At 50.2% G+C, this 124575-nt stretch overlaps 4 protein-coding genes, 1 long non-coding RNA gene, 1 other non-coding gene and 1 pseudogene across 15 annotated transcripts; 6 read left to right on the top strand and 1 right to left on the bottom strand.

The window, feature by feature from the left end:
* Positions 1 to 16505: 16505 nt before the first annotated feature.
* AKT2 (AKT serine/threonine kinase 2) lies at positions 16506 to 66398 on the top strand. 4 transcript variants are annotated; one of them, XM_053914480.1, is made up of 15 exons: positions 16506 to 16673; positions 35437 to 35566; positions 40192 to 40257; positions 43687 to 43815; positions 45419 to 45530; positions 56268 to 56421; positions 56843 to 56974; positions 58349 to 58414; positions 59458 to 59526; positions 60257 to 60379; positions 61502 to 61630; positions 61831 to 62045; positions 62565 to 62652; positions 62762 to 62864; positions 63704 to 66398. In XM_053914480.1, the coding sequence occupies exons 2-15, from the start codon at positions 35521 to 35523 to the stop codon at positions 63781 to 63783; spliced, it is 1512 nt and encodes a 503-aa protein (XP_053770455.1). In that variant the 5' UTR covers positions 16506 to 16673; positions 35437 to 35520; the 3' UTR covers positions 63784 to 66398. The 4 variants fall into 4 exon arrangements, with proteins under 4 accessions (XP_053770455.1, XP_053770458.1, XP_053770456.1 ...); XM_053914481.2 differs by lacking the exon at positions 16506 to 16673 and adding an exon at positions 32139 to 32261; XM_053914482.2 differs by lacking the exon at positions 16506 to 16673 and adding an exon at positions 32545 to 32567.
* Positions 66399 to 69271: 2873 nt separating this feature from the next.
* CCNP (cyclin P) lies at positions 69272 to 74205 on the top strand. The gene is made up of 7 exons (XM_053915844.1): positions 69272 to 69308; positions 70284 to 70540; positions 71891 to 71980; positions 72054 to 72209; positions 72837 to 72995; positions 73088 to 73239; positions 73979 to 74205. Exons 1-7 carry the CDS (start codon positions 69272 to 69274, stop codon positions 74142 to 74144), a joined length of 1017 nt encoding a protein of 338 aa, XP_053771819.1. The 3' UTR covers positions 74145 to 74205.
* A 2863-nt stretch (positions 74206 to 77068) lies between these two features.
* TTC9B (tetratricopeptide repeat domain 9B) lies at positions 77069 to 79278 on the top strand. The gene is made up of 3 exons (XM_024577411.3): positions 77069 to 77487; positions 78061 to 78243; positions 79069 to 79278. Exons 1-3 carry the CDS (start codon positions 77073 to 77075, stop codon positions 79170 to 79172), a joined length of 702 nt encoding a protein of 233 aa, XP_024433179.2. The 5' UTR covers positions 77069 to 77072; the 3' UTR covers positions 79173 to 79278.
* Positions 79279 to 79452: 174 nt separating this feature from the next.
* MAP3K10 (mitogen-activated protein kinase kinase kinase 10) lies at positions 79453 to 95422 on the bottom strand. Of its 3 annotated transcripts, none has more exons than XM_024577660.4 (10): positions 94136 to 95422; positions 90070 to 90250; positions 87038 to 87186; positions 86408 to 86583; positions 85605 to 85851; positions 83855 to 83971; positions 81823 to 81997; positions 81616 to 81728; positions 80642 to 81301; positions 79453 to 80042 (listed from the first exon to the last, which is right to left on the bottom strand). In XM_024577660.4, the coding sequence occupies exons 1-10, from the start codon at positions 94821 to 94823 to the stop codon at positions 79720 to 79722; spliced, it is 2829 nt and encodes a 942-aa protein (XP_024433428.2). In that variant the 5' UTR covers positions 94824 to 95422; the 3' UTR covers positions 79453 to 79719. The 3 variants fall into 3 exon arrangements, 2 of the variants coding, with proteins under 2 accessions (XP_024433428.2, XP_053770454.1); XM_053914479.2 differs by having other exon boundaries at positions 79466 to 80042; positions 80642 to 81379; positions 94136 to 95380; XR_006653611.3 differs by having other exon boundaries at positions 79904 to 80042; positions 80642 to 81249; positions 94136 to 95379.
* A 40-nt stretch (positions 95423 to 95462) lies between these two features.
* On the top strand, positions 95463 to 121107 carry LOC139440398 (uncharacterized). 5 transcript variants are annotated; one of them, XR_011650625.1, is made up of 6 exons: positions 95463 to 95616; positions 115872 to 116001; positions 116337 to 116484; positions 117172 to 117385; positions 119735 to 119833; positions 120086 to 121107. It is a non-coding gene; the product is annotated as an uncharacterized lncRNA (long non-coding RNA). The 5 variants fall into 5 exon arrangements; XR_011650624.1 differs by lacking the exon at positions 119735 to 119833 and having other exon boundaries at positions 95464 to 95616; positions 120086 to 121106; XR_011650627.1 differs by lacking the exon at positions 119735 to 119833 and having other exon boundaries at positions 95465 to 95616; positions 117172 to 117265; positions 120086 to 121104.
* LOC112320018 (mitochondrial import inner membrane translocase subunit TIM14 pseudogene) lies at positions 96920 to 110423 on the top strand (annotated as a pseudogene).
* Positions 106224 to 106329, top strand: LOC112320273 (U6 spliceosomal RNA). The gene has a single exon (XR_002976406.2). It is a non-coding gene; the product is annotated as a U6 spliceosomal RNA (small nuclear RNA).
* Positions 121108 to 124575: the final 3468 nt, after the last annotated feature.

The following is a 124575-nucleotide window of genomic DNA, read 5'->3' as shown; positions in this document are numbered from 1 at the left end:
AACCTTGACCACCTGGCATGGTGACCTATGATCTGTCAGGTTTCTCCACGTAAAGTTGTACTTTCTTTCCGTATTGGACTCTTTGGAAGGAAGTCACTCCACATAGCCCACAGGTAAGGAGTTGGGGAGCTCATGCTCCACCTTCTTGAGGGAAGAGTACCGACATGAATTATTTGGAATTCTTATGCAAGGAAGACTTATTTCTTCTTCTCATTTATTAACTTAGTCATTTTTAAAATCAGTATGCACTCATGGATATTTATTTTAGACTTTGGATTATAATCCAGTGCTATGGTATTTATTTTATTGTTTACATAATCCCAGCTTTGGCCATTGGGGGCTCTTTCAGTTGGCTCCTGCGTCCCCTTACATACTTCTATCATTGTGTGTGGGGGGGGATTTGGGGTGGAAAGAGTTTGTTTGTTTGTTGTCACTTCCTTACTTTCCAGTAACACAGATAGATACTCCAGGCCCATCTTGTATATTTTTCCTGGCATGGTCCTAGAGTCAGGCATTTCTCCAAGGAGCCTTAGTGCCTTATATTGGAGAATGGTATTAGAAACCAAGATCTAAGCATGAGATGTGTTCATTGCTACTGGGGCAACATCTCCTTTAAAGGAAAATGCAGACTTCCGGTCAAGATGGTGGCATAGTCAGGCATGGTTCACCTCTTTGCACAACCAATCAAAATTACAACTAAAATATGGAACAACTGTCACTTAGAACCATCAGAACTCAAGTTGAATGGAAGTCTGACAACTACGGAATTGAAGAAACCACATCCACCCAGACTGGTAGGAGGGGCTCAGACGTGGAACGGGTTGGTCCCACATCCACATGTGCTGGATAAAAATTCAGGAGGGCTATCTCAAGAGGAAGGAGTCCCAGTCCCACACCAGGGCCCCCAGCCCAGGTTTCCAGTGCCAGGAAGATAAGTCACCATAACTTCTGGCTGCAAAAACAAGTAGAGTTTGAGTCAGCAGAAGAAACTTCTGGATCCCCAAATATTTCCTTTTAAAGAATTCACACACAGCCCTGGCTGGTATAGCTCAGTGGATTGAGCAAGGGCCTGCAAACCAAAGAGTTGTTGGTTCAATTCCAGTCAGGGCACATACCTGGGTTGTGGGCCAGGTCCTCTGTAGGCAGTACGTGAGAGGCAACCACACATCAATGTTTCTCCCCCTCTCCCTGATGTTTCTCCCCCTCTCCCTCTCTTTCCTTTCCCCTCCCTTCCCATCTCTCTAAAAATAAATAAATCTTAAAAAAAAAAAAAAAAAAGAACCCACACGCAGACTCACCTACTCAGATTCACGCCCTCTGAGCTCCAGCACTTGGGTAGCAGCTTGAAAGGCATCAGTGGCATACAGGGAGAAACTGAAGTGTCTGGCATCAAGGACAGCAGAGGCCATTGTCCCTTTTCTAAACGCCCCCCCCCCACAGAGCCACAGAACTGGTAGGCTGGTACCATATCTGAGACTCCATCAACCTGGCTAACACTGTTTGACCTGTCTTGGAGATCCCCAGAGACTCTGCCCCACCGAAGCTGCTTTTCCATATGAATGGCTGGTCAAGATTCATGCTTCACAACTTCCTAAATTCTCTCAAATGAGCAACAGCTGACCTCAGTGTGCCACAGGCCTGGCACTAGCAGCAGCCAGCCTAGATTCACAGCTTGGCTTCACCTGGGAATCTCCAAGCTCAGCACAAGTAGAAGTCATCTCAGATTGCTTTATAACTCATAGTGGCCCCAGACAAAACACAGGAAACCCCAGGGCCAGTGCACCCATTGGACAACTACAGAGCATATCAGAGAACCTTAACCCTGCCCTCACATAGCTGATCCTCCACAGAGGGTGGAGGTTGGAGGTCAGTGGTCACAGCCAATCCTTGCAGCTGAATGACCTGGGTAAATCCCTCCCATTGACCTGCCAACAGCAACCAAGTCTCAACTACAAGAGGAGGATGTACTCAGCCCACACAAAGGGAGCACCTCAAGTACCCAGTATGAGTGATAGGGGAGGCTGTGCCACTTGACCCTACTGGACCCTATTACAATTGGCCACACTACCAAGACATGGAGTCTACTTAATACATAGAAACAAACACAGGGAGGCTGCCAAATGAGGAGACAAAGAAACACGGCCCAAGTGCAAGAACAGATCAAAACTCCAGAGAAATAGCTAAATGAAATGGAGATAAGCAATCTATCAGATACAGAGTTCAAAACACTGGTTATAAGGATGCTCAAGGAACTTAGTGAGGACCTCAGCAGCATAAAAAAGATACAGTCAGAAATGAGGGATACACTAATTGTAACAAAGAATAATTTACAAGGGAACAACAGTAGAGTGGATGAAGCCGAGAATCAAATCAATGATTTGGAACATAAGGAAGCAAAAAACAACCAATCAGAACAAGAAGAAAAAAGAATAAAAAGAAAAATGAGGGTAGTATAAGCAGCCTCTGGGACAACTTCAAGAACTCCAACATCCAGAATATAACCAGACATTGAAATAAAGAACTGACAGTAACCAGAGGGAGGGAGGGGGTTAACAGGGAAAAGAAGGGGAATGGTCATCAAGAAACATGTATAAAGGATCCATGGACCAAGCCAAAGGGAGGTAGGATTGAGGGTGGGAGGTGGGGGTGGGAGGGGCAGGGGAGAGTGGTGGTGGGGAAAAAGGAGACAACTGTACTTGAACAACAATGGGGAGAAAAACCCCATCAATTAAAAAACCCTGGCTGGTGTGGCTCAGTGGATTGAGTGCCAGCCTTTGAACCAAAGGGTCACCATTTTGATTCCCAATCAGGATACATGCCTGGGTTGCAGGCCAGATCCCCAGTAGGGGGTGCATGAGAGGCAACCATGCATTGCTGTTTCTCTCCCTCTCTTTCTCCTTCCTTTCCCCTCTCTCTAAAAACAAATAAATAAAATCTTAAAAAAAAAGAAGTCCAACATTCACATCATAGGGGTGCCAGAAGGAGAAGAGAAAGAGCAAGAAACTGGAAATCCATATGAAAAAATAATGAAAGGAAACTTCCCTAATTTGGTGAAGGAAATAGACATGGAAGTCCAGGAAGCCCAGAGAGTCCCAAACAAGGCAGACACAAAGAAGCCCACTCCAAGACACATCATAATTAAAATGCCAAAGTTAAAAGATAAAGAGAAAATCTTAAAAGCAGCAAGAGAAAAGAAGTTAGTTGCCTACAGGGGAGTTCCCATAAGACTGTCAGCTGATTTCTCAAAAGAGACCTTGCAGGCTAGAAGGGGCTGGCAAGAAATATTCAAAGTCATGAAAAGCAGGGACCTACAGCCAAGATTGCTGTACCCAGCAAAGATATCATTTAGACTCGAAGGGCAGATAGAGAACTTCCCAGACTAAAGGAGTTCATCATCACCAAGTCATTATTATATGAAATGTTAAAGGGACTTATTTAAGAAAAAGAAGATCAAAAGTATGAACAATAAAATGGCAAAAATACGTATCTATCAACAGTTGAATCTGAAAAACAAACTAAGCAAACAAGAAGGACAAAGGCAGAATCATGGCTACAGAGAGCATTCTGATGGTTGCCAGATGGGAGGGGTGAAGAGGTGAGGGGATTAGAAACTACAAATAGGTAGTGACAGAATAGCCATGGGGATGTAAAGTACAGTATAGGAAATGGAGCAGCCAAAGACATTCTATCCATGACTCATGGACATGAACAATGGTGGGAGGGATGCCTGAGGGAGTGGGGGGTGCTAGATGGAGGAAGGCAAAGGGGTAAAAATCAGGACAACTGCAATAGCATAATCAATAAAATATAATTAAAAATACAATGTTACTAGAAACCCCAATATATTGTAGAAAGCGTGTTTAAAACAGAAAAGCAATAATTTATTAGCCTACACTTAAATGTTTGTTTTTATTAATTCATGCAAACGGTACAAAACTCAAAGGTACAAAAGGATACATACAATAAGGCTGTTTTGTGCCTGGTAGACTGGCAAGAAATTTCAAGTCTCAACGTTGGGGAAGATCTGGAGTAACGGGAGTATGTATGTACACTGCTATAGGAATGTCAGTTGGTATCAACCACATAAAGGGCTTAAAAAAACCCCCCACTTTATGGAGATATAATTCACATACCAGACAATTCACCCACTTCTCACTTACAGTGCACAATTCATAGAGTTGTGCATCCATCACTACATTTTAGAACATTTTCATTACCCTGAACATAAATCCCTCACGCTTTAACCATCATTCCCCGAAGTCTTCCCATACTCTGCCTCCCACAGCAAGCTCTTTGCAACAACGAATCTGCTGTCTGTATAGCGTTGCCTCTTCTGGGCCTTTCATATAAGTGAAATTATACAGTATGTGGCCTTTTGTGTCTGGCTTCTCTCGTTTATCATGTTTTCAAGGTTCGTGTCGTAGCGTGTGTCCGTACTTCATTTACTTTTCTTGATGAATAATGTTGCCTTGTATGGATAGATAACACTTTGTTTATTGATGGACATTTGGGTTGGTTCCACTTTTAGGCTATTATGAATAATTATTTGGGGAAAGGAGGGAGAAAGGGAAAGAAACATCAGTGTGTGGTTGCCTCTCATGCACCCCCTACTGGGGCCCTGGCCCACAACCCAGGAATGTGCCCTGACTGGGAATTGAACTGGTGATCCTTAAGGTTTGCAGGCCAGCGCTCAGTCCACTGAGCTGCACCAACTAGGGCTCATGTACAAATTTTTGTGTGGAAATATGTTTTCAAGTCTCTTGGGCACATGCCTGGAAGTCCAATTGTTGGGTTGATGTTAATTCTATTTTTAACTATTTGAAGAACTGCTGGACTGTTGTCCAAAGTGGCTGCATCATTTTACATTCCCACCAGCAGTGTATAAGGGTTCCAATACCCCGCATCTTCGCCACAGTATTACCTGTCTTTTCTTTTAGTTTTTCTTTTCTTTTATTTTTAAGTATATTTTATTGATTATGCTATTATAGTTGTCTCACTTCTTTCTCCCCTTCATCCCCCTCTGCCCTGCATCGCCCTTCCCACCAGCACTCCTCTCCCCCCCACCACCTTAGTTCATGTCCATGGGTCGTACATATAAGTTCTTTGGCTTCTCCATTTCCCATACTATTCTTAACCTCCCCCTGCCTATTTCCTACCTACCATTTATGCTTCCTATTCCCTGTACCTTTTCCCCATTCCTCTCCCTCTCCCACCCCACTGATAACCTTCCATGTGATCTGCATTTCTGTGATTCTGTTCCTGTTCTGGTTGTTCGCTTAGTTTGTTTTTGTTTTTATCTTTTAGGTTCAGTTGTTGATAGTTTTGAGTTTGTTGTCATTTTACTGTTCATAGTTTTGATCTTTTTCTTGGATAAGTCCGTTTAACATTTCATATAATAAGGGCTTGGTGATGATGAACTCCTTTAACTTGACCTTATCTGGGAAGCACTATATCTGCCCTTCTATTTTGAACGATAGCTTTGCTGGATAGAGTAATCTTGGATGTAGGTCCTTGCCTTTCATGACTTGGAATACTTCTCTCCAGCCTCTTCTTGCCTGTAAAGTTTCTTTTGAGAAATCAGCTGATAGTCTAATGGGAACTCCTTTGTAGTTAACTGTCTCCTTTTCTCTTGCTGCTTTTAAGATTCTCTCCTTATCTTTAATCTTGGGTAATTTAATTACAATATGTCTTGGTGTGTGCTTCCTTGGGTCCAATTTCTTTGGGACTCTCTGAGCTTCCTGGACTTCCTGGAAGTCTATTTCCTTGGCCAGATTGGGGAAGTTCTCCTTCATTATTTTTTCAAATAAGTTTTCAATTTCTTGCTCTTCTTCTTCTCCTTCTGGCACCCATATAATTCAGATGTTGGAACATTTAAAGTTGTCCCAGAGGTTCCTAAGCCTCTCCTCATTCTTTTTGAGTTCTTGTTTCTTCATTTTGTTCTGGTTGAATGTTTATTTCTTCCTTGTGTTCCAAATTGTTGATCTGAGTTCTGGTTTCCTTCCCTTCACTGTTGGTTCCCTGTCTATTTTTCTTTATATCACTTTTCATAGCCTTCACTTCTTCCTCTATTTTGCAACCACGCTCAATGATTTCTGTGAGCATCCTGATTACCAGTGTTTTGAACTCTGCGTCTGATAGGTTGGCTATCTCCTCGTCCAGTTCTTCCTCTGGAGTTTTGATCTGTTCTTTCATTTGGGCCAGATTTGTTTGTCCGGGCCCTCCCGTTACGTTTTAAGGGGCAGAGCCTTAGGTGTTCGCTAGGGTGGGGCAACCCACAACGTTTTGTTGTGGCACTGTGTGTGGGGGAGGAGTCAGAGAGGAAACAATGACACTTGCTCACCTCTCAGCCGGCTTTCAGTCACTTCCCCCACTACCCACACGCAAATCAGGTCCTTCTGGTGCTGATTCCCAGGTGAGTGGGTTTGTGTACATTCTAGGACCCCCTGGTCTCTCCAATGAATTCTCCTGGGAGCCTGGGAGCTTCTCCTACTGCCGAAACCCCCACAGTTTTTTACAGCCAGAGGTTTTGAGGCTTTAGTTTCCTGTTCTGGAACCCTGGGTTGTGTTGTCTGTCTCGCTCCCCCGTTGTCCTCCCGGCTTATCCACACACAAATGTGGTACGGCCTGGTCCACCAGCTGCCACCTTGCCCAGCCCCGCCTGTCACCTTGCTGCACACCCTCTCTGCCCTGGCTGCCCGTCTCCGCCCCTTGCACCAGTCTGGACGTTTCTTGTTTAACTCCTTGGTTGTCATACTTCCATACAGTTTGATTTTCTGTCAGTTCTGGTTGTTTCAGTTTTCAATTTGTTGTCCTTCTTTTAGTTGTGTGAGGAAGCAAAGCGTATCTACCTATGCCTCGATCTTGGCTGGAAGTCGCATAGTTTTTCTACGTGTCTTTTTTTAATTGTATGTTTCCATTACCATTTATCCCCCCCTACATCGTCTCCCATCTCCACCCACCCCCGGGCCCCTCCCCACAATCACTACACTGCTGTCCAGGTCCATGGGTTCTTTCACCTGCCTTTTTGATTATTGCCGCCCTTTTGGGTGTGAAATATCTTATCATTATGCTTTTGATTTGCATTTCCCTGATGGCTAATGATGTTAAACATCTTTGAATGTGCTTGTTGGAAAAAGCTTCCTTTCAGTAAAAGTCTGGTGTGGCTCAGTGGATTGAGCACTGGCCTGGGAACCAAAGGGTTGCTGGTTTGATTCCCAGTCAGGGCACATGCCTGGGTTGCTGGCCAGGTCCCCGTGGGGTGCGAGAGGCAAATGATTGATGTATCTCTTGCACACTGCTTTTTTCTCTCCTTCTCTTTCTCCCCCCTCTCCCCTCTCTCTAAAAGTAAATATTTAAATCTTAAAAAAAAAAGAATTAAATAAAATAGCCCTGGCTGGTGTGGCTCAGTGGATTTAGCGCTGGCCTGCAAATCGAGGGGTCACCAGTTTGGTTCCTGGTCCGAGAGCGCATGCCTGGGTGGGGGCCAGGCCCCCAGTGTGGGGCATGTGAGGGGCGACCACACATTGATGTTTCTGTTCCTCTCTTTCTCCTTCCCTTCCCCTCAGTCTAAAAATAAATAAATAAAATCTTAAAAAATATAAAGTAACTGCAGCCCTTGGGCTTTAGCGCAATATTTTCCAGGTCAACTCATCTTGTTGCAAACGGCAGTGTTTCATCTTCTCTCATGGCTGAGCAGTGTCCCATCGTATCGAAGAACCCTCGGGTCATGTCCATGTCCTGGCACTGTAAATAATGCTGCGATGAACCTAGGGGTGCATAGACCTTTGCAAATGGGCATTTTCAAAATTTTCAGGTAGGTACCCAGAAGAGGGATTGCTAGGTCATATAGTAGCTATTCTTAATTTTGAGGAACCTCCATACTGTTTTCCATAGTGGCTGTACAGGTTTACATTCCCAGCAGCCATGAATGAGGGTTCCTATTTCTCCACAACCTCTCCAGCACTTGTTATTGCTAGTCTTGTTAATAACAGCCATCTAACAGGTGTGAGGTGGTACCGCACTGTGGATTATTTATTTATTTATTGAGAGAGAGACACACACACACATGACAACTTGTTGTTCTACTTATTTATGCTTTCGTTGGTTGGTTCTTGTATGTGCCCTGACTGGGGATCAAACCTGCAAGCGTGGCTTATTGGGTCGGCATTCTAACAAACTGAGCTACCAGGCTCATTGTGATTTTGATGTGAATTTCCCTAATAGTTAGTGAAGCTGAGCATCATTTCATATACCTGTTGGCCATTTTGTATGTCTTCTTGGGAGACGTTCAGGTCCTCTGCTCATTTTTAATTAGATTGTTTGTTTGGTGTTGAGTTGTATGAGTTCTTTGTATATTTTGAGTATTAACCCCTTATTGGAGCTGTTGTCTTCAAATACCTTCTCCCATTTGGTTGGTTGCCTTTTTGTTTCTGTGTTCATGGTTAAAATGTCTATTTACCCAAGGCAATATAAATTCAATCCCATCAAAATCCCAATTTTTATTTTATTTTTGATTTTAGAGAGAGGGGAAGGGAGGGGGAAAGAGAGAGAGAGAGCAACATTAATGTGAGAAACGTCGATGGGTTGCCTTCTGTACGTGCCCCCACTGGGGACTTAACCTGAAACCCAGGCTTGTGCCCTGACTGGGAATTGAACTAGTGACGTTAAGGTTTGCAGGATGACACCCAACCAACTGAGCCACACTAACCGGGCCCCAGTGACATTTTTAAAAGAAATAGAACAAAAAATCATCAGATTTGTATGGAACCACAAATGATCCCGAATAGCCAAAGCAATGCTGAGAATTTTAAGAATGAAGCTGAAGATATCACAATACCCAACTTTAAGTTATACTACAGAGCAACAATAAAAAAAAAACCCAACAAAAACATGGTATTAGCAGAAAATAGACACACGGACCGACAGAACAGAATTGAGAGCCCAGAAGTAAAACTACATATATATGAGCAAGTAATTTTTGACAAGGGAGCCAAAAACACACAGTGGAGAAAAAAATGCCTCTTTGATAAATGGTGCTGGGAAAACTGGAAAGCCCCATGCAAAAGAATGAAAGTAGATTACAGTGTGTCCCCATGTGCAAAAATCAATTCAAAATGGATTAAAGACCTAAATATAAGATCTGAAACAGTAAATTACATAGAATAAAATATTAAGTACTAACCTATGCACCTTGCTCTTAGAGATTTTATGAATTTGATTCCAAAGACAAGGGAAGTAAAGGCAAGAATAAATGAATGGGACTGTAACAAAGTAAAAAGCTTCTGCACAGTCAAAGAAACCGCCAATAAAACATGTTGCTTTTAAGAGCGGTGTCAGTTTACTTTTAAAGAGTGAGTGTTTAAGTAACAGCACAAAGGCCCCAGCCAGCTGGCCGGAATCCTGGTGCCCACGCTCAACGGGGTTCCAGCCAGGATGGCTAGTGCCTGTGGCGCCATCTTATGGTAACAGCTTGAATAGAGCTTATAAATCACCTCCTTGGACGGTTAAGAAAATGATGCCCTTATTTTTAAAAAGCATTTATTTATTGATTTTAGACAGGGAGAAAGGAAGGAGGGGAGGGAAGAGGGAGAGAGAGAGAGAGACACCAATTTTTTGTTGCATATATTTATGCATTCATTGGTTGTTTCTTATATGTGCCCTGACAGGATCAAACCAGCAACTTTGGCATATCAGGCCAAGGGACTGAGGTCCTTCTTTTTTAATTTTTAAAAAAGATTTTATTTATTTATTTTTAGACAGAGGGGAAGAGAAGGAGAAAGAGAGGGAGACCAACATCAACGTGTGGTTGCCTCTCATGTGCCCCCCACTGGGGACCTGGCCTGCAACCCAGGCATGTGCCCTGACTGGGAATCGAACTGGCGACCCTTTGGTTCACAGGCCCACGCTCAATCCACTGAACCACACCAGCCAGGCTTGAGGTCCTTCTTGATGACCTAAAAAAGAGATGATATTCATATCAATTTTTCTTAATAATGTGGGAAACTCCGTTTCAAGTATTTTGCTGTTTCAAATCCACAAACTTCAACTTAGTGTAAAATGAGACTTTGCTGTATCTCGAATCTGGATCCACACAGATTAAGTCCAGTGCTGTGGGTCAGTGTGGATTGGCCTGAGACATCTTTGGGAATGGATCCAGGTGGCACAATGTTCTGGCTGTGTGGCATTTGGCCTCTCTGGGCCTGTTTATTTCTGCACAATAGACTTCACAGAGACTTCCACCTTTAGGAACGTTTAACAAGGTCAGGCACAGCTCCTAGCACTGTGCCTGATACGTGGGAGTTCTTCAATAAAGGTTAGGAGATTATTATTAGTTGTTCAACTTTTTGTAAATAGACAAGTTCAGACCTGAAGTAAAAATCACCCCAGTACAGAACTTTAACCTTCCTAACCAGAACCACAGTCGACAAATATATATATATTTTAAGATTTTTATTTATCTATTTTTAGATAGAGTGGACGGGAGGGAGAAAGAGAGGGAGAGAAACATCAATGTGTGGTTGCCTCTTGTGCGCCCCCCCACTAGGGACCTGGTCCTCAACCCAGGCATGTGCCCTGACTGGAAATGGAACCAGTGACCCTTTGGTTCACAGGCTGGCACTCAATCCACTCAGTCACACCAGCCAGGGCTCACCAAATATTTCTTGATCCCCAAGTCCCAACTATGTGCTGGGCATTGTTCTAGGAGCTGGGAAGACAGTGGTGCCCAAGACAAGGTTTTTGCCCTCATGGGCAAATTTATATTCTGGTTTGGGGGAAGACAATTGCAAAATAAATTTAAAAATTCTTTAGTGTTAAGTGCTAGGTAGGGAATTCAAAAAGTCTAAAGAGAGAGTGACAGCCTGCTGTTTTGGATTTGGGGTGGCCGCGGAAAGTCCCTCCAAAGAGTTGAGATTTGAACTGAGTTCTGAAAGACAAGAAGGAGCCAGTCATGCAAAAATCAGAATCAGGGGTGAGCAGTCCTGGCAAAAGGAACGGCAAATGCAAAAGCCCTAATGTAAGAATAAGCTTGTCTTTGGGGGGGGGGGCATTTAGAAGAGAGGTTAGTGTGCTAGAACCCAGTGGTGCAGGGGCAGCTCACACAGGGCCCTGAACGCCATGGTGAGGCCTTTAGCTTTTATTCCACATGGGATGGGAAGCCATCTATGTGTCTGAGCAGATCAATAAGGTGTTCAATTGTTTCTTTAAAAATGATATTTTATTGATTATACTATTACAGTTGTCCTAATTTTCCCCCTTTGCCCCCCTCCACCCAGCACCCCCACTCCCTCAGGCAGTCCCCACACGATTGTTCATGTCCATTGGTCATGCATAGGTTCTCTGGCTACTCCATTTCCCATCTGTACTTTATATCCCCATGGCTACTCTGTAACTTCCTATTTGTACTTCTTAATCCCCTCGACTCTTCACCTCTTCCCCTCTTCCCCCACTCCCCCGCATCTGGCAGCCATCAGGTGTTCCATCTTAACGAGCGTGGAAAAAGTTTCATTCTAAGGTCTGCCCCAAAGTGCATTAGCTTAGCACAACCACTGACACGTTTCCAGAATCTCCTATGTGTTGAAAAATTGAATGTGCATGGTGTCTTCTACTACAATTTTTGAAAGAGAAACATAGTTCATAAAAAGAAAATTGGAACCAACATTTACAGTATCCCTGAGGCTTAACTGTACTTTTGCCAAACACTTAAAATGCCTCTAAACGGATCTTCCTAACACAGTAGCCTCTAGGGTGGGGCTTTGTAACTTCTGGCTGGGGAGTCAAAGACATTTCAACATTTCTGTATGACGTGGGAAATGCTTTTAAATAAAAACTCTTTCTTAACGATGCCAGACTTCTGTGTGAATTTGATCAATGCGATGGACCTTCTCCCCTGAAACAGCTCTGTGTAGGATGAAGAAAGGGGGAATTCCCATTCCTGCTGCTTTCATCTCCTGATCACCCCGTGGGAGAGAGGATCCCCCCTCATGGCCACCTCCACCACTGCCAGGGATAGACCCCCGGACCTCCTGGAGATGAGCAGAAGCCTCTCCACTTGGGGATCTTAAGAGCTGGTCCATGCAGCTTGTCCAATCACCACCGGGAGTCCGATCTCCATGAGAAGGGTTGAAATGGACTCCATAGGCTGATGTCCGCTCCCTGGGGACATGAAGGGGCTTTGAGGAGATGTCCTCTCCACCCCTCAGGGCAGGATCCTTAAATCATTTTTTTTCTGAATCAAGAGACCTTTGAGCAGACTTCAGATGAGAAGTTACCAGCCCTCCTCCCCAGAAAAACTCATGGACAGCCCATATTTATAGTTATGGGAGGGGAGTTCACAGAATAGATTAGAGGGTAGAGAACAATTTGGTGTTTTAGGGAGTTTTCTCCTCAATCACCCTTGATTGGAAATTGGGAGACTGAGGCCTAGAATGATAGTTAAGTGTTTTACCAAAGCAACACAGGGGACAAAGGTAGGGCCAGTATTTCCCATTGTTCTACATAATATTGATCTAGGTGCAAAGCACAGGTTCTTGTATCAGAGTGCTAGGGTTCAAATCCCACCTCCACTCTTAACTTGCCCTGGGACCGGTGCTGCTGCACTAACCTCCAAGATTATGTTGACAGCTACAGGACGGCACTGACAGGACTGTGTGAAGAGCAGAACCTGCCCCATAACAATTGCTGAATAAATTTTATTGGTATTTTGCAATGAGGAAAGGTAGGCACAGAGAAGTAAAGTTATTTTGACAAGAACATAGGAAAGGGGAACAAAGATGGAGGCGTAGGTAAACACACTGCACCTCCTCGCACAACCAGAACTGACAGAAAATCGAAGGGCAGGGAAGTCCGACACCAAGTAGATAAAAAAGAAACATACATCCAGACCGGTAGGAGGGGTGGAGACGGGCACAGGGGTGGAGAGGACTCGCGTGGCCGTGGTGGGACCGAGATTGGCGGAGTGTGGGACCAACAGGGCAGGCATTCTGACCACTAGCAAACCCTGCGGCCCCACATTCGCGCACAGATAAACCCAGAGGGCCGGACTCAGAGTGGCGGAGAGCAGGGCAGGAAGAGCGGTGGGTAGCACCCTGCGACCCCACATTCGCGCACAGATAAACCGGGATGAATGGCAGGGAGCGAAGCAGACCGCGTAACCCAGGGCTCCAGCTCGGGGAAATAAAGCCTCAAACCTCTGATTGAAAACGCCCGTGGGGGTTGGGGCGGCAGCAGGAGAGACTCCCAGCCTCACAGGAGAGGTCGTTGGAGAGACCCACAGGGGCCTAGAGTGTGCACAGGCCCACCCACTCGGGAACCAGCACCAGAGGGGCCCAATTTGACTGTGGGTAGCAGAGGCAGTGACTGAAATCCAGTGGAGAATGGAGCGGGCGCCATTGCTCCCTCTTTGCACCTCCCCCACGTACAGCATCACAGCGCAGCCACCAGCGTTACCCCGCCCAGGAGAACACCTAAGGCTCTGCCCCTTTAAGTAACAGACGCACCAAGACAAAAAAAAAAAAAAAAAAAAAGGACCCAAATGACAGAACACTTCAAAGCTCTGGAAAAAATACAACTAAGCGAGGAAGAGATAGCCAACCTATCGGATGCACAGTTCAAAACACTGTTTATCAAGACGCTCACAGAATTGGTTGAAATTGGTCGAAAACCAGATGAAAAAATGAAGCCTATGCTAAGAGAAACAAAGGAAAATGTACAGGGAACCAATAGTGATGCGAAGGAAACTGGGACTCAAATCAACGGTGTGGACCAGAAGGAAGAAAGAAACATCCAACCAGAAAAGAATGAAAAAACAAGAATTCGGAAAAATGAGGAGAGGCTTAGGAACCTCTAGGACATCTTGAAACGTTCCACCATCCGAATTATAGGGGTGCCAGAAGGAGAAGAGGAGGAACAAAAAGTTGAAAACTTATTTGAACAAATAATGAAGGAGAACTTCCCCAGTCTGGCAAAGGAAATAGACTTCCAGGAAGTCCAGGAAGCTCAGAGAGTCCCAAAGAAGCTGGACCCAAGGAGGAACACACCAAGGCACATCATAATTACATTACCCAAGATTACACAGAAGGAGAGAAACTTAGAAGCAGCAAGAGAAAAGGACACAGTTACCTACAAAGGGGTTCCCATAAGACTGTCAGCTGATTTCTCCAAAGAGACCTTGCAGGCAAGAAGGGGCTGGAAAGAAGTATTCCAAGTCATGAAAGGCAAGGGCCTACATCCAAGATTACTTTATCCAGCAAAGCTATCATTTAGAATGAAAGGGAAGATAAAGTGCTTCTCAGATAAGGTCAAGTTAAAGGAGTTCATCATCACCAAGCCCTTATTATATGAAATGTTAAAGGGACTTAACTAAGAAAAAGAAGATCAAAACTAGGAACAGTAAAAATGACAGCAAACTCACAGTTATTAACAAACACACCTAAAACCAAAACAAAAGCAAACTAAGCAAACAACTAGAACAGAAACAGAACCACAGAAATGGAGATCACATGGAGGGTTATCAATAGGGGATTGGGAGGGGGAGAGAGGGGGGAAAGGTACAGAGAATAAATAGCATAAATGATAGGTGGAAAATAGGGGGAGGGTAAGAATAGTGTAGGAAATGTAGAAGCCAAAGAACTTATAAGTATGACCCATGGACACGAACTATAGGGGGGGAATGTGGGAGGGAGGAGGTGGGCAGGATGGAGTTGAGTGAAGGGGTGGAAATGGGACAACTGTAATAGCATAATCAATAAATATATCAAAAAAAAAGAACATAGGAAAGGCATGATTAGAACTAGGGCCTGTCCATCTCCAAAGTCAATGAACGCTGTTCATCCCCACACGAGTGTTGTTCAAACTGCAAGGCATGACCCATTTGTGGGTTAGAAAATCAGTTCCACAGGGTCTCATACAGCACCGAAAAAAAATTACATATCAGAGTGCATCACCCATAAAGGTAAGCAGTATTTGGTGATTTTTGTTTTATTTTACTATAAATATACATATATGTGTACTAGGCCTTCAAATAGTTTGGAAGCAATTACCTTGGATTACTAGGACCCCAAGGAGTTTATACACAAGCACACTGGAGGTTTCAGTGAGATAAACCACCTGCGGTCTAGGAGGGGTAGGGATGTGAGTTGTCCAGGGAGACTTAGAGGTAGGGGAATGGGCTGTGAGCTGCTCAGCATGCAGAGGAAGAAGAGGGTAGGCCCCAGAGTCTAGATTGGAGCAGAAAGGCTAATTCTTGAAACAAAAATTCCCCACGAGCCCACTCAGTGCCAGGCCCTTTGCTAAGGACACAGCGACTGCTGTGGTCTTTTCCGTCTTGGGGCTCTCTGTGCAGTGGAGGGGGACCTGTCAAAGACTCTCAAGGGGTCAGGGTTGTGGTGATGGAGTTATTGCTCAGAGTTATCAACACTGTGAAGGGGTAAGACCGTGAATTAGGAGTATAGAGCAATGAGTTCCAAGCTGGAAACCCATAGCTAAGTGATGGTTCCATCATTAAGTTTACCGAAGGCCCATCCCTGAGCAGGACTTGCCGGAAACACTCTCAGAGACTTAGGTGAACTCAGGATTCTTCAACTCCCAGCCAGGCCTTCTAGAAGTATGCACTAACCAATGCATACTCGCCAAGCTGTGTGGCATACTGAAACCCAAATTCATAAGCTAACATGCTCCACCCAACCTCTGCGAGAGAAGGGACTGGGGGCCAGATGTCTCACAACTGTCTAGTATACTAGCTAATAAATGGGCCAGAATGTGTGCAAAACTCTTTTCTTGAACGGTGATTTTAAGGCCTTTGTCGGCCCAAGTTAGCCCATAAAAAAATTATATCCCATATTTAATTCCACATATGATGAGCAGATAACAATATTTTTGAGTCATAGAATGTCTAATTGATATAAATTGCTCTGTTTACATAAAACAGTCTAATAGCCCAGTTACGCAGGTATGACTGTTTCCATTTGGCAGATGTGGATACTGAAGCACACACACAAAAATAGTGGAGCCATCTGCCCATCACTAGCAGGAAAATGCAAAGCTGGGTTTCGGAGCCTGAGCTCAACCGTAAGGGACAAACTGAAAAGGAAACCCTCCAAACGCCAGGTCCAGGGCCCTTTAAGAGCCTCGGAACGGGGAGGAAAGCGAGAGCCCTGTAAAACAAGATCAAAGCGTATGCAAATAAGGAACAGGGGCTGTCGGGAAACATCGCCGAGGCTGGCCTCTAGGGAAAGCGGGCATCGGTCAGAGTTCTACTGCGCCTGCTCGCTCCTCTCTGTTCCTCTCTTTCGGCGCCTGCGCGAGGCCCATCACTAACCCAAGCCGGCCCAAACTTGCCTATTGTACGGAGGCGTTCTGCTTTAAGTCCACCGCCTCCTTTTGTTGCGCTTGCGCTCTATCGCCCTCCGAGTCTAGGTCCCGCTTTTACGTCAGTTCCTGTTGTTGCGGGAGAAGGCGGTATTTCCGTCCAGTGGGTGGGACGGGGCGGTAAGCGGGGGCTGGGGGAGGGGGCGGGGGGGCCGCGCCGTGCAAGCCGTTGGGCCTGGCTCGGAGAAGGCGTTGCCGCTGCCGCCGCCGCCACTGCCGCCTGGAAACTCAAGAGCAGGAGCTAGCGCAGCGTGGTGATGGGCGGGAGTAGAGCCCCGCCGGAGAGGCTGGGCGGCTGCCGGTGACAGGTGAGCGCACCAGTGCGTGTCCCCGAACGCCCTCCCGCCCCCGCGGTGGTCGCGTCGGGACCCCCCGCGGTGCCGCGCTGGGCCGTACCACCAGTGCCTGCCGGGCGGGGACCGCGGCCCTCGGGCCCCCCCTTTCGGGAATGAGTGGGGGTGACTGCGCGGGGGCGGGGGTTCTAGCCCTGAGGGGCCGGGGGCGGGGGCGGCGGGTTGCACCATTGAAGCAGTCGGGGGGGTCGCCTACCAAAGTGCGAGGACCGAACCACTGAAGAGCTGGGGCACGAACCCTAACATGTGCGGGCCTGGGGCTGAACTCGTGGGCTGTGAAGTGAACATGCTTGGTGGGCGAGCGCTAAGTCACTGAGGGGGCGCGCCTTACCAAATGGAGGCTGTACCTATTCGGGGCTGTGGGAGCAGTTCCTGTAACGCGTGGAGAGAGGTGGAGGTTTTGGGGGAGGGAGCTGTACACCAAGTGTGGTCCGGGCAGCGCCGTCTGGGTTATACCACTGAGGCGCTGGGGGGAGCCATCCCAGAACGTAGAGAGTGCTACATCAAAGTAGTAGGGCTGTGGTGTTTGTAATCTTTGAGGGACAGGCAGGCCGAAGACGATGTTCACGGGAGGGCTTCGGGAGGGCTCTAATGCTAGTGATCAGGAGGGGTTTCTGTCTCCTGTGTTTGGTGGGTGGAGCTTGGAGTTTACACTGAGTTGGAGGGAGGATCGTCCTTTATTGAACTTCATAACTTTGGGGGAGGGGACTCTGTGGACCCTGGACTGTCTACCCCACACTTTCCTATTATTACACTCTGTTTTAAGGTGTGTGGGACAAACACCTCTGTGACAAGTTCTTTTCATAGGGTGTGGGGAAATGTCTTAAAAGCCGCTGTTTGAAGTTTTCTGAGCTTTTGACTCTTTAGGGAGCAGAGGAGGTAGCGAGCTTGGATTTCGGGAGCTGTGCTCACGGACCTGCTTAAGACTTTGGAGGAAGGAGTGTTTGGTGGGACACCTCTCCCAGGGCAAAGTGGCTGGGGACATCTTGATCCTTAGGATTCGGAGGTCCCCCTTCCTCTGATTTGGAGGCAGATTGGACCCAGCAAGAGGACTGTACTGGAGTAATTAGGTCCTCCATGGACTGCCATTCAACCTTGTCCCTTATTCTCGTCTCAGACAAGCATGGGGAGTCCAGTCAGGGCCTGACCTTGGTTGAGGGTGGTAGGTGTGAAGGAGCCAGGCGCCACGCACTGCAGGCCCCTCTGTCCTTCATGAGGCTGGCTGTATCTCCCTGGTTAGCAGTCCAGGTGCCCATGGTGTTTGCACTCCCCACCAGGGAATAACAGTTGGCCTCACCATTAGGTGGCAGTGGGTGGCAATGAGGCTAAGCACTGTTTTCCCAGCTGTTCCACCTTGCATAGGCCAAGGGGACCCGGGCGGGAGGTGGCCCTAGCCCAGCCCGATCCAGGGATGGAGACTGCTCTTCTGAGAGATCTGGGACAGCCAGATTCCTCATGGATTTGTTTCTCACTTTGCCTGCTGGGTAGGTTCTTGCAGCAGCCCGCCCCAGATGGGAGGCCACTGCCCCTGCTCTCTAGGCCAGCTTGTGACCTTGGCTTGCCTGGTAACCTTTGCCCCCGGGTCTGGAGTTCCCGAAGGGCAGGGCGCAGTCTAACATGGGCTGGTGATGTGGTCAAAAGGGGAGGGTGGTCACGTCTGGCCCTTAGCATCAGCCTCCAAGCTGACTGGCTTCCCTGGGTAGTGGTGCCTAGAGAGAATGGTCCCTGAGTCTCTTCAAGGCCATGGTGGCTCTGTAGAACTTTTCTCTGCTAGGGGTTTGTTCCTCTGGTTTCCTCCTGCTAGTTTTAGAGGGTTTGCTGGATGGGGTTGAGAGCAGCAATAAAAACAATGACCACGAGGTTGAGGGCTGACATTTATTGAATGCATTCTGTGTGCCTCACCCTGTTCGGAATGCCTGACATGGATCAGCTTGCTGAATACACACATCTTAGAGCTGTAGGTACTATTGCTGTGCTCCGTTTCAGAAGGGGAAACTGAGGCACAAAGAGGCAAATCATTCCAGAGCTAGTGAATAGCCAGTGTTCTTAAACATTCACCATATGTCAGGAATGTGACAAGCCTTTTACATACATGATCTCATTTAAATCTCAAAATACCCCTATGGAGTGGGTATTGGTTGTGCCCATTTTATAGACCCCTAGGAGGTAAGGAGAAGTGTGATACCGGTTCTACAGATGAGGAAACTGGGAAACTGAGACACTTGATGTGAAGTGAAGGGATTTGCCCCAGGTCTCACAGCCAGCAGTGGTAGAGCTGGGGTGTGAACCCCTGGCCCCATTTGGCTTCAGAGTGAACCTCTTGTCAACGAGTAACTGGAGCAGTGGTTTATTTGCACCCAGAGGTGGATACGGTATTTCTGTCATTTTGCAGAGTCAGAAATTGAGGCTTAGAGGCGGCATTGCCCTGCCTAGGTCTGTCAGACCTAGGGGGCCAAGCTGGGGTTTGAAGGTCTATCTGCTTATCCCTGGTGTCATGTACTCCAAGCTCACTGGGTCCCAAGCTGGACTGGATCTCTGTCACCTCAAAGCCCCTGCCTTGGACCCTGCCAGCTGCACCCACTGTCATTTCTTTCCCCTTGTCCACAGAGCCTAGGGCTGCTGTGAGCACCTCTGGCAGCAGCCGGTCCAGCAGTCCTGGCTCGCTGGTGGAACTGGGTCTGTCCTCGGAGTTGAGCCAGAGCATCTTTTAACCCAGGGCACAGTGTGTGCGGGGGGCTGGGAGAAGACTAAAAGCAGTATGCAGGGGTAACATAGCTACTGGGGCGCCCGTGTTAGAGGTCTGTACCCAAGGATGGTGTAGTGGGCAGGCGCGCACGCTCTGGCGCTTTCACATTCTGGCTGTGTGACCGTGGGCCACAGTGTCCATTTCTGTGCGGTGGGCTCGGAATGGCACCCATCTCAGGCTGTTGTGAGGGTTAAATGAGTTAATTCACGAGAAGCTCCTCAGAGAGCACCTGGCACTGTGTAGATGCTTAGTCAGCAGTCCTGAGGGCATCAGCACCCCACCCTCAGTCCTCTCCGGCATCCTGCTATCCAGCCTCCCAGCTCCACCCCACCAGGATTCAGGAATCTGGTGTCCTGGTCTCTGACCTCTGTAAAGAGCTTCACTGAGTGAGTGAGAGCACTGGGTTCAAATCCAGCCCTTTCACTCGCTGGTCTGTGTGACCTTCAGCAGGTTTTTCAACCCTTCTGAGCCCTTCTCATCATCTGTGTTATGGGCTGCTGCTGATTCTCCTGATAGGTCATGAAGGTTAAACGGGTTAGTTCGTGGAAAGCATTTATAACTGGGAAGCTCTAACGGTGAGCCTGCAGTAAACATCCTGCTCTCACTGTATTCTGCAAGAGTGCCTGACACATGGTGAGCCTTAGGATTGCTTAGAAATTGTAATTCTTATTTCTGCTAGGAGTTTGAAGGTTCTTTTCAAATTACAGAGCCTTGTCAGATACCACCAGGAGGAGGACATGGCCAAAATTAGCATCTCTGGTTTCCAGATGAGGGTTGGGAGTGGGAAGGATATACAATCAAATAAAAACTGGAAAATGCAGTGCCCAGGGCCCATCTTTCTTCCACACAGTTGCTGCCTAGAGCCCTTTTGAGGTTTGAATTGCAGCGCCTTTGTAGATGTCAGTCTCTGCTAAACTCTCTTCTTCCCTGTACGTGTTTTTATTGAATCTCCTCCACAGCCCCCAGCAGTGATGGGAATGGCCCTTTTGAAGGCTGCTAGGCAGAGAGAGTTGGAGAAGTGTGTGTAGATTTGGGCCAGGCTTCGTAGAGCCTGGTGGGCCTGGTGGAGAAGGGTGGATTTGATCCGGAAGGCGTTGCGGAGCTGAGGGAAAGTTTTCATTCATCCACCATTTACTGAGCACCTGCTGCATGGTTGGCATTGCTCCAGCTCTTTGGGATACAGGGGCATACCTGACAGAGGCCCTACCCCTATGGAGCCAAGGGAGACAAACCGGAAACCTGGTGAATAAATAAGGGGCAGGTTAAAGGGAGGGGCTAGGCAGTGAATTAAAATCAGATGTGACTGGTGCTTCTTTAGGTGAGCTGTCAGGAAAGCCTCTGAGATGGATAAGAAGACATGAGAGGCAATAGCCTTGGGGTGTGGGGGAGAACCACAGTGCAAAAGTCCCAGCGAGGCCGAGTTTGGTGAGGTGTAGGGGCAGGGTGAGTGAAGGACATAGGAGGGGCTGGGTCACTCAGAGCCTTGCAGCTCCCTCTGAGGAGCAACTTGGTCAGATTTAGGCTTTTAGCAGGTGCCTTTTGCCATAAGAGAGGTTCTCAGGCTTCTGCTTGGGGCGGGGGTAGGTTTAGAGCCAGTCAGGGAGTTTCACATGCCTCCCACTTCCCCCTTGAGTAGAATCACTGCCTTAGAAATGCTGCAGGCCTGATGGTTGCCTCCCTTGTCTGTGGTTTTCACACCGTGTTCCCCAGGGCCCATGGCTGTTCCCCTTAGGGACAGATGGGGGGGGAGGCTCAATGGGCTGCTTTGCTGCCCACCCCTCCTCAACCCAAATAGTTGGGCTAATATCAAGTGACAGTGCAGAACAATAGTAACACCTGATAAAAGCCATACTTGCTGATTCTGCCTTCCCTTCCACTTGTGCCCGAGGGCTGGCAGCGTTCCTGACACTGCTCTAGAACTTGGAAGACCAGGCCTTGTGGGCCTACCTTCTACTGGAGAGAGGAGCGCAGCAAACACATCTGTGATAGGACATCAAGTCACTGTCAGTGTTATGAAAGCAAAGAGAATGGGGGTCAGGGGAAAGAGAGTGTGAGGGATTAGTATGTTTTATTTATTTTTTCATTTTTACTATTTTTCTTTGGTATTAGTGTGTTTTAGCTGGGCTCATTGGGGGGCTTCCTGGAGGAGGTGGCACATAGGTTGGGACTGGTGTGTGGTGAAGCAGCCATGGGAGAACTTGAATGAAGACCCCTCAGACTGAAGTGGAATCAGCTATGAGTCTTTCCTCACAGAGGTGAGAACAGGCCTAGACAGTCTCAGTAACCTGTGCTGTGTCTGCCAGCCTGGCAGTGCTGGGGCCAAGCTCTCAATTTGGGCAGCATGGCTCCAGAGTCCCTTAGCTCAGGAAGGCACTCAGTAACCGTGGGCTTCTAATTCCGCAACTGAGCCTCAAACTTAAGCTTTAGAACGGTGAGCGGGAACCTGGCTGTTGATTTTCCCAGCCTGATTCTGGAATGTCTTCCTGGAAGGAGTGGAGCCCCTCAGACCACAATCTTGAGGTATTCAGAATTCCCTTGGATTAGGAGGATGGAAAAGAGTGTCCTTTGCACTTGGTCTCTGAGCCTCTGTGGGACCCAGGGACACCCCTCCCTGGGCCTCTCTTTGACTTCCCAAGTGGAAGGCTCTCAACCACCAGGCCTTGAGGCTGCACGGTGGGGTGGTTCCGTGGCAGGCTCTTCTGGACAACCAGCCAAGCAGTGAGAGGCCCAGCTTGGGGAGACAGCCCTGGGAGCAGGACCAGAAGGGAGGGAGTGAGGGAGTAGGCGTGGGAGGGGCGGCAGGGTGGGATCTTGGCCTGGCCCCCTTGGGGGCAGGGCCCACTGCCGACTCGGCACCCACAGCAAGACCCGCTGTGCTGGGTTCGTGGAGCAGGGGACAGCAAGCAGGGTCTGGCTGAGGGGAGACTCCATGTCAGAGGTCTCTACAGGGATTTCCTTGAGCCCAGCTATCCTGCCTAGGAAGCCTGTCCACAGATGTTTCTAAGGGTGAGGCCAGAAATCCAAGCCTGTCTTGGTTCGTCACCTTCTGGGCCCTTCCCCATGGACTGGGGTAGCTGCTAATCCCTTGCCCCCCTCCTCAACCCCTGCCAGCCTGGTGTCAGGTCGTCTTCATCTGGTGGGTTATTTCAAAGTGGCCTGAGCTGGGGGCAGCCCGCCTGGTTGTAAACCCTGTTCCTGGCTCCCCCCTTGGTTGCTGGGGAACCCTGGGGACCTTATTTCATCTCTCTGAGGTGTATTTTTGCTCAACTGAAATGGGACCATCCCTGCCAGGGCTGTAGGGAGGAATCAGGGAGCTAATGTGTTAAAAGTGCTTGTCCCTGGCTGCCTGGGAAGGTGCTTGATGGATCCGGGCTGCCACTTCTGCTGTTGGAGATTGTCAGGCTGGGCACCTGAGAGCAGGGAAGGGGCTCTGGATGCAGCCAGCCTGGGCTTGCTTGCTGGCTGGCAGAGTAGGTTTGTGTTTAAAGCCTTGGGAGGGGATGGCAGGCCAGTTAGCTGAGGTTCCCTGCTGGGGAGGGCTCTGGACAGAAATATTAATCACACTCATCGCTAAGTTCCTGCTCAGTCGGACGTGGCTCCGAGCACTCGGTGCATGCTAGCTCACTGCGCAGTAGCCTGGTAGGCGTGTAGTAGTCACCTCCATTTTGTAGATGGGAACCCAGGCACAGAAAGCTAGATAAGATACCTGTGTTGTTACAGAGAGCCGGCAGAGTGGCCCCTCTGGGGTTTTATCTGGTGCTCTCTCAGGTCCTCACCGCAGCCAGCGAGCTTGGCACAGCTGTTCCCATTTCACTGGTGAGGACACAAAGGCCCGGGGAGGTGATTGGATTTGCCAAAAGTGTTAATAGGAGAAGGGCATGAAATTTGAACCCAGCTCTATCTGCCATCAAGTTTGCCTTTCTAAGACTGGCTCTTCGGCCTCTGACCGATGTCATGGCTGCTGTTTCTGAGGTCATTGCTGGTATTTTACTGATGTTTTTGCTTTCTCTTCTCTTAGAGGTGGCACCAAAGAGGCCTCAGTTGTCCTAGAAATGACTGAATCAGCTCCATTTGATGCTTGCTTAGGAGATGAGATGTGGCTGCCTCTCTCCAGCCCGTGATGTCCATGGAGCCCTGGCCTTGGCCCCTTCCTTTCTCAGAGCCGGGGTGGAGGGGGAGTGGGAGGCACTCCCCACCCACTGCCTTGGGGTCTGGTTCCTGAGTGGCCTCTGCTGTCAGCCCTCGGCTGTCTTTGGTCATTTGTATATTCCATTCTCTCACCAAGTAATTTATTGATACCTGTTACTTGTCATGTATAGTTTTGGACGCCAGGGAGCAGCACACAGTCCCTGGAGGAGGCAGAGAAGTGACATTTGCCCTGTGAGGGCTCCATGTGGCCAAGGAAAGAAACAGAGAGGCCTTGGCTGGAGCGGGGCTCGGAGGAAGCCCCAAGGTGAGGCGTCAGGGCTTGAAGGTGAAAGCCTAGAGGAATGAGTGGCTCAGGCAGGCGGGCAGCACGGGAGAGGCCCTGCGGCACCTTCATACTGTGGTAGCACTGAGAGCCAGCCGCCACGGCTGGAGCAGGGCGGAGAGGAGGGTGGCAGGGTGCGGGTCCAGCAGGCAGGTCTGGGGTCCCTTAGGGCCGTGTTTCTCAACATAGTGTCCAAAGACCTGGGGGGTGGCAGTGGCAGGTGCTGAGCATGTGATTTGGGGTAGTGTCTGCAAGTTGTCTGCTTTATTTAGCTGTGTTTTCATTTAGATGATATTTTCCAAAAGTTAATACAGACACGTCATGAATCATCTGGACGATTTCTTTTAGCCAGCTAATGACAGTATTCACACAGCTGCCACTTCCACAGCCCTGACTAACTGAAGCTCCAGCAGGCCCTTGCCTTTGGAGTTCACCTTTGTGTAATTGCTGCTTATCTCCCAAAATGCTGGCCTTGTCCCCGGCTGCCTGTGGAGCACGTCTCGTTGGGTCCCCATGACTACTCTAGGTGGTTGAGAAATAACAGAAGCATACGCTCAGTTAAGTCGCTGTTAAGGTCCCGTTTCATAGACCAGGATGCTAAGGTTCAGAGAAGAGACTCCTGCAGCCTAGAAGTGGCAGTTAGGGTGTGAATCAGCCAGGACTCCAGGTGTAGGTTTGGGCGTCCAAGCCCTATGCCAGCTCTCTGGGCTGAGTGGGTCAGGACTCCAGGGCGATGCATTGTGTGGGGGCTTCTCCTTGGCCCCTCGGGCCCATGAGCGTCACCGTCCTAGCCTGGTCACCCACCCTCCTGCCTTCAGGCTCCTGCTGCTTCATTAGCAGAGGTTCTGTAGAGCTGCCCCTCCAATCAGCTAGCCCCTAGCCATGTGTGTCATGTAAATTTTAAATAATTAAAATTAAATGAAAGTAAAAATTCAGTTCTTTAGCTGCACTAGCCATAGTACCCTCATTTTCAGCATTATAGAAAGTTCTGTCGACTAAGAAAGCCATCTCTTGCGCTCTCCCGTGATCTTGGGCATGTGTTTTGTTCTCTCTGGGTCTCAGGTTTTGCTTCTGAAGAGTGGGGATGGTAGCAGCCCCTACCTCTCAGGATTGCTGTGAAGGTTGGTATTAATCTAGGCCAGGCATGTTGTGAGCACTCAGGAAATGCTGGCCGTGGGCACGACCCTGCCTGTTTGCTCCCAGGTGTCTTAGCGATGAAGTGGGACTTGGGCCACCAGACCCTGCCTCAGTTCTCCTGGCTGGGGACCAGCAAGTGATGATGTGGAACAACATGTTTGAGGGAGGAACCCCTCAGGCAGGCTGGGTGGGCTCTGTGTGTGTGTGTGTGTATATGTCTGAACGTTAGTTTGTTGGGGACAGCCTAGGTCTGTGGGGTGTCGGGCGCTGTAAGGGCGGGCTGAGTGGGGGGTGGGAGGGCTCGGCCTCTTGGGAGCAAGGACAGAGGGAGGTAGAAGAGTCTCATCTAGGACAGCGTGATCTAGTCTTCTTGGCTGTGCTCTAGCTGTCTGGCCTTGGGTACTCACTGAATCCTTCCAGGCCTCAGTTTCCCCTCCCCTAGAATGTGGGTTCTTATGATCCCCAAGTGAGCCAGGTGTTAGGTGTGTCAGGCCGGTGCACAGGGCTGCTTCTGGGGACAACTCCTGAGAAGAAGGATGTGACACAGCCCCTTCCTCACTGGGGCCGGGGGATTCCATGTGCTGCTCCTCCTCAAGCCAGCAGTTCCCCATCTCTCTACGGGAAACAGCCACAGCCCTTACAGTGGCTGGAAGTCCCTGCCCAGGCCAGGGCCCCAGCTTCCTCTGCAGCCCCAGGTGCCTCGCTCTCCTCCACCACCTCCTGACAAGTGTCTCACGCAGGCCCCACCTTGGTGCTGCTCTCCCTGGGCCTGGTGCACCCATCGCCTGGTTTCCATGTGGCCGCCTAGTCTCATTCAGGTTTCTGCTTAGATTTTGCCATTCTCACTAACCTTTCCCCGATAACCCTATACGACAACGTCAGAAACCCTCACCCCCTCCCCAGCACCTAGTCCTCCATATGCTTCTGTCCACAACATTTACCAGCTTCCGATAGTCCATATAACTTGCCTGTTTATTTAACTGACTTATTTTCTACCCTCCATCCCCTTACCCCACCCCCAGCCCTGTAAGCTCCCCGGGACTGAGAGCTCTCTTTTGGGCGCTGCTGCCTCCCTGGTGACCAGAGCAGTGTGGACACAGTGTGGGTGCCTTTTTTGTGGAATGGATGAATGAACGCAGGATTTTTGTTTCACCTTCACTTGGCAGAACTCTGAGCTCAAAGCTGTGATCCTGTCTGCCACCCCCACCTTGCATTAATGAACACTCTGGCCTGGCCTGTGCTGGGTGGGGCCGGGGACATGGGGGGACCGGGACAGACCCCATCCCTGCTTTGTGGAGCTCTTGGTCCACTGAGGGGGGCATCCTTACCCAGATAATTGTACATGTGACTGAGCACAGTAGAGGTAAGTACTGTGAGGGGACAGGAAGCCTGGGCTCTGAGTGTCTGTGAATCGTAGGACGGGTTGTTGGGATGCTTCCCTGAGGAAACGGGGATTTAGAAGGTAAGGGTGTGGGAGCAGTGTGCCAGGCGGGGGGACTAGCATATGCAAAGGCCCTGGGGTGAGGGAGTGAGAGCAAGAAATGTCCACGGGACTGAGAAGGGGAAAGTTGTGTGTGGGGCAGCGTACTGACCCGTGAGACTGGAGAACAGGCAGGGGCCACCTCAGGTGGGTCTTGGTAGCCTCCATACGGGCCTCAGATGTGACCCCTGAGCAGGGGAGGGACAGGGTCAGAGCTGTCTTTGGAGGGTTCCTCTGGCCACGTCGTGGTGCTCTCGGCATGTTTGGAGCCGCGGCCCGGCAGACTCAAATATTTGACATGATTTCTGTGGGTGCTGTAAGGCACTGGGTGGCAGGGAGGAGAACAAATCTGCTCTGGTGCTTATTCTTGTCCCAGTATCTTTTGCAGCTCACCCACGTCTTGAGCCTGCCTCCAGTCCTACCTGCTCCAAGTAGACAGATGGGGCAGCTGGAGGGAGTGTGTGGTGTTTAAGAGGAAAAAAATATCTTTAATACCTTTTCTTACCAAGGAACTGGGTTAGGTAAAAAAAAATTCACACATTACAGAAGTGTGTATGTGGGAAGTGAGGGTCCCATGTCTCCACCAACCAGAGGAAATAGTGATTCCTGACAGGTGTTTACCAGTTGCTGTATCAGGCTCTGTTTGAAGGACTCAATGTGGATTAACTCATTCAACCCTCACAACAGCCTTGGTGGTATGTACTATTATTATTTCTAACATACGGATGAGGAAACTGAGGCGAAGAAATGGGAAGCGATTTGCCCAAAGTCACACAGCCCGACCTCACAACTGAGGTTGGAACGTATCTGGTTCCTGCGGCCACCTCGACTCTAGCACCCTTACTCTGCCTGTGTTGGCTCTTTGACACAATTCCTTCTCTGTCTGCGACGGCTGAACACAGACCTCTTCTTGCAGCCCCAGTCTGTGATGCTATTCCCCGCAAGGTCCACTGTTGATTGTAAACTGCTTTTCTGAAAAGGATGCTTTAGATGAAAGCATCCTTTACGCATGGGTGCTGAGATGTCTGTCAATCTCAGTAATGTCAACGTGTGAAAAAATAAGCACATGAGAGTTGAGGCGACACGGTGTGTCTGTGCTTGTTCTGAAAGGGGATCGGGTTGGACGTCCCGTTGTTCATGAGCACATGCACGCCGACGGTCAGCGTTGACCCATCAGGTCCTGCTCATGCACAGTACAGCTGTGTTGGGTTCTGGCAGCCAGAGGGTCCTCATCGATGGCTGGGTGCTGTGCTGAGCCCTTTCCACGGATGAGCCTTCAGTAGAGGCGCTGCTCTCAGCCCCATTGTGCAGAGGAGGAAACTGAGGCTTGGGGAGGCTATCAAGTTGGGGAGCAGGTACTTGAATCTGAGTCTGCCTAAGGCTGTGTGGTGCATTGTGGTGGGGAGGCCAGGCTGCCTGCGGTCCCCTCTCGGCTCTGTGCTTTCTGATTTGGTGATGGGGGCAAGTCATTTCACATCTGTGACTCAATGTCTTTATTAAAATAGAGCCAGTAGTGTAACTGCCTGCTGCAGAGTGTTCCTGTGAGGGTTGAATTTGCATGTACAAGGCACTTAGGTGTGCTGGGCGTGTGGTAAGTGGTACATAGACATTCTCTCTTTCTAGCATTGACATCATATTAACCGTTACTATAATACCAGAAGCTGTGGTGGACGTGAGGTTGCTTCCTGTGTCTCATGAGTCCAGCAAGAACACTCTCAGAACGTCAGTTCTCACAGGGGGCAGCTTGCTCCCAGGGAACATTAGGTAATGACTGAAGACACTTTTGATGGTTCCAACTTGGGGGAGGATGTGCTTTAGCACTTGGAGACTAGGGGTTCCGCTGAGTGTCCTGCCGGCACAGAACAGGCCCCACAGCCGGAATGGCCCAGCCCCAAACAGCGCTGGTGCTGAGGCCGAGAAACCCTCTATGTGCTGTTGTAAACATTTTCTGCAGAAGTTCCTCCAAGGGGGTGAGTGTTTTCCACATTATCCGTTTTGCTAACATGCTCTCACGAAGCATGGGAGCAGTTCACAGAGCTGCGGATGGTGAGTGAGGGACCCGTTCTCCGCGCCCACCGTGTGCCTTTCCTCCCAAATTCCCACAAGCAGATGCTGATCATTGAACTTGTTTCCTGAGCAAGTCCTTCTCTGGGAGCTGGGGGTGAGGCACGTGACAGAGGGCAGGTGACAGAGGCCCCTGGAGCGGGTCTCAGTACCAGGAAGGAGCCCTCCCCTACTCAAGTGCCTGGAGATGCAGAGCCTCAGCCTCCGCTCCTGCCTCCCTCAATCCCATCTGTCCTGTCTGGCAAAGAAACCAGGTCAGGGAGAGGGGGCGAGAGAAAAAGGACCTGACAAATGGCAAGGAAAGGAATTTCACTTATTTGGAGCTTGTTCTGGTACACGTTCATTCCACAAATATTTATGAAGTGGCCACTGTGTACCCAGCACCATGCACCAGGCCAGGCCAGAGCCCCTGACGTACAGTGAGGAGAGGTTGACGGTGAACTGATGAACAGGTAAATACGTACAATCATATGAGTGACAGGTGCTTATGGAGAAAAAGTGTAAGGGGAGGAAGGATGGGTGCACTTCTGTCTAGGGAGTTGAGGAAGGCTTCTCAAAGAAAGTACCGTATTTTACAGACTATAAGATGCACCAGACTATAAGACATACCTAGGTTTTAGAGGAGGAAAATAGGAAAAAAAAAAACCCCACTCCACCGCCACCACCCCCAGGGAGCCAGGTAAGCTACATTTGGACTATAAGACGCACCCCCATTTTCCTCCCGAATTTGGTGGGGGGAGTGCGTCTTACAGTCCAAAAAATACTGTAACATGAGCAGAGACTGAAGATAGTGGGTGAGGCCCTGTGGGTAACTGGTGAAGAGCCTCCTGTCAGAGCAGCAGCAGCAGCAGCAGCAGCAGCAGCAGCAGCAGCGTGTGCAAGGGCCCTGAGGTAGAGGTATGCTGGCACGTCGTAGGAGCCGCAGGAGCAGGCACCACTGAAATGGAATGTGTTTGGAGAAGTAAAAGGACATCAACGCAGACCACATAGGGTTCTGGGGCTCCTTTTAAGGACTTTGGCTTTTACTCTGGTTTAGATGGGACTCCACAGGGTTTGAACAGAGGGAGGGGTCTGACTCAGGTAGTCACAGGGTCCCACATTGTAGAGGGGCGAGGACAGAAGCACTAGAGCTCACAACCACCCTCAGTGGCAGGAACCACCCAGCTAATTTTGCAGATGAGGAAACAGATTTGGAAGGACCCTTCCCAAGACCACCAGCTAGGATGAGGCCCTCATCCAGGCCCTCTGTCTGCTTGGCCCTGTGTTGTCTTGTAAATTGCCTCTTGTGGATCTGACTCCCAGCTCTGAGATGTAGCTTCTGAAGGAGCTACAGTTTGAAAACCACTGAGAAATAAGATAGATGGAAATAAAATGTCTTTAAAAACTTTTATAGTAATTTGTTATAGAGTGTGTAGAACATAACAATAAAGCCAGTGATACCCACGTATGCAGTGACTATTTTAAAAAATAAAGCCTTGCCCTGGCCGGTGTGGCTCGGTTGGAGTGTCATCTGGGAACCAAAGGGTTGTGGGTTCGGTTCTCATTCAGAGGACATACATAGGCTGAAGGTTTAACCCTGGTCTTGGTGCATATGGGAGGCAACTATTTGATGTTTCTCACATTTATGTTTCTCTTTCTCCCTGTCTCTCTAAAAGCAATGAAAAAAAAAAAGTCCTCATGTGAGGATAAAAAAAAATAAAACCCACCCTGGCTGGTGTGGCCCAGTGGACTAACTGCCAGCCTGTGAAGCAAAGGGTTGCTGGTTCCATTCCCAGTCAAGGTACATGCCTGGGTTTGTGGCCAGGTCTCCAGTAGGGGGCACTGGAGAGGCAACCACACATTGATGTTTCTTTTCTCTCCCTCTCTCCCTCCCTTCCACTCTCTCTAAAAATAGATAAATAAAATCTTTAAAAAACATAAAACCTTGCCAGTGTGGTTGGAGCCCCCTTAAAGACCCCTGTCCAGTCACTGCCACCTCCCTGCCCAGAGCTGATTGTTGAGTGTGGTGAATTGCATTCCCATTCAGCTTGCTTCTGTGCAGAGTTAAATGTATCCCCTAAAACTCCAGCCTCCCCCTTTCCGGTCTGCCCTGCTCCTGGAGTGCGTGTCCCTCCTCCAGTGGGACCCTTGTGCAGATGGGACCACTGTGCTGCATAGAGGATGTCACACGGCCACATAGCAGCAGAGCCTGGGGTTGAAATTTGTACCCTCTGGACCCCGGATCCTTCCCCTTACTCGTTGGTGGTCCAGCCCTTCTGAGGGGGAAATCCAGGCAGGCCAGCCTTGAGGTCAGGGGAGCCCTGGAGACCAGGAGGCCCAGTTTGAGCTCTCCTTGGACCTCCAAACTGGTTCTTTTTCGTAGTTACTTCTTTTGTCGTAAAATACAGAAAAATATATTAAATTTATGTTATAACAAGTAACTATAAAGAAAGCAAAGCCTGGTGTAACCACCACAAAACATCGTCAGCTCCCATTCCCTCCCACCCCCCACAGTTATTCCCAAATCTAACCACTCTTCTGACTTTGGGATACTTGTTGCCTTGATTTCTGCCCAGTTTACAAGTGAGAAAGGCATCCTCATACAAGTGGTGTCACGTGGCCTGCTCTGAACTTGCTGTGAATGGGCTCTTGGTGTGTGGTTTTGTGTCTGGCTTCCGGCTTTTGTGTCACAGTCTTACGCTTCATCCCTGTTGCATGTGTCAGTAGTTCTGTCCTTTTATTGCGTAGAGTGTTGTGCCGTCTGAATTTACTTCAGGTAATTTGTCCATTCTTCTGTGGGCGGACACATGGTCTGTCTCCAGTTTGAGGAATACTGTACGCCGCTGTGAACATTGTAGCACATGCATGTCCTTCGGTGAACACACACACACATTTCTCTCGGGGTGGCGGAACTGCTGGGTCATGGCATAGGTACGTAGTGAGCTTTAATTCCTCCCGCCACGGGGTTTTCTGTAGCGGTTGAGTGTGTGGTACTCTGACTAGCAGTGATTCCTTTACATCCTTGTCGATACTTGTCAGTTTAAAGAATTTTAGCCATCCTGGTAAGTGGCTTTAATTTACATTTCCCTCTAACTAAGGAGATTGTGTGTGGTCCTTGGTTGTCCTCTCCTGTGAGGTGCCCTTGTTCTTTTCACCTTTCTTCCCATGTGACTCACCTCCAGCTGCCAGCTGCAGCGCCAGCCTAGGCCCTCAGCAGACTCAGGTCGGGACACCCCAGGGAGCAGCAGAGTGGGGCGGTGGAGGTGGGGCCATGCTGTGCTCCCCGCTGTGGGGTACGCTTCCTCAGGCATCTGCCAGGGCAGGCCCCTGTGCACGGACACCTGACCTCCAGAGGCTGCGTCTCCGTCCTCTCGCCTAGGCGTCCTCCATCGGCAGCTCCCCAGGGAACAGGCCATCCTCTTGGCTGAGGTGCCTGGTATTTCATCACCACAGGACTGCGTCACAAACACCTCAGCTGAGGCGCCACCCTCAGTGGGAGGACAGGGCAGGATCCAGCCAGGACACAGGGGATCTTCCATTTCCTCCCCCTGCCCTTGCCCAAGCTGCTGTTGGCTTCTTAGATGCTGAAATAAGAATATAAAAAGTGACTCTGGTGTGCAGAGCAGCGGCCAGCGCCTCCACCACTGCTTAGCTGGGGGACCCAAGGTAACCGTCTTTCCCTCTCTGTGCCTCTGCCCTACCCTGGGTGTGGTCACCGCCCCTCTGGTGGGGCGGTGTAGAGCATGTAAGAGAGACTCCGTGGGGATGCCAGCACCCTGCACAAGGCCACCCGACTGGCAGAGACCCCTGGACTCTGCGACCCTGGCCACTCTCAGTCACACCTGCCTGCCTTCACTTCTCCCTTTCAGATCACGGCAGCCATGTGTTTGTATTTCAGGGGGCCAGGCTGCAGGCTGAACCTCTGCACACAGTGGGTGCTTTAGTGCCTTTGAATCCTGGAGACTCCCCAAGGTGAAGTCACTGGGCTGGGAGGGGAGGGAGAGGAGAGCTGAGATTGGGTATCAGACCCCATCCTTTCCTTTCACATCCACCCTTCCTTTGGACTCCGGGTCCATCCTGGCCCTTCGGGAACTATTCCAAACTGAGCTCCCACCTGGGGAAGTGCAGTGTCTGCCCTGTGTTGGGGAGGAATTCCCTAAGTCCTCACCACAGCTCTCAGGCCCTAAATGTTCTGCCACCCACCTCTCCTGGCTCCAGACTCTGTAGCCATGTGGGCCACTCGGTAGTTTCCCATGCTTACCAAGCTCCTTCCTGCATCAGGGGTTTTGCACTTGCTGTTCCCCTACCTGAAATTCTTTTCCCTGCATGTCGGGACTCATGCCCTGCTGACAGTGCCGCACAGCATGTGGCCAACAGCTCCATTCTCTGCCGTCCTTTTCCCCGGCTTTATTTTTCTCAGTGCCTCTTCACCATGTGACATTGCTGTGTGTGTATTGGTACCTTGTCTGCCTCTCCCACTGGAATGTGAGTTTCGTGAAGGCAGGGGCTGTGTCTTAGTGATGCTGTGTCTCTGGCACCCAGGATAGTGTCTGGAGCTTAAGACACTAAAAAAAAAACCCCAAAACTTGGGGCATGATTAGACTTTGGGAGTGTTTCTGTGGCTGTGTCTGGTCCTGGCCTGGGGCTCTGCTGGGGAGACTTGGGTACATTCATTGTGTACTCAGCAGATGCCCAGGTGCGCTGGTCCCTGTGTTAGCATTTGTGGGTGTGGGGAGAATTGTTTGAGGAAATGCACCGAGAGCACCCAGTGAAGCCTCAGGTCAGGAGAGCTCTCTGGAGGAGAAATAGGTTCAGCTGAGACCTCAAGGAGAGAGAACTCAGAAAAGTAAGGGCCTAAGTGACACGTGGGCAGAGTGAGGGCCGGGGGGGGGGGGCGGGGAGAGACTGAGGGGAGTAGCACCAGGTGTGATCATTGTCATGGTTGTTAGCCTTCACTGAGGGTGTTGCAGGTGCTCCTTTGGCTCACAGGGAGGGACAGGGCTAGATGTAGATGGAGTGTAGGGATTGAGTGCAGAGGCTGGGAGCCCAGGGAGAAGGCTGTCTGTGGTGGTAGGGGAGTGGAGGGGAGGGGAGGAGTGGGGCTAGGTGGGAGAGGTATCAAGAAGCTGGGTGGCTGGTCAGTGGGAACCACCCTGGTCAGCAGGGGTGGGAGGCAGTGGAGTACAGGCCAGCAGAGGCCAAGTCCTAAGAGGCCATGAATCCCAAGCCTTGGAGCTTGCTTCTTTTCCGAGGCCGGTGGAAAGCCGTGGAAGGGTTTTGAGTAGGAAAAGGACAGGGTTAGGTTTGAGGGTCCCCATAGCTGCCCAATGGGGACAGATTGGAGGGGAGGAGTCCAGGAAGGAGGTGGGGCAGGACTCTCCCTGGAGAAGCCAGCCCTGGACCTGAGCCAGGCTTAGGGAGGGCTGGATCTCCGGAGAGACTGGTCACATTAGCAGTTGCAGCACAGCCTGGTGGGATATTTAGGATTGAGTGTCTGGCAGTCCTGGCTGTTGGGTTCATGGCGTGTGAGTCCTTTGGGGTGCCTATCATGCCTGCTGGGGAGGGGAGCCCTATTGCTGCTTCTGGCCCTGCCTTCACAGCTTGGAGTTCAGAATGTGATTTCTCATCCTGCTGTTTACTTCTCCGTCACTGTTCATCTTGTCGTTCCCCCGCTGCCTCCCACTTACCTCTTTCCCTGTGCCTGGCCGGCAGCCTGCCACAGTCACATGCCAGGCAGTAGTGTGTCCAGCCCACCAGCTCCCCTGGGGCACGAGAGAAAGCTGATGCCCAGGGTGTCCCTACAGCCAGCTGCCACTTCTCTGGGAGCCACAGTAGCTCCTGACCTGCTGTCCGCAAATAACCCCAGGCCAGGAAAGGCAAAGGGCGCCTTGGGCTCTGTGGCTCCTGTCCAGGCTCCAGGTAGGGGCCCAGCTGGTGGCTGCCTCCTGCCCTTCTCCCCTCCACCCGCCTGCCCGGGAACCTGAGACAGGAGCAGCAGCCTCGGCGTCTGTCAGTCTATCAGCTGCTGGTCCCTGAGGACAGAAGCAGAGGTCTCAGGGAAGGGACCAGGGCCTTGATCGAGACCCCAGGATTGGCTCCTGGGCCCTAGACAAGTGTGTGTCTCCACCGTAGGTTGCTTTCCTGTTCAAGATCTGGAGTGCCTGAGACATGTCTTTTCTTGGTCATTTGGTGGGGGCAAGGAGGCATCTGAAGCTGAGGGAGTGACATGGGGTGGCCTGTTGCAGGGGAATGGTTTGCTAAAGGTGGAAGGTTGTTGGCTTCCTGATGTGGAAAGGAGAAAGTGAGTGAGTGAGAGAGAGAGAGAGAGAGAGTGTGTGTGTGTGTGTGTGTGTGTGTGTTGGGGGGTGGCAGGCAGATGCTGGTGGCTTTGAGAACTCCCTCAGGTGCCCAGGGCTATCTGATTCATCCCAGGTTACCTCAGTGTTGGGGCATGGGAGTGACGCTGGAGGTGGGGCCATGGCTCCCTTGCCACCTTCCCAGCCTGGAGTGAGGGTGGGTGTGTGGGCTGCTTCTGTTTAGCATGGGTGTCGAGCACAGGGTCTGGCCTGCACATAGGCCTGGGAGCTTTGCTCCCTGTAGAGTAGGGCTCTGAGGGCAGAGTTGTGTTCTTCCCCCAACCCCACATTGGGGTCCCTGGGGATGTAGCTGCATTTTCCCCCAACACTGGGCTCTGGGAGCAGGGCTCTTCCACTCTTCCCTGGCGCCACTGTGCACAGAGCAAACCAAGCAGCCGCAGGAGCCTCAGAGCATGGCTGTCCTGAGGGAAGGGGCTGGGGCCAAATCCCTTCCAACTCTGATGAGCTCCCCTCTTGTCTTGCAGATTGTGCTCTGTTCACGGTGCCTCCTGCATGTCCTGCTGCCCTGAGCTGTCCCGAGCTAGGTGACAGCGTGTCACGCTGCCACCATGAACGAGGTCTCTGTCATCAAAGAAGGCTGGCTTCACAAGCGTGGTAAGGGGCTACTTGTGTGGCTTAGGCCTGTGGGATTGTACCCCACCCCCCCATCACACCCTTCCTCCTGGCAGCTGATGTTGTGAGAAGCAGAGATATAGGGTCTTCACAGTCTCCCAGGGCCAGGATCCCAGCCCTGCCTGCCTGCCCCAGGCCAGTAGCTCCTTAGGATCACATTTCTTGGACCCCTTCAGCAGTAGTATATGCAGGGGAGCTGGGGCTCCACCTGGGGCCGAGTCTCCAGGCCTCTTGACACCCTGCATGAACCCACAGACCAGGCCTCAAGTTCTGCTTCTGCAGTAGTGATTTCATTCATAGCCCCATTTCATAGGTAAAGAAACTAAGGCGCAGAGAAAGGGAAGTCATTTAATTGAAGTAACATGCTGAGGTGATATTCACATTCATTCAGCAAATACTTGTTGGGTGTGTGCAGTATGCCAGGGTGTCCCAGGCTCTGGGGACAGTGATACCCTCAGGAAATGTATGTTCCATTCAGAAGTGGGGACAAACAATAAACAGATAAGCAGACGTGATGGTGGTGGTGATAAGTCTGTTGTGAAGAATAGGAACTTTGAGGGTGAAGGAGCTGAGGAGAGAAGGGGTGGTCGGGGAAGTGGCTTTAAGGAGGCCCCAAGCAGGTAAGGGAGTGAGCCATACACAGAGCTGGTTAAGGGTGACAGCAAGGACAAACGTGGGAGAGTGGCTGGAGCCGAGAGTGAGTGAGGGCGAGCGGGAGGAGGTAACACGATGGAGCAGTGATGGAGAGGGCCCGAGCTGGAGCTCCCCAGGTGGTTGGAAGCTGGGGAGGTTGTGGGCCATGGTGCGACCTGATCTGGATGTGCTGGTGGGCAGCCACGCCAGAGAAGTGAAGTAAGTCATTTATAGGGAAGAGACTTAAGAGAAAGGACCCCTAGACCCCTGCCACCTGTCCCCAGGACCTTCACCAGCTGTGCTGCTAGGTGCTGCCGGGAAGAAGCACATGCTGTGGGTCAGCTTGGTCAGGCCGAGGAGGTAGGAAGCAGGCTCTCCCAGCTTCTGTGGACCTTCTTCAGGGAGGGAGGTGTCAGGCCTGCGGATAGCTGCTCTCTGTGTACTTTCATTCATTCCGCAAACATTTATTTTAGAGTGGATTCTTTTTTTTTTTTAATTGATTTTTAGAGAGAGGAAGGGGAAGAGAGAGAGAGAAACATCGATTTGTTGTTCCACCCATTTGTGCATTCATTGGCTGACTCTCGTATGTGCCCTGACTGCGGATCAAACCCATAACCTTGGCATAATAAGACAATGCTCTAACCAACTGAGCTACCTGGCCGGGGCTCAGCCAACATTTAGTGAGCATCCATTGTATTCCAGGCACTGACCTAGGTAGGCACTGGGGACGTAGCAGTGAACCAAACGCGCAAAGCCCCGTCTTCATGTTGATGTTTACTTTCAATGGGGAGGGCGGGTGGCACCGGAATAAGCATGTGTGTCCAGTGGCAGTAGGTGCTGTGGAGAAAAACCAAGCAATGTGAGAAGGAAGGGCCGGGAGGTTGGCAGGAGAGCTGTCATAAACACGGTGGTTGGGGATGGGGGGGCTTGCCAAGAGGGGCCATAAGAATAAAGATCTAAAGGAGGCAAGGGAGTGAGCCCCATGGCTACCTGGGGCAAGAGTATGAGGGCGAAGGGGGCAGCCAGCCTGTGAGTCTGCAGAGGGAGTGGATGGGCATGTTTGAAGAGAGCAGGGATGCCAATGGTCCTATGGTAACAAGAAGAGCCCATCCACCCTGTCCTTTCCCAGCCCACAGGCGCAGAGCAGTGATGAGGGACAGAGGCAGTTCCCCGGGGCCAGGCTTCCCCTATCAGACTGAGCAGTGAGACCTGTCCCTGTTGCCCTTAAAGAAAGGGGTGTCATTCAAGACACATCAGTCTACCCCTCTAGATTGGGCCCTGTGTTGGGGCTGTTGACGGAGCATTCTGAACCTTGGCAGATATCAAGGTTCTAATCCTGGCTCTGCCACTTTCTCTTGGTGTGATTGTGAGCACGCCGTCACCTCTGTGAGCCTTGGTTTCTCATTTGTAGAATGGGTTAGCAAGCCAGGCCTCTATTGTCAGCTCCTTGAGGGCAGGGATTTGACCTGGTTTGTTTGCTGCAGTAGCCCCAGAGCCTAGGAAAGTGCTTTGGCATGCAGTAGGCGCTTAGTAGCTGATTGTTGAACGAATGGTTGGGATTGTGTGTGGTGGTGGTGTGAGTGTGGTTGGTAGACCATGGTCTCGGGCTCTTGAGTTGCCCAAGGCCCATGGCTCTTTGGGCTGGGGTGTGGGAGTCCTGGAGGTGGCTGGAGAACTGGCGGGTGTTGGGGTTTGTCTCTGGTCCTGGGCTGCTGATAGCAGTACCTGGGTCTCGGCCCCTCTCAGGCCTTCAGTTGTCTTCATTTGTGCTGCAGGGGGGGCTGGGTGAGCTGTTGAGGTGGCACCTGCCTGGGTTTGCACCAAACACACACGTATTCTGTCACTCCTGGTCCTCCCAGTGCCTGTTACTCTGAGCAGCAGCTGGCAGAGGTGGGCCAGGCAAGGTGGCCCCTGCTGACTGAAGTTGTTTTGGCACCTGCACCATCCCACCCCACTCACTCCTGGTGGCTACAATAATAGCAGTCCCAGTTTCTTTGTGCCTGCTCTGTGCCAGGCATGGGCCATGCTGTAGGCAAGCCCGATTTTGATGCATTTTCTTCTTTTCTTGAAAAATTGTCACCCAAGGGTATGTTTATTGATTTTAGAGAGAGAGGAAGGGAGGGAGGGGGAGAGAGAAACAAAGAAAACATCGATGTGAGAGAGAAACATTGAGCAATTGTCTCCTGTATGCTCCCCAACAAGGGATCGAACCTGTAACCTAGGCATGTGCCCTGACTGAGGGTCGAACCTACAACCTTTTGGTGTATGAGATGGTGCTCCAACCAACCGAGCTACCTGACCAGGGCTTTTGTTGCATTTGCATAGCTGCCCTATGAGGCAGGCATCTTACAGACCAGGACACTGAGGCGCAGCAGGAAGACTGACTTGCTGGATGTTCCAGCAGAGAGGAAGCAGTGCTGCGTCCTCTGACCTCAGAACCAGTGCTTCCAAGGCCTGGCCCACATGCTGCCTCTCACCGGCAAGGTCTATTCAAGGAACGGGCAGAGTGAGAGCACCACTGTTGGAGTGGCTCATGCGATGTGCTGATCCCCTTTCTGGCCCAGCCCCTGCCAGACCTCGCCAGGCCTGGTCCCAGCTGCCAGTTTAGAGGCAGAGAGCGCGGTGGTCAAGAGTGTGGACAGAGCAAACCCAGGTTCCCTCTTAGCTCTCCCGGTCAACAACTGTGAGTCTTGGACAAGTAATGGAACCTTTCTGTGCCTCAGTTTCCTCATCTGTAAAATGAGGTCGTTGTGAGGAAGTTTTTCCTTTCCTCCCAGGTTTCTTTTGTTTTCTTAGCTTGTTACTAATGCATAAAACACGACAGGTGTAAGTGCTTGGATACATGCTCACCCCAAAACTAGTGTGCAGATCAAGAAGTAGAACAAGATAGCCCCCAGAAGCCCCCCATTCCTCCCAAGCAGTAACTCTCCTAACTTCTAGTAGCATAGCTGAGTTTTTCTAGTTTTGTTTTGCTTCTTGAAAGTGAGGTGAAGTTTATATAACACAAAATTAACCACTTTAAAGTGAACAATTCAGTGGCCTTTAGTACATTCACAGTGTTGTGTAACCACTACCTCTGTCTAGTTCCAAAGCATTGTCCTCACCCTAGAAGAAAACCCTGTACTCATTGAGCAGTCAGTCCCCGTTCCCCACTCCTTTTACCCCAGGCAGCCCCCAGTTTGTTTTCTGTCTTTGTGGGTTTCCTTATTCTGGACAGGTGCAATGAATGGATCATACGGTGTGTGCCTTTTGTGTCTGGCTTCTTTCACTCAGCATAACGTTTTTGAGGTTCATCCACGTTACAGCGTGGATCAGTGCTTCGTTCCTTTTTATGACCGAATAATATTCCATTGTATGAATATACCACATTTAGTTTATCCTTATGTCTGTTGATGAGCATTTGGGTTATTTCTGCCTTTTGCCTATCGTGAGTAGTGCTGCAGGGCACATTTATGTACAAGTATTTGGTACTTGTTTTCAATTCTTTTGGGTACTTTCCTAGGAGTGGAATTGCTGGGTCATATATTCTGTATTTATAATCTTACTTTATGTAGATTATATAAATTGGGTCATGTTAGATATGTTGTTTTTATTAAAGATTTTTTTCATTTATTTAGAGAGAGCAGAGAAGATAGGGAGAAAGAGAGGAGAGAAACGTTGATTTGGTCACCCCTCGCAGGTGCCCAACCAGGGACCAGGCCCACAACCCAGGCCTGTGCCCTGAGTGGGAATCAAACCAGCAACCTTTTGCTTTGTGGGACGATGCTCAACCCACTGAGCCATGCTGGCCAGGGCTGGGTCATATATTCTATATTTATAATCTATAGTGTGTTCTATATTTGACTTTTAGAGGAAGTGCCAAACTTTTCTATAGGGCTGCACCATTTTACATTTCCACCAGTAATACACAAATGTTTCAATTTCTCCACATCCTCACCAACAATGTTCTTTTTCTTTTCTTTTTTAAATTGCAGCCATCCTAGTGGGTGTGAAGTGGTATCTCATGATTTCGATTTGCATTTCCCTAATGACTAATGACGGTGAGCATCTTTTCATGTGCTTGTTGCCCCTTTGTGAGATACATCAATGGGCTGCCTCTCACACGCCCCCAAACTGGGGACCTGGCCTGCACGCCAGGCATGTGCCCTGACTGGGAATTGAATCTGTGACCTTTCAGTTTGCAGGCTGGTGCTCAATCAATCTCCTTAGCCACGCCAGTCATGGCTTTTATTTTATTTTGATACTTTTATTTGCACAAAAGTTATTTATTTATTATCCTCACTCAAGGACAATTTTTCATTTCTTTTAGAGAGAGAAAGGGGGAGAGAGACAGAGAAACATTGATCAGTTGCCTCCTGTACAACCCCCACCTGGGGATCAAACCTTCAACCTAGTCAGGTGTGTGCCCTGACTAGGGATTGAACCAACAACCTTCTGGTTTGTGGGACAATGAGCCAACCACCTGAGCCACACTGGCCAGGGCTAAAAGTTTTTAATTTAAATGAGTCTACTTCATTTTGTTGCTTATATTTTTTGTGTCATATCTAAGAATCCATTGACAAATCCAAGAAGATTTACTTCTGTGTATTCTCTAAGAGTTTTATAGTTTTAGCTCTTTCGTGTAAGTAGATCCTTTTGAGTTAATTTTTGTATGCGGTATATGGTATGAGGTGGGGTCCAACTCTGTTTTTCTTTTTTTGCATGTGGATATCCAGTTGTCCCAGCACCATTGTTGAAGAGACCAGTCTCTTCCTGTTTGATGGTCTTGGCACTCCTGTTGAAAATCGGTTGATCATGGTTGGTTTGTTTCGACAATTCTATTCCCTTGCTCCATATGTCAGTCCTTACACCACGCTGATTCAGTTACTGTAGCTTTGTAGTGAAATCAGGAAGTGTGAGGCCTTTTCCTCTGTTCTTCCTTTTCAGTGTTGTTTTGGCTGTTTGGGACCCCTTGCTGTGTAAATTTGAATTCCACGTATATTTGAGGATTGGTTTTTCCATTTCTGGGGGGAAAAAAAAAAGCAGTTGGAATTTTGGTAGGGGATGTGTTGAATCTGTAGTTCACTTTGGGTAGTATTGTCATCTTAAATATATCCAGTCCTCCAGTCTGTGAACACAGGATGTCTTTGCATTATTTAGGTCTTTAATTTGTTTCAGCAATGTTTTGTAGTTTTTATTGTATAAATCTTTCACCTCCATATGCTATTGTAAGCAGAATTGTTTTCTTAATTTCTTTTTTGGATTGTTCACTGCTGGTATAAAGAAACACAACTGGTTAGCCTGTTCTTTTGCTGAATTCATTCTATTAACTCTAGTAATTATTTTGTGGATTCTTTGTGATTTTCTATAAATAGAATCATGTTATCTGCAAATAAAGGTAGCTATACTTATTCTTTCACATTGGATGCCTTTATCTTTTTCTCTGACTAAAATGTCCACTTTCACCACTGCTCTTAAACACAGTACTGGGCGTCTTTGTCTTGTTCCTGATCTTAAGGGAAACTTTTAGTCCTTCATTGATAATAATGTTAGGTTTTCATAGATATTTATTATAATGTGGAAGAAATTCCCTTCTATTCCTAGTTTGCTGAGTATTTTTATCTTGAAAGGATGTTGGATTTTGTTGCGTGCTATTTCTGCTCCAGTCAAAATGATTTTGTGTCTTTTCTCCTTCGTTCTAGTGACGTGTATTATGTTGAGTGATTTTCACACACTGAACCACCCTTGCATTCTTGGGATAAAACCCACTTGGTCATGGTGTATAATCCTTTCAATCTGTTATTGAATTTGGGGTTTTGGTAGTTGTTGAACTTAATATACATGGAATCATTTAGTACCTACATTTGACAGAATTTGGTAAATTAAAATCTACAAAACAGTTAGGACCGTATATGGCCCAAAGTACCACTATAGTGCTGTCTAGTCGTCATCAGTGTCAATAAACGGATAGCCCCATGAGAGGAAACAGAGACTCGGAGGAGCGAGGGGACTTGACTAGTGTGCACACAGCAAATACAGCTCAGAGCCCACATGCTGTCCTGTCTCATGTGTGCTGGTGAGCGAGGCTTTGGCCCACTCTGTGCACAGTGAGCTGATGGTGGAGGGCATCTGGGAGTGCCTGTAGTGTGCTGGCTGTAACCTGGGTGCTTTGTGGTTGTGATCTTACATTTTTTTAACAGTTTGAGATAGAATTTTCATACAATAGAATTCTGCCATTTAAAGTGTACAGTTCAGTGGGTTTTAGTGTTGAGTTTTGCATCATCAGCCCAATCAATTTTAACCCATTTCACTACCGTTCTCCTGCCTGCTCTCTTGGCCACCCTCCTCCTACCCAGGTGCCCCTTGTGAGGCAGCGTCACACCCGCTGTTCATGTCTACAGATTTGTTCAGTCTGGACATTTCGTATGAATGGGATCCTCTGATCTGGTTCTTCTTCTTGCTGTAAATGATGGTTCATTCATGGTGTAGCCTGTGTCCATACCTTTCTTTCCATCATCGAATAGCATTGCATTATGTGGGTGGCCGTGTTTTGTTTATCCGTCCATTGCTGATGGACTTTGGGTTTTTACTTTTTACTATTATGAATAATGTTGCTAGGGACATTTATGTATAAGTTTTTGTTTTATCATCTCTATTTTATTTTGGGGGAACTTAAATAGCATTTTATTTATTTAAAATTTTTTATTTTGTTGATATATAATTGACATACAATATCCTGTTAGTTTCAGGTATACATCAGTGATTTGATATTTATATGTGTTATGGGATAATCCCCATGATAAGTCTAGTCAACCATCTGTCGCCTCACAGAGTTTCTGCAGTGTTACCGACCGTGTTTCCTGTGCTGTACTGCACATCCTCACGACTTCCTCATTTTGGACCTGGAAGTTTGTACCTCTTAATTTCCTTCACCTATTTTGTAGCCCATCTCATTCTCTTCAGCAGCCCTGTGAGGAGTGGGTCCTTGTAAGTGTGTGCGTGTGTGTGTGCGTGCATGTACAGGGTGCTTGGATATTCACGGCTAGAACAAATAGAAGGGGTCAAGGGACACTTGGAGGGCGCAGCAACATTTATGCCCGGCTGGCACAGTGTTGTGACACTTGATCCACCTGTATGGCTGTACTGGTGCATACCAGCCCACGGGGATTTGGCCTTACAGGGCCACAGGGCATGTGTGTTTGGAAGCCTGGGCCTCTCTCTTGGGACTGGCCCACGTGCTGGCAAGGATGGCTTGCTGCTGGCCACACACTGAGGCAGCTGGTGCCCTGGGATACTGCAGCAGGCGCCTTCCTGCCAGGCACGACCTCTGAATCACTGGGCCCAGCCTGGCGCCAGCCTTCATCAACAGGGGCTGCCTCAAAGGTTTCTCTCAGAGAGGCACTCTCCCGCCCACCCAGGTGCCCCTTGTGAGGCGGAGTTACACTGGGATGTCTGCCCTGACCTCTCTCCCTCCCCCTGCCTTGGTTCAGGTGAATACATCAAGACCTGGAGGCCCCGGTACTTCCTGCTGAAGAGTGATGGCTCCTTCATTGGCTATAAGGAGCGACCCGAGGCACCTGACCAGACTCTGCCTCCCCTAAACAACTTCTCTGTTGCAGGTACGTTTTGGGGAGGGTGGGCCGGAGTCTGGGTACTCAGAGAACAACTGGCAGGCCATGGGGGCACAGTGGCCGTTCTTGGGGTATCGGCCTGGCCAGGGCCCTTGTGCCCTGTCTCCTACCCTCCCCTGCTCCACCTGCCTGTAAAGCAGGAGCAGGGAGAAGCCAGGCGTTTCCCAGCGCCCAGCCCAGGCAGCGCTGCCTCTGTGGTTCTGCTGCTGCCGGCCAGGCCCTGGGGTTCCGGCTGGTGTCAGGTGCCTCTGTGCTCTGTCAACAGCCTGCTTCTCTGTCCCTCTAAACTAGAGGCAGCCCTGGCCTCCCGCTCAACTGACTACAGGGCTAACCTCACATCCTCCATCTCCTCTGTGCTATCTGAGGTGCTGCCCTCCAGCTGGACCCTGGCCAGGGAAAGCTTGGCAGACCCAAAGCCCTTGCCTGGATCTTGCAGAACTACAGTTTTGCTGCCAACGCTCTGCCCCCTGCTTCCTTCCTTCCATGCTGACCTGATTGGTCACCAATCCTCAGTGTCCCACCTCCTAAGAATATTTCAAAGACACCTCTATCTCCACCGCCACTCCTTAGCCCAGACCACCATTCTCTCCTACCTAGCTCCCTGCTCCAGCTTCTTGCCCAGTCTCACTCCTACCCGCTTTCTCTGGAACCCAGCCCTGGTCCCCTCTTTGTCCTGGTTGCTTTCCCTGTGTGACTGGGACAGGGCTGTCCCAGTCCTGGCTTCTTGCCTGAACTGCCAGCCTGTCTTGAGCAGCTTCCTCCACATTTCTCCCCGGGTGTCCTCTAGGTCCCTCATGCCCACCACGTCCCAAACTGGCCATCTAGTTTCTTCCTTTGTCCCCCAACCTCCCACTCCCTGTCTCCATTTCAGGGAGCGCCCTACTGCCCCCTAGTCCTCAGGCTGCAGGCCTCAGCCTCATCTTAGGTGCTTCCCTCTGCTTCCCTTCTGGCCTGTCTGCCTGCCTGCCCATCCCTGTGGCTCTGGTCTGGTGTAGCCCCTGCCTTCTCCCTGGGCTCCCAGCGCCCATTCTCTCATCCTCTACACAGCAGCCAGAGGGATCTGTCTCAATATATCCATGCCCCTTCTCTATTTAAGCCTTCCTTAGCTCCCTTTTGCCCTCAGGACAAAATCCAGATTCCTCACTGTGCCCCTGAGCCCTGCAGGCGGGCCCTTGCCCACCTCTGCAGCCTGTCTCACTCCTCCGGCCAGGGGCAGAATTTGCCATTTCCTAGGGGTGCTGGGCCCTTTGGCACCTCTGGGCTTAGTGCATGACGCACCCTTCTGTCTGACTGACCATACTCCCTCTTCCTTCAGGGCTCAATGTGGAGATGCTCCTGTCCCCGGTTCCCCCTATCACAGTCCTGACCACTGAGCCGTCATTGTCTGGTGGTTTCTCCCCCATCCACACACATGCACCAGATCTTGAGCCCTGTGGGGGCAAGTCCAGGACTATCTACGATATGCCACTCAAGTGTCTCCAGTGCCATCTGGCATGGGGCCAGCACACAGGAGGTAGCTTGGGGACTATGGTCTCCAGGACAGCAGGGCTGTCCCCTAACTGTCCTGTCCCTGTTCTTCCTCTGCCTACAGAATGCCAGCTGATGAAGACCGAGAGACCACGGCCCAACACGTTTGTCATACGCTGCCTGCAGTGGACCACAGTCATCGAGAGGACCTTCCACGTAGACTCTCCAGATGAGAGGTGAGTCTGGGCCTCTGTGCGACTGCCCTTTGAGAGTGGCCAGGCCTAGTGAGGGGAAGTGGTGCAGGTGGACAGGTTACCTTGGGGCCCCCCTTAGCAGTTTTCTGTCCCAGCCCTTCTGGGGTGGGGGTCTCCCCAGCTGGAGCTGGGAGGAGCAGGGATTCTCAGGCTTCAGACCTGAGAACTGGAAGGTGCATTGGAATCACAGGCAGAGCTTGTTAACAAGGTGGAGCTTGGGGCCACTTGAGGGCCTCTGGAGATCTGTGGATCCGTGGAGGGCAGGAAGCTGCAGTGCTGATGAGCATCTCCACTGACTTTGAGGCAGGCCTTCCAGATACTTGACGTTAAAAAGATCAGTGTAATAGTCAGAAGAGATGGTACAGGTTTACCTAGTTCAAAAGTCAAACCATATAAGGAAGGTGTCTGGTGAAAGCTTCCCTCTCCCTTCTGCCCCACCTGTACCCCAAGTTAACTGCTCCTCTGTGTCCTCCAAAAGCTTCGTCCAGTGGGGATAGGCTCACTCGGATGGAGCCTTGCACGCCCTACTCCCCTTGTTCTTCCTTCTTACACTAAAGGTGGTGCTGCCCACAAACTGTTCTGAACTTGCTTTTTTACTTACCTCATCGTGGAGAATCTTTGTGCTTCCGTCCGTAGCAAGCTGCTGCTGCTGCATTTTTGTGGTAAACGGCTGCACGTGTGTTCCCAAGTTTGTAGAGCAGTTCTGTAGGGATGTTGATGGGTTGCTTCAGCCTCGGCCCGTTCCGGGCCGTGCCACAGTGCATGCAGTACCTGCGTCTGTCTCGCTGACGCGTGTGCAGGTGCGTCTGTAAGATGAGTTATTGGCTGGAGGCCTGCTGGGTCACGGGGAATGTGTATTTGTGATGTTGACAAGTGTGTCTGTCGGGCTTGTCGAAGCGTGTCCACGCAGCTCTGTGTTTGCAGACGTTTGGGGTTTTACCCATCCGATCGGTGGGGAATGGTACACCAGGGCGGTTTTCACTGGCCTTTCCTCTGTGGGTGAGTTCAAGTTCCTCTCATGTGCTCAAGGGCCATGCGAATTTCTCTCTCTGGTTGTCTGTTCGTATCCTTTGCCTATTTCTCTATTGGGTAGTCTTTTTTCTTATTTATTTCTGAAAGCTCTTTATATATAAGAAAGTTTAGCACTTTGTAATGAGAGGCAAATTTTTTTCCTCACTTTGTCCCTTTTCTTTCTTTTTTTTTTTTTTGAAAAATAGTCTTTTAGCTTTTCTATGGGATGAGAATTTAACTGACCCCCTGGGGAACCCCAAAACAATGCCATTCAAGAAAATGTTCTGCCATGATAGAAGTGTTCTGTACTTGCAGTGCCCAAGAGAATGCCTGTTGAGCATTTGAAGTATGGTTAGTGCAACTAGGAGATGGGATTCTTTTATTTAATTTACATTTAAAGAGCTACATGTGGCTAGTGGCCGCCCTCTTGGACAGTGCATTTCTAGAGCATACACAAAACAACATCACAAGACGCGTTACCACTCTGTATTGTAATTATTGTTGCGTACCTTCCCAAGGTTAAAAACATACTCACCCCACCAAGGGGAACAGAATTACCATCTCTGCCCAGCTGAGCTGTCAATGCCACTAAAAGCCAGTTAGGACCAATAGGTGCATAGGGCCTGGGTGTTGGGCTGAGTTTTGAAGTACAGGTCTGAAAGAGTCGGTAACAGAGATAGGAAAGAGGGACCAGCATGTGTGGAGTCCTGGAGGTGAGACAGCTCGTCATTCCAGGGACCATAGTGTGTTTTGCGACACCAAAGAATCAAGGGACAGAGGTCTTGGAAGGGGAGAGGTGGAGAGCCTTGAAGCTGGTGAGCTCAGCCAGGGCCTGGACTCCAGAGGGAGATCCCCACGGGGTTTGGCAGGTGGTGAATCAGTTGGGGTTTGTCACAGGGTTTCTGAAAGGTTCAGGGAGATGACAAACAGGAAGCCCTTGACTCAGCAGTAGCTGGCACACGGTGTGCAAGCCTGGAAAAGGATCTGTGTGGCGCCGGCCAAGTGTTTCTTAGGCAAGAGACCCCCTCTGGTTTTCATTGTGGTAAGATGCCATGCCCTTCAGCGTGGGCAAGAGTCCCTTTCTTAAAACTGGGGTCCCCCAGTCAGGCACTGGCGTCTTCTAAGAGTGAGGACTTTTCTCCTGTGGAATCATGGTACCGTTATCACATTTGAGGTGATTCTTTATAAAAATATTTGGTGACAGCCTCTCCATAGCCATGCCATTCTTGAATTTCCCCAGTTGTTCTCAAAATGGTGTTTTACAAATTAACATTTATTTAAGGTACATGTTGTGTGTTTGGCCTATTTCAATTTACGTCAGCCCTTTTCTCCCTGCCCTCTAGCCCCCAGCTCCCTGGTTTCCACCCTGTGACGTTGTTTTTTTTTTTTTTTTTTTTTTTTAGCCAGGCTAATTGTCTTGTAGAATGTTCCACACTATCTACGTGTCATATTACTGCCTTTTGGGTCTGTTTACTTTGGTCTTCTGTGCATGTATTTCCTGTAAACCAAGAATTAGGTCTGGAGCAGGGTTGGCAAACTACAGCCCAGCCTCCTGTTTTGTAAATAAAGTTTTATTGGACCACGACCGTGCCCATGGCTGCTTTTTCCCTACTGTGGCAGAGTTGAGTACTTGTAATAAGAGACCATGTGGCTGGCAAAACCTAAAATATTTTACTGTTTGGACATTTACAGAAGTTTGCAGACTGCTGGCCTTGGCAGGTATACTTAATAGTGTATTACATTAGTGTGATCTTTTTTTTCTTTAAGTATGTTTTATTGATTATGCTATTACAGTTGTCCCAGTTATTCCCCCTTTGCCCCCCTTTGCCCCCCTCTGCCGATACCTACCTTCCCTCCAGCGTCCTCCCCCCCCCACCCCCATTTAATTCATGTCCAAGGGTCATGCATGTAAGTTCTTTGGCTTCTGCATTTCCTATATTATTCTTAACCTCCCCCTGTCTATTTTGTACCTACCATTTATGCTTCTTATTCCCTGTACCTTTTACCACATTCTCCCCCTCCATCTCCCAGCTGATAACCCTTCAAATGATCTTCATATCTATGCTTCTGTTCTTGTTCTGGTTGTTTTGCTTAGTTTGTTTTTGTTTTTGTTTTTTAGATTCAGTTGCTGATAGTTGTGAGTTTGTTGTCATTTTAATGTTCATTGTTTTAATCTTTTTCTTAAATAAGTCCTGTTAAAATTTCATATAATAAGGGCTTGGTGATGATGATCTCCTTTAACTTGACCTTGTCTGGGAAGCACTTACCTGCTCTTCCATTCTAAATGATAGCTTTGCTGAATAGAGTAATCTAGGTTGTAGGTCCTTGCTTTTCATGACTTTGAATACTTCTTGCCTGCAGAGTTTATCTTGAGAAATCAGCTGACAGTCTTATGGAAACTCCTTTATAAGTTACTCTCTGCTTTTCTCTTGTTGCTGTTAAGATTCTCTCTTTATCTTTAACCGTTGGCAGTTCAGTTATGATGTGTCTTGGTGTGGCCCTCTTTGGGTCCAACTTGTTTGCTTCCTGGACTTGTATGTCTGTTTTCTTCACTAAATTAGGGAAATTTTCTTCCATTGTTTTTTAAAATAAGGTTTCAATTTCTTGCTCTTTCTCCTCTTCTGGCATCCCTATGATTCGGATGTTGGTAAGTTTAGAAATGTCCCAGAGTCTTCTTACTCTCTCTTTGTTTTTTTGAATTCTTGTTTCTTCATTCTGTCCTGGTTGAATGTTTATATCTTCCTTATGTTCCAATTCATTGATTTGAACCCTGGCTTCCTTTCCTTCCTTGTTGGTTCCCTGTGGGTTTTTCTTTATTTCACTTAGTGTAGCCTTTGTTTCTTTCCTTAGGCTTTTGTGGTACTCACTGAGTTCTCTGAGTATCCTTATCACCAGTGTCTTAAACTCTGCATCTGATAGGTTGACTATCTCTGTTTCTCTTCGTTCTTTTGCTGGGGTTTTGTTCTTTCATTTGGGACATATTTCTTTGTCTCCTCAATTTGGCAGCCTCCCTGTGTTTGCTTCTGTGTATTAGGTAGAGCTGCTTTGACTCCCTGTCTTGGCACCTGTTACAGTGTTGTATGGGGTGGAGCCTCAGGTAATTGCCAGGGCAGGGGCAGCCTGCTTCACTGCTTTGTGGCTTTGTGGCTTTGTATAGGGGGGAAAGGACTCAGAGAGGGGTCAATGCCACTGCTTGACTGCTGGAGGTTTACTCAGCACTTACCCCACTTCCAGTCACCTATGCGATGGCGCCCCTCTACTGTTGCCGTAGTGGTGATTCCCAGAGTGGGTGGGTTTGCATACATTCTAGGACCCTGCAGACCTTTTAAATGGACTTCCCTGAGAGACTGGCAGTTTCTTCTGCCTCCCCAACCCCCACTGATTTTTACAGCCAGGAGTTAGGCTCTCTCCCCAGGCATCCCTAATGTGAGAGTGCTTGTTCCGCTGGCCGCGGCCGCCTGCTCCCCACTGCCTCGTCCTGCTGCCACACCACGTCCTCTCCACCCCTTTTCCCTGTCTGGATGAATATGTCTTCTTTAAATCCTTGGTTGTTGGACTTCCATACAGTTCAATTTTTTTGCAGGTCTGGGTGTTTTTTGTTTTGAAGTAGTTGTAATCCTTCTTATGGTTGTGCAAGGAAGCGAAGTGTGTCTTCCTATGCCTCCATCTTGACCGGAGTCCCCTAGTGTGATCCTTTTCGTGTAAATCTTATAATTTCTCTGCCTAGAACTCTGAGGGGCTTTTAGTCCCACTTGGAGTAAGTGCCATGTTCCAAAGTCAGTGCCCTGTTCTACAAAGTCCCACATGGTCCGGCCCCCTCTTCAGAATCATTTCCTGCCACTAGTTCCCTCACTTTAGCCACACTTGTCTCCTTGCTGTTCTTAAACATGCCAGACACACTTCCGACCTTAGGACCTTTGCACTTGCTGTTCCCTTTGCTTAGCGTCTTTTTCTCCCAGATGTTATTGTTCTTTCTCTCCTTAACTTCATGAGGTCTCTGCTCAAATGTCACCTTCTTGGAGTGTTCTGTCCTCCCCCCGTGTTTCTCTTACCCTTACCCTGCTTTATTTTTCTTCATAGCATCTGTCTACCAGATGTGATATTTCTTTGTTTTTTTTTTAATTTTTATTCATTGATTTGAGAGACAGACAGACAGACATCGACTTGTTGTTCCACTTAGATTCTTGTATGTGCCCAGACCTAGGATCAAACCCCCGACCTTGGCTTATCAGGACAACGCTCTAACCAACTGAGCCACCCGGCCTGGGCCACATTTTCTGTTTATGTGTGCTGGGAACATAAGTAGATGTTCAGTAAATGTTTGTTGAATGAATAAAAGAATAACTAAAGCTAATTCTCTGTTGGCCAGGCCCTGTTCTAAGATCTTCACGTGTACTAACTCATTTTACCCTCACGACATTTCTAGGAGGTAGCTCCCCACCCGTAAAACAGGGATGATGATGGTGAGGACGAGGCACAGGGAGTTACAGAAGAAAAGAAAGATCTGAAAGGCCTGAGTTCTCCCCACCAGGCATGGCTGGGTCTGCACCAACCAGCTCAGCCATCTGAGGGTGTCTGTGCGCTGAGTGGGAGCGCAGGTGCCCTCCAGCTGTTAACACCCCTGTAGGACCGCCCTGGTTAGGGAGAGAAGTCCCTTGTCTACCATCAGACCAGCCGCCACTTGTTACTCTGGAAGCTGTGCTGAGGACAGCCCTGCCATCTCTGGTGTACCGGGCTTTCCTCTTGTGTTCTTGTGTGTTCAGTCCTGCTCAGCAGGGCATCGTGGGGCTGGGGCCCAGGATCTGGAGTCAGACCGGCGCCGTGCCACTTTCTCAGTGGGGCTCAGTTCCCTGCCCATCATACAGAACAAAGGGGGAAGTAAATTCGAAAGCACTGCCCAGGCGCCCCATGGAATCCTGCGTGTTGGCACCTTTTCTCTCCTCCATCTCCTTTGCCACCAGCACCGCCTGCCCAGAGAGCTGCCGCAGTCTCCTCACACTCCCTCTCACTGCCCCTAGTCCGTGCCCCACACAGCAGCTGCTGACTTAAAACAGAAATCGATCCCCTCACCCCTACGTAAACCCTTCAGTGGCTTCCCATGTTAAGATGTAAATCCCTAACACAGTGGGACATGTGGTCCCCTGTGGTCTGGGCCTGTCCTCCCTCCGACCCTCATCCCCTCCACTCCCCTCTCTCTCGGATTCCGCTCCAGTGCACCTGTTGGGCCTTCGGAAGACATCCAGGCTCCCTCCGGCTCAGGGCCTTTGCCACGCGCTTCACCTGCCCGGGTTCCTTCCCTCCCAGCCCTCTGCATGACTGCCCCCTTCATTTCATTTCAAAGCCATGTGCCAAGTGCCTAGTCTGGGTGCTGGGGATAGTCCGTGTTCCAGGGACATCTGTCAAGTCCTGGCTTACATGACACCTCCTTGGAGAGACCTTCTCAGACCACCCTCTGAGAAGGGGCTTCCCGCTCCAGTCCCTGCCTTGGAAACTGTACACACTTACCTTCTCCATTAGGCTGGGAACTCCATGGAGCTGGTTTCCTCCCGCAGCCTCTGAGCACCCAGAACCAGGCCGGGTGCTCCGATGGCATCAGGAAGTACTGCTGGCTGGCTGCGGGGCGAATTCTCCCAGTCGTCCCTTGATGTACTCACTCTATGCCAGGCACTGCCCTAAGTGCTTTATGTCTGGTGTTGCATTTCACCCTTAAACTGCCCTCTGGTCCCTGCTCTACATGGCAGCCAACTGAGACACAGGAAAGTTAAATCACCTGTCCAGTGTTACCTCCAGGAGAGACAGAACTAAGATTCATGCCAGGCCATCCAGCTCCAGAGTCTATGCGCTCAGCCCGTGGACGATGCCCAGTGTATGTGGGGGGCAGATAGAGGCTGGAGAAGCAAGGCCACTCCGGGCCCCCGCTCCCAGCTCCTGAGCCTGTGCCACGCTCAGCCTGGGGCTGCATGAGGGAGCGTGGCTCCATCAAATGTGCCTTCCTGGCCTTGGAGCCCAGGGGAAGGATAAGAAGGCTCCTGGAAGTTCCTCTGAGGGAGAAGTGCTTTGGGGTCAGTAGGGGAATCTGGGTCCCTGGGCTGCTGCTTGTAGGCCATGCAGCTGGGCGCATGTCAGCCTCTCTGTCTCAGTCTCCTCCTTTGTCAAAGGAGGTAAATAACTGCCTACTTCATAGGGTTGTCAGGAGGCCTCATGGTGTTACCTCACCTGAAGTGTCTGGGTACTTTACGTGAGGTAAACTGTCCTCTTAGGAATTTTAAAATGGTGCTTTGGGTGTAAGACCGTGGATTAAAGAAATAGAGTGCCCCTGCCAGTGCTGGGCTTGTGTTACTGTTCAGTGTGGGGGTCCACTCTTGGGGGCAGTTTTCTTTCGTTGGGCCCCTGGGCTGTGGCATGATGTTCCTTCTCCCTGAGCCTTCCGGAGCGCACCCTGCCTCATCCCTCTGGGCCTCATCTGGGAAGGAAGCTGTAGCTCTCATTAGGGACTGGTGGCGGGTGCTAGGAGCCGGGTGGCTCTACCACAGCTGGCTGTGCAGCCTCCACAGTTGACTGCCCCTCGGTGTCCACATCAGAAACATGCCCAGCCTCCTCCAGTGCTCTAAGGAGACAGAATAAGGGTGGTGTCAGTGGAGCTGTTAACTGCTCTGGTTGTGTCTCTTGGGGGGAAGGAGGTTGGTTCCCCTGGGGGCTCCCCTTAGAGGTGTGGAAAGCATGTCAGCCCCAGCTCTGGGTGGGAGTTCCCCTCTGCCCCAGACACCATGTTGCAAACCCTTAAGGAGTATCCTGGACTGAGGCCCTTGATTTTTCTCTGAATTCTGAGTGCTGCAACCACGCAACCTCAGTCCAGTTGGAACAGGGTTGGGAGCTTGTTGGGCATTGGGAGAGCCCCGGTTACCCCCATCCAACCTCCTGCGTCCTGCTGAGTTCTGCAGGTCCCTGTGTAACTGGGTGCCTGAGTCAAGGTGGATAGCATACGCCCAGGCACCATCCGGTGTAGTTAACATCTTCCTCGAGTTGAGCACTTTCTATGGATGCAGTACTTTGCCCACGTCCACTTATCAGTGTCTCAGTGTCCCCAGCCCACCACGGAGGGTGGCAGACTGAGAGGTGTGAGCTTGCCTGGGTGGCAGAGGTGCCATTTGAGCTCCAGCTGGTGTCCTGGAGCCTGTGCTCCTGGTCAGAAACTCTGTGTCCCAGAGAGGCTGCTCCAGAGGATCCCCTCAGAGCTGCTCCAGAGGTCCTGCGGTGTGGGTGCACCGTTGCTTGTTTGTTCAGGCTGCCGCTGACAGCTGCCCGTGTTCCCCCTCGTGCATGACGACGAGAGCGTGCTGGGCATGTTAGTCTGCAGCTTGCCGTTTCTCGTGTGACAGTCTCTATGTGAGATGCTTGCACATCTTCCCTTTTTAATATGTCAGTATATCTCTTAGTAGATCTGTGATGTTTTTTAATCCGTGGTCTTACACCCAGCGTCAGCATTTTTAAATTTCTAAGAGGACAATTATAATTTGACAGTAAATCAAATGTGCCCTCACCCTCATTTTTAGAAATATAGGCATATTACTGTAGGCGCAGGGATTTATATTGTAATTGGCTCCAAAGAGGACACAGGGTAGAACTAGTTGAGAAATGCCTGCCTGAGGCATTGGGTCAGAGAGAAGAGAAGCCAGTACCCCAGGCCTCGGCGAGCTCCCTCTGGTTGTGCACCAGGCTTCAGTGTGCTTTGTCTGGGTGTGCACAAGGCCTGGGTGTACTCCCCACCTGTAGTGGAGGCGGAGGGGTGAGTGCTGTGTGTGTGTTGTTGGAGGACAGAGGAATTAGACTGTTCTTTGCCCCTGAGTCCCAGTCCTCTCCCTGGAGGCCACCTGGGCCCTGGGTCAAGACCATCATTTTCAGAGTTGTTTGTGCTTCTGTGAGTGTGTGTGTGTCAATTCCTTTTGTTTCTAACTCTAGTAGTGTGATGGTGTGCTCTGTTCTGCCCTTCCGTGTTTCACGTAGGAAATCTCAGGTCATCCCCAGTCTGCCACCCTGTCTGCCTCATTCTTTCTCTCAGCTGCAGCGTGCGCCCTCTCGACCTCACAGCGCCCTGTGAGCGCAGTGCTGCTGCCGTGTTTCCTCGAGTCCAAGGCACTGTCACCTGAAGACACACCAGTGTTTTATATAATACTAGGAAAAAGCAGTGCCCAGTTAAATCAGGACATGTGTCGTGGGATGGATGGAGTTTAGAAGTGTGGTGGAGCCTTGAACAACATAGGTCGGAGCTGCATGAGTCCACATATACATGGAATTTTTTCCAATAAATACTGTAAATGTGCTTTATCTCCCTTACAATTTTCTTAACATTTTCTTTTTTCTGGTTTACTTTATTGTAAGAATATAGTACATAATACATATAGCAAACAGAATAGGGTTTAATTGATTATGTTACAGTAAGGCCTCTGGTCAATAATAGGTTATTAGTGGTTAATAACCTATTATTAACCCCCTATTAGCGGGGAGTTAAAAGTCAATACGTGGATTTCCAACTGTGCAGGGGTCGGCGCTCCTCACACCTGTGTTGGTCCAGGGTCAGCGGTAGTGCTGTGCGGTGTGTGTGGAAATCGAGGCTCGAGGCGTGCAGCACAGAAGGCTGGCCTGGGCTCCACCTTGGAATCTCAGCCCAGCCACTTGCTCCTTATGTGACCTTGGGTAGGGGCCTCAAGAGTGCAGAACAGTTCACACCTGCTGCCTGGGGCTGGAGGGGGATTCTGGAAGATTCTGTGCTTCATTGGGGCTTATTTAAACCGCGGTGATTTTGGAGGTTGCCTGCTTGCACTCTCTGAATTTCCTTATTCCTAGCAAATGTTTTCTTTTTTCCACTGTTCATGTGGCTGTTTTATAGACATAAGCAAAATCCATAGGGGGTTCAACAGATATTGTGTTGGACCACCTAGAAAATTGCAGGGTGGGCCAAAAATGGGGGTAGGGCAGTTCGTATCATCCAGCCTCATGTTTTTTTCTTCTGGGCCTCTGGTCGCTTTTACTTATTTTTCTCTCTTTCCAGACAGAACAGTTTGCAAGTGTGAGAAGCAGATGCTTCCCCAGTGAATTTTAAATCACGAGTGACAGGCTAGTTTATTGTTCTTAAACCAGACTTCTTTTCTTGGGACCTGCTTCCCTGTCCGCCACCTTCTCCTCCACACCGCTTCCCCACCGGGAACCCCTGTCCCTGACCGTCCTCCCAGCAGACAGCCCCCTCCCTCTAGGCAGTCATGTCTGTGGCTCTTGCCTTTTAAGATCTTCAGCTACTCTGGCTATGAATGCTTCCTTTTACTCTTGGTTTTCTTGGTTAACAAAATGTTGGTCACTTGTACACTTGAGTTTGTTGTTTGTTCTGGAGGAATTCAGAGGAGCCTTGTGTCTCCCTCATTCAAGGCTCAGGGTGGCAGCTGGTCTTCCAGGAGCTGAGAAGAAAGGTGGTCTCCACGCGTTCATCATTTAATTGCTGCCTAACTTCAAGCAGCCCCTCCTGGGCCACAGACGGTCTCTGTCCTTATTCCACTCTTGCCCTCTCCCACCCGGGGGCCTGTATAATTTCAGTTTAGTCCCGTCAGCTCTCCCCAGTGCAGACAGATCTACCAAAGTGCCAAAGGGTTTTGGAGGGGGTGGGGCTCAGCCCTTCCTGCCCAGGTCTCATGGCTTCCCTGACCTGTCCCCACTCAGGGAGGAGTGGATGCAGGCCATCCAGATGGTCGCCAACAGCCTCAAGCAGCGTGGCCTGGGTGAGGACTCCATGGACTACAAGTGTGGCTCCCCTAGTGACTCTTCGGCGGCCGAGGAGATGGAAGTGTCAGTTAGCAAAGCGCGGGCCAAGGTGGTAAGTGCTCTGGGGGTGGGGGCAGCACTGCCAGTCTGTGAGCGCCCCTCCCCCACATCGTTGGCCCTGCCACCCTTGGTTTCCATGGAGTGTGTGCAGCGCCCGGCCCTGCCCGCCCGCCTGTAGCATGGGTGATCTCAGTGCGGATGTCCTGGGGCCACTCTTTGCCCAGCTCCTCCTATGAGGTCGGCTGCATCCGTCCACCCCCACGTTGGAGCCCTCCCAGGGCCTCCTGTCCGGGAGAGCCTTGGTCTGAAGGCCACAGCAGAGCCAGCAGTCGCTGCCCGGAGCCTCTCTTCCTGCTCATCCCGGAGCACTTTGGCAACAGTGTCCTTTGATTTTCCTTTTTCTTTGTGAAAATGTTCTCCCATGGGCCGTGCGCCAAACTGTGCTGATGGCCCTGCTCCCCCGACCCTGGCAGACCATGAATGACTTCGACTATCTCAAGCTGCTCGGCAAGGGCACCTTTGGCAAAGTCATCCTGGTGCGGGAGAAGGCCACCGGCCGCTACTATGCCATGAAGATCCTGCGGAAGGAGGTGATCATCGCCAAGGTGGGTGCTCCCAGGCTGCCCTGGGCTGGCCTCAGGGAGGCGGGGGGCACGCGTGGGGCCAGGACATTGCCACCATCTTGTTTCCCCACCAAACCCATAGCCCTGTGCTCGGTCCTGTGTGCCCCCAGCGCCCCCGTGGGTGCCTGGCGGGGAGCTGAGAGAGTCTGACGGGGCCTGGAATGGACCTGAGGGTGGGGGCTCGGCTCAGGGTGTCTCAGTAGGAGGCTGGGCCAGGAATGGGATTCTGTTCCTTTTTGTCCCTTTATTTGAAGTTTTTAAAATGGAAAATTCCTAACATACACAAAAAGTTTAAAAGGGAAAAATATGATGGACTCCCATGTAGCTGTCATCCAGCATCAGCAATTACCCACATTTGGCCAGTTTTGTTTCATTAGCCCTGCTCTCCCCTTTTCTTCTGGAGTATTGTAAGGCATATTTTAGACAGTGTATAATTTATCCATATGTACTTGGATAGGTACCTTTGACAGGTGAAGATTTTAAAGACTGTCATTGTGGTATTGTGATCATTCCCAACAAAGTGAACAGTCCCAGTGTCGTTGGTCCAAAGCAGGGCTTCTCAGCACTGTTGGCATTCGGGCCGGATTGTTCTCTGCTGTGGGGGGTGCTGTGCATCCTGCCTTCCCCACCTAAAGCAGTATCACCTTCCCCCTTTCTCCCCTGAGGTGTTACAATTAAAAGTGTCTCCAGATCTTATTACCACATGCCCTCAGGGGATGGGCTAGCCCTGGGGGCGAGCCCATGTCCAGGCCTGCAGGTGGGTAAGGGTTGTCAGCACCTCTGGGTGATGGCAGTGCACTCAGATCCCGAAGTCCAGCCCATGCAGGACTCAGCGGGAGGGCCTGTGGAGCCGCTGGTGGGCCTGGGGAGGGCCCGAGAATCTGCTTTTCTCCAAGTTTCCAGGCGACACTGATGCCACCCATGTGGGGACCAAACACAGAACTGCTGCTCCACATCTTGGAATCGGGTTCTAGATTCAGCTTCTTCTTCCAGCAAGAACATTTATGGGTGGTGATTCCCACGGCCTGTGTCATCCTCAGGGGGCTCGTGATGTCTGCTAGTTCCCTCTTAGGGATGTTAAAGTTGGCCTGTGGGTTTGGGAGGTGACAGCCTGATCTCATCATCATAAATCTCCATCAGCTTTTCACCTTGTGGTTTTGAGAGCAAGCCTCTGAATGTCCTTGCTTGGGTCCTTATTTTGTTAGGGTTTGTGGGTGGTTGTGTGCTGTTCCTGCTGTTGTCTCTCTCTGCATATCTGCTAGGAATGGAATTGCCTTTCACCAGTTGTCCCATCCCTCAGGTGGCAGGGCAGGTGTGCTGTCACCCACCCGCCCCTCCCCTGGCTTCTGTTTGCAGGATGAAGTCGCCCACACGGTCACTGAGAGCCGGGTTCTCCAGAACACCAGGCACCCGTTCCTCACCGTGAGTGCCATTCCCCTCAGCCTGTGCACCGTGGGGGGTCCTGCAGGCCAGCCGCTTTGGCCAGAGCTCAGGGAACGAGCCCAACCTGCTACCATGAAGCACAGAGTTAGTGTTGGCCAGATGGCTGGGTCCAGGTGTTGCTGGGCTGCCCAGGTGGCCTGGCCAAAACCCCAGGGGTGACAGCTTCTTCATAGACAGTGGCTTCAGGTCAGCCCCTCGGCTGACCAGTGAAATTACATTACAGTATGGCCCAGGAGAGCATGGCTGCTGTCGTTACGAGTTTGAGGCATTTAACACAGCTGTCAAAGTGGAAATACTATTTTTTGTTTTTATTTTACAAGTGTAATCCTAGAAGCAGATGTTCATTGTGCTGCCTGTCAACGTAGACTGAGCAGACCTCTTTGGGCTGCAGCCATCAGTTAAATGGCCCAGGCTCAGGATGGCTTAGGGGTTGTTTCTTCACCTCAGTGGCTGTCCAGGGGTTCTGTTAATCAGCCAGCACACTCGTTCAGATGAAATCCGAGGCACTTCCATGTGGGAGACGGAGCAGTGGAGCTGCTGTGAGCAGAGGGTCAGCGCAGGGCTCTGAGGAAGCCTTTGTGGGGCTCCTCGGAGTTTCGTTGGGAACTGCTTTGTGTCGGCAGACAGCTGGCCGAGCTGTCTCTGGGGTCAGCTCCAACTCCCCACCAGCAAACCTTGAGTGTACGTGTGCGCATGTGCGTGTAGGTGTGTGCGCACATGTGCTTGAGAGAGTTGAATGCATTCAACTGCACAGTAGGAAGAGGAAGAGACTTGAAAGGGTTCTGGCTGCTCAGAACTTAGTCTGTCCCCTGGCTGTGCTGCCTGGAAGCTTAGTGGCAGGCAGAGGACAGCATGCTCAGTGCAGTGGCCCGCTCCCAGCCCGGGGAGCCACAAGCCCACTCACACACCCCAAAAGGTGAAGCTGAGGTTTGAACCCTGGCTGCTGGATTCGCACAGCCGGGCCAGGGTGGGGAGCGTCGAGGTAGAGTCAGCAGTGCCCAGGCCGCCTTCCTTCCCCGCAGGCGCTGAAGTATGCCTTCCAGACCCATGACCGCCTGTGCTTTGTGATGGAGTACGCCAATGGTGGGGAGGTGAGTCACTGTCTCCCGCCTGGCTTTCTGGGTGTCTCATTCCCAAGTGTGGGGGACGGTGAGGTGCAGGGTGGAGGCAGACTTACCGGGGTCTGCTCGTTCAGCCTCTGCCCCTTGAGGCAGGCATCTTCTCCATTTTGCAGGTGGGGAAGCAGGCTGAGGGAACTTAGGTGGCTGCCCAGGTTCACATAGCTAGTGAGTGGTGGGTGGGCACGAACTGAAGTCCAGTGAGGTGTGGAGAGGTCTCTGGGGGTGGTTGGATGGCAGTGCTGCAGAGGATGTTCTCGGAGGATGGCCTGCAAAGAAAGCATATGCAGGTCAAGAGCTGCCAGTGCTCTGCTTTCGCCACGTCCTCCTGACACGGAGCCGCTCAGCGTCCCCCGCTCTGCACCCCGCATCTTCTCTCATGCAGATGTAACTCCCTGGCTCGTGATCGTGGGCTTCGTCTGTCCCATTTGGTCTCACAGCTGTTGTCACTTGCTCCTGACTTGTGCTCCTCTGCTTCCTGCTATCACTCCCTCATTCACTCCCCGTTCCTGCCGCCCCCTTTCACTCTCTCCCCTCTTGGTGCCTGCTGTCAGTCCTTCACGGGAACTCTTCTCAGTTGGTCCTTCTTGCTGTCACTAGCTGGTTCCTGGGGGAGGTGTGATGTCACTGGGCTGCCAGGCAGGGTCCGTCTTCCCTCCTCTGGGCCAGGAGTCTGATGTCCCCTCCTTCCCTCCACCGGCAGCTGTTCTTCCACCTGTCCAGGGAGCGTGTCTTCACAGAGGAGAGGGCCCGCTTCTATGGCGCAGAGATCGTCTCAGCCCTGGAGTACCTGCACTCGAGGGACGTGGTGTACCGCGACATCAAGGTGAGTGCGCCATCACCTCCTGGCGAGGTCCCAGGCACACGCAGGATGCACACCGGGGAGCCGAGCTGCCCCCTCCGGGGAGGGTTTGTTCATGTGCCTGTGCCCAGCTTCCTCTGGGGCACGAACCCTGCTGTGGCCCCAGGGGGTGTTCCACAGCAAGCAGCCCTGCCTGAGGTCCCTACTGCGCCTCTTGTGAGTGAGTGCTCCCGTGCAACCAGAGGGTGTAGCTGGCACAGGCACTTGAGAAGACAGTTTGCAGAATCCACCAGCACTGGCCGTGTGTGCGTACAGCACGCCAGCCACTGTGCCCTAGGCGTGCACACCCCAGGAACAGGTGCCTGTGTGCACCTGGAGGTGTGGACACGCCCTCATGGCAGCACTGTCCACACTAACCCCAGACCGGGAGCGACCCAAGTATCTGCTGTCGGAGAGTAGATAAAACCCACGTGGTGTGTTCACACACTGGGGCTCTGCACAGCAGTTAGAACAAACTCCAGGCACACGCAGCAGCGTGGACGCATCCCACACACTGATGTTGAGGCGAAAAGCCACAGGCAGGACAAACCTGTGGTGTTTACAGGTATATGTGGGGCATGGGGCTGGGGGGACTGCAAAAAAGATCCAGAAAGTAAAGTTACTTCTCTGTCCAGAGCAGGGGGGTAGTTACTAACAGGGAAAGGGCACATGGGGGGGTCTAAGGGCCTGGAAATGTTCTGTCTTGACCTGGGGGAGGTTATACAGAGGCTCCCTAAATGGCCCATTGGTGTGAAGTTTAGGAAAAAGTAGGAGAAAGAAAGATAATAGCTCTCACTTCCAAGGTTGAAAACTTCAGTCCATGGTGGGAGGCAGGTTGGGGCAGGAGCGGGCCCCATCTCTCTCTGCCCTGCCTTTTTTCCAGCTTCCCCAGGGGCGGCCGGGGCCTGGGGTGGGTACACCTCAGAGAGTGAGGGCTTCAGTGTGTGCTGGGGTGTGCCCCGTGGCTCAGCCTGGAGCCCCTGGTCTGACAGCTGCCATTGCAGGCTGCAGGCCCCTCCAGGACAGGGCTGGCTGCCATATGGGGTTTCAGGAGGTGGCAGTAAGCCCTAGGAGGGCAGGTCCCTGATACACTGACTTTTCCTACAGCTGGAAAACCTCATGCTGGATAAAGATGGCCACATCAAGATCACCGACTTTGGCCTGTGCAAAGAGGGCATCAGTGACGGGGCCACCATGAAAACCTTCTGCGGGACCCCCGAGTATCTGGCGCCTGAGGTATCTGGGGCTGTGATGCTGAGGGAGGCAGGGCCCTGGGACTGTGTGTTTCCCCGGCCCAGACTCTTTGAGGACCAGACTCCAGTTCCTTAGATTGCCCTCCCCAGCCCCAGGCGGGGCCTTGTCCCCACCAGGCCTGTCAGCTCTGGGCCCTGGGCCCCGGGGTGTGGGCCTGGCCCCTCACTGCCCCTCCCTGCCAGGTGCTGGAGGACAACGACTACGGCCGGGCTGTGGACTGGTGGGGGCTGGGCGTGGTCATGTACGAGATGATGTGCGGCCGCCTGCCCTTCTACAACCAGGACCACGAGCGCCTCTTCGAGCTCATTCTCATGGAGGAGATCCGCTTCCCGCGCACACTCAGCCCCGAGGCCAAGTCCCTGCTTGCTGGGCTGCTTAAGAAGGACCCCAAGCAGAGGTGAGGGCTGGCACCTGCCCTGCCCTGCGTGCTGCCACTGTCCCTGTGGCTCAGAGGAGCAGTGTCCACAGGCATCCCTGCCAGTGGGCGTAGTGTGTGGTCCCCACACAGCCTCTCCTAGTCCCCATAGCTGGCACTTAGGGAGCGCTCCCTGGGGGCCAGGCCTGTCCTTAGTTTTCTGCCCATACTACCTTGCTTAACAGGGACACTGAGGAACAGGGCAGCCCTGTCCTGGCCTAGGATAGCACAGCCATATGTGGCAGAGCCAGGATGTGAGGTGGCCATCCGCCCTCTCGATTCACGTTGTGGGCTGGGGGCCAGGTTGAAGTCTCCCAGCCCTTACCCTGGGCACTGAGCTCCCTCTCTGCCTCACTTTCCTCTGTGAGGAGTTGGTCTGTGGCCAGGACAGGGTACTAAAGGTTGTTCAGGGTGTGCACGTCATAGGCCCAGGCCTGCACTGAGAGTGTCTCCTGAACTGGCTGTCCCGGGAGGCGGGTGCTCACGGCCATCTCTGCCCAGGCTCGGCGGGGGGCCCAGTGATGCCAAGGAGGTCATGGAGCACAGGTTCTTCCTCAGCATCAACTGGCAGGATGTGGTACAGAAGAAGGTGAGTGCCATCACCCACCTGCTCCCAGCAGGAGCCTGGCCCCTGGTGGGTGACCTTGGCCACCCCTCCTGTTCTCAGGGTCCTGAGCCTGGGTTCCTCTCCTCCATAGCTCCCACCACCCTTCAAACCTCAGGTCACGTCTGAGGTCGACACGAGGTACTTCGACGACGAGTTCACTGCCCAGTCCATCACGATCACACCCCCGGACCGCTGTGAGTGTCTGAGGCCGAGCCCCATGGGCCTGGCAGGGCAGGGACGGGGCTGCCCCTGACCTAGTTAAGCTCGCCGGGCCTTTGCTGTTAGTCATCTGTGGACCCAATGATGGTCACCAAAAGCCAGTGGGTATAGCACATTCCAGCGCTCCAGGCAGAAGTCCGGGCAAGAGGTGCTTGGGGGAGCTGTCCGTACCGGTGGTGGATCCATAGCTGCAGTCCCCCCCGCCCCCGCCCGGGGCTTTGGAGCTGGGCTAGTTCGTTGACTCTGTAGCTGATGAGCTCTTAACCTCACCTGCCGGTGCTGGGCTCTGCTGGAGACAGCAGTGATAGACACGGTCCTGGGCCCTGCCCTCAGGGGGCTCCCAGTCCAGGTTGGGGGACAGCCCAGAGTGGTCAGGGTTAGATGCACGACAGGCATTGGGGAATCCCAGAGGAAATGCCTGACTGGGGCTGCAGGTCAGGGAGAGCTTCCCAGAGAGGGAGACATGGAGATGTGGCAGCTGAGACTCAGTCCTGGCAGAAGGAATGGCATGTGGATGCCTAGAAAGGGGAGCATTGCAGAGGCCAGAGTACATGGGGAGGGGAGAGGGCAGGAGGGAGGAGTGGGGAGGGGCGGTGTGTGCACAGGAGAGAAAGGGTTGCATCAAGTCTTTAGAAAGACCCTTGGCTGCATGTGGAGGAAAGATGGCTGGAGGCGGGAGTGGTGTCCAGGGAGGCCAGGAACAGGGCCAGAGGGGTCTGGTTCCCCTCTGCTACCCCCACCCTGGGAGTCTGGGCAGGGTGCTGGGCCCTCTCCAGTCCCACTGTCCCCAATCCACCTCCACTGGCCCCTGCAGATGACAGCTTGGGCTCGCTTGACCTGGACCAGCGGACTCACTTCCCCCAGTTCTCCTACTCCGCCAGCATCCGAGAGTGAGCAGCGATGCCCACCCACCCGCTACCACCACCACGGGACACTCATGGCTGCCGTCACCGCCCAGGGGGACTTTGTCCTTGTTTTTTTTTTTAACTTTTTATTTTGCCTTTTTTGTTTGCATCTCCTTCCCTCATCTCTGCAGCCCCATGTCCAGTTTTTTTCTTCAGTCCTCTGCCAAACTCCCCTCAGCGGACCCAGCGGCCCTGCCTCCAGAGTCCTGGTCTGCTCTCCCCTTTGTGCCCAGATCAGGACTGGGGGGCTCCCCGGCTGCCCCAGGACCAGGCCTTTGGGCAGTTGGGAAGATTGTGGTTTTTAATCAGCAAGCCCCAGTGGGGAACAAAGGTGGAGTTGGGGGCCTGCCTGAATTTCTAGCCAAGTGCCCACACCTGCCTGCCTCTGCACTGTGCCGCCCCCGGAGAGTGGACAGCACCTCGGGTTCCTTCCATGCCTGTCATCAGGCTCCAAGTGGCCTGGCAAGGGGACAGTCCAGCCCCCTCCTCACACAGGGGCAGAAAAGCAATAATGCCCAGGGCCAGGCGGGGCCTTTGGGAGCTGTGGGAGCAGAGGTCTAGAGCTCCCTCATAAGGCTGGGGTCAGTTACCTGGTGGGGAACCTGGAGGGGCCCAGGGATGGGCGCTGCCTCCCTGTGCCCCATGCTGTTCTCCTGACCCTGTGGACGAGGCAGGAGGAACATTTTGGGGGCTAGCCTCCCTGCCCCCCAGCCCCGTGCCTTACCAGGGCTTCCTTCAGCTGGCCATACCACACACTGGGCCCTGGGCCTGGCCCTGGCCCCTCCCAGGATGGGGGCTAGGATCACCCCTTCTCTCTGCCTGGGGCCGAGGGGCCCCAGCCTCGGCTGTTACACATCTTGCACCGAGACAGTATTGGGCCCCGAGAGCTTGGGTTGAGGAGGGGGCGCAGATGGGTGTCTCTGGTACATACTGGGGTGGGGACCTCTGTGAAGAGAGGCTTCAGGCCACTTCCCCCTCCCCCTTTCCCAGCCCCATGCTCTGCAGCCTTAAGGTGAATGTCAGTGCTGTGGGCACTCGAGTGCACGTGTGCCTTGGACTGTGTGTGGGCGTCCTTGTGCATCTGACACAGATGCGCCCCGGGTGTGTGTGTGTACATACGTGTGTTGGGTGTGCGTGTGTGGGGGCATGTCCAGACCTCGTGTGTGTGGCGTGCGTGGGCTTGGGCCCCTGGCCCTGACCCCAGCCTTTCATCCCTGGGGGAGGGGTGCTGGCCTAGCCAGGGTGCCACACGTGAGGTTCACTTGCTGCCCTATCCCCTTGCCCTTCCCACCAACATCTCTGGGTTATTTGGAATGTAGTTTTTGTGGTTGTGATAGCCCCACCCCCTCCTGTAGGTAGTTGAGAGAGACATCTGGGGTGGGGTGGGGTGGGGTGGGGCTGGCTTGGGGAGGGTGGGAGGTCTCTTCCTTGTGTGTGTGTATCGTTTATCTGATGGTTCTCTTCCCCACTGGCCCTTCCCCATTCCTCACGTTTGTACGGTACAAGCAATAAAGCCTCGTTTCAGACCAGGCCCACTACTCAGGGCCTTTCCTTGCTTGTGGAGTCCAGCCCCAGGTGCAGGTACCAGCTGCCTCCTGGTCCCATTGCTCTATTAGGTAGGGCCTTTCAAGTTGTTGAGGCTGAGAAGCCTTCTCAGGTGGAGGTGTTATCAAGCTCAGGCTAGAGAAGGGGGGTTCCTGGGGGTGGGAGCTGCTGAAGAGTTTGGGAGACTCCCTGGGCCTGGGGTGGGGGAACAGTAGACAGAGACCATCCCAGGCCCTCAGAAGCTGCTTAGTTAAAAAGAGGTGGGGTGGAGGGTTGAGGGTCTGAACAAGGTGGTGTGTGAGGGTAAGCGCGTTCATTTTCCGTGGTGCTTGAGCCCTAGAGCAGGCATTGCCTGCTCATCCCCCCCACCTGTTTTTGCTAAACTGGAGAGCGGCCCTACACCCATACAGATTTCTCGGTGTATCACTGGGATTTGTGGCTGTTGGCTGGGAATGCCTCAGGTTGGGTCACAGCCCTCACAGCTCTGGGAGTCCTCTGACAGGTTGTTCCCACACTTCAACTAACTCCCCCCAGACCTTGGAACCAGGGCTGCTGCTGTACACAAGTGAATTTAGTATCTGATTTTGTCAGAAGTTAAGGCTTCCCACTCATGGAGTTTTTGAGATCTTCAGTGATGGTAGCAGAAAAGCTGAATCCAGTTTGTAAATACCCGTGTTACCTGCAGCCAAGACTTAAGGAATTTTTATGATTTTTTTCCCCCCTAACTTCATATGGACATTATTTTTTTAATTACAAAAGTAGGTTCTGGTTATTATGAGAAAAACAGCAGAGAGGCTTATCAAGGAAAGCCTTTTACCCTCGCCTCCAGTCGCAGCCCAAGGTGACTGGTGCTGGAGAGTCTCTTCACACACAGTCACTGCCCTGTCCCGCTGGCTCTGCCCCGGCCCGCATTCCCGATGGGCTCCTGCAGGTGAATCGCCTGCTTCCCCCGTCGAATGTCATGTCCGGTGATGCAGTGGTGATTCTTATTTCTGTTGAACTTTTCCCAAATGGAGTTTTAGGTGGAAGAGTTTTAATAAATTTTACCAATTTAAAAAATTTTGAGTAATCTGGTTTTTGGTCATGTGAATGTGGAAAACGTCACAAGGCGGGGGGTGTGTGTGTATAAAGAGTAATGCAAGCAAAAACATGCAGAAAAAAGTAAAAATCACCCAGATCCCAGGCCGCGGGCGCTGATTTTGGCATTCACGTTACCACTTTACAAATGCTTGCGGCATCATGAGAAGGCCGGTCCCTCCTTTTTCCGCACAGCTCTTCCCTCCCACGGAATGATGCCGGGCGCCTGGGCGCTCTGCTGCCATGTCTCACCCACATTCCTGCCACCGTGTGTGCTTTCAGAAGGTGTGCACCCTCGCTGCCAAAAATGAGATCCTCCTTTAGCCACTGTTTCAGGGAATACCTGCTGGACATTGCTGTCCTGCTTTCCAGCTGCTCCTAAGGTTCCTCAGGGGGAACGCACCTCAACTGATTGGGCTCCCCCTGTTGATAAGAATTTACTTTGTTTCCAGGTTTTTGTTTGCTTCCCGCTGCTGCGACAGTGCTGCAGTAAGCTGACAGTCCATCTTCACTGCGCTTGTGCTTTTGCTTTTGTGGCCTACGCTCCAGGGTTGCTGAGTTTTAATACGTGTTGGATAGCTCTCCAACAAAGTGTGATTCACGTATTTTTAACTTCAATTTGAAATAATTGCAGACTGGTAGAAAACTCTGAAACTTTTGAGAATAGTGCTAAAACGATCTTAGGACTGGAGCACAAAATAGGCAGGATGAGCCTGGAGCATCTGGTCCTCCCCAGTAGTGAGGACCTGCTTCAAAAAAAAAAAAAAACCTTACTAATGGCAAGTAAAGGGAGACAGGAGCCAATGGGAAGAGCTGCTAGTGGCGGAAGCTGAATGCAGTTTGAGCACCAAAATAGATAGTGTTGGTTGTACCCAAAGGATAAAACGAGTCCGTACTGACGATAAGAGGTGAGGACAGACATCTGTATGGAAGTCCAGATACTTCTGTAAATACCTCTGTCTTCAAGGAGGGGGAGCAGATCCCCGCTCCTTAGGTGTGGGCTGCAAAGTGACTTCCTTCTGAAGAGTTCAGTATGTAACAGAGGCAAAGCCTGACAGACCTCAGCTGGGGACCGAGGTTGTGGTCAGCAGCGATGGCCGTGTCGGCAGTACGTGTTTGATACGATGCCGTTACAATGGTACTTGATCTCGGTGGCCTTCCCAGAACATCCCCCCAGTCAAAGGAAGAACACAGTCATCAGGCAAACCCCAACTGAAGGATGTTCTATGAAATAACTAGAGCGCGAATTCTCAAAAGTTGTCAAGGTTGCTCGAAACTAGAAAAGCCTGAGAAACTGTTACAGGCAGGAAGAGCCCTAGGAGATGGGAAGGCTAAGTGTGTCCTGAATGGGGTCCTGGGTTAAAGAAGGGACGTTAGGTAAAAAGGAAATCTGAGTAAAGCACGGACTTGAATGATGTATTTCTGGTGGCTCATTAAACTGACAGGTCGTGCACCGCACTCGTGTGTAAGATGCAGGTAGGGAAATTGGGTGGGTGGTGCATGGACACTCTACTATCTCTGCCACTCTTCATAAGTACATTTTTTATTTAAAAAAGTACAAATCTCGTCTCCCCTTGAGGACGTTCCCCATGAAGTTTTACATTTACTTTATTCTCTCCCCCTCTCCATGTCTATCTGTCGGTGCTGTAATGAGAACAGTCTCTTACTTAACCACAGTCCAGTGATCAAGGTCAGGAAGGGGACATTGAAGCAACCAGATCGTCTGCTCTTCTCAGTCAGATTTTATAGTGGTCACGCCAGCGTCCTCGTGCACAAAAGAGAGAGTTTCCTGGCCACTCAGCCCAGGCTCACACTGTTGAATTCCGTTGTCAGGTTCGAAGCTTACAGGGCAGTTATTTTGCAGAACGTCCCTCAATTAGGTATTGTCTGATGTTTCCTTGTGGCTGTAGTCAAGCTATTTTTGGCAGAAATTCCCAGAAATGATGTGCCCTCAGTGCAACTTACCAGGAGGGTCCCAAACATCCCCTTGGCGGTGGTGACTGGTCCCTCGGTTAAGGTGGTGTCTGTCAGCTCTCCACAGTGAAGTTTCTACGTTCTCTTTGCAGTTAGGATCTAGAGTAGAGATACTCAGAGAATGTAAATGTCCAGGTTCTCACCAAGTGCTCGTGGGAAGGGATAGCAAGTGCAGAGGCCCTGAGCCAGACAGGTGCGGGATGTGCTTAGGGACGAAGAAGAGGACAAGGTGTCTCAAGTGGAATGAGGGTGGGGGAGAGAGGAAAGAAATGAGGTTAGAGGGGTAACAGTGGGCCAAGGGGACCTTGTGGTAGGTAGTTTGGTTTTACTGTATGACAGGAAGCCACTGGTCCAGCATCTCACACTCTGCTAACTTCGCCGGCCTCACTGACCTCTCAGTGCCTGAAAACAGCAAGCTCTTTCCTGCCTCAGGGCCTTTGCTTACTCAGCCCGTTCCCTCCACTTGGGATATTCTCCCTTGTCTTTGCTTTCCTGGCTCCTTCTCTTCCAGGTTTCAGCTCCAATATCACCTCAGAGACGTCCTCTGAGACCACCCTCTAAATTACAAAACCAGCCTGTCACTCATTCATTCAAATATTTACTGCTCTAGGCACTGGGAATAGAGCAATAAAAAAGTGGCAGATGAGCCCTGCCCTCGTGGGGTTCATGTTCCAGTCCGGAGGGGGACAGCGGGGCAGTTAAGGACTAAGAAGAGAGTGAGTTCAGCGAGTGGGACAGGAAGAGCTCAGGATGACATGTCTCACAGAGAGGGTAACATCTGAGTGAGCACCTCAAAGGAAGTGAGGGATATCGGAGGGAGCATTGCAAGCCCTGAGGTAGGAACGTGCCTGGTGTGGGTGAGGTTGAGCCAGGAGGCCAGCATGGTGAGAGAGGAAGGAGTGGGGAAGACTGGGAGAGGTGAGCTCGCAGGTGTGTTTGCGGGGGTCGGGGGTGGGAGGATAATATACGTCCTTGTGGACTTCTACTTTGAGGAGGATGGCAGCTACAATGGAGTTCTGAGCAGAGGCCAAGAGAGATCTGACTAGGGGTGCACAGGATCCCTCCTGGGAGTGTGTGGGGAACAGACAGTAGGGCAGAGGTGCACAGTCCCCCAGCCGGCGGCAGACCGGTACCAGTCCGTGACCTGTTAGGAATCAGGCCACATAGCAGGAGGTGAGCGGAGGGCAAGCAAGCAAAGCTTCGCTCTCATTAGCGCCTGAGCTCCACCTCCTGTCCCCAAACCCCTCTCCTCAGACCGTGGAAAAATTGTCTTCCACGAAACTGGTCCCTGGTGCCAAAAATGTTGGGGACCACTGCTGTAGGGGATGGGAACAGGGGGACCAGTGAGGAGCCGCTGCACTCCAGACCCATCCAATTCCTGGTGACTTGACCGCATCACCGGCCCAACTCTGGGCCTAAAGGCAGCGGCCACGGGGCATTTGCTCACCCCCAAATTCCCACTGCACAGAACAAAGAGGCCTGTGACTTGTAGCTTCTACGACCTGAGCTTAGACTGTGTTAAGCCCTGTGCTGGCCGTTTAAACACAATCTTGTAAAATCCTCAGGACACTCTATCAGCTAGGTTTTGAAATAAATCCCCACTTTATAGCTGAGGAACGTGAGGCTCCGAGGGGCTGCTTCTAGTCGTGTAGTAAGTAGCAGGATGAGGGGTTGACTCCAGCTGCCTGACCTGAGGGTCTGGACCGGGCAGAGCCGACTTGTGTAGTATCCGCATTGCCCGCGCACCTGCCCATCTGCCCAGGTGAGTCGTGCTCAGCGCGCATGCCGCCAGGCTCATTTAAAGCACTGTTCGCAGATCCTGGCTCCAGCGGGAAGAGGTGGGCTCTCGGTTTCGCCCCCAGCGCCAGCCTGAAGGATGCTGGTGAGCTGCAGGAGCCGGGGTCTCACTCCCGGCTCTTCCAGGGTCTGACCCCGGCCCCTCTCCCCAGCAGATTCCGGCAGCCTCCCTCGACTCAGAGCCTGCGAGCGCCCCAGTCCCCGACGACGTCCCCTCGGGCAAGAGCGCCTCCCCAAGACTCCTGGAGAGGCCCCCGGGGCCGTGCGCGCCACCGGGGCTGGAGGAGGCACTGAGTGCGCTGGGGCTGCATGGAGAACGCGAGTACGCCAGGGACATCTTCACCGAGGTTATGGTGAGCCCCCCACCCCTCCAGAGAGACCCCCTGAAGGTAGCAGAAGGGGGCAGGTTGGCTGAGGCCAGGGCTGCTCCGCTTGCCCAGCGCCCGTCCAACCGGCACTTCGGAACTCCTTTGCCGTCAGCCTCAATCCCCGCCCCAAGTTTGTGGCCTGGTTTTTCCTGCAGTTACCCTCAAATGCCCTTTCCCACCCTCCCAGGCTGTTTGCAGCCCCTCCTTTGGTATTTAAGAGCCCTTCGTACTTGTCTCTCACATTTATTCGTTTAACAAATATGTAGCGATTTATCAACAATGTTTTTTTTTTCCCCCTGTCCTCCCTGCACCTTAAAAGATTTATAGAGTGTGAAAGTAAACTTAACAAATGTCTTCAAGCATGCTCTAGGCATCGGGGATGCTATGATGAACAACACAGGCAGTCTGAATTCACTGTGGAAGACAAGCAAGCAAATGCAGCTGATACCTTAAGAAAGGCCATAAAGACCAAAACACAGGCTGTGGGAGTCCTCAGATATCTGAGACAGGCGCTGTGGGAAGAAACACTCAGGGGATGAATTTATTTAACACCCATCTTGTGACTCTCTCTCCTGGGCCAGGGTCTCCGTTAGAACTGAGATACAGCTGGGATTTGGACAGAAATCCCTGCCTTTCTGGTGCCGGCAGCCTAGTGGGTCAAACAGACAAAACACACAAGGAAACTCGAGCTATCTCCAGACTGAAAATACTATGAGGGATAGGGAGGAGCATGGAAAAAGTGCGGGGAAATTTTAGCTGAGACTTGAATGACTGAGAAGGCAACAATGCGAGGAGGTGGGGATGGACCATTTCAGGTGCAGGCAACAGTACATATATGCATACGTAGGCCCTGAGATAGAGAGAAGTTTGGCACAGCCTAGGGCCCAAAGAAGGCTGAGGCAGCTGGAGTGTGGGGAGAGGGAGGAGGTGATGTTGGAGCAGGGGCAGGGCCTGAGAGAGTCGGAGAGGAATTAGATTTTCTCCTGAGGGTACTGGAAGCCTCAGAAGTGTTTTAATCTGGAGTTCCTCCGTCAGGTTTGTTCTTTAGAGACCCTTCAGGGTGCTCTAAGGAGGATGGATTGAGGAGTGGTGGGAACCCAGGGGGAGATGCTCAGGAGGTCCCGTGGCCACGGGGGCTGCAGGCTGGAGAGGTGGATAGGGAAACATCCAGAAGAAAGGAGTCTTGGGATCTTGATGGTTACACGGAGGCCAGTTTGGGTGTGGCATCGTGCCTCCTCCAACTGGGGCCACGAGGCTGCCTCACCCAGGGCTGGAGTTCAGGAGAGAGGCTGATGGGCAGGTGTGGAGAGTGAGGCACTCCCTACCTAACCCCAGGTGTGCCGCGTGCTGCCCCAGAGGGCCCTGCCCTGCACTGTAACCCCGGAGATGCGCGCGCTAGTGGTGGACTGGCTGGTCCAGGTGCACGTACGTACTTACCGGGAATGGGGCGGGGCTGGGCCTGCATTGCAGCCTAGTTGTCACTCGCGCCCCTCCCTAGGAGTACCTGGGCCTGGCGGGGGACACGCTCTACCTGGCAGTGCATCTGCTCGATTCCTACCTGCGGTCAGGCCGGGTGCGCCTCCACCGCCTTCAGTTGCTGGGCGTGGCCTGCTTGTTCCTAGCTTGCAAAATGGAAGAATGCGTGCTTCCCGAGGTACTAACGGGGTGGGGCTGGGAGGGTGGAGCCCTTTGTACTCATTGCAGTCACAGGTCATACGCCTACTTTGTACCAAGCATCGCGCCCAGCGAACACTTCTTGTCTTCTCGGAATCCCAGCAGATCTGATGAGGTCGGGGCTGCCAGTGTGTCCCTTTAACATTGGAGGAGACTGAGGCCCAGAGAGAGGAAGACATTTGCCCCAAGTCAAGCAGTTGGGACTTGGACTCAGTTTTAATATAGTTACAGTAGTTATAGTCCTTATTGAGAAGTTACAGTTAACATGGGTAAACTCAGTGCATTTTCAGAAGTGCCTAGAGAAGTAGGAGCAAAATCTCCGTTTTACAGATAAAGAAACTGAGTGTCGGAGCACTTCCGTGAATGTCCATGCCACACGGTGAGAAGTAGTAGTAGGGTTTCTAACTCGAAACCAGGTCTTTCTGACTCTGAAGGCTCTATTCTCCACGACTTCCAGACAACAAATCAATGGTCCCATTTTACAGAACAGAAAACTGAGGTCCAGGACGGGGACAGAACCAAACCCAAGGCAGGGAATAACAGCCAGAGTTCAAGACTCCTCCCACTTCTTCCCCCCCCCCCCCCCCCCCCGGCCCCCCATCCACAGCCCGCCTCCCTCTGCCTCCTGGGCGCTGGCTCCTTCTCCCAGGCCGAGCTTCTGCGAGCCGAGCGCCGGATTCTGAGCCGCTTGGATTTTCGATTGCACCACCCAGGTCCACTCCTCTGCCTGGAGTTACTGGGTGCGCTGGCAGGGAGCAACCCCCAGGTGAGGGGGGGGCAGGGGCGTGGCTTGTATGGCTAGGGGCGTGATCTGTGCGGTATAGAGGTGTGGCTGATGGCCTCCCCAATGTTTGGCAGGTGTTGCTACTTGCCACCTACTTCCTGGAGCTGTCTCTGCTGGAGGCTGAGGCTGCTGGATGGGAGCCTGGTCGCCGCGCAGCTGCTGCGCTGAGCCTGGCGCACCGTGTGCTCGATGAGGCGGGCTCTGGACCGGAGCCGGCGCTTTACAGGTACGGCCACGGGGGAGGGTGATGGCTTCAGGATCTGTCTTCCTGGAAGTTGTCTTTATTGTCTCAGAGAGTGAGAAACAGTGGGGGCGGGTGGTGGGGAGGGGACACGACGACACCTAGACTTGATTTTTCTGGGCGTGAGAGAGAGTGGGGTTTTTGCCTAGCTGGAGGGGGACCCATTTGCTTTTCTCTGAAAGTGTCTGAGAGAGTGGGGTGTTTGCCCAGATTTGGGGGCCCTTAATCTTGTTCAGGGTGGAATATAGGATCTCCCCAGGCCCGGAAGATGCTCGGGCTGCGTTCCAGGGTTGAGAATGAGAGGTCTGCTAGGCTAGAGTTGCACAGCTTCCTTCCCTCTAATGGGATGCCCCTTTAGCTGCTAGAATGCCCACTTCCTAGTTAGTCATGCCACCAAGGAGTAGGGTGAATTCTTTGATCCCAGCCTGTGCCCACAGGGTAGATAGAGTTCGATGCCAGCTCATCCTCAGCCCCATTCCTTTCCTCCTCGAGAGCTCTGGCTCTCCCTAACCGCGCCCTGTAGAGAGAATCAGGAGTCCACCTGCCTCCGGCCCCCTCCAGTCACTCTCAGGATGGTGGGTCGCATGCCCGACCTACCCTCCGGGCGGTTTCCGGGGTCTCAAGTCAGTGTGTCTTCTCGACCTCGAGCCCCCAGCTCCAACTACGGGTCATCTCCACCGCTACTCCTTGCATCCACCTTAGTTTCCCCGCCTCCCCGCCGCAGCCCCTCGGAGCTGGGCCCGCTGGAACCATGCATGGTCCGCGCCGCACTCCGAGGTCCCGCTCCTGGACGTGCTGCCATCTTCCTCAAGTACGCTCGGCCCCAGCGTCAAGGCACCAGCCTCACTGCCGCCCGCCTGCTCCGCTGCCCCCAGCCCGGGCCATCTTGAGCCCAGAGACCCCATCAAAAAAGACTTCCTGTATTATGTCAGTCTCCCACTTCAATAAAAGAGTTTCTTTTATTCCGAGCGCTCTTTGTCCTCATTGGTTGAATTACGGTCCCACTCTCGCTTTTGATTGGTTACTTTCTGGTCATCCTTCTGATTGGATGTTTTTACCAAGTCCCTTAATGTTGCAAACTACGGACTCACCCACTAGGGGGCACTGACTGGATTCCGCAAGTGCGGCTCTGCGGGGTCAAACTGCGACCCCAAGCACAAACACTTGCGGGAGACAGATGGACAGAGGCTGACAGAAAAATCGCAATGCAATTGGCCCTCACTCTCAGAGTTGGGAAGAATCTGGGAGGGATGGGGACTGTGGGAAACTGAGAATGTCTGCTTCAGTCACGAAGGCAACTTAGATGTTACCAGATTATCAGATTTTGTTCAGGTGACCCTGAAAACCTGAAATTCCATAAATATCTCTGCCCCCATATGTTGGCAACTAATTCAGAATTTTTTAATGGTTTCACAAGCCCAACATATCACATATGCTGCCCTGTGTGACATTAGGGGTCTTTGATAGGAAGAGTTTGATAAATGAGATCTGATTTATTTAATCTCATTGCATTGTAATAAGGTTGTAAATTAATATATTCTCAACGTTTTAGGACATGGCCTGACACCTAGTAGGTGTTGCAAAAGTGACATTGCATCCTAGCAGGACTGTGGGTTAGGACAGTGGTCCCCTCTATCTACCGAGTCCCTGGCACCTAGCCATTTAGTAGGTGCTCAGAAAATTTCTTGCTGAATTAATGAATCTCCATGTTTTAAAAAAATTTTATTTATTTTTAGACAGGGGGAGGGAGGGAGAAAGGGAAACGTCAATGTGTGGTTGCCTCTCCAGCGCCCTCTACTGGGGACCTGGTCTGCAACCCAGGCAAGCATCCTGACTGGAAAACAAGCCACTGAGTCTTTGGTTTGCAGCCCGGAGCACAATCCACTGAGCCACACCAACCAGGATGAATCTCCACGTTTTTAACTAAAACAAAACACACCTGAGATGCAGAAAGGTGACCTCGCTGCTCTGGAATTCAACCGCAGGAATATTAGATTCTTAACCAAGCCAGGGTTTGGATGTGCAGGGAGGAGGAAGTTTCTGTCCTAAGATGTTCAAGATTGTAGGACCAGGGATGGGGAGAGCCTCCCTCAGCAAGGTACAATAAGAGACAAAATCAGATACTGCTGTTGGAATGGAAGGTGCCCTGTTCAGGGTTGGGACTGTCAGGTGGGGCCTATGATGGGACCTCCTGGGGGGATGTGCAGTGGGAGGCAGATGGGATGGAGGCAATACAAGCTTGGTTCTTGGAGCTAAGAACCAAGCTAGGGTCTTGTGGGGCTGGGGGTGGTAATATATAAAGTCATTCATTCATTCATTCATTCATGCATTCATTCAACAACCATATAGGGATGCTGACTCAGAACTCAGCGCTATGATTACCTCTCTCACAGTCTCAGTGATGATAAGAAACACAGGTTGTTGATTGCCCAGTATGTACCAGGCCCTGTGCTAAGTTCTTTTTTATTTTTAAGATTTTATTTATTTTTAGAGAGAGGGGAAGGGAAGGAGAAAGGGAGAGAAACATCCATGTGTGGTTTTCTCTTGCGCGCCCCCTACTGGGGACCTGACCCGCAACCCAGGTGTGTGCCCTGACTGGTAATTGAACCGCAACCCTTTGGTTCACAAGCCAGTGCTCAATACACTGAGACATACCTGCCAGGGCTCTGTGCTAAGTTCTTTATCTGCAGAACATAATTCAGCCCCTACAGCTACTCTGAAGTGAGCTCACTTGTTATCCCCATGTTACACAGAAGGCAGGCAAGATGGAGGCAGATCAATGAGCTTGCCCAGGGTTCCACTGCTAAGTAAGTAGCTAAAGAGGGTCAAAAGACAGCCACCTCCTTCCGCCTCATTCCCCCCAAAGCCTCTCTCACATGTGTTCTTTTCTGTATACTCTTATGATTGTGCAGCTCACTCTGGGCTGTCATACACCTGCATTCCCACTGGCTTCCTACTCAGACAGTGAGCTCAATGAGGGTGAGAAGCAGATCTCTTGTTCATAGAGTTATCCCCTCCTCCAGGAAGCCTTCACTCACCACTATAGTCTAGGGAAGGCGCCCTGCTCTGGGCCCTCAGATCCCGTTGTATGTCCTCCATCCTGGGCTTGACCTCTGCCTGTGCCTTGCCCTGACCACTTTGCCTGAGCTTCCTAGGCTAGCCCACTCTGGGCTGTCACTCACTGGGCACTGGTCTATCTCCTCACTGGACTAGGGGCTCCATGAGGGTAGGGCCCGAGGATCACTCACTCCCTGCTGTGTCCCAGCATGCCCAAAGCTGGGCACAGAAAATATATCAGTGAATATTTGTTTCATAGATAAACAAATGAGTTTCAAAGTTGCTATCATTGTCCCTTCCATTTTACTGAGGAGCATACAGGAGTTCAGGTAATTTAGGTGAAGAAAAAAAGCAGGGGCTTGAATCTGGGCAGCTTGAGTCCATAGCCCGTGTCCTTAGCCAACATGCCAAATGCCCAGTGAGCTGAAAACCAGCTTTCCACGAGGTTGAACTCTCTGTGTTGTTTTCTCCAGACTTGTCCTTTCCTTCTAGAAAGCTTTGGGAGCTTTGGGAACGGGGGAGGAGAGCAGGCAGGAGGGTGTGGGGAGTAAGGTGAGTGGGGAGGAGCGAGAGGTGGGTTTGAGGACGAGAGCTGGGGCTGATGTGAAGGAGCGAGTGGGGAAGTCTTGAGGGGTTTCTCTAGACCCATAGGGGGCAGCCGGAGCCTGCTGCCGGAGGTGCGGGGGTGGAGAAAGGGTGGGGGACCGGCCCCGCGGGGGGCGATGCAGTAGCTGCAGCAGCGGCCGCAGGAGTTTCCCACAATGCAGCGCGGCGCGCTGTCCCCGGTGCTGATGCTCAGCGCTGCCCCGGAGCCTCCGCCGCGCCCGCCTCCCGCCCTCTCCCCGCCGGGCCCGGGCCCCCGCCATGGGTCAGCGCGGTCTTGTCCTGCTGCAGAGCCTTCGGCGGGCCTGGGCGCGGCGCTCGACAGCAGCCTGCGGGCCGCCGTGGCGTTCAAGACTGAGGGCCAGCGCTGTTACCGAGAGAAGAAGTTCCGGGAAGCCATCGGCAAGTATCATCGGGCACTGCTGCAACTGAAGGCGGCACAGGGGGCCCGCCCTGGAGGCCTGCCCACCCCCGCCTCAGGGCCCGCCGCCAGCCCGGGGCCAGCCCGCCTCAGCGAGGAGCAGCAGCGGCTGGTGGAGAACACGGAGGTGGAATGTTATGACTGTCTCACGGGTACGCGGCCATCGGGGGGCGCAGGGGGTGTATAGGTGACAGGGGTGGGGAGTGAGGGGCATCCCTGAAGCCTTGGGCAGGGTGGGGGCCAGAGGCTTGAAGGGGTCAGGGCTGGGGTCTGTTGGGGGAGACATCAGAACTTATCAAGGAGAGGGGTTGGGGATGTAGGGGACCTCAGGGATGGAAGGAGTTGGGATGCAGAAAATGGGCTTTGGGCTGCCACCCGCGAACCTCAGGTAAGAAAGACTTACTCTGGAGGAACCATTTACGGCCCCATTCCTCACCTGAAATAGCCCTTAGTAGTATTCCCTGCGCCTCCCCCAACCCCTCCACTGAAATCACCCCAGAGCTTGTGTCTGTGTTTCTCGCGCCCTCTAGCGGAGGCGCATGTTGATTCTATCCTGATTGGTCAGAAGCTCGGGAGTTCCTGGTGGCCTGAATAAGCCCTTAGTCCCCTCTCCGCCGTGGGACCGGGTGGGGATTCCCCACAGCCTGAAGGCCATGCTCCTCGCTGTCAGTGAAGTCTGGGGTTGGGGACAGGCTCTGAGAGCACCGGTCCCGATGCCCCCGCAGCCTGCCTGTTGCAGTCAGAGCTGGTGAACTATGAGCGGGTGCGCGAGTACTGCCTCAAGGTGTTGGAGAAGCAGCAGGGGAACTTCAAGGCCACCTACCGCGCTGGCATTGCCTTCTACCACCTGGGCGACTATGCTCGCGCCTTGCGCTACCTGCAGGAGGCCCGAAGCCGGGAGCCCACAGGTGAGGGGAGGGGAGGGGCAGAGGAAATAAGGGTGGGAGGGCCAGGGCTGAACTACTTCAAGGGAGTGCTGCTCTACCCACCCAACGTCCACCTCTGCGCCTACTCCTTACACACCCACTCATCCACTCACCCGTTCTTCCACCTGTCACCTGTTTATTCTGATGCTTCCCATTCAGCCGATTCCCGATTATCTACCGCCCCCACTCATTCATCCACTCCCTCCCTCACTAGCCCATTCCCACACTCACCTGTTCATCCACTGTTCTCCTAGCCACCACTGGTGGACCACTTGCTGGGAGGCAGACCTCAGGCTGGGAAATGCGGGGGAATTTGCTGGGGGCAGGGGTGGTAAGATGGAGGGGATGGCAGGCCTGGAGGCTTATTCCCTGCCCTCTGGGAGATCACAGTCAGGGTGCGTGGGTGTGCAGACAGATAGAAAACACAACTTTGTATTAAGAGCCAATGAAAAGGAGCACAGCCGGTGAATGACACGAGGCTGTGGAAGTGGAGGCAAGATGAGTTTTCCAGGTAAATGGTTGGGAGAGAACAGGCCTCGTGCAGATGCCATTGGACAGTGAGGAGAGCGTGACGGGAGTCTGGGCAGAGGCATCCCTGGCAGCAGGCGGGCGGGCGGGCGTAGCAAATGCAAAGCCTGGAGGTGTGACGTGTCCCCTCCTTGTTTGGGCTGGAGCTTTCTGAGAAGTGCCCTGGTGATAACCGGGGAGGGAGCCACTGAAGCTGGGGACAGTGAGGTGTGAGTGAGGTGCCGATGTCACCTACTGCCCCAAAACACCCAGGTGATGCCCTGCCCACCTCCCCTGCAGACACCAATGTCCTTCGCTACATCCAGTTGACTCAGCTGAAGATGAGCCGGTGCAGTCTCCAGCGGGAAGAGAGTGGGGCCCGGCCTCGGAATATTATTGGCTGAAGCCCACCTAGGGGAACTGTCCCTACCCACCCCCCCTCCCACCTCACTGTGTAACTTCCCTGGCTCATGTGTTCGCTGGTAAAGCACTTATCACTGGTAATCATAACCTCTTTGTGTGATGTTCTTGTGGGAACCAGGAAGGGGACATAGACCGGGGCTTCACTCCCTGGACCTCAGAAATCCAGAGGAGTCCAGGGAGGGAGAAAGGGTGGGGGGTATCCCACTGGGGTTGAGCCAGGATCAGGGCCTGGGCCAGGGAAAGACACAGAGCCAAGCATAGTAGGGGGCAGGGGTTACCTTTAATGCTGTTTTGTGCTGAATCCCCCATGTCACCCTGTCCCTGAGTATCCCTGCCCACCCTCCCCCGTTGCAGGGTGAGCACAGGGCCCAACCCCAGGGTACAAAGGAATAAATTAAATGCCCCCCTCCCCCCTTCCCCAATAAATAGAGTGAGTATTCTGCCCAAGGCCTCCCCTGCCTTGTGGCCTGGTGGGAGGCCTGAGGCGCTACATTCATGGCTGCCCAGGCGGGTAGCGGCGGGCAGGCCTCAGTAGGAGCCGTGGGCCCCACACAGGGGCACTGTGCTGTCCTGGCTCTGCCCCTCCATGTCCATGTCAAGCAGCGTGGGCTGCATGCTGGGGGGCCCGGGGCTCTCCGGAGTATCCGGCCTGCTAGGAGGCGAGATGCTGAGTGTCCGACCAAAGGAGACCAGTTTCCAGGGGTCCAGGCGGGGGCGGCTGGCAGCTGGCCGGGGCCTTGGGGCAAAGGTCAGGGTGGTGGGGCGGCCAGGAAACTCGGGGGGCCGGCGGCGGGTAGGAAACAGGGCCTGGGGTTCGGGCAGGCGGGGAAAGTCCAGGGGATCTCGAGGGCCTGGTAAGAGAGGATCAGACAAGGTGAGCGGGGTGGAGCAGAGGGTGGTATTGAAAAGCCAGGAGCGTTAACATGAAAACCGGAGTTTCTGACTTCTCTCAAAAATCTGCTGGTGAAAAAGCCTTCATCCCTCCCAACTCTCCTGCACTGGGCCAGGGCCAGAAGGAGTGCTCAGAGCCACCGAGAGCCTCAGGCACCGGCAGCATCTCCACGTGGGGGTAACAGTGTCTCTCCCATAGGTGAAAAATAAACCAAATAATAATAATAATCGTAAAACAGTAGCTCAGTGCCTGATAGGAGCTACTTACTTCTCTGTTCCAATCACCTTTGTCAGGTTAAAAAAGGCACAGAGAACAGGGCCTAGTGCAGGCCGCTGCCCGGCCCTATGGGCACTCGAGTTTGCTGCCTCTACTTCATCCTGTGTGCCAATCACCTGGGACCCCACAACGCCTCCAGCAGCGAGGGCCAGAGGGGCACAGCCCCTTCCTTCCCATGCTAAGCAGGAAATGGCTGCCAGGTTGGGACAGTGGACCTCGGCAGGGGCAGGGAAGAAGGGACCATTTTTTTTTGCGCACTGGGACACAGGTTGCCTCACTCACCAGGGCCGGGGACCGCTGACTCTGGGGCCCCCCGCTGCCCCAGCGCCCCATCCGACGGCGTCCGTCGGTGCCCATGGCTCACAGCGCGAGTGGCCGTGACGTGGGTGGGCGTTAGTGACTGGCGGGGGTCCTTCTTGAAGCTCTCCAGCTCCACATCCACCAGGGGGTTTGTGCTGGGCAAGGGCGCGGGCGGGGAGGGCGGCGGGGAGGGCGCGGCCGGCGCAGCCTCGTCGCTGTCGGAGCGCAGCAATGAACGCGTGGAGTTGCAGTCGGACACGGAAGACAGCGACACCAGGGTGGCCGAGGGCGCCAGGCCTGGGCCCACGTCGTCGCGGCGGCCCGGGGAGCGTGCAGGCGGGCTGAGGCCGCGGGGGAAGCGGCCGGCGCGGGGGAAGAAGAGGCCATCGAGCCAGCGCCGCTGTTCCTCGACATCGGCGGTGCGCGCCTCGGCCACATCAGCGCCCAGGCCCACGGCGCCCAGCAGCGTGGCGCAGCCCAGCAGCGCGAATTCGCAGCGCCGCCGGGCACTGAGCCCGTGCCGGGTGGAGGGCCCCGGCACCCCCGGAGAGGGCTCGGTGGGCAGCGGCACCACGAGGTAGGCCTGGGTGCTGTGGGGAGAGGGGGCCCCGCTGCTGCCTCCATCTGCCTCCGCGAACTCCTCTGCAACCGGAGAGGGCCGGCACTCGACTCCGGGCGGTCCCTGGGGACTTGGTGGCAAGGGGCTGCCCCCCATGACCCCTCCAACAGCAAGACCACCAAGTCCACTAAGCATGGCTCCCCCTGTAAAGCCCCCCGCCCCTGGGAGTGATGCCCATACCCCCCTATCTGGGAATGCTTTCTACCCTTTGGCCCAGTGAAATCCGGTTCCCTCCCCACAACCCTGGGGAATGGTAACCCCTTTTTCTTGGTTTAGGGTCCCCTTCAGCCAGGAATGTCTCCTCCCCTCCCCTTTGAAGGCACCCTTACCCTCTTACCCATTTCATTGAGGCTGGCGAAGCCTGGGGCAATGGGGGTGTGTTTGGGGGACTTGCCCAGGTTGGGGGCGCTTGATGACCACTGTTTGTTTCCTTCCCCCAGGGCCTTCAGCCTGCAGGGGAACCAGAGATGCAGGAGTGGCCCTGGGCCTTCTGGGGGCCATGGGCCTGGGGGTGGGGCCCAGGGTGGGTGCCAGAGACCGATACCTCTCCTCTCCTCCAGCCCGCTCCTTCTGCAGGGTGGAGCTGGGCCCCCACGTCCGGCCTTTCTTCTTGCCCCCAATCAGTTCTTCCTTCTTTGGGGGCCCGCTGCGGCCCCACGTCCCGCTGCCACCACTGCTGCTGCCGCTGCTGCCGCCGCCACCACCATCCACAGGAGTCACTGGGCCGAGAGAAGACACTTGGTTACTGTGTTTTGGAAAGTCTGTCCCTGCTGGACTCCCACCTTTACTCTCCCCACCTCGGATGCATCCTCCACCTGGAAGCCTACACTTGAATCATGCCCCTTCTGTGCCCTAAATCCTCCCATAGCTCCCCAGTACTGTCAGGAAACTGTCCCAGGGCCTCAGCTGGGCATACAGAGCCCTTCGAATGCTATTTCCACCTGACTTCCTCAGCTTTATTTCCATCACTCCTCACAGCCTAACCCTTCAACCATCCATTCATTCCCAAGCATTTACTGAGCACCTCTTCTGTGCCAAGCCCTGGGGCAAGTGCTGAGAAGACAGCAGTGGATGAAGCAGACAAGATCCCCCACCCGTGGCGTGGACATCGGAGTGGCCAAGGACAGATGACCAACAAAACCCACACTGGGCGAGTCACCCGTGCAGTGTGACAGGGTGGCAAGCGCTGTGGGAAACACGAAGCAGGAAAGGGGCCCCGTGGCCAGGGAGGGCATGTTGTGGGCAAAGGAGCCATCTGAGCAAGGATGAGATGGTGAGGGGGTGAGTCAAGAAGATACAAGGGGGAGGAGCACTTCAGGCGGAGGCTGGACAGCAGGGAGTATGCCCAGAACAGCCCGGAGGCCGGTGTGCAGGGAGAGGGGAGGGAGGGACAACGAGAGTCGGGTACTCGGGCAGAGGGCATAAGTGCCACGGCTGGAACCCCACATCTGCAGCATCCCAGGTGGGTGTTTTCACACCTCCGTGTCTTTGCACAGGCTGTTCCCTTCCCCTGGAATTCTGTTCCTTTTCAGTCCCTTTCCTGACCTGGTTGGCTGCTTGCCCTTCAAGCCTCCAGCTCTGGAGTAGTTTGTTTCCTGGGGGTCACTTGCCCGTCTTCCCTGTTCCTACCACACGTGGAACGCACCCTGATACCAGAACACTGATTCCACGGCACAGCCGTTTTTGTCCTCGTGTCTGCCATGAGAATGACCTCCAGGCCTGGCACAGAGCGGGTGCCCAAACAGAGGTGTGCAGGAGCCAGTGTGTGGTGCAAGGCCAAGGTGACTGATGGGCAGAACGGACTCAGGGTTGAGCCCTGCATCCTTCCACTTGTCAGCAAACCCCAAAGGCCGCACCTCTGCCAGGCAGCCCCCACTGCAGCCCCCTCCCTCGAGGCCCAGCCCCGGCCCAGCCCCCATTATCTCCCTTATCTCACGCCCTTACTCCTGCCCTTCTGCCACCCACATTCCCCGCAGCAGCCAGAGGGAAAAGGTATGTTTTATCACGTCACTGCCTTGCTCACAGCCCTCCAGGGCTCCCCTGGCACCTTTAAAATAAGATCCAGGTCCCTTATCCCGGCTCTCAAGGCCCAGCATGATCCGACCCCTGTTGAACCCCTGACGACAGACCAGCATCCCGTCTGCGCTCTCCATCCAGTCTGTTCTCCAGCCAAGTGGCCTTTTGGGCTGACACATGCTGCGCCTGCTCCCACCCGGGGGGCCTTGCCTTTGCTGGTCCCGAGGCCAGGGACCCCTCCCTCAGACCTCTGCTGCCTCCCTCGCTCCTCACCACAGAGGCCCTGCTCAAACCCCCGTGCCTCAGACAGGCCTTCCTGATGGAAAGCAGCGACTCTTGTCTTCAATTTCCTTCCCTGACTTCCTTTATAGCACTCATCCCTGCAAGACATTATCCCGCCTGCTTACTGGTGTATTCGTTGCCTTTCCCCCCCCCCCGATGAGAATGAGGGAGGGGACCCTGCCTGTCTTATTCCCTGCTGACCCTCTGGTCGGCGCAGGGCACGTGCCCAGAGAAGTCTGCTGACCGCTGGACTGCCTGGGGCCTTGGGAGACACTCACAGCGGATGGCCCTCAGCCGGGGGATGATGCTGGGGCTCGCAGGAGGGCTGGCCCCATCGGATCCTTTCCGCTTGTCCAGGGTTGGAGAGGCCTGGACTGTGATCTTATGCTCAAAGCCTGCAAAACGGAGAGATTCCCTTCAGCAAGTGGTTGCATGGGTCACGAGAAGAGCTCCCTGTACAGAAGGGCCGTCCCCTCTGGAAGGACAGCCACGCTGCCATTTTGCATTCCTCAGTGCAGCGGCCGTCCAGGTGTGGTCCCCAGACCAGCAGCACCGACGTCAAGTGGAAACACCCTGGGAACGCATGTTCTTGGCACCTGACCCCATCAGCAGCTGCGGGAGTGAGGTGCAGCGATCTAATTGTGGAGGAACAAGCCCTCCAGGCCCCTCCGATACACGCTGGGGTTCGAGAGCTGCTGCCCTCGCTGGCGAAGGATCTGGGCCTGAGTGTCCCCTACGGTGGCCATTAGCCACATGTGGCAACTGAACACTGGAAATGTGCCTGATGCAGCCAAGGAAATGGGGGACTTTACCTTTATTTATTTAACCGTAATTAAAGTTTGCTTTTAAAGGCGGATGTGCAAATTCGGTCATTTTAAGAAACAGTTACGCATGTTTGGAGTGACGTGGGTGTGTGAATCTACGTTTCCAACAGTACATCTTATGAAATCTAAATGCAGGTCAAGCATTGCTGATGAACATTTAGCCCCGGGTTGAGATATGCTGTGAACAAATGTGGAAAAAAGGTGTAATATATCAATAACAAGTTTTTCTTGTATTTATTAAATGTGAAACCAGCCCTGGCTGGTGTGGCTCAGTGGATTGAGCACATGCCTGGGTAGCAGGCCAGGCCCCCTGTAGGGGGCGCATGAGAGGCAACCACACATTGATGTTTCTCTCTCCCCCCTCCCTTCCTCTTTCTCTATAAATAAATAAATAAAATCTTAAAAAAAAGGTGAAACCATAACATTTTACTATATTGGGCTAAGGAAAGTATATTATTAAAATTTCACTTGTTTCTCTTTCCCTTTCTTAATGTGGCTATTAGAAAATTTAAAATTGCATAGGGGGCTTGCACTCTCTGTTAGCTGGGGCTGGTCGAGGCACCACCCGGCGACTGTGGCCTCACACAGGGAGAGACAACTGGCATGACATCACCTAGGAAGCAGTCTTTGAACAAAAAACATCAAACCTGAACTTGAAACTGATTAAGCCTTGAGACCCACGGGAAACTTCTGTTTTTGTATGTCAGAAATGGCTGAACATCAGCAATTTCACACGGTTCAACCTAATACCTTTCATAGGAAAGCCAGGGGACAAGGCCATGGGGGTGATCCCAGGGCAATGCCGGCAGCAAAATCTAGACTGTGGGGATGCCACAGGATGATGCATTTTCAACAAATTACGGCAAGGAGGAGACAGAGGTGGACTAAAGGCTGTGAAGCAAATGTTGGGACACAGAACTGTAAAGGAAGGCAGAGACTGCCCTGAAAGTCAGCGCAGGGGTCACTCTAAGGGGGCTGCGGGCACGTGAAGGGCATCTGGTTGGCTGTAGGTTCTCTGCTTTCAAGGGGGATTATACAAACTCAGGAAGCCATACAGTTTTTGGTGGTTGTCTATGTGTGTGATCTACTATGCGATAAAAAAGTAAAAAAAAAAAACCCCCAAAACCCCCCACAAAGCGATAAACCCTGGGTTAGACATGCTCTCAGCGGCCTTCTGGGGGATGCGCAAGGGCAGAGGAGGTACCAGAGGGCAGGCTGATGTGGCTGCTGCCTTCCCGCAGCTTGAGCAGGCGACTGCGCTTGAAGTTGCCCTTGCGTTTGTGGACACGGGGCTTCTCCTGGCTCAGCTGGCACATTAGCAGGTGCAGCTCCCGCTCCACGATGTCCATCTCGCGCTCAGCCAGCTCCTGCTCCCGCCGCCGCAGCTGCTCCTCCTGAAAGCGCTGCTCCTGAGCCGCCCTTAGCAGCTCCTCCTCGCGGCTCCGGAGCTCCTGGAGAGGACATGGTTGGCTTGTGGGGAGAGGCTTACCTACTCTGCCCCTGGAATGGACCCAGGGCTGCCCGGTCTGGCTAGGGCCTGCCCAGGAGTGTCCCACTGTGAAGCAAATCAGGGGACACAATCCAACTCACACTTCGCTAGCCAAGTCAGGTGCCAGGGCAGGGGGCTGTGTTAGTCCGAAGAAAAGAATGCTTTTTTTCCCTTTGATTTTTAATTTTTTAACTCTTCAATTTCACAGGAAAACTGAAAACACCCACAAAAGCAGAGAGAATAGTGGCCCCATGTCCCCACTGTTCAAGAATTGTCTACGCTTTGCAAATCTTTTTTCCCCTCCCTTCTCACCTCTCTCCCTCTCCTGCTGTATCACCTATAAGTACTTCAGTGCAGGGCGCTGCTTTCTTATTAATCCACCGACAGCTGGCTGTCTTTCCTTAATACACAAAAGAAGTTCCTGTAGCCCCCGCCCAGGGGAAGGGACTCTGTCCCACCCCAGGCATCAGAACTCAGGGATCTTGCTCCATACCTCCCACCTTGCCCTTGGCCTTTACCTTCTCTTTGGTCCGGAGGTCATCAAACATGTGCTGAATCTCCAGCTTCCAGTCTTCCTGCAACGAGTGGAAGGACTCCAGCGGCATCTGGAATAGGGCTGACTGTTCTATGACTTCAAGCTGCTTCAAGATGCTGCCGAAATCTGGCCGCCCATGGGGGTCTGGGTCCCAACATTCTGGGGTGGGAGTGGGGGTGTCAGTGGCCCTGCTCTGGGGCACCAGCCTGCTCAGTGAAAGCCAGGACTTCAAGGGGCTGTGGCCAAACAGCCTCCATGGAGTTGAAGGGAAGGAATTCAAACCCAAACTCCTGGCAACATTTCACTTGGTGAAACTCTGGGAGAGAAACCCAGGGACCTGCTCCCCGACTGGTGGTAGAATCAGGGATCAGGGAGGGATCCCAGGGCTGATGAATGCTGACAGGTTGCCCTCCAGGGCTGTGGGCCTGGCCAGAGTAAGGGCCTCGGGACAGTGGAGCCTACCGTGGGGGAGACTGTTCATGCTGTGATGGGTCCCGTCCCTTCTCCCTTCTCCCCGGGCCCACCGGCATGGACGGTGTGATGGGGTGAGGTCTGGGCCCAAGGGCGCCTGCCACCCAAGCTGACCCTACCCTCTCCACAGGGCCCGGCTCACCCTCTAGCAGGCGGGAAAAGGGCTCGGGGCACGTGGAGGGGATGGGCAGCGTCAGCTTGTTCATGGCCACGCCATATGCCACAGCCAAGGCGTCGATTTCTCGGTAGGGGACCTCCCCCGTCAGCAGCTCCCAGAGCAGCACCCCGAAGCTGTAGGTGGGGGAGAGGGAGCGGTGATGCTGCAGTCCGCCCCAATCCTCACCTAATCCTCACCTGCCTCCGGTCCCCTGGGGGCCTCGCTCACCCCAACATCCAGCCTAGCCAATGAGGCCAAAAGAACCTAATTTGACCTCCATTGGCCCGATCTTAAATAAATGTGGTAGGGTTGCTCTCTGGTGTCTTGCCTTTGCTCTCTCCCCTCTTATCCCTGCCAGAAAACCTTCAGTGGGTCTCCTGTGTCCACTGTGCAAATCCACCCTTCTTAGCCCTGACCTCTGATGACCTCAACTCAGCAGCCTCACCTGTAAGCACTCTCAGTCCCCGTACCAACCTTGGCTTCATCTTGCAACCACACTGAAGCGCTGAACAAGCCCTGTTCTTCCTAACATCTGGCCTTTGCACATACTGTTCCCTTTGTCGAGAACACTTTTTCTCTTGTGTAACTGTCCCTTAAGTCTCAACTCAGGTGCTCCCTCTGCCAGGAAGTCTTCCTTGATTCTACAGCCTCCAAAGCTGGGTTAAAGGTCCCTCTTCTATGTTCCCACTGAACTTTGGCACTTAGCTCTGAAAACAAGTTAACACTATTTAACATTCACAAAGCACTGTTCTTCTGGCTAGCGCTACACTGGGCACTCTCGGTAATTCCTACAACAGCCCTGGAAGACAGGAGGTCTTGGTATGACCCCCATTTTACCCGATGAGCAGATGTAGGCTCTGACAGGTCAAGCCACTTGCCTACAGTCACAGAGGCACACTCACACTCAGGTCTGCCTGACGCCCAGGGCAACACTCTTAATGGCTATATGACGCCAGGGCGTGCATCGCTGCGCTAGAGCCACCTGTGTCCCTCTTCGCCGTCTGGACCCTGGCCGCTGTTTTGTGTGGCACCTGATGTGCAGTAGACCCGTGCTCCCTGTACCCACACGTGCATTTGTCCAATGTACACCTATCACGTCTCCACGCCGTGCCGGACACGGTTCTAGGCACTGGCACTGCAGCAGAGGGGCATCCCCTGCCTCACGTGGCCGACAGCCTGCCTTTCTCAGCGACAGTCCTGGTGACTTTGTGCTGGGCGTGTGCTGCCTGAAATGATTTCCCATCCTCCTGTGCAGCTATGCACGCCTGGGACAGTGGTTCTGGCAGTGGGGTCGTAGGAGGCTGTGTAGTCAGCCCCTCACTTCCAGGAAGTGTCCGTAAGGGGAAGGGACACCCCTTTCAGCCTTTCTCCTTCCTACTGCTTGCATTGTGGACATAAAGCTGGAGCTCAAGAAGCCATCTTGGACCATGAAGTGAACTTGGGAGTGGAGGCCGTACATGGTGGAAGAAAATAAGGGTGGCTTGTAATTGGAGGTGGCATGACCCCCATCTCTCGTGTCCCTGGAAACCTCTGGGGTGCTCTGATGGTCACAGCGATTGGGGGGTGATACTCAAGTTTGGCGGCTGGGAACCATGGGTACTTTTGTCCTTAAAAGTACAGGACAGTGCCACACAAACAAGAATTGTCCTGTCCAGAATCAATGACACCCCGTTAAGGAACCATGACATAAAGCCTTGAGTCCCTAACACTGGGGGCTCCACATCAGTCCTGGCCTCACATGGCAGCAAACGCTTCAGTCTTGCTTTCTTTGGGGGTTTCTGTTCCCTGCCACTGGACTAGGGCCCCACTACACATCTGGGACCACAAATGAACGCCTGGTGTGGAGCTGGTCAGGGCTTCCTCCAAACGGCCATGCTGCTCTGGCTGAGACGTCCTGTCTGGTTTTTCAGACCAAAAGCTGTGACTTTGCTGCTTGGTCCACCAGGAGCCACAGCTGGGGGCTGACCTGGGTTTGGCCCTCTCCCAGCAGAAGACCCTGGTTGAAGAGTTTTGCTGCCACCACAAAGTCTCGCAGGTGACAGCAGCAGCCTGCTCATTGGCCTCCTGCCCCCACTCCTTCCCCTACAATCCATTCTCTGCCCTGCAGCTGGAAGGAGACTTTCCTCTGCTGAATCAGACCGTGCCACCCATGAAAGCCTCTAATGGCCTTCCACTGCGTTTAAGAACAAAACCGGAGTCTGGCGCCTCATCCGAAGGGCCTTCCAGCTGCCTCCTGCATCATTTCCTACCACTTTCCTCCTGCTCCGTTCCAGCCGACCACACAGGCCCTCGTAGCTGTTTCTGGAACATATCAATCTTGTTCTCACCTCAGTCCCTTTGTGTGAGCTGGTCCCTCTGCCTGGGAAGCTTCTTCCCCCCAACTCTGCAGAGCTGGCTCTGTCTTGCCATCCAGAAAGCAGCTCAAGCATCACCTCTCAGAGAAGCCTTCTGCAAGGCGTCCTCCGGCACCACAGCACTTTTCCATCAACCTCCTGGCTCGCAATGCTTCTAACACTTTTTCTGGTGAATTAACTTACCTTCTAACATTACTTTACAATAATTTTCTTAACTTAAAAACAAAATTTATCAGCTTCTTATGTACTTATTTATTTACTATCCCTCCAAGCAGGGAATGTGTGTATTTTTATTTCCTGCTATATCCCTAACACCTGGTGCAGGTGGATGGTTGGACGGATGGATGGATGAATTAATTGTTGTCTCCAAAGGCCTCAACTTCCGGCTGGTGTCTGAAGGGCCTTCAGTACTGCTAATATCCTATCTCTACATCTTTGGGTGGGTTCCCCCCCCCAACCCCACAATCCAAGTCATCCTCAGCTGCCACTTTTGCTAGCAGAGCAGAGACCTGCTTTGGTACCTGTCTGATGGTCTGACTTTGCTGGCAGGCCCCTTTGCTAGCCCCGGATCCTGGCTTCAGGTGGAGACCGTCCCTCCCACTCTGCCCTCACCCCTCCTCACTCCTCCCTTTCAGGAGGCCTCCCCAGCCCCACCATCAGCACCTCCAGACGTCGCTGCTTTTGGAGAAGAGGGAGAGACGGATAACCTCTGGGGCCATCCAGGCATAAGTCCCTGCAGCGCTCATTTTGGTGGTCTTGTGCCACTCGCGGGCGAGGCCGAAGTCTGTGATCTTGAGCACCGTGTCTGCGAGGTTGTGGTTCTCGATGGCCTCCAGAATCAGGACTGCGGGGTGGGGAGAAAGGTGGTCACCCCAGACCTGGTGTGCTGTACCCTGCAAGTCCCGGCTCTGCCTCAGCTGGAACCTTGTCTCCTCCCTCCCACCTCATGCTGCCAGTATAATCCCTGCCCCAGGCTCCCAGGAGGTCCTCTGCCCTCTGACTCTAACCTGGACCCTGGGGAGCTCAGTGAAAGGTCGAGGGCCAAGGCCTTGGTTTTCCTTGGTCCAAGCCTTGAATTCCTAACCTCCCCAGAAGTGGCCACTACAAACCATGAGCAGAACGGATGTCCTTGCCATCCCCTGTGGTATACTGCACTTGTGGCCCAATTCTACTCCTTCCTGTGTCATAGTCTTTGCCGTGTGACCTCGCTGGTCTTTCCACTAGAGGCAGAGTGTACGTCTCCTTCCTTTCCTCTGGGTTGACCACGTGACTTGCTTCGGCCAGTAGAGTGAGGCAGAAATGAGAGAGCCAAGCCTAGGCCTTAAGGCCTCATGTGCTGGCTTGTCCTCTTGCACCTCTGCGATCACCAGGAGAACACGCTTTGCTGGTCCAGGGAAGATGAAAGATCCTCAGGGCAAAGCCTCTCCAGCTGAGCCCAGCCTAAAGCATTTACCCTCCAGCTGGCCTGCAAACGTATGAGCAGTAATAAATGAGAAGGAGTTCGAAGACACCGAGTTTGGGGGCAGTTTGTTACCCAGTAGTGCTGTGACAAAATCTGACAGGTCTATCCCCCAAGCATACTGAATGGTTCCAACTTACTTGCTGCCTACAGTTGATACTAATAAGAATCATCATCACGGCTGGTGTTTGGCAGAATATTTTGTGGCGGGCACAGTGCTAAACGACCCATGAATTACTTCCTTTACATTCATTTCATTATATTCATTGACATGAATTAACCAGGCACGAGCAAACTGAGGCTCAGAGAAAAGAGGTCGCGTGGCCAAGATCACACAGCTGGAAAGTGGTGGGGCAGAGACCTGACCTAGGTCTGTCACCAGTGCCCCAAACTGCTATGATATTCTACTACCTTCTATCAGACAGAAGCCCCAGAGCGGGAAGTGTACCACCCGGGTTTCAATTCAGTTCTGCCTCTCATTGGCTGCATAACCTTGTATAATTTACTTTATTTTTCTTACCACTAAAATTTCTCCTGTGTTATTTATCTTGTAGGGCTGTAATAAAGATTCACTGCATGAAGCAACAGTAGGCCCTTTAAAAGCGTCAGTTTAGTATTACTGTCAGTGTGTGATGTCACCACAATCGTTCCTTATTTCTCCCCCTTTATCTCCGACCCTTCTTGGTTACTTCTCCGGTCACAATAACAATGAGGTAATTCTCGCATCGTGTCCATTTGGCAGATGAAGAAACTGGAGGTTAAAGAGACCAGTACGTTTCCCATGGCCTCACAGTTGGTAATATTCACCACTCTTCAAAGCCTGACTCAAATGCAGCCTCCTCCTGGCAGCCTCCTATGACTCTCTAGCCTGTGACTCCAACTCCCAGGAGTATTCCCTTCTTGGGCCCCCACCTCTCCTCTTTGTGGAGTGACCCTGGGACAGAGGAAGCAACCCCATAGTCACTTTATTTCTGTAACTTCCAGGCTGGGCCTAAATTAGTATCCTTTAAAATATATATCTGATCATGTCACCCCTGCTTAAAATGTTCCACTGGCCACTACTACACTGAGAAAAATGCCCAAAGTCCTTAGCATAGCCCCCAAGGTCAACGGGATCTGGCCCCTGCCTACCTGTTTGACCTCTGCTTCCACCTCTGCCTCACTTCTCCTCTTGCAACCCCTCAGGTCTCCTTGCAGTCTCTCTCACAAGGCACACTCGTTCCCTCCTCACGCCCTTTGCCCTACCCACATCTTTGTAAGGCTGGGTCCTCCTTGTTCGGGTCTCTGTTCAAATGTTGCCTTCCCTGACCATCTGATGCGAAGAGCTCTCTCTGCCCCATCCTTAATTTGCTTTATTTCCTTCAGAACCTGATACTTTCTGGAAATTTTATCTATCTAAATATCAATCACCTATTTCTGTTCACTAGACTGTCACTTTCATGAGGGGGGAACCTTGCCTCGCTCACTTCTGTAATCCCAGAGCCTTGCACAGTGCCTGGTATGCTTAATTCTGCTTAAGAATTATTGGTTGAAATACCCGATGAACGCATGACATTAGATGAGGAGCTCCTTAGGGAAGGGGGCCTGGGGGAAGCGGGGCTGTCGAGGCCCTGTGTCCTCTGTCTCAGGCACGGAGCAGTCCCATTGCCTGAGCAGGAAGCTCTGGCCTAAAGAGTCTCACCAACCCTTTGTCCGGGTGGCACTGGCTACACAAAAACACGGGGGTGTGACCACAGCGTCCTTATACCCCAACTGCAGGCTGTGAATTAGCGGAGGTGAGGAAGAGTGAGAAGGCATCCCAGTCTTCAGGAGGAGCAGGCAGGCAGTCCTGCCTCCACTTACCCAGCATTTCAGAGGAGTTTGAGCATGAGCATCTAGGAAGGCAGGGACCCCCTATGTCTGTCTTGCTTCACTCTCCAGCCCTGGTTCAGGGCTTGAGACACCTCGGACACTTGGAAGCTCCCTGCTGAGTGTACGAATGCTGGGCCTGGGGGGTACAGAAGACTCGCCCCTCTGTTCTAGGTGGTGGTGGCGGCGTAGCAACAAACTTACAAAAATAGTGGGATGGATTCAAACAAACTTCATCATGTAGAATTGACAGGGATTGGAAACAGATGAGATGTGAGGGTTGAGGAGAGCCCTTCACAGTTCACGTGAGGGCGGGGAACATGCTGGTGTTACTCACCACTGATCCTCCAGCTTAGCACATGATCTGGCCCAGGAAATACAAAATTGAGGAATGAACGAATAAATGCAGAAATGAAAGGAGGCGGGAGGGGAAAAAGGAAGGATAGGAGAGCCAGGAAGGTAGGATTTTTCCCTGTTGTATCCTTAAGAGCCAGTACAGGGTCTGGCATACAACAGGTGCTCTGGAACTACCTGGGAATGAATGAAATCTCTAGTTTGCAGGTATCATTAGGGCAGAAATCACGCCCACCTTGTTCCCTGTTTGGCTCCTACTTAATAGGTGCTCAATTAATATTTGCTGACATCATGAGAAGCTCCTTGACCTACATGTGTGTGGGTCCTGGAGAGCCTTCCCTTTTACCTGGCCCAGTCCTCATTCAACAACCATCAACTTTTGAGAGCCCGCGTTAGGCCCAGCAGCCTAGAAGATTTTACATAAGGCACATCCCTCTTCCTTCCTCCTCATCTTTCCCAGTTTGCCTCAGCCAGCTGGAGCAGAGGTGTAGGAGGATGCCAGGAAGTGGTTCTCCACTAGGGGCAATTTTGCCCCCCAGGGGACATTTGGCAATGTCTGGAGACATTTTGCTTATCATAGCTGGAGGTGGGGGTGGGGTGGGGAATGGTAGCGGCATCTAGTGGGGACCAAGGATGCTGCTGAGCAACCTACAACACACAAGACAGACCCTGTGATCACCGTCCCGGGGGCTCGATAGGGCCGAGATTGAGAAACTCGCACTGCAGGCCAGGTTCTCTCTGTCTCTGCCTGGCGGATACTGGCGTCCTGGCTGGGCAAGCAGTGTCACCTGCCCTGTTCACACTGGGGATGCTGGGCCTGTCACAGTGTTCACAGATCCGTATTTATTGAGCTACTGTGACTCCGTAGCCTGCGAGGCAGGTAGGCCTTCAACCTTCCTGAGCAACCCTTTTCTCCCTGAATGGGGCAGGCCTGTCTCACTGGACCCTGAAGGTACACTGCTGCCCCTTCCTGCCCCAGGCAGTTTTCTGGTGTCCCCATTTCCCACCACCTAGGCCTGGTTTCCTAAGGTTCTGTGAAAGCAAGTTTTGGGGAAGGACACCACTTACTGTTGATGGACTTGAGGTCCCGATGGATGATGGGCACAGGGGCATCATTGTGTAGGTAGTTCATGCCCCGGGCCACCTGCACAGCCCAGTTGACCAGCACATGAGGGGGCACCCGGCGACCTGCCAGCACCCTGCTCAGTGCGCCCCCCCTGGCATACTCCATCACCAGGCAGAGGTGTGGGGGGCTGAGGCAGGCGCCCCTGAGGGCAATGATGTTGGGGTGCTGAAGGGCTCCAAAGAGCCGGGCCTCTTGGCGCACCTGCTCTGCTGTCACTGCCGGGTCCCGCTCAGGGTCCAGCCGGGCGGCCTTGACGGCCACCTCCTCGCCACGCCACAGGGCCCGATAGACCTTGCCAAAGCCCCCTACACCGATGATCTCTTCTAGCTGCAGCTCGTGGAAGGGAATCTCCTGGGGCAGCTGGAGGCTGGCGGGTGCAGCAGGTGCGGCTGGGGCCACGTAGTTGCTGGGGAAGACGCCCACACGGCCGCTGGGTAGCTGCCCGGTCCACCAGCCCTCGTCGCCCGATACCGCACAGTCCTGGGAAAGCACCTGGACGCGGTCGCCCCTCCGCAGGGTCAGCTCTTCGTCTCCCGCCGCCTCGTAGTCAAACACTGCGGTCCAGACGGGCCCCGCGGGGGTCGTGCCCCACTCCTTGGCCGCCGCGCCCCCCTCCTCCTCCTCCTCCATGGGGGAGGGGCCGGGGGCTGCGGGAGACCGCTTCAGACAGGCTGCCCACGGGCTGCAGAGGGCGGGCCCCGGTGGCCAGGATGGGGGGCAGTCCCTGCGGGTTCTAGGGGGCTCCCGGGTGCCATGGCTGGGGGGCCCTCCGCAGGAGCAGGAAGAAGCAGCTTTAAAAGGGCAGGGTCGTCAGCTCTGATTCAGTTGTCCAGGCTGGGCGGGGTGGGGGTAGGGAAGCGGGTTCACCAGTCCCTCTCGAATGTCAGGGCACCAAGAAGGCCTGGCAGCCCGGTTCCCGAATTCCTGCCGGGGCCCGCCGGTGGGGGACGAGGGCGAGGGCAGCTGGCAGCCCCCTTCCCCGCGCCTCTCACCCCGCGCAGCTCCACCGGCGGCCCCCGGCTGCGCATCCCGGGCCACGACCGCCGGGCGGGGCGGGGGTGGCGGGCCCGGGGGGCGCCCGCCCCGGGATGGGGTGGCGCGCCCCTCGGCCTCCTCAAGCTCGGGGTGGCCAAGCGGCCCCCATCCTCTGCACCGGCCTCCGGGTCGGCCCCAGTCCCTGCCCCCGCCCGCGCTGCTTGCCCCCGGCCTCTGGCGATGCCTGAGTGACGTGTCGCCGGCGCCGCGGTGCCGCCTGGGAGTTGTAGTCTTCCACTGTACGGCTTCGCGCCCAGCCCCGGTGCCCAGAAGCCCGCTGCCAGCCACTGACAGCAGTGTGGACTTCGCGGGGCCAAGGAATCCTCCCGGCGAGAAAAGCCTGGCCTCGGATCCTCCCTGAGACCCAGAGGCCGGATGCCTGAAGGAGGTAAGGAGAACAGGGGAGCATGCCTCACAGACCCTGTGGGGGCTGCGGCCCAGGGTCGGGTTGAGGGCGACAGACACACTTCGCAAAGCGAAAAGGAACTGTGTAAAGGATGGTTACCGCCCAGAGCCTCCATCAATGCCCGGGCGCGGTCCCGGCTGCCGCCCGGCCCCTGGGTGGTGGGGGTCCCTAGCCGAGGCGCACGCCGGGAAATGTAGTCCGCTCTCGGACCCTCGCAGCGGGAGGCAGCCCACTAACCCTGGGCTTCGGGAGTCGGTGGGTGGCACCAGCACGCTGGGGAATCGGGCCAACGGTGAGGCGTCTGCGAGGAATACGGGGCTGGGAGGATGTGTTTGCTGTCCCTGGGGATAACACAGCCACATCTGCCTTCCCCACTAGCTATGCGTTCCTCTGTCTCCTCAGTCAGAACTCGTACCCGCGAGAATCCCCGCCTCGCAAGACAGGAACTTCGATTAGTGGGTAGGAGGCAGAGAGGGCTTAGACCCCATTTTACAGATGACGCGTAGAGAATTGAAGTCCAGGTCTAGAACTATAAATGACATGGCAAGAATCAAAGGCAGATTTTTAAATTAAAAAACAAAAATGTGATTTAAAAATTCTATCCCATGAATTTCATTTTATTAATTTTTAAATTTATTTTTTCGATTACAGTTTGGGTTCAACACTTTTTTTTGGTATTAATTTCAGGTGTACAGCACAGCTGACCGACATTCATATAGGTTATAAAGTGCTCCCTCTGATAATTGAAGTGCCCACCTGGTACCATAAATAGTTATTACAGTATTGTTATAGTTATTACTATATTCCCTATGCACTACCTTACATCCCCATGCCTGTTTTGTAACTACCAATTACCATATTTTGCCATGCATAACGCGCACTTCTGTGCCCAAATTTTTGAGGGAAAAATAAGGACGCGCATTATACATGGGTAGTACTAATTCCGTATTATACCAGCTTTGCTTGTTTTTGATCACTTCAAAGCCCATGTTACACAAAGTGCAAAAGCAATCACAGCAGACTTGAAAATCCAACTTGCTGTGATACCTGGTGGGCAACCAGCCAACTGCAACCTCTTGATGTGTCAGTAAACAAGCCCTTTAAGGCCCTAAAGAAGAAAGGGTGGACATCTTGGATACAGTCAGCTGGTAATGATTTAATCACCTATAAGCAGGATCAAGAAAGCAGCCATTGCTCAGGTTTGTGATTGGATCCTAAGATATGTGGAAGTGTCAGGAAGGAAGTGGTTGTGGAATAGTTTAAAAAACGTGGCATCAGCAATGCTATGTATGGAACTGAGGATGATGAAATTTACCGGGATGAGGAAAGTGACTCTTCAAAAGACACCGGCAATGTAGAAATTGAAGACGACAATACTCGTGATATAGACAGTGATGAAGAGTTCTTGGCCTTCTTTGAAGCATAAATATTGTAATTTGTTACAGGTACATAAAACTTCTTGCACCTTGTATCTGTTCTTGCGTTTTGTGATTATTTGTTACATAAAATTTCTTGTACCATAATATGTTCAAAAATAAATGCTAAAATTCCTTCATAATACAAAAAACAAGTATCTAAATATAAATAAGTTAAAACTGAATAAAAAACTTAAAAAAAGATTTTTTTCCCCTGAAAGTTTGGACCAAAAACATGGGCGCACATTATACATGGCAAAATAGTACTTCTTAATCCCATCACCTTTTTTTACCCTGTCTCCCAATACCCCTCCCCTCTAAAATGCCCCTGAAAAGAGGGAAAAAGAGGAAACAGCTGGCTTGTTTCAGCTGAAGAGGTTCAGTGACTTGTTCAAGATCTGCAAGCGTGTAAAGGGCAAAATTCTGGGTCTTTTCACTTGGCCTCTCCTGAGTGGTCTGAGGGTCTGGAGGGAGGATAGAAGAGGGGACTCTGATGGGCTCTGGTTCCCAAACTCTAGAGAACTGCCTCACGGCCCCCCTGGGAGTTGTTCCACTCTCCGAGGGAAGTGGGTACCTGGATTCTGGCTACCTGTAGGGCAAATCAGGACCCATCAAGAATGCTTGTTGGAAGAGAGAAGACCTGCTTCATTCTGAGTACAGATGGTTCTGTTATTATAACCTGATGCGTGCAGTTCCTGAAAAACCTAGAGTTCTGTAACACAGTGCACTAAAATAACAAGGCTTTATGGTATCAGATAAGAACTTACAAACCTGTAGAAAATTTTAAAAGAGCCTAGCATTTATTGGAGCCAGACTGAGGATATACCTGGAAGCAAGACTGTAAAAAATGCTTCCCAGAATGACAATTTGCAGTTGCTTTTCTGCATTTGAAATTAAAGAGGGAACATAAAGAATAGTACATGAAGGTGGGAGAAAGCAAGGCAGAGATAGGATTACTGTACAGGCTAGTTAAAAATGTGCTCTGTTGTAACTTCCGGGCAAGATGGTGGCAGAGGTAAACACAGCTTGCCTCCTTGCTCAACCACATCAAAATTACAACCAAAATATAGAACAACCATCGCTCAGAACTGTCAGAAATCAAGTTGAATGAAAACCTGACAACTATGGAATTAAAGAAACCACATCCATCCAAACTTGTAGAAGGGATGGAGATGTGGAATGGGCTGGTCCCATAGCCACATGTTGTGGATCAAAATTCAGGAGGAATATCTTGGGAGTCAGGTGTCCCAGCCCCACACCAGGACCCCATCCCAGGGTTCCAGTGACAGGAAGATAAGTTCCCATAACTTCTGGCTGCAAAACCCAGCAGAGATTGAGTCAATGGAAGAAACTTACAGAGTCCCAAGCAGTTCCCCTTAAAAGAGCCCACACATGAACTTACTCAGACTAACTCCCTCTGGAACTCCCTCTGGGCTCCAGCATCAGGATAGCAACTTGAAAGGCACCAGTGGCATATGGGGAGAAACCGAAGTGTCTGGCATCAAGGTGGGAGCTGGGAGACAGCTTTCTCCCAGACAGAAAAGTGGGCAGAGGCCAATGTCCCTTTTCTGAACCTTTCCTCCACAAAGCTACAGAGCTGGCAGGTAGGTGCCATATCTGAGACTCCATCAACCTAGCTAACACTGTTTGCTTTGCCCTGGGGATCCCCAGAGATGCCACCCACCACAACTTATAGGCCACCCCAGCTGCTCTTACGTATGAATGGCTGGTCTTGGCTCATGCTTCACAACTTCCTAAATCCTATCAAACAAGTAACACCCACCCAGTCCCGGTAAGTCCCCAGCTTCCAGCTCCCATACCTCTTGCTAAGTGGCCCGAGGCCCAGCACTAGCAGCAGCTAGCCTAGACTCACAGCTTGACTTTGGCTGGGAATCACCAATCCCAACACAATTAGCAGCCATCTCAGATTACTTTATAGCTCAGGCAGGGTGCGCCTGGGCAGAACCCAAGTGGGGGGTGACCTTGGCCTGCACCACGCAGGAAACCCCAGACCCTGTGCACCCAGTGGACAGTTACAGAACACATCATAGCACTAGCACTCTGCTCCTGCACAGCTGATCCTCCACAGAGGGTGGAGGTTTGTGGTTAGTGGTCACAGCCAGTCCTTGCAGCTGATTGACCTGGGTAAATCCCTCCCATTGATCTGCAGATAGTAATCAAGACTCAACTACACGAGGAAGATGTATTCAGTCCACATGAAGGGCACACCTCCAGTACCCAGCATGGGTAAAAGGAGAGGCTGTGTGACTGGACCCTATGGGACACCTGCTACATTAGGCCGGGCTACCAAGACAGGAAGTCACAGCAGCTCTACCTAATACATAGAAACAAACACAGGTAGGCTGCCAAAATGAGGATACGAGGAAACATGGCTGAAATAAAAGAATAGATCAAAACTCTGGAAAAAGAACTAAACAAAATGGAGATAAGCAATCTATTGAGATAAGAATCTATGCAGAGTTCAAAACTCTGGTTCTAAGGATGCTCAAGGAACGTAGTGAGGACCTCAGCAGCATAAAAAAGACCCAGTCAGAAACAAAGGACACACTAGGTGAAATGAAGAACAGTTTATAGGGAAACAACAGTAGAGTGGATGAAGCTGAGAATAAAATAAATTATTTTGGAACGTAAGTAAGCAAAAAGCAACCAATCAGAACAACAAGAAGAAAAAAGAATCCAAAAATATGAGAATAGTGTAAGCAGCCACTGGGACAACTTCAAGCAGTTCAACATTCGCTTCATAGGGGTCCCAGAAGGAGAAGACAAAGAGCAAGAAATTGGAAGTCTGTTTGAAAAAATAATGAAAGAAAATTTCCCTAGTTTGATGAAGGAAATAGACATGCAAATTTAGTGAGCACAGAGCCCCAAACAAGGGGCTGCAAACAAGATGGATGCAAAGAGGCCCACTCCAAGACACATTATAATTAAAATGCCAAAGGTTAAAGATAAAGAGAGACTTTATCTTCAAAGCAGCAAGAGAAAAGCAGTTAGTTATCTACAGGGGAGTTCCCATAAGACCATCAGCTGATGTCAATAGAAACTTTGCAGGGAGAATTGTTTGGCAAGAAATATTCAAAATCATGAAAACCAGGGACCTACAATTAAGATTGCTCTACACAGCAAAGCTATCATTTAGAATTGAAGGGCAGATAGAGAGCTTCCCAGACAAGAAAAAACTGAAGGAAGTCATCCTCACCAAACCACTATTATATGAAATGTTTAAGGGACTATGAACAATAAAATGGCAATAAATACATAATCATCAACAATTGAATATGAAAAACAAACTAAGCAAACAAGAAGAACAGAGACTTAATCATGGATACAGAAGGCATTTTGATGGTTACCAGATTGGGGTGAATAGGTGAATTGGTGAGGGGATTAAGAAGTACAAATAGGTAGTTACAGAATAGCCATGGGAATGTAAAATACAGTATAGGAAATGGAGAAGCCAAAGAATTTATATGCATAACCCATGGACATGAACAATAATGTGGGGATTGCCCAAGGGAGTTGGGTGTGCTGGGTGGAGGGGTCAAAAGGAGAAAATTGGGACAACTGTAATAGCATAATCAATAAAATATAATTTAAAATGTACTTTCTTGAGGGTGGTTACTCTCTGAGGGTTATGAAAAACAGGTATTTTAAATATGTGCTAATATAGATGCACAGAAACAATGGACAGGACTTCCTTAAGGCAAAGATAACTCTTTACTAAAGAAGTTATATGCCTGGGGTGTTGACTACCCACCACGATCTGCCCTGTGAGGAACTTATAATCAGATCACCCTGTGATTTATTATGCTGCCCCTTTTTCATCCACAACAGGAAAAGTAGAATTAGAGATGGATTGCTCAAGATGTATGCAACTTTATAATCTGGGCGCTAAAAAAATACAGTAACAATTCTAATAGGAATACTAGCACAGTTAAATTTTTCAGATATTTGTGTTTAGCAACATCTCCTGTCCCTTTGTGATAGTAAAGCCTGGGGTTTTTCTGGAGATATTAACCTGGAAACGCTGGCCTGGAGATATTGAATTCTAACGAAGACTATTTTCATCAAGATTAAAAATCGAATCCTCGGTGTAGCCTTCATTAATCTGCTATTTTAAGATGGGAAAATAAGTTGCAGGTTCTTCACCTGCATTCACAACTTTGCCACATACCATAACCTTATTGCAAGGATTGTGGTCTTTGAAGCCACTAAACTAGCCATGGTGGGTGTCAAGGAAAACATATTCTGCAAATAGGCAACTTTTCCCTTTAAGACCTTCTTTTATTACTAAAGCTGTCCTTTTCCCATCCCCCATTGCTTCAAAACATTAACTTCCTGGAGAAAATTGTGTATTAGCTGACATGCTTGTATTATGCTGACATCGTTACTCTGTTTATCAGCTGCTTATGGGGTGATTCAAGTCAAAGAAGCAGGTGGGCAGCAGAACAGGTAGTGCCCAAGCATATGCCTAGACTTGTGTGAGGAAAGGGACCTGGCTTGTTCTAACCTGGTTGGGCACTGTAATGGAAATGGGGAGAAGTGGGATGGAATTAGTCAACTTCATTAAAAAATTCCTTTGGATTTTGATTGGGATTGTAATGAAGTTAATTTGGGGAGTATTTATGACTTTTTAACATTGAATCTTCTGTCCTTGGACACATATAATTTTCTCCTGGGATATCTTGTACATGCTTTCTGTGGTTCTTTCACTGGGACTTCACTGATTTTATTTATTTGTGGCTGTGATTTTATTTTTTTAAATCAGTTACTACTGTTTTTCTTTTTTTAAATCCTCACTCAAGGACATGCTTATTGATTTTAGAGAGAGGGAAAAGGAGAGAGAGAGTGAGGAAGAGAGATGTGAAAGAGAAACATCAATCAGTTGCCTTTGGTATGCACCCAACTGGGGATGAACCTGCAACCTAGGCAGATGCCCTGACCGGGAATCAAACCCATGAACTTTTGGTGTACTGGATGATGCTCCAACCAAGAGAGCTACACCGACCTGGGCTGCCGTTGTGTTTTTAATGTGGCTCTTGGATCTGGCTACCTTGTTGAACTCACTCTTAACTTGTTCTGGAATAGCCTGACATACTTTCCTAGCTAGTTGATTCTGCTGTCAGGGAAAAAAAAAAAAAAGAAAGTTTAGTCTTTCCTATCTTTATAATTCATTCTCTCTGTTTGGCTAAAACTTCCAACAATTGTTGGATAATAGTGATGATAACAGAAAATCCTTGTCTTATTCTGGACTTTCAAAGGAATAACACTAAGGTTTCACCACTAAATGTTATATTTTCAGTAGATTTGTAGTAGAGGTTCTTTATCGAATTCTATTCCTAATTTGCTAAGAGGGTTTTTTTTTATTAAAGCAGAAATTGACTTTTATGAGATCTTTTGTATGCATTTATTGATATGATCAGATGTTTTTATTTTCTGGCTTAATCTCTTAACATTGAACCACACCCTTCTCTCTTTCACCGTTGCTGGATCTGATGTAATAATATTTTATTTAGGATTGTTTTGCATTTGTTTTCATGAATGGAATTGGCCTATGGTTTTTTCCTTGTGCTATCCTTGTTCAGTTTTGACATTTGGGAAATGCTAGCTCTGTTCTTTTTTTTTTTAAGTATATATTATTGATTATGCTATTACAGTTGTCCCGTTCTTTTTTCTCTCCTTTATCCCCCTCCGCCTGGTACCAATCGTCCCTCCAGGATTCCCCCCTTAGATCATATCCATGGTTCATACTGATCGATGTTTCTCTTACACATCAATGTTTTTCTCTTTCTCTTTCCCCCTCCCTCTCTCTCTAAAAATAAATAAATAAAACCTTTAAAAAAAGAATTTGTTGAGCTTTCATTTTTGAGCTGGTATGTGGCTTTTTTGGTTTTGTTTTGGAAGTGTTCTGTATGCGTTTTTAAATGATGTGCTTTCTAGGTGTTGGGATCAGAAGTGTGACTATAGATTTATTATCTAATTTTTATCTACTTATTTTTTCTATTTGCTTTTTTTTTCCTGTTTGATCTGTGCCCTCCAGAAAGTGTAATGAAGTCTCCCATTATGAGTGAGGATATGTCCATTTCTCCTTTTAGCTGTATCAGTTTTTGCTGTATGTATTTTGAAGTTCTGTTGTTAAGTGCATAAGAGTTTATCATGTTAATATATCAGTGAATTATTTCTTTTATCAGTAGCAAATACCCTTTGTTGTTCTTCCCAATGATTTTTGCTTTTAAGGCTCCTTTTATTAACATTTCCATGGTGTTTCTTTTCTCATTCAGTCATTCTGCTTTTCTTTTTATTTTCTAGAGCTGATTTTGCTGTACCATCTTATTCCTGACACACTATTAACAATACTTGTGTAAAGCTACTCTTTTATGTTATTTCTCCCTGTATCCCCATTCCCATTTCTATTTCTTCTTCCATCTCACAGGCATACTTTCTAATGTGCTTAATTTATGATTCTTAGATATGTCTATATTTCTAAAAGATGTATAAAAACACAGATGTGTCCTATGTGTTATGCAAAATTTCCCAGGCTGGAGGAGGGAAGAAAGAGGTTGACAACTGCTTCATTACAGGAAGAGTTTATTAAGGGAACTCACATGTGAGGTGTGTCTTGGGTAGCAGCAAGTCAATGTGGGTATCCTCTGTCCCCTAGTTCTGTGTTTTACAGCGAGTCCCTGTGCTAGGAAAGGAGCATGTATAATCTACTGGGAGGGGGACTGTCACATAACAGAAGGCTCTGTCACCAGAGCTGGTTAAGAGACAGATAATGGTCAAGGGCATTTTACTCCCCCAAGGCAGAGCACAAGTTCTTGTGTGAATCCCTGGTGGGGCACAGTGTCCAGGCTGCCATAGGAGTCAAGGCTGAAGATTATCTTCAAGATGGAGTTAGCCCTGTCTGCACGCTTATGTATATGTATAATATATGTTTTTGTATATATATATGCTTTTAACTTACAAGCATGGTATTGGGTACATTTCTATTTTTACTTTGATTGCTCAATATTGTTTGAAGAGAACTCCATGTTTTTTTAAACATCTAGATCGTTTCCAATTGCTGCATAGCACTTCAATTTATTAATTCACTATCCTTAATTATTCACCTACTGATGAAGACCATCACTGCCTTGAATCCTTGCTACTACAAACAATATTCAATCAACAACCTTGTACTTATGTCCTTTAGGATTCGTGCAAGAGTTTTTCTGGATCACATACCTAAGACTGGGATTGCTGGACCATAGGGCATACACGCTGAATTATACCAGTGTAGGGGTGTGATAGTTCCAAATTCTACGTGTCTTCACTGATTCTAATAACTTCACTAATAAGTTCCTCTCTGACCTTCTAATTTTGGGCACTCGGGTGGATTTAAGCTGACATGTAATTTCCTAACTTATTATGATGAGGTTTCAGCATTTTTTAGACTTGTTAGCAATTTGGATTTCCTTTTCTATTAATTGTGCATTTGTATCTTTAACCCATTTTTTATACTGGGTTTCTTGTTCTTAAATATTTGCATATTTTATTGTATATTCTGGATATTGATCACTTTTTTGAAGCTGAAGACATCTCCCAGTTTGTCATTCATTAGTTAACTCTTCCAATCATGTCTTTGCTTGGAAGAAATCTTTAATTTTAATTTTCACTATATGGTTTATGTTTTCTGTGTTTAATTAAGAATGTTTATTCATTCCAAAGTCATAAAGATAGTCTATATTTTTCTACTAGTGTTATGGGTTGAATTGAGTCCCCCCCAAAAGACATGTTGAAGTCCTAAACCGCAGTACTCAGAATGTGATCTTATTTGGAAATAGAGTTGTTCTAGATGACACATATCCTGGCCCGCAGGATCCTGGGTTGTGGCTGTGATAGACAGATACACAAGGACTACAGAAGTCCTGTGGAGAAAAAGGGATGGCGTGGCCACTCTCTAAGTGAGAGAGGACGAGAGGGCTAGAGAGAGCCTGAGAGAGAGAGAGAGAGAGCTGATCCCCACCTGGACAGGCTTTTATTGCTTTTCTGGGCACATTACATCGAGGATGGTCCTCATTTACTATGCACAAGTTCACCACAGGTGATTACTTCTTAAGGACGACAAAGGACAGAACACAGCTAATTACTTCAAAGAGAAGGATGTTACAGCTCAAGGGGGAAACTGCTCACACTCCATACTTGGGTGGTTTAGCACAGATTTTAGGAAGATGAAGATACTCAGTAAACATTTGCTGCCTCAATTCAGGGTGAGGGAGTTTTAGCAAGAGCAAGTCTCATAGCAGTCCAGGTACAACGCAGGCCTGATTTCCCACTGGAGAACCTATCCATGGACATGGGTCCTGCCCGCCATCCTTGCTCCCCACTGGCTTTTCCAAGTGGGGGCTGAGCCACGTTTCCCACACATGGAAAAGTTCCCCACACATGGAACAGTTCCCCACACTAGATGTTAATTTGTTAAATTAAGGTGGGGTCATTCTGGAGTAGGGTGGGCCCCTAATTCAGTATGATTGATGTCCTTCTAAAAAGACAGCCATTTAAAGACAGACACACACAGGGAGAATGCCATGTGACAACAAAGGCAAACATTGGAGCTATGCAGCTGCAAGCCAGACTGCCAGCAAACCACCAAAACCTAAGAGGAAGCAAGGCAGGGTTCCCCAATAAGTTTCAGAGGGAGCACAACTGACACCAGTGGTGGGGGTGGCCAGTTGTGTCTTCTTCCTGAAGAAGGGAATGAGATTAAGTTTCTATGTTAAGTGTGAAGTTTCTGGGAAATTTTTGGTAGAGAATCCTTATAAATTTATGGAAGTTCCTTTCCATTCCAAATTTTCTGAGAGCTTTTATCATAAGTAGATGTTGAACTTTATCAAATGTTTTTTTCAACCTGTGGAGGCAACCACGTGTGAACTTCCCTCCTTTATTCCACAATGGAGTACATTCATTGCATTGTTAATGTTCTGATGTTTACTAAAACCTACTTGGTGATGTTTTGTTTTTATTTTTAATACATTATTTTATTTGCTTATCTAATATTTTATTTAGGAATTGTATACACACTTAGAAAGTCACATGGACCTCTAATAGTCTTTTCCCAAATTGTCCCTATTCATATTAGGAATCAAGGACATACCAGCTTCATAAAATAAATTCCTTTTCATGCTCACTTCGGCAGCACATGCACTAACATTGGAACGATACAGAGAAGATTAGCATGGCCCCGCATGAGGATGACACGCAAATTCGTGAAGCGTTCCACATTTTAAAAAATAAAATAAGATAAATTCTTTTTCTTTTCTCCCTGTAATGATTTGAATATTGCAAATGTTATTTGTTCCCTGAAGGCTTGGTAGAATTCCCTTGTTAAGCCTTCTGGGGCCTCTTTTAATTAAAATTTCATGTTCTTTAATAGTCATTGATCTGTCATAGTTTACTGTTTCTTATTTCAGTATTGACATTTTCTATACTTTTAGTAACTTGTTCATCTTGTCAAGATTTTAAAATATATTGGTTTATACTGCTCAACATTTTATTTTATTATTTTAAAATATTTATATCTGTAGTTATTTCCCTTTTTATTATGCATTACATGTTTATTTGCATCTTCCTTTTTTCTCTCCACCAGACTTGCCTGAATCATTTCTATCTTACTAGAATTTCAAATAGTAACTTTTGTTTTTTTGTTAATTTTCTCTACCTTATTTATTTCTACCTCTAGTTTTTTTCTTCTTGTTTTGAGGATTTTTCTGTGTTGTTTCATATTTAAGTCCTTAAGATAAAGCTTCCTTCATTTGCTTTCAATCTTTCTTTTTTTTAAATACCCCTCCAAAGGAAGGAGAGAGAGAAAGGGAGGAATGGAGGAAGGAAGGGAAAGAGAGAAACATGGAGAAACAGCCATGTGAGAAAAAAACATTGACTGGCTGCCTCCTGTACATACACCTCAACCAGGAATTGAACCCACAGGTACATGTCCTGACTGGGGATCAAACCCATGACCCTTTGGTGTATGGGATGATACTCCAGCCAACTGAGCCACATTGGCTAGGGCCCAGTCTCTTTCTTTTTAAAAAGATTTTATTTATTTACTTTTAGAGAGAGGAGAAGGGATTGAGAAAGAGAGGTAGAGAAACATGCAATAGATACATTGGTAGGTTGCATCTCGCACAATCCCAACTAGAGACCTGGCCTGCAACCCAGGCATGTGCCCTGACTTGGAATCGAACCAGCCACCTTTTGATTTGTAGGCTGGTGCTCAATCCACTGAGCCACACCAAGCAGGACCCAATCTCTCTTTTTTGATAAAAATGTTCAAAGCCAAATGTTAATTACCCTTGAAACACTTCTTTGGTAGTGCTTTTTATTGCTATTCAGTTCTAAGGTGTGGACAAAAAACTGCCACGTACTAAACCTGACAAACTTAAGGGAGACCTGCGTGGCGGCCTTATAAACTCCAAGAACAAAAGTAACCACAAAGGATGGTGGGAAATTAAAACATCAACTCAAAGCATTTCATGGCAGGCAGTCATATCCTAGGCTAGATAGAATCTTTCCTGATAAAAGTCAGTCTTTACCTTAATTAAACTTGTCTATTGTCTTTTTCGCATCCATGATAACATACCTTTGGATTGTGAAAGTAATTTCCTTTTTCCAGACTCCTCAAAACACAGATACTGCACAAATCCCGTGTTATTGAGTTAATTTTTGACTGTTAACTGCCCTGTACCCACCTACGTTAAAGAAGTATGTGTCTATCATTTTACTTGTTATCCAAACCCAGAAGTTTCCCCACTTTGCTTTCTCCCACCTCCCTAATCTATCACCAGTGGATTTCGTGTAACCCACTTACGTCCTCTCTTTGGATTGCAATGCATAAAGCAGGGTGCAGAGTTGCAATTCTCTGGAGCATTTTCTCAGTTCGTTAAGGTTTTGCTTCCTAGCAGTTGTCATCAGTTTGGCTCAGATAAACTCATAAAAATTCGTACAGGTTTGGACATTTTTTATAGTAACAAAGGATTTATTTCCTTTATGTTTTATTTTTTAACTCAAGAGTTGTTTGTATTATGTTATTTAAGTTTTGGGGCTTCTATATTTTTGTTTTTTAGAGTTATCTACAGTATAACAAAGATATCCCAGAACACAATGCCTCACAAAACATTCCAGAGTGGGTGGGTAGCCTTGCTCCAAGAGGTCACCAGGTCCTGCCTTTCTTATTTACTTACTTACTTACTTACTTACTTACTTACTTACTTATTGAGAGACAGAAAGGGGAAGAGTGGGAGAAAGAGAAGGAGAGAAACATTGATGTGCAAGAGAAACATTGATCACCTCCTGCACACCCCAACTGGGAACCTGGCCTGCAATCTAGGCTTGTGCTCTGACCAGGAATTGAAGTGGTGACCTTTTACAGACAATGCCTAACCACTGACCCACACCTGTCAGGTGATCCTTCCTTTCTTACTGTCCTGTTCTGGGCATCCTCCTGATTCACGTAGTTGAAACCATCTCACCGTCACCAAATCTGTGTTCTAGTCTTCCAGAAGACAGAATGCAGAAGTATAGGACAGTTAGTTAAGGACATGACCCACATTTTGCCCACCTTGCTGCTGCTCCTATCCCACTGGTGAAAAATTAGTCATATGGCCACAGGAGGCAGAGTGGGTCAATCAGGATTTGGCCAGAAAAACAGAAACTGAACCAGTTATTTTAGCAGACAGAATTCAACATATGGAATTGGTTAAGTGGGTTTAGTCAATGCTGAGATGACAAAATGGGAATACGTATCAACCAAAGATAATAATAGATGCAGAAGTCAGCTTTCATCCCCTAGGACTGAGCCAACAAAGGGATGAGGTTGGGGATATTGAATCTAGAAGGTTGAAGGGATACTCCTGTAAGAGCCAAGACCCAGACGTCTGACAAGAGGGCATTGGACAGCTGGTACTGGTACATCGGAGGCAGAAAGTGAGACAGAGAATGGAAAAACAGCAGTCAACTGCTGTTATCAGGCAGAAAAACCACTGGGGTGATGCAGACAATAGAGAGCAAAACAGGGAGAAGCAGGCACCTTCTGCTTCTGTTTTGTCTCTCTTTCTGTGCTCCCTCTTGGCAGAATCTAATAGGGAGCCAGCTGCCAAGGGGGGAAATGTGATTTGTAGATTCCCATCCTCAGCACCACAAAGCCCAGTATGAATGGGTGGGGTTGGGCTAAGAAACAATGAATTAGTAACCTATACAGCCCACCCACCCTTTTGACTACTCAGTAGCCATATATACCTTTCTACACATAGTTGACCTTCCATTCAACAACCATACAATGCCATATTTCACATGACCTTGAACAAAGAAGCTCTCATCTGCTCCCCAGTGAGGGGAGATACTGAATTCCTCCAGTCATTACATCCCCTGGTTTTGCTTTCTCTGTTATTTTCCTTTTATTTCTCACCTTTGTTTGGATCGAATCTCCTTCCAACACATCCATTTCCTTGTCTATACTATATTGAAAGTTTTACATTTAGTTTCTCTTTTTTAGTGGTTACTCCTACAATGATATGTGTATTTTTTTAAAGATTTTATTTATTTTTAGAGAGGGCAAGGGAGGGAGAGAAACATCAATATGTGGTTGCCTCTTAAGCACCCCCTACTGAGGACCTGGCCTGCAACCCAGGAGTGTGCCCTGACTGGGAATCGAACTGTTGACCCTTTTGTTTGCAGGCTGGCACTCAATCCACTGAGCCACGCCAGCCAGGGCACAATGTTATGTGTATTTAACAAAATCCTGGGCTTTCTGGTAGAGGCGTGGAGTGGGTGGCTGTGGCCTCTGGGTTGGGATGAACCACGCTCTCAGTGGAGGCAGTGGAGCTGAGCAGGAGCCGTGGCCAGTACAGTGGTAGCAGCTGGACTGACCATTGCTGCTGCAGGATTTGCAGGCCGTTATGTTTTGCAAGCCTTGACGCATATGGAGCCTCAAGTCAAACAAGTTTTTCAGTCTACCAAAATCTGCCTTCATTGGTGGCTATAACAGAGGGGGGTTAGAACCCAAAATGACAAAACAGGAAGCAGCATTAATACTAAGCGTAAGCCCTACTGCCAATAAAGGAAAGATAAGAGATGCTCATAGACAAATTATGCTTTTAAATCGCCCAGACAAGGGAGGATCTCCTTATATAGCAGCCAAAATCAGTGAAGCTAAAGATTTACTAGAAGGTCAAGCTAAAAAGTGAAGTAAATGTATGATGAATTTTAAAGTTCTTATCAGTCATATGTACAAGTACCAGCTTTTTATAAAATGTCCCAAAGCTGCAAATTTTAAAAATGATTTACCACAAACTAAGTCAAACCCTCATATAAGTTTGTTTAAATTTGAGGATTTTGTCAGATTATAGGATAGTTGGAGATTACTGCTCAATAATTATGGGTAAATACATACCATTTGAATAGAAATATTTTTCACTACTCATCTAGCAAATAAATTAGTACTTACTCAAGGCAAAGTGAACATGATGGTCTCTGCTCTCAAGGAGCCCCAATCTAATGGGAGACTGATAAACTGGTAATTAAAACACACCATGATAAATACTACGGTGGAATTAGCAGAGGTTGTTATAGCAGACTCATCTCATTGGGAAGAAAGGTTGTCAAGGTACAGAGAGCTGGCTCAGTGGCTTGGAGCTGTGAATTTAAAAATGAATTTAGGCACAGTTTGACCTAAAAACAATTGATGTAGGTATGCATCTGTCACTGACAGGGTTCAGATTCCATACATTAAAAACTTGATTAAAAAAATCCTCTCCATTTATACGTTTTTCAAGATTGTTATTCTTTTTTTTAACAACGAAGTTTGACATTATTGCTGTACTTTTGATAGAGTAAATATATGTCTACCGTTCACTTTGGTTTCCTACTTCTTTTTTTCTAACCCTCACCTGAGGATATATTTATTGATGAGAGAGAGAGAGAGAGATCAATGTGAGAGAGAAACATCAATTGGTTGCCTCCTGTAGGTGCCACAACTGGGGATTGAACCCACAACCTAGGTATGTGCCCTGGCTGGGAATCAAACCCACAACCCTTTTGGTTTACTGGACAGCGCTCCAACCAACTGAGCTTCCTGGCCAGGGCTAGCTTCCTATTTCTTTTCTCATCATTCATTTTTATGTTTCATACCTTCATTCTAGGATTATCTTCCTTCTTTCTGAAGAATATCCTTTACAAGTTCTTTGGAAGAGGGTATCTTGGGAATTGGTTCCTAGTTTTTGGTGTATCTAAACAATTTTATTTCTTCTCTTGAAAGATTGTGTAAGACCAGTAAATCCTAAAACCAGGGAATATCTCTGTTATGGGCTGAATAATTGTGTCTCCCCCTATTCCCACACCCAAATTTGCATGTGAAAGCTCTAACCCTCAGTACCTCAAAGTAACTGTATTTGGAGACTGGGCCTTTAAGGAATTGTAATTCTCTTTGGCAGTTATTTTATTTCAGCACTCTCAGCACTTCTCGGATCGCGTCCCACTGTCTTCTGGCTACTATCATTCCGTTGTTATTGAGAAATAAGAAGCAACACTTCTGGCTATTGTAATAATTTTCTCTTCAGTGTGCTAAGGTTTACTCTATGTCTCGTGTGGATCTATTTTTAAATATTCTGCATGGGATTCATTGTATTTTCTGAATTTGAAGGAGAGTCTTGTCAATTCTGAAAAATCCCCAGCTGTCACTTCAAATAGCTTCTCCCCCTTCTATCATCTTTTTCTAAAGTATAAATTAGATGTATGTTGGACCTTCCCACTCTGTTATATATTTCTTAACCAATTCTTTGTAATTTCCCCCTTTTGTTCTCTCTGTGCTACACCCTCTGTAACTTCTTCAAATATGTATATTTTTTAGTTTCTTCTTCTTTCAGCTGTGATATAAGCTATTTAATTTGCCCACTGGGTTTTAAAGTTTTCACTTCTCTGATTTCTACTTTTACTTGTTCAAATCTTCCTCACCAATCTTTTTTTTTTTAAGTTTATTTATTTATTTTTAGAGAGGGAGAGGGAGAGGGAGGGAGAAAGAGAGGGAGAGAAACATCAGTTGGTTGTGTCTCACATGCCCCCCAACCAAGGACCTGGCCTACAACCCAGGCATGTGCCCTGACTGGGACTCGAACCCACGACCCTTTGCTTTGCAGGCCAGTACTCAAACCAAGGAGCCACACCAGCCAGGGCTTCTTCACCAATCTTGATAGTCTGTTTTTCCTTCAATAGTTTTTAAAGTCCATCTTTAATTTCTTAAAAAATTTAATATATCTTATATTCTGTACCTTATAATTTCAATATTTATATCACTTGTGAGTCTGGTGCTGAGGTTTATTGCTTCAGCTTTTGTGGTTTGTGGACCTCATTTTCTTGGGATTTTATCTGTGGAAATTCCTTAAGGCCTGTGTTTAAAATGCATTTCCCAGGACTTCTGGACAAGATGGAGGTGTAGGTAGATATGCTTTGCTTCTTTGCACAGCCAAAAGAAGGACAACAACAAAATTAAAAACAAAAAACAACAAGAACTGCCAGAAAATTGAACTATATGGAAGTCTGACAACCAAGGAGAAAGAAGAAACATTCATCCAGACTGTACCACAACGCAGCAACATGGGTTGCCCCACCCTGGTGATTACCTAAGTCTCTGCCCCTGACAACATAACAGATGCACCAACACAAAGAAATATGGCCCAAATGAAAGAACAAATCAAAACTCCAGTAAAGGAACTAAGCGACGAGGAAATAGCCAATCTATCAGATGCAGAGTTCAAAACACTGGTAATCAGGATGGTCTCAGAAATGACTGAGTACAGATACAAAAATAGGGGAAGAAGTGAAAGTTATGCAAAGTGAAATAAAGAAAGATATACAGGGAACAATGAGTGAAGGGAAGGAAACCGGGACTCAAATCAATAATTTGGAGCAGAAGGAAGAAAGAAAATTTCAACCAGAATAGAATGAAGAAACAATAATTCAAGAAAATGAGGAGAGGCTTAAGAACCTCTGAGACAACTTTAAACATTCCAACATTCAAATCATAGGGTTCCAGAAGGAGAAGAGGAAGAGCGAGAAATTTAAAACTTACTTGAAAAAATAATTAAAGAAAACATCCCCAACCTGGTGAAGGAAATAGACTTCCAGGAAGTCCAGGAAACCCAGAGAGTCACAAAGAAATTGGATCCAAGGAGGAACACACCAAGACACATCACAATTACATTAGACAAGATTAAAGATAAAAAGAGAATCTTAAAAGCAGCAAGAGAAAAGGAGAGAGTTACTTACAAAGGAGTTCCCATAAGACTGTCAGCTGATTTTTCAAAAGAAACCTTGCAGGTAAGAAGGGGCTGGAAAGAAGTATTCAAAGTTATGAAAGGCAAGGACCTATATCCAAGATTACTGTATCTAGCAAAGCTATCATTTAGAATGAAAGGGCAGATAAAGTGCTTCCCAGATAAGGTCAAGTTAAAGGAGTTCATTGTGGGGAACTATGCCATGCGTGGGAAATGTGGCTCAGCCCCCCACTTGGAAAAGCCAGTGGGGAGAGAGGTTGGCAAGCAGGACCTACGTCCACGGACAGGTTCTCCCATGGGAAATCAGGCCTGCATTGTACCTAGGCTGCTATGAGACTTGCTCTTGCTAAAACTCCCTCACCATGAATTGAGGCAGCAAATGTTTTCTGAGTATCTTTAACTTCCTAAAATCTGAGCTAGACCTCCCAAGTATGGAGCATAACCGGTTTCGACCATTTCTCCCTTTACATTGCAAATATCCTTCTTTGATATATTTAGCTACATCCTCTCCTTTGTTGTCTGTAAAAGATAACCACCCAAAACAAACCTATGCATAGTAAATGAGGACCATCTTTGATGTAAGGGGCCAAGAAAAACAATAAAAACCTGTTAAGGCAAGGGTCGACAGAGTGGCCGAGGTGCTCAGAGGTGCTCTCCTCTTGAGAGAGTGGCCGTGCTATCCCTTTTCCTCCACAGGATTTCTGTAGTCTGTGTGTATTTGTATATTGCAGCCACGACACCAGATCCTGCAGGCCGTGACCCGCGTCAGTTCATCATCCCCAAGCCCTTATTATATGAAATGTTACAGGGACTTATCTAAGAAAAAGGAGATCAAAACTATGAACAGTAAAATGACAACAAATTCACAACTATCAACAACTGAACCTAAAAAAACAAAGACAAACTAAGCAAACTACTAGAACAGGAACAGAAACACAAAAATGGAGATCACATGGAGGGTTATCAGTGGGGAAGAGGGCGGGGAATGGGGAAAAGGTACAGGAAATAAGAAGCATAAATGGTAAGTAGAAAATAGACAGAGGGAGGTTAAGAATAGTATAGGAAATGGAGAGGCCACAGAACTTATATGCACGACCCATGGACATGAACTATGGGTGGGGGGGATGCTGGTGGGAGGAGGGGAGGCAGGGTGGAGGGGGAGAAAGGGGAGAAAGAAATGGGACAACTGTAATAGCATAATCAATAAAAATACTTAATAAAAATAAAATGCATTTCCCTGGATAGAGTTAGTGTTTGCTTAAGCCATGGACCTGTGAGAATAGCTGACTTGGAAACACTAAAATTTTGCCTGGAGGTCTTTCAGGCTACACTGATACTACAAATTCAGGTTCTTAAGCCCACCACTGGGAATTCTGATGGGAAACTTTCTTTCACTTTACTAATTATAGAGGCAGAGACAAACATAGGTTCCCACCTTCAATTTTGGCTGGTGGTGGGGGGCATTTTTTTAAAAAAGTACCAACTGAGGATTGGCCTTCAGGTTCTGGACTTTTATATATAGGGTTCTGATCTTACCTCTCACTCTGCTTGAGTCCCAGGATTTTGCTTTTGTGAACATGGCCTATTAACACCCAGGCTTAATGCAGAGAAGGCCAGAGGAGCGCTAAGTCTACAGCTCCCTTTACATGTCTGGGTTCATGCTTTCTTGTTTTCGGTCTGTAAGGACAAACTTCAAGCATGAAACAACCAAGAGGAAGAACCTGGGTGCCTGGGCCCCCAGGCCTTCTCTGCAGTCCTTCGCTGAATTAGAGAGCTAATTTACATATAATTAATCACGCCCATTCATTTTAAAATTAATTATATCTTGTCCCTTTCATGGACAACAAATTTATTTACTCATTCATCCAGTAGTTACTCTCCCTATTGGGAGAACCCCAAAGAACTGTTGAATCCTAAAACCAGGGAATGTCTCTGCTATAGACTGCACTGTGTCTCCTCCTACTCTCACCCACAAATTCGTATGTGGAAGGTCTAACCCTCAGTACCTCAGAACGACTATATTTGGAGATAAGGCCTTCAAAGATGTGGTTAAGCTAAAATGAGGCTGTTAGGACTGGCCCCAATTCAGTCTGACTGGGGTCCTTGTAAGAAGAGGAAATTTGAACACAGAGACACTTGTGTGTGCACAGAGGCAAGAAGGCAGCGGTCTGGGAGCCAAGGTCAGAGACACCAGAAGCCAAACCTGCCTTCACCTTGATCTTGGATGTCGAGCCTCCAGGACTGTGAGAAAGCAAGTTTCTGTTGTTGCGTAAGCCACTCAGTCTGTGGTACTTTGTTATTGCTGCCCTAGCAGACTAACACTGTCCCCAGTGCTGCAGTTTCAGATACCGTCTCAGCCTAGAGGGAGGAACTACGGTTTCATCCTGGGGCCTTTCCAAGAGGTCCACATCACACCCATAGCACAGCCTGGTTTGGCAGACAGATTCATCAGCCCAGACATAGCATGTATCCCAGTCACGCAACATTATGTTTCTCTTTTCAGGGTGTCATTCAAGTCCTTCTGCTCATGACTGAATCTGAGGAGAGGCAACATCTTTGTGATGCTCCAGTCTTTTCCAGATGTCTTAGTTTAGAAGACCTGTGGGGTGTGCTGAAAAGGAGGATGGGAGAAGGTGAGAACAGCCGAGTTAGGAAGAGGGAAGAGGGAAGCACTCTCTCAGGTATAAAACCAGGTTTCTCCCAATAGCTGTGGGTGACGAAAGCATTTTGTGAGGTCTGGAAAGACACAGGGAAATGCAGGAAGGGAATAATATACCTATTAACCTTTATTCATTCCTTCCCTCACCCTTTATGTATGACAAATTCATTTTCTCATTGAAAAAATATTTACTGAGCACAGTCACTGTATTGGTCCGCAGCCCGGAGGGGACAGCCCCTCCTGCGGCTCCTAGTCACTCCGGCCAGAGAAGCACTGTGCATGCGCAGATAGGAGTGTTGCGTGTTTCAGAGGGAGCAGTAGGGGGCGCTGCAGGAGCACACGCACAGAAAGACCCAACCAGATCTGAAGGCTTCAGTGAAGAAGTTGAGACCTGAAAGAAGAGGAGGTTGAGAGAAAGAGTTCCAGGCAAAAAGAACCGTGTTATCAAAGCCTTAAAGTAAGTAAAGGGTCAGTTCACAACACCGAAGCCGAGTGGCTGGACTGTGGGGTGTTGGGGACAGTGGCAGGGCCTGAGGCCGCAAGCAGAAGCCTGTTTTTAAGGAAAGGGTATTTTACACTCTCCCTGAAGTCCAGTGCAAACTACAGGATTCAATAGTGGGACTTGACCTACCCGGATGGTTGGATCATGTTCAGAAGGCTGCTGCAGCAGTAGTTCCAGTGAGAGATGCTGGTGGCTTGGAAGAGGGTGACTTTTGTGAACACTGAGAGAAGTGACAGATTTAGAAGCTCTGGAACATCCTAAAGGATCTGATATGGGGTCAGGGAGAGGGAGGAACTAAGTATGACTCTCAGGTTTTTAGGAAGATTGTGAAGAGCTAGAAGAGAAGAGGGTCTACGTGTTACTCTAGGAGGTCTGTCCATGGGAAACAGGGTTTTTTTAAAAAAAGAAAATAAGAGTATGGAGAAAGAAGAATAATATCTGGAAACAGCACTGTGGTGCCAAGGGATGGAATATTGTGTCATTGTTCAAAATATTTGCTGTCTCTCCTGAAAGACACCCCAGGTAATATTGGCCTTGGCCTTACAACTTGCTTTAGCCAATGAAATGTGAATACAAGTGATGCATAAATGGAAGCATCAAGAGCCAACTCACAACTGTCCGTGTGTCTTTTCCCTCTGCCAGACTGGCGATGCTTCAGCAACTGCCCTGTGAATGAACAGCCTGGGTCCCTGAGTGAAGACATGGAGCAGAGCCCAGTCGACCCGGGCTGGACATGGTGGGCATACTACCTCTCTCCCCCTTTAGACCTTGAGCTGTTTGGCAAGTGCAGGGAATGAAGAGCCTCGCTTTAGGACTGTGGCACTTATCTTCAGGGAAGGAGCTGCCTTTAGTTAAGGTACGAGTTGGAGGTGTCATCCGACGATGGTTGGCGCCAATTCCAACACTTACAAGGATTCCCAATTTGGGGTGCAGTGAAGGAGGAAACTTTGTTTCATGAAAACAGCTCCATGGTAATATGGCATGGCTGTGAGGCTGACCTGGGGCCAGGCCCCTCTGTAGCTACGCAGCTGCACTCCACAGTGGTCCCCCTCTGCTCTGCCCCTCTCTGCTCTGTGGTGCCAGCCTGTTGGACTCAGGCCAGCATGAGGTGAGAGGCCAGTTCCATTCTGGGACACGCACTGCCCTGTTCTTGGTGGAAAGTGTGCTCTCATAGCCAGGGGGAAGCTGGCTTATACGAGGGGGTCCCCCAAAATGGAATTTATTTATTTAAAAATTGTGTATTTATTCTTACATGTTTAAACTTCAGTCACCTTCAAAGTACTCTCCATCTGATGCAATACACCTATTGAGATGTTTTTTTCCACTGCTCAAAACAGTTTTTGAACTTGTCGATTTTGATGCTTTTTAGTGCTTCTGTTGTTTTTGTTTCACTTCTTCCACATTGGCTAAATGTTTTCCATCTGGGGAAGTGAAAAAAAAGTCACTCAGGGTGAGATCAGGTGAATAGGGAGGGTGGGGCATGGGGGTCATGCCTTTTGGTCAAAAGCTGCTGAACACTCAGTGTGGCCTGGGCAGGTGCGCTCATAAATCATTCATTATGAACTACCATCCAGTTCTTTGTCACTTGTTTTGTCCTAATTTTGGTAATGACATCCATGCTGACACCTGGTACAGACTAATATTCTCTCTTCTCCACTACAACTCCACACAGGTTTTCTATCTCCTTGCCCCGACCCTTAGAGAGAGGAAAAGGGTTTGTCCAAAGATGCACAGGGCAGGTTGAAGACTCAGTCCAGGGCTTTCCCCCCTACATCTTAGAAGGAAATGGCTCTCTCAGCTCGTGAGGAAGGTAACTCAAAGAAATACCCAGCAGGCATGGGGTGTATTAGTTTCCTGTTGCTGCTGCAACATATTTCCATGAACTTAGTGCGTACAATAACACACCCTTATTATCTTAACATTTTGGGAGGACAGAAATCTGAGGTGAGTCTCACTGGGCTAAAATCAAGGTTTTTCAGGGCCATTTCCTCCGGGGGGTGCTAGGATAAGATCCATTTCCTTTCCATTTCCAGCTTCTAGAGGCCACCTGTATTCCTTGGCTCATGGCCCCCTCTCCATCTTCAAAACCAGCAATGGCATCACTCCAACCTCTGCTTCCACTGTCCCGTCTGCTTCTCTGACTCTCCTACCTCCTGCTTTCATTTATAAGGAGTTTCGTGATTACACTGGGCTCACTTGGATAATTCAGGATAATCTCCTCATCTCCAAATCTTTGGCTTAATCACATCCACAAAGTCCCTTTTGCCATGTAAGATATTATATTGACAGACTCCTGAGATTAGAACATGCACATCTTTAGGGACCAGTATTCTGCCTCTCACAGGGGGCAAGTTGGCAACTGGCTCTCAGGCATCAGCGCACTTTTAGGGTCTTTCCAGTGTCCCTCTCCAGTGTCCCTGGCTGTGTGCTCATCTCATCTCTTTTTTCTCCTTTTCCCATTTATCCCAGTACTTGGAGCTCATTAAGACAGCTATCATCAGCTAGAGGCATTTGCTCCAAGTCTTCTAATTCTTAGGAGTGGCGGTCCAAGTTGAGGCACCCGTGACTACAGGCCTGGGAGGGAGCTTGATCAGACACCGCCTCCTGGTGGAGCCTCTAGAGCAGCACAGTCCAATAGAAACAATGTGAGCTGCAGATGCTGGTCACATACACCCTTCAAATTTTCTAGGAGTCCTATTTAAACAAAGTAAAAAGAAATAGATGGAATTAATTTTAATAACATACATTGAAGTTAATCCAATATATCAAAAATATTATCATTTTAGCATTCATTCAACGTAAAAATTATTAATGAGGTATTTTATATTGAGTCTTTGAAATCTGGTGTGTATTTTATTCTTCAGCACATCTTGGTTCGGACTAGCCATGTTGTAAGTCCTTAATGGCCAACCATGCCAGTGGCTACCATAGTGGACAGTGCAGGCCTAGAACACAAACTCTGCAAGGGTCCCAAGGTCTAGAACAGTCCCTGGCACAACAGACCCTCAAACTTGTCTAAAGCAAGAAAAACGGACTGCTCTGTTTGGGCTTAGACTCTTTTTCAAAAGCCCTGGGCAGCTGACCTGAAGAATGCAGCCTAGTTAGGCAGGTCGTTTGTATCTAATTTGCATGCATTCCTCCCAGGCATATTTGCTACCTAGGCAACCTCTCTCTAATGATTCCCACTGGGTCCACTCTCACCCAGGCAACCTTGAGAAATGTGCCTTGAGCTGCATAGTCCTGTCTGGAAGCTGAAGGACAGAAGGGGACTCTTCCTGGAGCCAATTCCCAGGAGACCTTGAGGGTGGGTGGGTGAAGACGCGTGCCCCCAAACACGTGTCCGTGGCTCTCCAGGATCTGGTTTTGGTTCTACTCACCTCCTGCCTTATCACTTGGTTATGGACCAAACTGTGCCCACCCCCCCACTCCAAATCCATATGTTGAAGCCTTAACACCCAACGAGAATGAATTTGGAGATAGGGCCTTTAGGAGTTTATTAAGATTAAATGAGATCATAAGAGTGGCCCCTAATCCAATAGGACTGGTTCTGTTACAGGAAGAGGAAGAGACACCAAGGGCATGCACACAGAGAGAAAGGGGCCACGCAAGGACACAGGGAGAACGCAGCCATCTGCAAGCCAAGGAGAGGCCTCGGGAGAGCCCAGAGCTGCGGCCCCTTGATCTCGGACTTCCTGCCTCCAGAACAGTGAAGAAATAGCTTCTGTTGTTTAGCTGCCCAGCGTGCGGTTGTCTGTTTATAAACTGACACACAGCTTTCCTCTCACTGGTCTTCCGTGCTGCCCTTGAACTACATTCCTGTCCTTCAGTAACCAAGCAATCCAATTTCTAGGTATACTCCCAAGACATTTGAAAACATGTTCACACACAAACTTGTACATGAACTTTCATAGCCAAAAAGTGGAAACAACCCAAGTTTTCATCAAGTGATGAATGGATGAACAAAAACCAATATGTTGCATTCATGCAATGGGATATTATTCAACCGTAAAGGGGTAAAATTCTGACACACCCTAAAATATGGATGAACCTTGAAAGCATGTTTAGTGAAAGAAATTAGACATAAAAGGATAAATATTGTATCATTTTATTTATGTGTTCAGAGGAGGCAAATGCATAGATATAGAAAGTAAATTAGTTGTTGGCAGGGGCTGGTGGGGCTGGGAGGGGTGAGGAGTTATTGCTGATGGGTATGGGGTTTCTTTCTGGGGTGATGAAAGTGTTCTGGAATTGGGAAGTGGTGATGGTTGCATGGCATTGTGAGTGTACTGAAAACTACTGAATTATGTTCTTAAAAACTGAGTTTTATAGCAGGTGAATTATATCTCAATTTAAAAAACTGTTGCTTGTCATACTGGATTTCTTTTAGTTCCTTAAACCAGCTATATCTTATCACCTCTGAATCCTGCTAGTTAGAAAAAAGCCTTCTTCCTTTGTCACTACCTCCTTTTCCCCCCAGTGGTAAAGTCTAAGCTATATATTGCAATAGCAGTCTAGAAAGGGGGAGCTTTGCCGTCGAGACTCATTGCATTGCTTATAATATGCAGCCGCACATTCTGGGGAGTAGAGCTGAGGTTGAGGATGGGTAGGGAGTGTGTTTAGAGGGTGTTTTCATGATCAACAGTGTGTGTGTGTTCATTTTAAAAAAATAAAGATTATTTCCAAGAGAGACATTAAAGATCTAGAATCCTAGAAAAAAAATACTTGTGCACACAGTGATAGATACGTGAGCGTTTTGTTTGAATCTATACACTGCTGGCAGGTTCCTTGTCATTTGAGACTCAAGTAGAGAGCCTCAACACACCAGAGGTGGCTGTTGCAAGCCTTCAGTGATCTTTCTCACTAGGCAACACAGAGGCCTTTGAATTAGCACAACAGATGTCAGGGTGGCTGTTTCTTAGGTGAAATGAGGAATGCATGGAGAGGGGGAAGACAAGCTAATGCAGGTTCAAGTCCCAGGATCCCAGGAGCCTCTGCTTTCTGCAATGGCGCCCTCACCCCAGACTTTGCAGACCCCGTGCCCCACTGGATGGGGTTGCTGCCACCTGATCCTGACAAGCTTAGCTGGCCTGCAGCTGGTATGTGAACCTTTCCACCGAACCTTTCGCACAAGGCGCCTGCGGGATGTGACGTGGCAGAACCTGGGCCTCACAGACTTTGCAGAGGAGGTGGCACGACTGCTCTGTGGTCAGTCTGCTGTCAGTGTTTGTACAGGTGGCAGGACATGGACCGAGCCTGTGCTGGCACAGCACACCACCTGGTACTGAAGTTGTGGGGTGAAGTTCTAGTGCTCTTCATCCCTGTAGGTGACTGACATCCCTAATAACTGTGAGGCTAAACTGGCTGTGATGTGTGGAACTGTATCCCCCAACCCCAAATTCCTCTCTGCTGAAGTCCCAACCCCAGTACCTCAGCATGTGGCCTTATTTGAAGATTGGTCCTCACAGAGGTATCAAGTTAGAATGAGGTCATTAGGGGGGTCCTTAATCCAGCGTGACTGGTGTCCTCTCAGAAGAGGAAATTTGGACACAGGCACATTTGGAGGGAAGATGGGAAGACACAGATAGGAGACACATCTATAAGCCAAGGACAGGGGCGTGGAATGGACCCTTCCCTCATACCCACCGAAGGAAACAACCCTGCCAACCCCCTGATTTGGACTTCCGACCGCCAAACTGTGAGACAACACATTTCTGTTGTTTAAGCCATTCCGTCTGCGGTATTTTGTTATCAGCCCTAGCAAACCAGTACTCTGGCTTAAGTGCACTTGTACCAAGGTGATGTCGGTCAGCTCTGGCCACCAGGTTGGTGACCCTCCTACAGGAACCACTCCTTCTCTCTTGTCTCCATCCCCACCAGCGTGGTGCTGAAGGAGGGTGTGATGGCAGGCTCCTCTGATTACACTAAAGCGAGCTGGCCTCATAAGGCACTGAGTTCTCCGTTCCTGCTAGGTCCCGAAGAGTCCCAGGCCTCCGCAAATAAGCGAGCTGCTCGAGTAGGTGGTCCATGCTCCACGCGGAGACAGGGCCCTGCAGTCATGTAGTCCCGCAGCTGCGTGCCTGGGAAAAGGGAGGCCGGGAGCAGGGCTGCAACCAGGACGGCCTGGGCAGTCAACTGCAAACTCAGAGGGCAGCTCTGCCCTGCTGCTCCTTTGAGCGGCCTTTGCTACTAAGAAGCCCAAGGCTGGCAGCTGGCTACTCTTTCCTATGTGGTGTGACACCTGAGGCCTGGGAAAGTTACTGTGGTTTCTCAAATGACTCCATAGTAACAGTTGGAGAGATGGAGGGGGTGTGGCCGAGGGGCTCTGCTCTCCTGGCATAGGCCAGTGGACCTTCTTTTGGAGAAGAACATTTTTTTTCTGGGCGGCACATACAAAGTAGCAGAGCCAGCTGCCCTGCTGGGAAGATGGAGCTGCCCCAGAAGAGCTAGCTGCAGGGGATGAGCAGCGGCGCTTGCTGTGTGCGGGGTCCCTGGTAGCCCCTGAACAGATGACTCCTCTCAGCACTACGAAGTGAGGACCGCTGACCACATGTCAAAGAAAATAGCTCCGATAGTGAACACTGAAGTTCTGTCTAAAGTCTCAGGCACTGGGCTCTGGACCTCACATGTGTCACTTCATTTAGTCCTCAGGGTGACAGATGAGGTAGGACCCACCATTGCTGCAACTTGTCACCACAGAACCAGCTCAAAATGGCCCTGTGCTGTGTCTAACAAAATACTGAGTTGGCTTTCAGAGACAACAGACCCAAACCACCGGTCAGGCAGCCTGAGAAAGTGCAGAGGAGACCCTGCCGGGGAGCTCAGTTGACTGGGTGACCAAAAGCAGGTCTGGCTGCCTGCAGCTTCGAAAGCTAATACTCAAGAGGCAGGTGCTGATGTAAAGGAAAGTGGATTATTCAGACGCCGCCACCTAGGAGATGGGAGAGTCCTGTCACAGAGCCCATCTCCACCTCTCAGTGCAGGCAGGTGCTTTTATAAGGAGGGAGGGGGAACAGATGAAGAGATCAACTGACAACCGAAAGGTCCCCAGTCAGGGGCACGTGAGAGGCACCTGATAAAGTACCTCTCACATCCATGTTTCCCTCCCTCTCTTTCTCCCTCCCTTCTCTTCTCTCTAAGAAAAATAAATAATTTTTTTAAAAGCATCACAATTTTGGAATAACAGCTTTCTACATATATTAGTTACTTAAGCCTATCAACTAGAGCTAAACCCTTGCTGTAGCTCAGCGGATTGAGCACCGGCCTGTAAACCAAGGGGTTTGCAGGTCGGATTCCTAGTCAGGGCACATGCCTGGGTTGCAGGTCCTCAGTAGGAGGTGTGCGAGAGGCAATCATACATTGATGTTTCTCTCCCTCTCTTTCTCCCTTTTATCCCATGTCTAAAAAATTTTTTTAAAAAAAGCTTAACTCTTTAGTTAAGGCTAAACTCTTTAACACCTGAGTTCTACTATCATTCCCGTTTTAGTTTTTTTAAAGTTATTTCCTTATTTTTTTGATATATTTATTGATTATGCTATTACAGTTGTCCCATTTCCATCCCTTCACTCAACTCCATCCTGCCCACCCCCTCCCTCCCACATTCCCCCCAAATAGTTCATGTCCATGGGTCATACTTATAAGTTCTTTGGCTTCTACGTTTCCTACACTATTCTTACCCTCCCCCTGTCTATTTTCCACCTATCATTTATGCTATTTATTCTCTGTACCTTTCCCCCCTCTCTCCCCCTCCCACTCCCCTATTGATAACCCTCCATGTGATCTCCATTTCTGTGGTTCTGTTCCTGTTCTAGTTGTTTGCTTAGTTTGCTTTTGTTTTGGTTTTAGGTGTGGTTGTTAATAACTGTGAGTTTGCTGTCATTTTTAATGTTCATATATTTTTTTCTTCTTTTTCTTAGTTAAGTCCCTTTAACATTTCATATAATAATGGCTTGGTGATGATGAACTCCTTGAACTTGACCTTATCTGAGAAGCACTTTATCTGCCCTTCCATTCTAAATGATAGCTTTGCTGGATACAGTAATCTTGGAT

Source organism: Desmodus rotundus, chromosome 12 (genome assembly GCF_022682495.2).
Source record: "Desmodus rotundus isolate HL8 chromosome 12, HLdesRot8A.1, whole genome shotgun sequence".
Classification (NCBI taxonomy): domain Eukaryota; kingdom Metazoa; phylum Chordata; class Mammalia; order Chiroptera; family Phyllostomidae; genus Desmodus; species Desmodus rotundus.
The sequence above is the reverse complement of the archived record's forward strand: the minus strand, read 5'-3'. Positions and strand labels throughout refer to the sequence as shown.

Bases quoted from the DNA above. Each gene is read 5' to 3' on its own strand.
- AKT2 (XM_053914480.1), top strand. From the start codon at position 35,521: ATGAACGAGGTCTCTGTCATCAAAGAAGGCTGGCTTCACAAGCGTG. The intron at 35,567-40,191 runs GTAAGGGGCTAC...TTTAAATTGCAG, and splicing joins AGGCTGGCTTCACAAGCGTG to CCATCCTAGTGGGTGTGAAG. The intron at 62,653-62,761 runs GTGAGTGCCATC...TCTCCTCCATAG, and splicing joins AGGATGTGGTACAGAAGAAG to CTCCCACCACCCTTCAAACC.
- CCNP (XM_053915844.1), top strand. From the start codon at position 69,272: ATGGTGAGAGAGGAAGGAGTGGGGAAGACTGGGAGAG. The intron at 71,981-72,053 runs GTACGTACTTAC...GCCCCTCCCTAG, and splicing joins ACTGGCTGGTCCAGGTGCAC to GAGTACCTGGGCCTGGCGGG. The intron at 73,240-73,978 runs GTACGGCCACGG...TCCCCGCCGCAG, and splicing joins CCGGAGCCGGCGCTTTACAG to CCCCTCGGAGCTGGGCCCGC.
- TTC9B (XM_024577411.3), top strand. From the start codon at position 77,073: ATGCAGCGCGGCGCGCTGTCCCCGGTGCTGATGCTCAGCGCTGCCCCG. The intron at 77,488-78,060 runs GTACGCGGCCAT...ATGCCCCCGCAG, and splicing joins ATGTTATGACTGTCTCACGG to CCTGCCTGTTGCAGTCAGAG. The intron at 78,244-79,068 runs GTGAGGGGAGGG...CCTCCCCTGCAG, and splicing joins CCGAAGCCGGGAGCCCACAG to ACACCAATGTCCTTCGCTAC.
- MAP3K10 (XM_053914479.2), bottom strand. From the start codon at position 94,823: ATGGAGGAGGAGGAGGAGGGGGGCGCGGCGGCCAAGGAGTGGGGCACG. The intron at 90,251-94,135 runs GTAAGTGGTGTC...CCCACCCCGCAG, and splicing joins GGACCTCAAGTCCATCAACA to TCCTGATTCTGGAGGCCATC. The intron at 85,852-86,407 runs GTAAAGGCCAAG...TGTCCTCTCCAG, and splicing joins ACCTCCGGACCAAAGAGAAG to GAGCTCCGGAGCCGCGAGGA.